The 137,758-nt window shown below is 49.1% G+C and overlaps 7 protein-coding genes across 13 annotated transcripts; 6 read left to right on the top strand and 1 right to left on the bottom strand.

Annotated features, from left to right (window-relative positions):
• Positions 1-34,049: 34,049 nt before the first annotated feature.
• On the bottom strand, positions 34,050-39,151 carry UTP11 (UTP11 small subunit processome component). The gene is made up of 8 exons (XM_064731584.1): positions 38,997-39,151; positions 38,791-38,852; positions 38,195-38,297; positions 37,837-37,950; positions 36,620-36,713; positions 36,275-36,405; positions 34,860-34,970; positions 34,050-34,325 (listed from the first exon to the last, which is right to left on the bottom strand). Exons 1-8 carry the CDS (start codon positions 39,057-39,059, stop codon positions 34,242-34,244), a joined length of 762 nt encoding a protein of 253 aa, XP_064587654.1. The 5' UTR covers positions 39,060-39,151; the 3' UTR covers positions 34,050-34,241.
• A 353-nt stretch (positions 39,152-39,504) lies between these two features.
• FHL3 (four and a half LIM domains 3) lies at positions 39,505-65,078 on the top strand. 3 transcript variants are annotated; one of them, XM_064731581.1, is made up of 6 exons: positions 39,505-39,628; positions 60,589-60,770; positions 60,867-61,041; positions 61,632-61,801; positions 61,930-62,116; positions 63,226-65,078. In XM_064731581.1, the coding sequence occupies exons 2-6, from the start codon at positions 60,615-60,617 to the stop codon at positions 63,375-63,377; spliced, it is 840 nt and encodes a 279-aa protein (XP_064587651.1). In that variant the 5' UTR covers positions 39,505-39,628; positions 60,589-60,614; the 3' UTR covers positions 63,378-65,078. The 3 variants fall into 3 exon arrangements, with proteins under 3 accessions (XP_064587651.1, XP_064587650.1, XP_064587652.1); XM_064731580.1 differs by having other exon boundaries at positions 60,586-60,770; XM_064731582.1 differs by lacking the exon at positions 39,505-39,628 and adding an exon at positions 41,036-41,221 and having other exon boundaries at positions 60,586-60,770.
• A 2,875-nt stretch (positions 65,079-67,953) lies between these two features.
• On the top strand, positions 67,954-74,379 carry SF3A3 (splicing factor 3a subunit 3). The gene is made up of 17 exons (XM_064731775.1): positions 67,954-68,109; positions 68,192-68,239; positions 68,371-68,423; positions 68,863-68,968; positions 69,362-69,434; positions 69,746-69,837; positions 69,963-70,045; positions 70,416-70,554; positions 70,872-70,940; positions 71,342-71,409; positions 71,742-71,849; positions 72,018-72,087; positions 72,550-72,714; positions 72,823-72,933; positions 73,298-73,388; positions 73,719-73,774; positions 74,101-74,379. The coding sequence occupies exons 1-17, from the start codon at positions 68,014-68,016 to the stop codon at positions 74,176-74,178; spliced, it is 1,506 nt and encodes a 501-aa protein (XP_064587845.1). The 5' UTR covers positions 67,954-68,013; the 3' UTR covers positions 74,179-74,379.
• Positions 74,380-77,123: 2,744 nt separating this feature from the next.
• Positions 77,124-80,308, top strand: LOC135457334 (mucin-5AC-like). The gene is made up of 5 exons (XM_064731865.1): positions 77,124-77,810; positions 78,276-78,423; positions 78,606-78,700; positions 79,724-79,931; positions 80,301-80,308. The coding sequence occupies exons 1-5, from the start codon at positions 77,124-77,126 to the stop codon at positions 80,306-80,308; spliced, it is 1,146 nt and encodes a 381-aa protein (XP_064587935.1).
• A 1,620-nt stretch (positions 80,309-81,928) lies between these two features.
• On the top strand, positions 81,929-99,055 carry INPP5B (inositol polyphosphate-5-phosphatase B). 4 transcript variants are annotated; one of them, XM_064731628.1, is made up of 22 exons: positions 81,929-82,224; positions 82,974-83,053; positions 83,391-83,488; positions 83,857-83,886; positions 84,566-84,676; positions 87,326-87,416; positions 88,290-88,460; positions 90,005-90,106; positions 90,490-90,604; positions 91,181-91,297; positions 91,587-91,774; positions 92,958-93,069; positions 93,223-93,332; positions 94,236-94,371; positions 94,856-94,966; positions 95,583-95,745; positions 95,899-96,134; positions 96,325-96,438; positions 96,734-96,818; positions 97,116-97,243; positions 98,027-98,138; positions 98,576-99,055. In XM_064731628.1, the coding sequence occupies exons 1-22, from the start codon at positions 82,168-82,170 to the stop codon at positions 98,698-98,700; spliced, it is 2,592 nt and encodes an 863-aa protein (XP_064587698.1). In that variant the 5' UTR covers positions 81,929-82,167; the 3' UTR covers positions 98,701-99,055. The 4 variants fall into 4 exon arrangements, with proteins under 4 accessions (XP_064587698.1, XP_064587699.1, XP_064587697.1 ...); XM_064731627.1 differs by having other exon boundaries at positions 81,930-82,224; positions 87,323-87,416; XM_064731629.1 differs by lacking the exon at positions 83,857-83,886 and having other exon boundaries at positions 87,323-87,416.
• A 29-nt stretch (positions 99,056-99,084) lies between these two features.
• Positions 99,085-114,412, top strand: MTF1 (metal regulatory transcription factor 1). 2 transcript variants are annotated; one of them, XM_064731587.1, is made up of 11 exons: positions 99,085-99,177; positions 99,432-99,888; positions 104,470-104,708; positions 106,128-106,259; positions 106,780-106,853; positions 107,361-107,494; positions 107,898-107,975; positions 108,623-108,725; positions 109,277-109,833; positions 110,638-110,704; positions 110,807-114,412. In XM_064731587.1, exons 2-11 carry the CDS (start codon positions 99,475-99,477, stop codon positions 111,199-111,201), a joined length of 2,193 nt encoding a protein of 730 aa, XP_064587657.1. In that variant the 5' UTR covers positions 99,085-99,177; positions 99,432-99,474; the 3' UTR covers positions 111,202-114,412. The 2 variants fall into 2 exon arrangements, with proteins under 2 accessions (XP_064587657.1, XP_064587656.1); XM_064731586.1 differs by having other exon boundaries at positions 109,274-109,833.
• Positions 114,413-117,971: 3,559 nt separating this feature from the next.
• Positions 117,972-121,916, top strand: YRDC (yrdC N6-threonylcarbamoyltransferase domain containing). Its single transcript, XM_064731760.1, has 5 exons — positions 117,972-118,412; positions 119,711-119,825; positions 120,978-121,097; positions 121,238-121,380; positions 121,712-121,916. The coding sequence occupies exons 1-5, from the start codon at positions 118,009-118,011 to the stop codon at positions 121,773-121,775; spliced, it is 846 nt and encodes a 281-aa protein (XP_064587830.1). The 5' UTR covers positions 117,972-118,008; the 3' UTR covers positions 121,776-121,916.
• Positions 121,917-137,758: the final 15,842 nt, after the last annotated feature.

Below are 137,758 nucleotides of genomic sequence, written 5' to 3'. Positions count from 1 at the left end.
ACCTTCTCTTGCAACACCGAGAAAAGTCGCATGTGAGGATTGTTTGCCTTTGCAGGTCCTTGGATTCCTGCGGTGTTTTGTGTGTTGGGAGAACTTTTGAAAAATGTTCCCGTACAGAGCTCTTGCACTGATTAAATACTTGATCGAAATCTGGTAGCAAAGGACCAAATTTTTTAGTTGGCAGAGAATTTAGTGATGTTCTCAGACATCTGGCACTGGATGGTTTCCCCACTTTATTCAGTACGAATTATGTGCTGTGAAAAGAGAAGCTTTAAAGGGGATTTTCTAGTGAAAGCAAGGCATTGTGCATTGCAGTTTATGTATAATTCTTTTTAATATATATAAAAAATTCTAACATCCTAAATGTAACTTACTCTTGAAAATTTATACTTGAAAATTCTTGTCTTCGTTGCAGTTTGATTTTGTTGCATTTTGTGCCTTTGGTGGGGGTGTATATTACTTCTCTAAGCAATGTCACATTTGCCATTGATAATGTTATAATTTAGTGCATTTTCAATGTTTCTGATAATGTAGCTATTCCACATCAGCTAATACAAGACTATCAAGTTCTCATTCAAAATTCAAAAAGTAAACTGATTTTTGAGATTTTAAAATAAAGTCACTTTCAGCAGTTATTTCATCAAATACCCTGTAAAGAAATGGTTCACTTTGTGATACAAACCAGCCAGTGAATGCTGTGGGTTAGGGTATTAATAACTTCCCTTGGCATGCAGAGCATAATACAAAATCTCACTTAAAGGGCTTAGTGTGCAGTGTGTGTTCTGTCAGCTTTTGCTACAGGCTTAGCTTCCTTTTTTGTAATGAGATTGGTTTTTACAGAAGAGCAGAGAATGGTAGGGCTGTGGTAGAGATCCTGAATTCAAAAAGTTTCGCTGTTTTTTCTGAATATTTACTAATTTCTAAATAGCTCTGCAGATGTAGTAGCTTAGATGATACACTCCTGTAAAAAAGTAAAGGAGGAAGATGATTTAAGGGTTTGAATCAATGTATCATGACAGCATTTAAATTAATTTCCAACTCTGACAATCTGTCCTTGGCTGTTACCTCGTGTGTTCCCCACACATGTACCATTGTTTTTAGTGTTTTGTCATGCTGTAATTGCAGCCTTTGCTTGAGAATTTCTGTGACAGCCAGGCTTTAAGGAAAGAAGAAACAAAACTGAACAAAAGAGGGGGTTTTTTTTGTTTGCTTGTTTCTTAAAGAAAACAAACTCGTTTGCATTGAATGTTTAATTGTGCTGATTTTCTATAGCAGGAGACATTTCAGTAACCTCTTCATTGTGAGCTAACCTGGATGGCAAACAGGATTTGTATTGATACTCAGAAGGGCAGGGTCAGTTTTCACATTGTGTTCTGCTAAGGGATGAGATGTGCTGTGAGTGCTGGGGAGGATGAGCACCCTTGGGTTGTTCAGTGTGTCACATTCTATAAGGCACTGGCAGCCCTGCTGCATTTGCTCTCTCTTGCTGTTGAGCAGCAAAAATAAAATACTCTTTGTAGATCTCCTTGCTGCAGTGCTCAGCTGCTCTAAAAATCAGATGCCCCAAAGGTTTGCCTCTCTTTGAATAACGTGTTAGTTTTCCTGGTCAGGGATTAAATGGCAATTACTGGATGAAGACTTTTTTTCTTTTTTTTTTTCTTTTTTTTGCTGGTTGTTTCTCACTAAGGTGAAAACATGACCTCATACTACTACATCAGTAGTAAAGCAAGAAAAGATAGGACTGTGGTGTTGGTCCACTAAAGAAAAGCAGATGTACAAATACTTATTTAACAAAGCAAATAGTAAACATACAAAGTAGGAAGTGTAGATAAGGAACAGAAGCACTGCCAGTGCAGTTTAGAGAAGGGTTTAAGTGTGTGCTAATGGGAAATCCTTGCTCTAACCCAGAGCTCTCTGCTGCTGAGCAGTGCCTGGACCTTCAGATCCCCTTTCAGAGCATTCAGGCTCTGCACAGTCCTATGGTGGCACCAGAGCCTGAATGTGAACCAGAGACTGCTGTGCTTGGGGCAGTGCCATCCATCACCAGGGCTGGGCTGATCTTGCCTTGCCCACACTCCAGAGGGGCTGCTGAGCCTGGGTTTGCATCTCAGACTGCTGAGGAGCTGAACCTGGGTTTGCATCTCAGAATGCTGAGGAGCTGACCAAGGGTTTGCATCTCAGAATGCTGAGGAATTTACCCAAGGTTTGCATCTCAGACTGTTGAGGAGCTGAGCCAGGGTTTGCATCTCAGAATGCTGAGGAGCTGAGCCAGGGTTTGCATCTCAGAATGTTGAGAAGCTGAGCCTGGATTTGCATCTCACACTGCTGAGGAGCTGAACCTGGATTTGCATCTCAGAATGCTGGGGAACTGACCCAGGGTTTGCATCTCAGACTGCTGAGGAGCTGACCCAGGGTTTGCATCTCAGACTGCTGAGGAATTGACCCAAGGTTGGCATCTCAGAATGCTGAGGAATTTACCCAAGGGTTTGCATCTCAGACTGTTGAGGAGCTGAGCCAGGGTTTACATCTCAGAATGTTGAGAAGCTGAGACAGGGTTTGCATCTCAGAATGCTGGGGAACTGACCCAGGGTTTGCATCTCAGACTGCTGAGGAGCTGACCCAGGGTTTGCATCTCACGCTGCTGAGGAGCTCACCGAGGGCTCTTTGGCCAGGTGGGGAGGTTGGTACCCAGTGAATGCAGCCCTGGTGTGGGCTCAGCCCTTCTCGTGCTCACAGAGGGTGTGAGCTGTGCTGTGCCAGCCTTGCCAGGGCACAGAGCCTGTCTGTGTGCCCCAGGGACAGGGCTGTGCTTCCCACACCTTTTAAACTGATTTTTGCTAATTTTGGGACATTGCTGTTTTCTGTTAGGCTGACAATATTCAATAGGATATCACTTTTTCCCTTTTCCAGTTGCCTATCAGCTTCCATGCATGCTTAGGAGAAGGTTTTAGCATTCCAGTGTCCAATTTCTTGCAGGTTTCTTGTCTTACAGCATTATAAGAGAGGGAATGCTTGCTGTACAACAACTGCAGGAGTGACTACAGCACAGCAGTTTGCCTGGCGAGGCACAGTCACTTGTAATTAGTAATGCCATGTTCATCTTATGCTTTCCACTGAATCTGGTCTCTTCTGAGGGCTGCCCAGCCAGAGCTGTGCCTGCTCCCAGCACAGTGCTGTGGTGCAACTGGCCCCTAATGAGCTAAGGCAGCAGCTGAAGCACTATAATCTCCTTACATGAAAATTCAGAGCATCAACATTAACACCAATGAGTCTTGTTCCCAGTTTTGCCCACTCCTGCTTGCTCTCTCCCTTAGAAGGAGAGATTTCAGTACCATCAGGTTAAACAAATCTTGTAATTCTGTGCTAATGTTGTTTGCATATATTTTCATTTTATGCTAACCGTGCCGTTGGTTGTTTGGAGCTGGATCAGCCCCAGGACAGCTCAGAGCTGTCACTTCACAGGTACTGGAAGCAGATTTGGGTCCTGCCCTGGAGCAGAACTCCACAACTCTGGAATTCCTTCTCCTTGTGTTTTTCTTACAGTTCGAAATGAGCCCATCCTGGCTGGTGACTGGAGCCGGTGCTTGCCCTTGTCGTGGGCACTCACGGGGGCTCTGCCTGCTGCCAGTGCCTGCTGCCCTCTTTTCCTGGAGCACATCAGCCCCAGCAGGACCAGGAGCAAGCTGAGGTGGCATGGGGGTGTTTTGGTTTTGTTTTAAAATGCTAAATGTCCATAGATGAGTGTCTGCTCTCGCTAAGTTTAATATTGCTGCTCATGGGGACCAAGGCCAATGTACCTTGCTGAAATGAGCAGCTCCAAAGCTTTCTGCAGGCTTCCACAATGTGTACAATGTGGGCTCTGAGCAGCAGCACCATGGATGTGCCTGTGCAGCAAACACACAGAGAAGGAGCTCATTGAAGTCTCTCGTGGGAGCCACCACTGCTTTGCCACGCTGATTTATGGGCATCCAGCTTTGCTCCCACTTGTGATTTGCTGCAAGTAGGGGTGCCCAGCAGCAGAAATGTGGCCAACTGCACTTCCTCAGGGGTTCTCCTGTGTCCTTGACAAAGCTCTGCCAGCAGAAGCTCCCCCAGTTCCATTTGAGCTGACACAACCCAGTGTCTGTGCCGTGCGTGGGGATTACGAGGTGCAAAGGCTGGGTTAAAGCATGTGGTGCTGCTCACACCATGTAATGTGCATGTTAGATCAGCCCTCATGAATATTTCATAGTCCTCGATATCACATTATTTTTGGTGTTGGGCAAATTGAGCGTTATTTCTTGTAAAGGTTTGACATTGCTTCCCTGGCTCAAACGCTGCTGCAGCGAGGAATGCTTTTCATTCATGCCAAACTTTAAAGATGTTTCTTTATTTTCCTTTTTCTCACTTTTCTTCTGGAGCATTCTGCCTATTCTGGCATTTGTGCAGCATCACCAGCATCCAGGACTGGGTTTCCTTATGGACTTTGGCTTCTCCCAGCTCCACAGGGAAATCTGCTTTCCATCACTGGACCAGATTCTCTAGGGCCAACTCTCAGCAGTTACCACAGCCACAGAACAGGATTTCCTACAGCATATTTAGGGAAGCTGGATGGCTCACAGGAGCTGCACCCCAATCAGCTCTGTCCTTCAAAGTAAATCAATGAAAAAGTGCACAAAAATCTTCTTGCAAATATCACACATATGCACGAGAGGTGCTGGAAATGCCAGCTCTGCAGTCAGGGATCAGTAGAAGGTATGAGGGAGCCAATGGGAAAATGGGAATCTTTACATTTTACTGTACTTTTTTGGGTTTGTTTGGTTTGGAGGGTTTTTATTTTATTTGTTTGTTTTTTTTTTTTTTTAAGGCAATCTGTCCTGTGCTTTTTATTCCCTGGAGCTCACTGTGTATTACTGCCTCTCAGTCACACTAAAGGCTATGTGACTGAGATTATGCTGGATCATAAATTTGTAGCCAGACAAAACTCTAGGAAATGAATTTACACATTTGCATCTTTTGCAGTGATTTGCAGGATAAAGAGTCAGGCTATTGCATTAGATGTCTTTATGCTGGGAGATGTTTTAAATAAATAACTAGTTTTAAATTGGAGATGTTTCTTCAGTCATGTTTAAGAATAACCTGGTTGCAGGCAAACCAACAGAAGGACAGGTAATAAGGGAGTTGTACATGAGGGTGATTATGAGATCTGCTACAACACAGACTTTCCTCTAAAATGCTGTCAGAATTTCATTTTACTCCCACATCCCCCCTTCATTTTCTTAAGAACCATGAGAAATATTTAGGATTTTTTTTCCCCCCAGTGTTCTTACTTCTCATGAAGTGCTGTCATAAACCATGACATTAAATCACAAGGGTTAATTTACACAGATTGCTGAGCCACCTCAGCAAAAAGAGCAGCAGCGTGAGATGCAGAGGGAATTCTCAGTCTCTCCATGGGAAGAGCATCCCTGTGAAATGCAGAGGGAATTCTCAATCCTTCTGTGAGAAGAGCAGCCCTGTGAGATGCAGAAAGAATTCTCAGTAATACAATGGGAAGAGCATCCCATGAGATGCAGAGGGAATTCTCAGTCTCTCTAAGCATCCCTGTGAAATACAGATGGAATTCTCAGTCCCTCTGTGGGAAGAACATTGCCCTGAGATGCAAAGGGAATTCTCAGTCCCTCCATGGGGAGAGCATCCCTGTGAGATGCAAAGGGAATTCTCAGTCCCTCCATGGGGAGAGCATCCCTGTGAGATGCAAAGGGAATTCTCAGTCTCTCTGTGGGAAGAGCATCCCTGTGAGATGCTGAAAGAATTCTCAGTCTCTCCATGGGAAGAGCATTGTCCTGAGATGCAGAGGGAATTCTCAGTCCCTCTGAGCATCCCCGTGAAATGCAGAGGGAATTCTCAGTCCCTCTGTGGGATAAGCATCCCATGAGATGCAGAGGGAATTCTCAGTCCCTCCGAGCATCCCCATGAGATCAGAAGGAACTCTCAATCTCTCCATGGGCAGAGCATCCCTGTGAGATGCAGAGGGAATTCTCGGTCCCTCCATGGGCAGAGCATCCCCGTGCACTCCAGGGACCGATCCTCGCTGCCCTGCTCCCCTCCCAGTGCTCTGGGTTTGTTCCTGCTGTGCTCACAGCTCTCCTGGCCCTGCTGCCCGGGGCTGTGGGGAGCAGCACGGGCTGTTTGTGTTGAGGAAAGCGCTGTGGAAAAGGGATCACTCACTGCTGGAGCTCTGCCCTCCACCGGGGGCTCCAGCCCGAGCTGGGCAGAGCAGCCCTGACTGCTCCAGCAGCACCTCGGGGTGATTTCATGCACATGTGGGGTATTTTATGCACGTGGGGCATTTGCTGGGTCCCCAGGACGAAGGAAGAAATGATGAATCTGACTCCAAATTCTTAAAAGGCTAATTTATTATTCTATTCTATTCTATTCTATTCTATTCTATTCTATTCTATTCTATTCTATTCTATTCTCCTATCCTATCCTATCCTATCCTATCCTATCCTATCCTATCCTATCCTATTCTGCTATACTAAAACTATACTAAAGAATAGGGAAAGGATACAGACAGACAGCTTAACAAGGATGAGAATGAAAACTAGTGACCCTTCCAGAGTCCTGACACAGCTGATGGTGATTGGTCATTAAGTAAAAACAATTCACACGTTAGATAAACAATCTCCAAACACATTCCAAAGCAGCAAAACACAGGAGAAGCAAATGAGATAATATTGTTTTCATTTTTCTCTGAGGCTTCTCAGCTTCCCAGGAGAAGAATCCTGAGCAAAGAGGATTTTTCAGAAAATATGACAGTTTGGGTTTTGGGTTTTTTTTTGTTTGTTTTTTTTTTTCATTTGTTTGGGCGGGGGGGGGGGGGGTTGTTAGTTCTTTTTGTGAAAATCTGTCCTGTGATTTTTATTCCCTGGAGCTCACTGTGTATTAGTGCCTCTCAGTCTCACAGCATGGGCCAAGCACTGATGCTCAGAGTGACTTGGACACTAAAAGCTGCCTGTCCAGAGCCCTGTGCTGCTCTCCTTCCACCTTTAGCCCAGGAGGGCTCTCAGCTCCCCATTCTGGCTGTGGGGAGCAGCCCTGCAGGCTGGCCCTGCCTCACTGCTGCTGGGGACAGGCACAGGTCAGCGTTGCTAAAAGGGAGAGAATTGAATCAATATCTGCAGCGTTTGATATTCTGCCCGGTGGAACACTTGTTATGGCTTTAATTACTATTTCTAAAAGCAGCGTGGAACGGAAAGCAAAAGGCAGAAATAAATAGCAAGGGGTGATCAATTGGGCGTGAAACCCTTGTTATTGATCACCTTTAACCTCTGCTTAAACTAATGACAGAGCTACCATTTAACTGTCCCCAGGCACAAAGCACATCAATTGCACAAGTGCCACATAAATCACGGTGGGCTGCAGCAGGCTGGGGGTGCCCCTGGGGCCAGCCTGGCCCTGGGGGGCTGCAGGGGGGCTCTGCTGCACTGGGGCACCTGCCCCAGGTGAGCTCTGCTCTGCTGTTCTGCACAAAAAGCCACATCACAGCTCTTAGGGCAGCACAGAACTGAAGAAATTACAGCATTTCCCCTCCATGCCTCTTTCCCCACGGAGATAAAAGAAGATTTATGCTGCTGAGGATGCTCCACGTGCCATGGCTGGGGCAGCACTACTGAGGCTGGGTGAGTTTGCAGCAAAAAGGACAGAGAGGGCTCAAAACAGCAATCCTGTGTCAGCAAGTGGCATGGGCACAGAAGGAATCACCTTTTCCCACATGTCTTCAACTGGCTGTGCTGGAATTGCCTCTGCTGCTTTTTATAGGGGTAATTTATTTCTTTTTCCCTAAAAATTGAAATATGCAATGGGCAACAGAGTGAAGTCAGCACGGCCTTGCGAGATAACAACAACAATATAATAATGAATATTATTATATTCATTAACATTCAATCTACAAATTATCCCTTGAAACCCCAGCTTGGAGATTTGCCAGTTTTCAATACATGACAACTTTTTCTAATATGTTCCCAGCACAAGAGCATTGCCAAGGCTGTGCTGGATGTGTGGCATCACGAAACCATCAGCTGAATGTCCTGCCATGCACAGGGCAAGGCTGGGTCTGCCTTTTGAGGGGGATATTTATCTTTAAGACAGGATGCCTGTTCTGCAAATTCAGTTCCCCAAGGAATTAGGAGGTGATTTTTTTTCCCTGATGTTCCTTACTCTTGATATTAGTGAAAGCAGAGGGCTTTTAGGGCAGCTTTCAGTTTCCAGAGCTGTTTAGGGAGCATTTGAACTGAGAAAATGGAAGAAGGAAAGGAAGGAAAAGGGCAGTGGGGTCCCATAGAGCAGTGTGTCTGTCTGTTCATCCCTTTTGGAACACTCAGGATCCCTCCTGTCCTGCAGGAATGAGAAGATCCTCATTCCCCTGTGCTGTGAGATGGGCTGCATGATGCTGAGCACACATTTGGCCTGGAGGATCCATGAACATCCTGGGTGAATTCATCCTGTGCAATTCCCTGGGGGATTTTCTCAGGACACTCTGGGTTAATAAACATTTTGCCTTTGTACTGCCATTTGGAGGGTTTCTACTGAAATCTTAAAAATCCTTGGGGCATCCTCATCCATCAGCCCCTGGAAACATTATTGATAATGCAATCATTCCTTTTTTGGTCACTCTGTTTCACTTTTTTTTTTTTTTTTTCCTGCTGAAATCCTGTCATTTGTCACTGCTGGAACATTGAGAGATGATTGGAATCTGCCCAGGTGCAGCACAGGAGCCTTGCAAAGGCAAAGCCCAGGGAGGAGAGACCTCTGGCATCCCTCTGCACCCACCCTCACAGGGACAGCTGAGGCAGGTCTGGAGACACAGCAGATGTGACATCTCAAGCCCTGCTCTGGCCAGACTGGGGTTCTGGGCTGTGCCAGAGCATCCCTGTGCTGGTTTATGTTCCCTCAGCCTCATGGTGAACTCCACAGTGTTGGGAACACCAGCCTTGATCCAGCCCCCAGAACCCCAACTGAAAATCTGAGTGAAAATTCCAGATAATGGCTCCAAATAATGGTGGTGGCTCTGTGATCTGCATTGCCCAGGTTTGCCTGCTGGCCCCAGTGACAGGGTTGCTGTGGGAAAAGTGTGGACCAGAAGAGCTCCTGCTGCTTTGCCCTCCATCCCTGCAGGGATGGAAAATGCTCTGCTGTCCTGGGCAGCTGTGCCAGAGCATCCCTGTGCTGGTTTATGTTCCCTCAGCCTCATGGTGAACTCCACAGTGTTGGCAACACCAGCCTTGATCCAGCTCCCGTGGATCCCCAATTGAAAATCTGAGTGAAAATTCCAGATAATGGCTCCAATTAATGGTGGTGGCTCTGTGATCTGCATTGCCCAGGTTTGCCTGCTGGCCCCAGTGACAGGGCTGCTGTGGGAGAAGTGTGGGCCAGCAGAGCAAGGCCAGACAAGCTCAGGCGCATCCCATCCACAATATTGGTAAATATTCCAAAGGGCAGGGCTGGCTCTGCCCCAGGAGGGCTCTCAGCTCCCCAGCCTGGCTGTGAGGAGCAGCCCTGCAGGCTGGCCCAGCCTTGCTGCTGCTGGGGACAGGCACAGGTCAGTTAAAAGGGAGATAATTGAATCAGTATCTGGAGTGTTTGGTGTTCTGCCCAGTGGAACACATGTTATGGCTTTAATTACTGTTTCTAAAAGCACTGTGGAATCTCAGAGCAGGGGGACATCCCACAGAACCTGCTCTGGGCCCTGTTTCTGCCATGGAGGATTCACCTGGTGCTTGTGGAGGACCCCAGAGGCTGCAGTCCCTGCTGCTGGTGTGGCAGAGGGACATCTCAGTGCTCAATAAAATCCTCTCCCGTGTCAGTGCAGAGCTCCCCAGTGCCAGCAGCTGCACTGAGAGCTTGGCATGGATTTGCATAGATGAAATGATTGCTCCTGCCATTCATTCAGCCTCTCTGCCTGCCAGCTTCCCTGCTCCTCTCAGGAATCTGAGGTCCACACAGGGAGCATTCAGCTGGCCACCAGCTCTTTACTGAGCCCTGCTTTGCACAGATGTCCCCAAGCAATGCCATGAATTGTTGCTCTATAGTCACTGAGCTGTTTGGGAAAACATTTCAGATAACTGTCCTACGCACTGGGGTGACTGAATTGATGGCATTTGAATGCTCAAAAAGATAGTGTGAATTGGAAACAATGCTGTCCCTGTCACAGGCAGCAGGAGAATTCCAGCTGGTATTTTCATTGTTAATCATCAAACCCAGGGCACTGTGTGGCCTTAATACCTTGGAAGGGGCTGGAGAAATGCACAAGCCAGCCTGTCACTTCCCCTTCTGGATTTTCCAAATGCCAGGAAAGGAATGCTTTTAAAATTGTCTTTCAGAGCTCCACAAGGAACACTGTAGCTTGGCTGTGGGGAGAGGAGGGGAGGAAAAGGACAACAGTTGTGGTAATTGCCCAAGAACTGTGATGGGCACCAAATTTGGGGGCTCCCCCAGCCTTGGGTGGCAAGGTAGCACCTGTGCCCACAAAGGTGGGAGGAAACAGGCAGTGGAGTGTCGGAATTCAGGACATCTCTCTGTCTGTCCTGGACTGCCAGGACCCTGCCAGGGGGCTCAGAGACCCTGGCACAGAGCCCAAGCCATCTGTGACTTTGATTATGACCCGTGGAGCAAATTACCAACCTTATATAAGGATCTGCAAGCCACAGAAATTTAAGTAGGATGGTAGTGAATTTATCACAGGGTGAAAAATAGATTTTTGGAGTTTTTAGAATGGGGGTTCAGGGGGCAAGATGGAGGAATCTGGGTGTGTCCAGCCTTTCTCCTTCTTCTTCTTGGCCTCCATCTTCTGCTGTGATGGTGGCACTTTTGGATTGGTTTACAGTAGAAGCTCACTGTCTAACATAGGTGATGGGTATTAGAAAGTAATTGTAAATATCGTACATGTAGTTTTTAAAATAAATAGATAACACCTAAGTCCCTCTGTCTGTCCTGCTGAGCACATCTTGGCAGGACAGGAGAAAGAATTTTATATATAAGAAACAATAAACAACCTTGAGACCAAGAACTGAAGAGCTCTGACTCCTTCTTCAAACTCCAGGCTGGGAAAAGAGACTTTTTAAAATATTCTGGGGTCACTGTGACCAGAGACCCCCAGAGTGGTGCATCCCATGCAGTGGCAGCAATGCTGCTGGAGGTGTTGGCAGCCAGGAGAGCTGTGCTGCATCTGGGCTTGGCAGAGCACAGCCACCCCAGCCATACATCATGCAGAGGAATGGGCACTTGGGCAGCACATTACAATAATACATCATTAGAGTGCTGTTGCTATGGTGATGTATTAGGGCAATACATCATTAGGTACCTTCCCCTGGTGATGTATTGCTCCAAACATGGCTCCTGCCAGCACCAGCACAGGGACCACAGGGGAAAGCTTGTCTTTCTGCAGAAACTTCACATTTCTCCTAAGGAAAAACATCTGAGAGTGGAGGCTTCACTGAGGGGACACAGGGCAGGGGCTGGGCCCTCTCTCCTGAGCCTCTTTCCTGGGACTTGCTCCTTGCTGAGCCTGGTGCTGTTTTCTGGGGACCCAGTTCCTGCATTTTAGTGCATGTGGGCAGAAGGATCTGGGATAAATTGTGGGCAGAAGGATCTGGAATAAAATGTGTGCAGAAGGACCTGGGATAAAACATGGGCAAAAGGATCTGTGATAAAATGTGGGCAAAAGGATCTGGGATAAAATGTGGGCAGAAGGACCTGGGATAAAATGTGGGCAGAAGGACCTGGGATAAAATGTGGGCAGAAGGACCTGGGATAAAATGTGGGCAGAAGGACCTGGGACAAAATGTGGACAAAGGGACCTGCCAGTGCTGCTGGACAGAGGGACAGGTTCTGTCTAAACCCAGAGGGTCTGAGGCATTTTTGGGAGCATCCTTTAGAGATGCTGGGGGTTTGGCACTGCTGGCACCCCTGTGAGGGGCTGCTCTGGCCCCTGCTCCCCGTGTCCTTCACGCTGTGCCCTCAATCAGAGGCTGCATCACTCTGAGGAAATTCATCCTCTCCTGTCCCCAGGCAGCCAAACCTGCTGGGAAACCATGGGTGGCACACAGGGGTGGCATGTGTGGGGCAGAGGACACAGAAGGACCCAAAAAGGAGCCCATGGTTGCTGCTGCTCATCTTCCCATCAGCTGCTCCCTTGGGATCACTTCTCCCTTGCTCTTCTATGAATCTATTATATATATATTTATATTTTATATTTATTAATATATATATTTTATATTTTATTAATATAGCTTATATTAATAGAGCATCAATAGAATATTATAATATAATATTACAATTACTAAATAATATAACTAATATTATAAATAACATAATATTTATATAAATAAAACTAATCACATATATAATATAATAATATAATATTACAATTACTGATAATATTAATAATATAATAACAAGGATTATAAATAATATAATGTTTATATAAATAAAACTAATATAAATAAGATAATAAATAATATAAAAAATACTAAGTAATATAAACAATATAACTAATATTATAATAATATAATATTTATGTGAATAAAAATAATCATATATAATATAAATAATATAATATTACAATTACTGATAATATAAATAATTAAATAACATTATTATAAATAATATAATGTTTATATAAATAAAACTAATAATATAAGTAATTTAAAAATAGAAGAATAAAATTACTAAATAATATAAACAATATAATATAATAACTAACAATATAAATAATATAATATTTATAAAAATAAATTCTTATAAAATTCCCTTCTCTCCAGGCTCTAGCCTGGAATGAAAGCAAAAAGGGGAGCCCAGGAGAAGTTCCAGTGTGCTGGGTGCTCAGCATCCCGGGCTCCTTGCAGGGCTGCACTCTTTTCTGCTCAGTGGGCTAAATAAATTGCTTCCTAGAGCAGATTGGGAAAGGAGGTTTCCTTCCCTGCAAAGTATGTTGTGTGCATCAGATATAATTTGATTTTAATTAGTGGACAAGAAAGCAGCACAGTTAATAAACTAGGCACTGCCTTTTGCAGGGATGCCAGTCTTGAATTCCTAGAAAATGCAATCAGATCAGAAAGACCAGGGCAAGGTGAGGCAGGGCTGAGCATGTCTGGGCTGGGGCATTGCAAACTGAGTCCCAGGGGAGATCCCTGACCCCTGTGGTATCCCATGGTCAGGAGCACAGCAGAAAAGCTGTGATTTGGTGTGGAGATGTGCCAGCTGCACCCAGAGACTGTTCACTGGCTCCCCTGGTGCTCTCAGCTCAGGCAAAGGTGCAGCTCTTCATTGCTTCCCTCCCTTTCTCCTGCACCTGGAGGGGCCCCAGAGCCTGTCCCAGCTTCCTGGTGGGGCACAGCTGTCCCAGGGCTGCTCCTGCATCTCCAGCACTCTTGGGTTTTGGTTGTTAATTGCTGCCCCCAGATGTGCAGGACGTCTCTGCTTTGGTCCACATGGCTGAAGAATGAGTCTGGACTCTTCACTTTTCTGTCTTGAGGTTGTTTATTAATTCTTATCTATAAAATTTTCTTTCTGCCCAGCCGAGGTCAGCTCAGCAGGGCAGCCACAGGCACTCTCTGTGTTGTCCTTTTATACTACAAACTACGTATAACATATTTACACTTAATTCCCAATACCCATCACCGGTGTTAGACAGTGCACTTCTACTCTAAACCAATCCCAATGTGCCAACATCACTGCAGAAAATAGAGAACAAGAAGAAGAAGAAGAAAGGCTGGACACACCCAAGTTCCTCCATCTTGTCCCCATAACCCCCAAAAATCCTAAAATCTACATTTTCACCCTGTGATCATTTTATTATTACACTATTCAAACCTCTGTCACTTTCAGGTCCTCATACAAAGTTGGCAACTTGCTCCAGGGGTCAAAATCAAGTCCCCAGGTGTTCTGGGCTGTGTGTCAGGGTCTCTGAGCCCCCCAACTCTGGACACCCAGAGGGATGCACTGAGTTCTGACACAGCACTGCCTGGGGGATGTGGGTTCCCCAGCAGCCCTGGCTGCAGCTGCTCACACACAGCAGCCTGTGTTTGGGCAGCAGCTCTCCTGGGCTCTGTTCCCAGCACTGTGGGCTCGTGGTTAGACCACTTAAGAGCCAGGCTGCCCCCACATCACCCTGCAGATGCACACTTCCTTCCCCTGAAATCTCTGTGGGAGCACAGCCTGCCCACTGAGGGCACGAGGGCAAGAATAAGAGCTTGGTTGTGCAGGCTTGAAGTATGAAATAACATCCCCTGGAACTGCCCTGCTGCTGGTTCCCCATCATTTAAAGATGTGAGACACTCCAGGAGAGCAAGGCTGTGTCTGCCCCTGCTGCTTTTGAGGGCTCAGCACACTGCCCTGATCCAACACCATGTGCAGCTCCGAACACAGGCTGCTTTCAGCTTCTTAATCAATTGGGCTCAATTAAGAGATAAACTGAGCCTGTGGGCACAGCTCTGATTGCTTTGATCATCCCCAGGCAGGGCAGAGGGGTTTGTGTGCCCTGGGCAGGAGCTGGGGGTGAAGCTCTCCTGGCAGAGAGGACCCGCAGCAGGAGCAGGCCGCACAGGCCAGGGCAGGGTTATTTAAAGCTCTGTTTTCACTCTGTTCCCACCAGGACACTCAGCTCCCACCCTGCCACGTCTGGAAGGGAGTGCTTGAGGGAGGCTGTGGGCATCTGAGAGCAGCAGAGCTGCCTGTGCTGCTCCAGGGGGTGTGCAGGGCAGCACGGCTCTGTGAGGCCAGACCTGGCTGTGAGGGATGTCACACATCAACAAACATCACTGTCAAAAAGGACAGCAAAAGGTTATTTACCAGAAAACAGGCCCAAAAGTGGCGTTGAAGCAGTGACATGTGCTGTGGCCACGCTGCCAGGGCTGCACCCCACGGTGGCTCAGGGGGTCAGGGCAGTGCTGCAGTGCCAGGCTCAGCCCAGCAGCCCCACTCTGTGCCCGTGGCCAGCCTGGTGCCACCAGGGTGACAGCAGCCCAGCGTTCTCTCACTTTCCCTGCTGCAGGAGTGATGGAGTGCTCAGAGCAAGGCAGGCTGAGATTTCAGACCAAGCACTGATGCCCTGTGGTGCTCCCCTGACTGCTGGGCTGGGGGGAACCTGCTGTCTCTGTCCCTTCATCTGCTGGGACCTGTGTGTGTGTGTGTGTGCTTCTCTGGGCATTTGAGAACAATGTTTTCCCCAAAAAAAACCAGACAATAATATAAATAATATAAAAATATAATAGTAAAATTACTAAAAAATATAAATATTATATAATATTTATATAAATAAATGTTTTATATAATAAATATAAATATAATACAATAACCAACATTCTAAATTATATAATATTTATATCATATTTATACAATGTTTATATATTTATAGACAAGGTTATTAATTTTCAAGGTAACACCAATGAGAGCACTGAGTTGCTGTTGGATTGTTGATCATTTTCTGGTGGCTGCAGCACAGACATTTGTGTGCCGTGTTCACCTGTGGAGCTGGAGCTGTGTGGGGCTGATGAAGGCCGAGAGCCTCAAACTGGGCTGGGGAGCAGTGCCAGGACATCTGGTGGCACTGCTGGTGCCAGGGCTGTTCCCAGAGCAGCACAAGGGCCTCAGGGGTGCCCTCAGCCCATCCCTGGCACAGCTGGGGAGTTTTGCATCCTCCAAACCTGTCCTGACGCCGCAGTTCAAGGAGCCCCAGCACTGTCCCTGCCTCTCCCCATCCCTGCTCTGATTAGAGCCCTCAGAACAAACCTGCTAATGCCTTTCCCAAGCTCTCGCCCCCACACTTTTTGCCATATAAATCACTGTAATTAAAGCGTTTGGAAAATGCTTTGGGAGCCCAGACAAGCATCCCCACATGCTGCACACCCAGCTTGGCAAGCCTGACTTCCTGCTGCACCCACCCTGCTGCCCCAGGCGCTGCATCCCTGCCCTCCCCAGCACCCAGCAGGACAGCAGCGAGGAGAGAGGGCCTTTCCCAGGCTGTGAACCTGCCCCGGGCTCAGCACCTGGCCCAGGCACTGCACCCAGACAGGGAGAGGCCACAGGGAGGGGGCAGGACCCCTGGCAGCCCCTGGCACTGAAATGAGGGATGTGGGACTCCAGGCTGCTCTCCAAAATGCAGTTTATTCCATCCAAGAGGTTACAGCAGTCCAGGGTCGTGGGTGACAGAGCCTGTGCCCACAGCTGTCAGCTCCAGCTGCAGGCAGGCCTGGAGACCCTTAGTTTAGGTTACAGTGCATTATATACTTTTCTTTTGGTTACAATGCATTACACACTTTTCCTCCCTTAGCATCTTAATACAGTAGAACCAATCTATACCTTAACTTTTATCTACAGCCTATCATAACTACTATAATTACCATATTACTGTTCTCCAATCACTAAAAGTCAGTACATTACAGTTTATGCTAGAAGTTGGTTTTCAGTTTTCATGCAGAAAATTCTGAGAGCTTTTTTCTACTTGCAGCTTTGCTGACTTGTTTGCCTGTGCTATCTTTCCACTTGGTAAAAACATCATCTTGTTTGAGGTGAGTTTATCGTTTGCTCTAAGCCATAAAAACCCCTTCTAACTAGCACACCCTTTGCCTCCTTGGTTAAGACTGGCTCAACAATTCTTTTCTTCAATATCAAAACTTGCTTTTATTTCTATTCCTTCATCAGACTCCACATTTAAAAATCTTTTGGCTAAGCACACATATCTGTGAGATTTTCTTGTCAAACTTTCATCCTTTCCACCGTGGCACCACCTGGACATGCTCTCTGTGAGGGGACACAGGGTGCTGGGGATGCTGCTGCTCACAGCTCTGTCACCTGCTGGGACAACCAGTGCTCTCCATTGGCTGCTGGAACCTGGGAGTGGGGAAATCTGGGGAGAAATCCCCTTTGAGAGGGTGTGGAGGGCACCCTGCGCCTGGACCTTCTGATTATCTCAGGGGAATGAGCCCCCAGAATGAGTCTGTCCATGGCCCCTGTCTCACTGACACAGGGGAGGCAGCACAGGTGAGCACAGGTGAGCCCTGCGGAGCCCTGGAGGAGCAGGTGGGGCCCAGGCAGGAGGGCAGGGCTGCTCTGGGACTGGCAGAGCCTGCTGGGATGGCCTGGGCACCACGATGAGGTCCCAGCTCCCCCTCCAGCACAGCTCTGCAGGGCAGGAGCAGGAGCAGGTCCCGTCCTGCCCTAAACCAAGGCATGAGGAACACCAGAGGCTTTGGCCTGTGTTTGTAACTTGGAGCAGAACAGTCCTTCAGCAGCTGCTGTGAGCCACCACCTGGGAGGGGGGGAAAAAAGCCATTTTTCAATCCATGAGCAGCAACATCCATGAAACATTAATTTTGAACACTGAACTCCTGGAGTGCAGATCAAAGCAACAGAGGGAAGAAGCAGAGCAGCAGGCAGGGACACAAAGCTGCATGAACAGGAGAGGCACAGGCATGCAGTGACTCTCAGGAGCCCTGGGATGTGGCCAAGCAGGCACAGTGGCCTGAGCAGGCCAGCTCCTGGCAGGGGGAGCCTCTTGGGACACCACAGTGTGTGTGTGGCTCCTCTCTTCACCATCCCTGGAGCCACCTTCCTCCAGTGACCACTTCTGATGTGTCCCCAGGCCCCTCATCCCCACTCCTGAGCTCCAAGGTCCTGTGCCTCCCTGTGTCTCTCCTCTCCTCTCCTCTCCTCTCCTCTCCTCTCCTCTCCTCTCCTCTCCTCTCCTCTCCTCTCCTCTCCTCTCCTCTCCTCTCCTCTCCTCTCCTCTCCTCTCCTCTCCTCTCCTCTCCTCTCCTCTCCTCTCCTCTCCTCTCCTCTCCTCTCCTCTCCTCTCCTCTCCTCGTGCTCTGTGCCAGGAATATTTGACTCACCTGGACTTTCCCTTCCATTCCCAAGTTCCCTGCTGCTCCCTGCTGCCAGCCCTGCCACAGCAGCCCAGGTGCCACCCTGGGCAGGGCCACCTGTCCCCGCAGCACCCTGGGCACTGTCTGAGGGTAGGGAATGACATCTGTCATGCTTCCATGCAGCAGACAGATACGTCCACTGAAATATTTTGGTCAAAAGCCATAAAAAGGCAAATTCAATTGCAACACAGACAATTTCTGCTGAACCAGGAGTTCCATTCAGGTCACAGCAGCTTTGGTGGGACCTCCCAGTCTGGTCAGGTTGGGTACAGACCTATGCTAACCGCTATTCCCAGTTTTTCTCCTTAGACCCAAATTTTTCCAACTCATTCCCATTTTGCAGTGATGACCATGCCTGTCCCCTTACCGGGGGCTTTGAGGGCAGAGAAAAAGCTGTGTAACTTTTTCTCAAACCAAAAGCACCAACGGGAGCTACTGAGGATCAAATCATACACGTGGGGGGAAAATTATGAAACTGCTGTTTCAATTACAAGTGAAGAAACAAGAAAAAAAATTGAAAAGAACAACTTTTGTTTAAGGTGCTCATTCCCCACTGTCTGAGGTGGGGAATGGAACCTGGGCCCTGTCTGAGGTGGGGAATGAACCCCCAGGCACTGTTTGAGGTGGGGAATGAGCCCCCAGCACCCCAACCACTGTCTGAAGTGGGACCTGAGCTCCTCAGCCATTATCTGAGGTGGGGAATGAGCCCCCAGCTCCTCCCCAGGGATCACCACCCCCAGATCTCTGTCCCAGGTGTGCCCCAGCCCATTGCTGCCTGCAGGAGTTGCCCCAGCTCTGGATCAACAGAATGGAGGAGTTTTTGTTCAACCATCACATCACAGATGAGGCTGAACAAAGCTTGGTATGGTTTTTAATTTTTTAACAGCTCTGTTGCAGAGCTCGACCCACCAATTTTTAGGCATTTTTCAAATAGCACACAGATGAAACTGAAAGAAAATGCCCCTGTTTTAATCAGAAACCCTGAGACTGGACAAATTGAAGGTTCTTTCTGATTAATCACTTGGGGCAGAAGATCTACTCCTGTCTCTACAGGTGCAGGAATTAAGTGGGTGCCAGCCAAAACCATCAAACCACATCACACCCCAGAGCAGCCATGCAGGGGCACCCCTGCATTCCCTGCACCTCGGTGCTCTCCCTCTGCTTTCCCAGCCACCAAAAAGACCAAAATCCACAAGCAGGGATCTGCTGCTGGCCACAGTGGGGATGGCACAGCCTGGCAGAGCCTGTGACCATGGGGAGCTCTGCTGTTGCTGCCTCTGCTGTTCCTCAGCAGGGAGGGTTCTGTGCACACAGAGCTCAGCCCTGCTCCCAGCTCCTGCTCAGTGTGTGTTTTTACCTTTTAATGAAAGCAGCTGAACTGCCTGAAGTTGCCTCTCAACTCTTCTCTGGGGCTTGGGTTGCCAAGAAGTGATTGATGCATTTAATGGAGGCAGTGGGTGCAGAGGAATTTGGCAGGAGCCCAGGATCATGAGACACAAAGGATCTGCAATTCCTGCTTGGGCTCTCTGAGCTCTGCTCTCCTAGAACACTCTGTCCTGTGGGGGGGTCTGTGGGGTATTTTCGGGGTCCCCAGGATGAAGGCAGAATTGATAAATCTCATTCCATGTTCTTAGAAGGCTAATTTATTATTATATTATATTATTATATTATTATATTATTATATTATAATATTAAAATAATAAAATAATATATTATATTATTAAAATATAATATAATATAATATAATATAATATAATATAATATAATATAATATAATATAATATAATATAATATAATATAAATAATATAAATAAATAATGTCTATAATTATATAGACATTATATATTCATATTATATATAAATAATATAAATTCATCACTTATAAAATTATAAATTTATTATTATATATTATAATTTATTCTCTATTATTATTTTATAATATATTGTAATTTATAAAATTATAAATATAAATTTATAATTTATAAAATTATATTATTTATAAAATAATAATGCTATATTATATTATATTATATTATATTATATTATATTATATTATATGATATTATATTATATATATTATATATTATATTATATTATATTATATTATATTAATTATGGAAAGCTATACTAAAACTATACTAAAGAATAGAGAAAGAATACCTACAGAAGGTTTAACAAGATACTCATGAAAAACTTGTGACTTGGGGCTTCAGGCACTCAGAGATTCCCATTTTTGATGCCCAATTTGGGAAATTCCCATTTTTGGTACCCGACTCCCATTTTTTATGCCAAATTTGGGCTCCAGGTACTCAGAAATTCCCATTTTTGCTGCTGGCTCAGTCCAACACAGCTGATGGTGATTGGTCATTAAGTGAAAACAATTCACCTGCTGGATAAACAATCTCCAACCACATTCCAAAGCAGCCAAACACAGGAGAAGCAAATGAGATAATATTGTTTTCCTTTTTCTCTGAGGCTTCTCAGCTTCTCAGTAGAAAATCCTGTGCAAGGGGATTGTTCAGAAGATGTTGCAGTGACAGGTTCTGCACTCTGGCTGGGCAGCTTGGGGCTCAGGAGCGCTGGGAATAGGGCAGGGGCTGAGCCATGGGGATGGGGAGAAGGATTTGGGGCTGTGTAGGGCTCAGGCTGGAAAATTCCAGCCTCTCTTGGTGCCTTTTTGATTTTTCTCCTTCTCTGAGCAGGGTTTGCCCCCACACTGGGGCAATATGCACAGCAGATACCTGCCTGGTTTTGCATGCACTCGCTGCTGTGTGAGCCTGCATGTGAAAGGGATTTTTCCTTCCATTTCCTGGAGAGAAACCCCCTTGCCATGCAGGGACCAGTCTGGGAGCAGCCCACACAGCTTGCATGCAGCACACCTCAATTCCTGTGCATGCTGCTCCTCACACTCACATGCACACATGGGAGCTCACCTGCACCTGTGGGGGTGTGCCCTGTGCCACACCTGAGCGCTGGCATGTGCCCTGTGCCACCCCCAGCCAGGCAGGTGTCACTGCAAACCAACCCAACCCAACACCTGGCAGTGAGCACTGGCATGTGCCCTGTGACACCCCCAGCCCTGTGACACCCCAGCCAGGCAGTGTCACTGCAAACCAACCCAACACCTGGCACTGAGTGCTGGCAGGTGCCCTGTGACACCCCAGCCAGGCAGTGTCACTGGAAACCAACCCAACACCTGGCAGTGAGCACTGGCATGTGCCCTGTGACACCCCAGCCAGGCAGTGTCACTGCAAACCAACCCAACACCTGGCACTGAGTGCTGGCAGGTGCCCTGTGACACCCCCAGCCCTGTGCCACCCCCAGCCAGACAGGTGTCACTCCAAACCTGCCCATCCCCTGGCACTGAGCAACTTGCTGCAGCCTCCCTTTCTCACAGGAGCCCTGTGCCAGCCAACCCAAGGTTTAGAATTGTGCCATACCTGAACAATGGCATGTGCCCTGTGACACCCCCAGCCAGACAAGTGTCACTGCAAACCAACCAAACACCTGGCACTGAGTGCTGGCATGTGCCCTGTGCCACCCCAGCCCTGTGCCACCCCAGCCCTGTGCCACCCCAGCCAGACAGGTGTCACTCCAAACCTGCCCATCCCCTGGCACTGAGCAACTTGCTGCAGCTTCCCCTCTCACAGGAACCCTGTGCCAGCCAGCTCCAAGGTTTAGAGTCGTGCCACACCTGAGCACTGGCATGTGCCCTGTGACACCCCAGCTAGGCAGTGTCACTGCAAACCAACTCAACACTTGGCACTGAGCAACTTGCTGCAGCCTCCCTTTCTCACAGGAGCCCTGTGCCAGCCGACCCCAAGGTTTAGAATTGTGCCACACCTGAGCACTGGCATGTGCCTTGTGCCACCCCCAGCCAGGCAGTGTCACTGCAAACCAACCCAACACCTGGCACTGAGTGCTGGCAGGTGCCCTGTGACACCCCCAGCCCTGTGCCACCCCCAGCCAGACAGGTGTCACTCCAAACCTGCCCATCCCCTGGCACTGAGCAACTTGCTGCATCTTCCCCTCTCACAGGAACTGTGTGCCAGGCAGGTCCAAGGTTTAGAGTCGTGCCACACCTGAGCACTGGCATGTGCCCTGTGACACCCCCAACCAGACAGGTGTCACTCCAAACCTGCCCATCCCCTGGCACTGAGCAACTTGCTGCAGCCTCCCTTTCTCACAGGAGCCCTGTGCCAGCCAACCCAAGGTTTAGAATTGTGCCATACCTGAACAATGGCATGTGCCCTGTGACACCCCCAGCCAGACAAGTGTCACTGCAAACCAACCCACACCTGGCACTGAGTGCTGGCATGTGCCCTGTGCCACCCCAGCCCTGTGCCACCCCAGCCAGACAGGTGTCACTCCAAACCAACCCATCCCCTAGCACTGAGCAACTTGCTGCATCTTCCCCTCTCACAGGAACCGTGTGCCAGGCAGCTCCAAGGTTTAGAGTCATGCCACACCTGAGCACTGGCATGTGCCCTGTGACACCCCCAACCAGGCAGTGTCACTGCAAACCAACCCAACACCTGGCACTGAGTGCTGGCACGTGCCCTGTGCCACCCCAGCCAGACAGGTGTCACTGCAAACCTGCCCATCCCCTGGCACTGAGCAAGGCTTTCTGCAGCCTCCCCTTCTCCCAGGAGCCCTGTGCCAGCCAGCTCCCAGGTTCAGAGCAGTGCAGTTGCAGCTTTTGTCCCTGCAGCCTTCTGGGAGGTATCAGAGGGTGACCCTTGGCTGTTTCCTAAGCTCAGGAGCGGGGTTTGGAACAAAGGAACAAAGCTGCCTGTCAGCCCCTGAGCATGGGGGCTGACCTCAGCTTGGCTTGGTCCTGTTTGAAAGGCACCATGAAGCCAGCACTTTAAAATTGAATATATAATATAATATAATATAATATAATATAATATAATATAATATAATATAATATAATATAATATAACATAACATAATATAATATAATATAATATAATATAATATAATATAATAATATCTATTTTTCTATTTTATTTTATTCTATATTAATATAATATAAATATATGATATAAATATGCCATGCATATAAAATAATAATATTGATATTACTAAATAATACAAATAATATCATAACTAATAATAGAAATAATACGACATTTCTTTAAATAAAGTTAATAATATTAATAATGTAATATTACAATTGCTGATAATATAAATAATACAATATAACTAATAATAAAAACAATATAATATATAAATGAAACTAATAATATAGTATAATGTTATAACATTAAAATTAATAAATATTATAAAAATATTATAAAATAACTAATAATAGAAATAATATTCTATTTCTATAAATAAAGCTAATATAAATAATGTAATGATATAATATTTAATTTACTAGATAATATAAATAATATAATAGTGAATAATATAAATAATATGATATAATATTAAATTTATTGAATAACAAAAATAATATAATAATGAATAATATAAATAATATCTTTATGTAAATAAAACTAATACTATAAATAATATAATATTAAAATTACTCATACCTCTCCCCTGTGTGTTTTCAGAGGGGCACCCATTCCAGATGTCTCTGGAGAGTGATTTCCAGGAGCTAGATAAAGCTTTTCTCGTGTTTTTAATGTACACATTGCTCATCCCCTGGAGCTTCCCTCCTCCTGCAGATATAAAGGGCAATTTGTAGAGCTTACAAAGGCTTATTAAAATATCATTGTGAAGGGGTGACATAAGCACCTGAACTGAAAAGAATGGGAAATATTTGTCTCATTAACCAGAGACTCGGATGTCTTGCTTCCTTTTCCTTCCTATAGGAGGGCAACAGTAATTTATTATCATGTGTGGAGAGAAAAGCTTCACTCCTTGGAAAATTTCTGTGAAACCTCTGCACCTGGCGGGCTGGGAGGGATCATCCTGGTGCACATTTTTTCAGATAATGCCAAAAGAGCAGCATTTTCTGCAAATATTTTCTGACAACATTTTCTGCAAGTAGCAGGGTCTGAGCCCCGTTTGTGTGGCCACACCAGTGTGGGCTGGGGCACAGCTCGGGCTGTTTGCATGTCATGGACACAACAATCACTCTGTAAGGGGGAGAAAGGGTTAGGGGCAGGCAGAGTTTTAAGAATAAAGGCTTGTTTGGGAGAGTTATTCACTCAGCCCCTGCTGTAGGTGGACGGCAGCAGATTAGAAGGAAACATTATCTCTCAGGGCAAGTTCAGAAGGACAAATGAAGCCAAACTGGCACGGGTTGAGAGTCTCAATGCATTATTCTCTTTGCTCTACGAATCTGTGAGAACAAAGTGCTCAGTGTAAATGTTCACCAGGGCCTTTTTTACCCCTGCAAGACCACAAAAGTTCAGCATGAGATGAAGGGACACGTGTTGGCTATTAGTCCGCTACAAAGAGCATTTCAGTTTAGAATTTAGAGTCTCATAAAAACATTATTGTCTGTGTCCCAGGACATTTATTTGTTTGTTAGGGCAACATGGACTGGAAAATATGTGCCCCTCTGCACAGTTGTGTGCCTCACCAGCCTTACCATGGCTAGAAAACTTAGGGGGTACCTCAGCCTGGAGGAGACCCCCTGAGCATCAGCCTTGTCAGAACTCAGTGCATCCCTCTGAGTGTCCAGAATTGCTGGGGAACCCACCTGGGGGCTCAGAGACCCTGGCACACAGCCCAGAACACCTGGGGATTTGATTGTGACCCCTGGAGCAAGTTGCCAGCTTTGTATGAGGACATAAAAGCCACACAGGTTTGAATAGAATAATAATAAAATGATCACAGGGTGAAAATGTAGATTTTGGGATTTTTGGTATGGGGGTTATAGGGACAAGATGGAGGAACTTGGATGTGCCCAGCCTTCCTTCTTCTTCTCCTTGTTCTCCATTTTCTGCAGTGATGTTGGCACTTTGGGATTGGTTTGGAGTAGAAGTGCACTGTCTAACATAGGTGATAGGTATTGGGAATTAAGTGTAAATATGTTATACATAGTTTGTAGTATAAAAGGACAACACAGAGTGCCTGTGGCTGCCCTGCTGAGCAGACCTCGGCTGGGCAGAAAGAAAATTTTATAGATAAGAATAAACAACCTCAAGACCGAAAAGTGAAGAGTCCAGACTCGTTCTTCAGCTGCACAGGCAGAAGCAGAGACATCCTGCACATCTCAGGGCAGCAATGAACAACCAAAACCCGAGAAGCCTCAGCACCAGCCCTGTCATCTCTGCAGGCCAGGAAGGATTTCTGCCCTAAAGAACACCTGGCCTGCTGTGTTTGCCTGCTGCACGAGGCTGCACCTTGCTCAGGGTCCTCTCACCCAACACGAAGCCTCCACTGGCTCTGCTGTGCTCACACCTCTCTGTATTTATACATTCACCAGGTCTGAGGCAAGGGAGAAGTTTATGTCCAAGTGAAAAAGCCAAGGATCATGGAGTTCTTGCCTCCCCCTGCCCCAGAGATCACAGTCCAGCTCTTGGGAGCACCAGGGCACCTTTCCCCTTCTGTGCCCTCCTTCCTTCCTGAGGCTCCTCAGCACTGACAAACCCAAACCCAGCTGGAGCTGCTGGACTCAGTCCTGGCTCCCTGAGTGAAGTGCAGTGATGGCAGCACAGAGAAGAATCAGAACACAGGATCTGACAGTCCCTCCTGGACTTGCAGGCTGGAATAAACAAAATTATGGACAAGCATTCCCGAGTACATCTGTGACACTTCTAGGTTGTAAGCTGCTCGCTGCCTTCCTGCCTTAGAACCATTTTGACAAAAAGCATCCACATGATTTTGATGTACTTAAGCCCATGGCCAGGCTTTATGAGATGCTTGGCAATCTGTGGGACAGTTTTTAGAAGCATTTTGTTTTGCATTTGGATTGTCTTGCAGCTACCAAGACGATCAGCTTTGGGCTTAGTCAGTGCAAGGAGGAAAGTTCTGAGGATTTTTGCAGAAGGAGAATTGGCAGGGCCACCCCAGGTCTGTGGCTGCCCCAGGACAGTGCCAGGAGCTGCAGTGAGCAAGGCTCAGAGCAACCTTCATCTCCCCCAGGTCTGTTTGTCCTGCCAGCCTCAAAGGCAGCCAGCACTCAGCTTCCTCCTCCAGCTGCACAAGGAGCATGTGCTTTTAAAAGGCTAAAAAAAAAAGCAAAAAAAAAAAAAAAAAGGTGGAATATATTATCTATTCACAAAGTCACTGTAAATATTAAAGAGCCCATGAGGGGAAATGTTTCTGATGATATCTTTTCAGGAGTGTGGGAGAAAAATCCATGCAAAGGCACTGTTGAGGGGTATGGCCAAAAGGCAGGAGATGCTTTGAACTTGTTCAAAGCCACAGGGTCAGCAGTGTTGCTGGGACTGCAGCTCCCCGTCTCTCCTCAGAGCCAGCCAAAAGGTCACTTCAGCAAGCCCACCATTTAAATAAAAGATACTAAGTCCCCCAGAGAGAGCTATTTGAAAATAAAAGGCATCAAAAGTGAGCTCGATGCATCTGTGCGAGTGGCAGAGGTCGTGGGGAGCCTGGGCTCAGCACAGAGCGTGTGTGCAGGGCAGGGGAGCACAGGAACCCCAGTGCTGCTCACCTGCAAGGACCATCACAGCAGGGATGGAGAGGGAGCCTCAGGCCCCTGTTCCACCCCCCTCCAACCCTCTTGGCTGCACAGAGCAGCCCTGCCCCACCAGTACACCCAGTATACCCAGTATACCCAGTACACCCAGGCTGCAGAGCTATGTCCCTGCTGCCACAGCAGGGGTGGAGAGGGAGCCTCCATCCCCCTGTTCCATCCCTCCCAGCCCCCTTGGCTGCACAGAGCAGCCCTGGGAGTTTTCTGCTGCCCTCCCCACCAGTATACCCAGTATCCCCAGTACGCCCAGTATCCCCAGACTGGAGAGTCACAGCCCTGCTGCCACAGCAGGGATGGAGAGGGAGCCTCAGCCCCCCGTTCCATCCCCTTCCAACCCTCTTGGCTGTACAGAGCAGCCCTGCCCCACCAGTATACCCAGTATACCCAGTACACCCAGACTGGAGAGCCACATCCCTTCTGCCACAGCAGGGATGGAGAAGGAGCCTCATCCCCCTGTCTCCATCCCCCTGTTCCATCCCCCTCCAGCCCGTTTGGCTGCACAGAGCAGCCCTGCCCCACCAGTATACCCAGTACACCCAGTATACTCAGACTGGAGGGCCACGTCCCTGCTGCCACAGCAGCTGTCAAGGCCAGGAGGAAAGAAACATCTCTGAGAGGCCAAGACTGGGAGAGAGTCATGGCTTTGGAGGACTCATGTCCTGTGCTCCTTCTAACCCAGGAAAGAACAGAAGGCCATCAAAAGATCAGAAGATCACTAAAGAAGATCACTAAAAGCTCTGAGGAGATGCCTGGATCGGAAAGGCAAGCAGAGCAAGGCAGCCCGTGGTGTTATGTAATGCAGCTCTGTTGAAACAGCACAGGAAAGTTGCCTTGTGCCAATAAATCAGGCATCCATGGAGGAGCAGATGTGAATCACACCTTGCTTCATATGCCCTGCAGTGTTTTCACTTATTGTTCCAGTTTTAAAGATTAATGGCACTCAGAGATGAGTATTAGCTACGCTTCCATTTCATACTCATTATCAGAAGAGCTTTTTTCAGCATAATTAGCATGGATCAAATTTTCCAAGTGGCTCAGCAGACTGGCTGCTGTTCCTTGGCTGCTGACAGTGCCTGGGACATCCCAGCGCTGCTGCTGAGTGCACTGCACCCCTGAGTCCTCTTAGCACCATGAAGCCTTGAAATGAGGAGAGAAAAGGGGATGAGAGCAATGGGATTAACTCCTTCAGCCCAGAAATGGGGGTTCCCTGCCCTGGGCTGTGGGGGTGAGGGGCTGGCAGCCTCTCTGGCACTGAACAGGAGGCTCTGGCTGCTGTGGCTCAGCCAGGGGCAGGTGCTGGTGCTCCACTGCAGCAGCCCTGGAGCCCCAGAGCTGGGGCTGATCCCTGCTCCAGGCTGCTCTGTGTTATCTGGGCACTCCTTGTGTTATCTGTGCCTGGTGCCCAGCAGATCAGGGCATGAAGGGTTTGATACCTGGAGGAGTGACTGAGGTTACCTGCACCAGGAGCCCAGCCTGGCTGTGGGGCAGTCTCAGGGCTTTAGCTGCTCAGAGTGACCCCAAAATATTTTAAAAAGTCTCTTTTCCCAGCCCAGCGGTCAAAGAAGGAGTCAGAACTCTTCAGTTCTCATTCTCAAAGTTGTTTATTGCTTCTTATCTATAAAATTCTTTCTCCTGACATGATGAGGTCCATTCAGCAGGACAGACAGAGGCACTCTGGTGTTATCTTTTTATACTAGAAACCACATGTACAATATTTACAATTACTTCCCAATACCTATCACCTATGTTAGACAGGGAGCTTCTACTCTAACCAATCTAAAAGTGCCACCATCACAGAAGAAGAAGAAGAAGAAGAAGAAGAAGAAGAAGAAGAAGAAGAAAGGCTGGATACGCCCAGATTCCTCCATCTTGCCCCCTGAATCCCCGTTCTAAAAACCCCAGAATTCCACATTTTCACCCTGTGATGGTGATTAATTCACTATCATTTTATTCAAACTCTTGTGGCTTGTAACTCCTCACACAAAGCTGGTAATTGTTTCCAGCCCTTGGGGTGATGTTAGTTTTTTATACTATGAACTACCTGTACTTTATTTACAATAATTTTCCAATACCTATCACCTATGTTAGTTTGTCTCTACTCTAAACCTATCTAAAAGTGTCACCATTACAGCAGAAGACAGAGGCGAAGAAGAAGAAGGAGAAAGGCTGGATACGCCCAGATTCCTCCATCTTCCCTCCTGAACCCCCATTCTAAAAACCCCAAAAATCTATTTTTCACCCTGTAATAAATTCACTATCATTCTGCTTAAACTTTCATGGCTTGTAATTCTTCATATAAAGTTGATAATTGTTTTTTCCAAGGGCTAAATCAAAGGCACACAGGGGTCTGGGGCTCTGTGCCAAGGTCTCTGAGCCCCCTGGGCAGGGGCTGGAGCGCTCCAGGGCATTCAGAGGAATTTCCTGGGTTCCGACAGAGCGGATCTGGGAGAGAGTGAAGGTGGAGCAAAGGGGAATTTGCTGGCATTTCCAGGGCTCACTGGGCTGTTCAGTGGGGCTGGGGCACGCTGTCCCTGCAGGGCTGGGTGTGGAACTGCTGTGCCTGCAGGGGAAGGGCTGCGGGAGAGCTCTGGGTGCCCCTGTGTGCCTGCCAGTGGTGTGGAGAAGGCCGGGGAGCAGCAGAGTGCTGAGCTGCCTGCTACACCCAATCAAGCCCTGATCGTTTCTATCGCGAAGATAAACTGGCCATTGTTGCCAAAAATAAATGTTAGTGTTCCAAATCCACACTTCAATAGCACCAGCTCATTAGAGATGCATATCATTTGGCTCCAGTCCCACACCTTCTAGCTCGTTATAAATATGCAGTTGCTGCTGGCTCTACCCCAATCATCTCTGCAATCAGAGCTTTTAATTAGGTTAATTAAATTGTATCAAACCTCGCAGGGACGCAGTTCACTGATGCTGATGAGGCAGCCAAAACAGACCTTAACTCCAGCTCTAATGAAGGCCCTGCTGCAGCTAATAACAATGCATAATAAATTAGTGCTTCCCTAGAAAGGTGCACCGGGGCTTGTGTTTCAGTAAATGATGATCTGCATGCACTAATTCACTATTGCAGGCTCCAGCTCTGCCAAGGCAGGGACATCCTGGGAATAGTTCTCACTAAATCATGGGCTCTTGCCTGCTTGGAGCAACTCTGCTCACCTGGGCTCTCTCCAGGCACTAACGGCTGCAGGTCCACGACTGTGAGACAGCAAAGCAAATATTTGCTGCTTTCACCTCACCCAGCCCTGGCTTCACTATGGATGCCTGGCAGCTCCCAACAGAAGCAGCAGCAGCAGATAGTTATTCATTTGAAAGCTTCTGTGGTGGAATTTGGAGAGGAATGGTTTGTTAGGAGGGAAATGGGTGGCTGTGTCCAGGTGTGGCACTGCCCAGGCTCTCCCCAGATATCACCTGTGTTGCTCCTAATCAGGAGGGGAAAGGTCCAAGTGGCCAAGGAGCTGTGGAGCAGAGAGGTTCAGGGCAGCCATGCTGAGCAGCAATTAGTCATTCCTGATTTACATTCTGCTCTTTCAACTCCCTGCTGTGAAGCTGCTCAGGCTTGAGCGGAGGAACTTCACCACCCTTTTCTCCTTGGTGCCCTTGGGCAAGGCACCTCAGCTGAACCTGGCTGCAGGATGCTGGGGAGCAGCAGGGCCAGGGCAGCCAGTCCTGCAGCTGGAGACACCTGCACCAGCCCCACACAGCGCCCTGGGCTGGCAGCACCTGGGGGTGAGCAGTGGCATCACCCAGAGGTGTGGGGAGAGCAGGTGGTGACACCCAGGGCAGCGCTGTGAGCAGGGGCACGGGGGGCACCAAGCTCTCCTGTGTTCAAAGAGCACAACCTGGGGGGCTCCAGAGGTGCTGGGGGTCCCTCTGGCTGCCACAGCACAGGGACACTGATGGAGACCCACCACACTGAGGGACACCCACCCCACTGATGGATACCCCAGTGGCTGTCCTGGGGGGAGCCAGAGGTGTTGGGGGTCCCACTGCCTGCCACAGCACAGGGCCACTGATGGACACTCTACTGATGGACACCCCACCTCACTGGTGGACACCCACCCCAATAATGGACTCCCATCCCACTGAGGGACACCCATCCCATTAATGGACACCCCACCCCACTGATGGATACCCCTCTGATGGACACCCATCTCACTGATGGACACTCACCCCACTGATGGATGGACACCCCACCTCACTGATGGACACCCACCCCACTGATGGACACCCCAGTGATGGACACCCACCCCAACGATGGACACCCTACTGAAGGGCACCCCACCCCACTGACAGACACCCACCCCAGTGCCTGTCCTGGAGGATCCAGAGCCTCCCCAGCCAAACCAGCTCCTGTTCCCCTGCCCCACTGTGCTCTCCACTCTGGTTCAGGCTCAGAAAATGGAGCCTTCAACAGAGAAGCCCAAGGGCTGCTGATGGTTCTCCTGCCAGTAAAATATATTGTTGCAGCTGCCTGGAGATTATCCTGCAAGTGTAGCCTGCTATTAACTTTTATAGACAGTCATTATCAATTGAGTTCTTCAGGAGTTGAAAAAGGAATTACACAAATTGTTATATGGCACAATATTATTGAGTCACCTAAAACCTGAGCTGTGAATCTGGGGAATTTTGATATCTGTATCTTTCAAGCTGCAGGGAATCTCCTTGCTAAAGAACCTGTTGGTTCAGCTTTTGATGCTATAATTATCACAAACAAAAAATAGCTGTGGGCATTTTCTCTCTGTCCTTCCCCATGAGGGCCCAGCTAGAGGATGGCAGATCCCACTCCTGTCTCAGTTTAAATCCTGTGCTGTGGGCTTTGGATTCAGTTATAAGGCACTGGCTCTTTCCAGATCCTTGCAGAAACATTTCAGTGCTTTAGTGTGAGGATACCAAGCTAAAAGCCTTGGGAGTCAAAGAGCAAAGTCTTTGGAAGGTGTGGAGTTTTTCCTGGATGCCACTGGGAATTCTGCAGGAGCAGGTGTGACTCAGCCCTGTCTGCTAACATAGAAGTTCAGAGATCAGCACCTGCCAAATCCTTCACCATTGCAGGCAGGAGGAGGTGAAAAATGTTTGTGCACAAGAGCTGGCACCTCCTTTAGTCTGTTCTTGCCACAAGATGATAAACCACCCCACAGCTTATGGGGTTTGTGGCCCAGCACGAAGCCTGCTCAATGTGAGCACCACAGATCTAACACTGCTCTGGTTTCCCTTTGTTAACATTCACGGCTTCCCAGGGAAAGGTAAATCACAACAGGCACAACTCTTGCTACCCAGAGCCAGACTGTGATCACAGACTGTGTGTCCTGGCTGGCAGCTCAGCTCCCAGGTGCCAGGGGACACCACCACGCCCAGGACAAGCAGCGTGGCCAGTGCCTGCTCAGAGAAAGCCTCACAGCTGCCTGGTGCATCCCATAAAAACTGGGAATTTTCTTCCAGGGAATAGGACTTGTGCCCATTCCAGCACTGGCTCTGCAGTGGGGCAGGGGTGGACAGGCAGTTTCTGGACCTGGCCAGGTCGCTGCTTTTCAATCCTGCTCCAGGATTCCTTGAAGCTCTCCCGGCAGAACTGAGGCTTTTCTCTCCCATCCTTCGCAGCAACGCTCTACACGCAGGTAAAATTAATCAAGTGCAAGGATTAAATATTTATTTATTTAACCCTTAGTCTAAAAGAGCTTTCCCTGCCATCCAGCGGGCCCCGGTGCGCGGCGACACCGCGGGAACGGAACCGAGCCCGGGACGGGCCCCGGGCCCCGGCCCCGCCGCGCGGCGCTGCTGCCCCCTGCGGGCCGCGCCCGGCACTGCGGCTGCTGCGCGCTCGGCCCAGCGGCGGCGGGGCTGGGGCTCGAGAGAACCGAACCGAGCCGGACCGGACCGAACCGAGCCGTGCTAACAAGCCGGCTTTGTTTTACTTTTGCTCAAGAGAACCGAACCGAACCGTCCTCACACGCGGGACTTTGCTTTCCTTTCGCTTGAGCACACCAGACCTTTCTCACACACAGGACTTTATTTTCCTTTGGCTCTAGTAAACCAAACCAAACCAAACCAAGCCAAACCAAACCATTTTCACACACAGGACTTTGTTTTCCTGTTCAGTTTCTAGCAAACTGAACCATTCTCACATGCAGGATTTAGTTTTCCTTTCACTCAAGCGAACCAAACAAACCAAACCATTCTCACACACAGGACTTTGGTTCGGTTCAGTTTGCTAGGAACTGAACAGGAAAACATTCTCACACACAGGACTTTGTTTTCCTTTTGCTCAAGCAAACCAAACTGAACCAAACGAAACCATTCTCACATGCTGGCTTTGCTTACCTGTTTGGTTCCTAGCAAACCAAACCATTCTCACACACAGGACTTCATTTTCTTTTCACTCAAGCGAACCAAAGTGAACCAAACTGAACCATTCTCACACACAAGGTTTTGTTCACACAAGGTTTTGTTTTCCTTTTGCTCAAGAGAACCAAACTGAACCAAACCAAACCATTCTCACATGCTGGCTTTGCTTTCCTATTTGGGTCCTAGCAAACCAAACCAAACCAAACCAAACCCATTCTCACACACAGGACTTCGTTTTCTTTTTGCTCAAGAGAACCAAATTGAACCAAACCAAACCATTCTCACATGCTGGCTTTGTTTTCCTTTCACTCAAGCAAACCAAACTGAACCAAATCAAACCATTCTTACACACTGACTTTGTTTCCTTTTTGCTTGAGCACTTCAGACCAAACCAAACCGAACCGAACCATTCTCACACACAGGACTTTGTTTTCCCCTCCTGCTCACCCAGCCCTCACAGAATCACAGACTCCAAGCTCTGCAGAACTCCGTGGATGCTCCCCTGAAAAATTCTCCTGTTCTGGCAGGAACAGCGTCTGAAGCTGCATTTCAGCAGGTAAAAACATCATGTTTCATCACCAAGCTGCTGGAAAAGCTCCAAAGTAGGTAGGGCCTGAGAAGAGCATCTTTTTTTTCTCCCCCCCTTGCAGACCATGTGCTTATTGCTGGCAGGGACAGGAGATGGAGAGATAAGCAAAGGAATGTTCACACGGAGGCTCCTCTGAACGTGCCTGGGCTGCTCAGGACACTCAGGATGTGCCTGCACATCCCCCAGCCCTGGCAGTGCAAGGGCCCAAGGAAAAGCCAGAGGACAAACTCCTGTCCCACACTTGGTGCTGTGTTTCTCCCCTTACACAGAATTTTGGCACTGCTTCAGTTTGAACTGAAGCAGCTCTGGAGGAAAAGCACACAGGGGAATGGTGCAAATAGGAAATGAGAGGCATTGGGGGAAATAACTAGAGTAATTCACCTTTAAGCTGCTTGAAAAGGCAGCTGAAAAAGCTGAGCTCCACTCTCATGGGCTTGGCCAGGTCCTGCTCAGCCCCAGAGACAACAATCCCCAAGTCCTTGTCCCTTAACCCACCCCAAAGTTCCACTGTGACCTCAACTGCTCACTGATTGATTATGCTGCATCTCACCAGGACACTGAGGCAAATCCCAAGGCTTCACACCATAAATATCAAAAGAACAAACTCTGATTTATTAATCAATTAATCAGAACAAACACACAGATGGCTACCACTGTCCCACAGTGATTTGTTTCAACAAAGTGCTGAGCTGCAGTCAAAAGGAGGCTGCACCAGCCCTTCTCCAAGGGAGATGGCTCCTCCTTCCTGAGCAGAGACTGTAACAATTATCCCATGAAATGGCTAACGTTTCCTCTGAAACTTGAATTTGTAAATAGCTGGTCCAGTCGTTGTTTCTTTCTTCACCTTTACTTTATGAGTTTTGTCCTGGAAAAAAAAGGAACAAGTAGAAATATTTGCTGCCATGCATGGAGAAAAACCCCCACCCACACAAATCAGAGTCCTTGTCTGGGACTAACCATAAAAGAAAAATGGTCACTAAATTATAATTTTATCTGCTCTTTTCCCCTTCAGGCTGTCAGGGACAATCTGCTTTGCTCACAAGCACCAGAGAACAGGAGTCCCATTGAGACAAGTAATTTCTGTGGTCATCTGGATTTTTAAGACCTTCTCATAACTTACAGAAATGGTTCCCTGCTTCTGACTCCTAGTGGCACTACTCTGGCCTCCTTGTGAGCACCATTTTACAGCTGAGTCTTTGTCCTTGCTGACAAGCAGATATAATTTACTGAAATGCTTCATCTCCTTGCTTTTTTCATATTAAAGAGGATTACTTATCTTTAGGAGTTATCTGCAGGTGTCACTACAAAACCAGAATGAAGAAACAAACACAACACACACAATACCAGACCTAATGAGCTGAACAGAACAGATCTGGAGAAGCAGAAGCAAATCCCTCACCAGAAGATCCTTGCGTGTCTGGATTTTCTGGGAGATGACAAACATGGCCTTCTCCCTCTCGATGCGCTGCCTCAGGAGGTCATACTGGTTCTTCCTCTGCTGGGCTAATTTCTGGAAACAAAGAAAAAAAGCTTCTTTTAATACAGAGATGAACAAGACACTGTGGTCTAAATCCTGTGAATTTCAATGTCAAATGCAAGAAAACATTTGACTCCCTAATGGAAATCTAGAAGAGGGAAAACAAAAAAACAAAATGAGAGACCAGAGACCAATTCCTGAAGTGCTCAGAGCCTGCAGAGGCCTCTCAAAATGCAACTTGTTGGGTCAAGTTTGCCTAATGAGAGTGGATAGCTTTCCCAGCACAGGAACAGTATTACTGCAGGTGTGATTTAAGTAATTAAATTAAGGAGAACAGATCCCAACATGCTTAAAATATGACTCAGACATTTAGGAGAAAACTAGTCAGCCCACGACTCGTCCAACTGCTTTACTGACAAGTCAAACTGAGACAGCTGGCAGGAGGAAAGGGACCACAGGGTGTTTATTATCTGACATCTGAGTCAGAAAAAACAGGTTAAAAATTTACCAGTCGGCAGTTTTAAAACAACTATTTTTATCTTAGACACAACTGACTGGTACTCAGAGGACTTTCCAACAGATCTGAATTACCTGAGCAGAATCTGCAGCTGTAAAGCCAAGTGTAGCTACTTCTGTGACACTAAAACATCCGAATCAAAGCTGATTGCTAAAGCAATTCATGCTGAAGAATCATGAAACAGTTCAAATTAGGAAAGCCAGGAAGTGAGACTATTGCTTAAATGGCTTTAGGAAGGAAAGCAAGGAGACAAATCTCAAGTGACTTTGGGCTCAGAACCAAATTGAAAAATGCTGTAAGATCAGGAACACTGTGACAGAGACATCTGTGTTGGAGTAAGCTTCTTCCCATTTACCTGTTTCTTCCTATTTACCTAATTCTTATTATTTACCTAATTCAGGGGTGCAAGGGGTTTTGTGGAAGTGTGAGGGGTGACAACAGTGGCTGCTGAAAACTGCAGCAGTCTGATGAAAAGACAGTCCAAGATAGTCACAGAGGTATATGTTCCTTTATAGAGGAGAAATATCTCAGTTTTGCAGGGACATCACTCTTTTCTGGCCTGTATATCACAACTTATGGTGGTCTCCCATGATGAACTAAGATGCAGTGAAAGAGTAATCTGTGTTAGTCCAGGAGATGTGACTGCAGGCTCCTGGCACTCATTTGTGATTCAGTCACATCCACTACTGCCTTGTGTCACCAATAAAAGTTTGAAGAACACACTTTTGTTCACCTCCACAGTGGTGCAATCAATCCTTTTTAGTGCTTGTCATATAAAAGATGTAGAACATGAAGAAGTGTGTAGCACAACCAGCAGTACCTTTAGGTGGGCAGGATCAGTAGGTCCCTTCACTGCCTCTCTCTGCAGAGTTGCAATGGTTGGTCTGTTGTACACTCTATCCACCAGCTCAGGAACAGTGTCCAGGTGAGCAGCAAGGTCAAACTCCCGAACTATTCATGAAAAAAAAACAGGAATAAACTCCCATGGACTCCTTCAATAAGCAAATCTTCCAAACACATTGCTACAGCCAGCCACACAGCTCCTGCAGAAGTGATGCCTCAGCTAGTAACCAAGAGGGGTTTCTAGAGCAGCTGCATTTTTATTGCTAACAGATAAAAGTGTATTTCTTTTATGAACAGGTGACAGAACAAGTTCAGGGCTCACCTTCCCGCTCCGTGTCCACGAAGAAGAGGTGCTGGCCCGCGGCGCTCCCCGCGGCGTCCAGCAGGTGGAGCTCTGCCTTCAGGCGCTCGATTTTCTGCGGAAAGTGCAAGTTTGGCCAAATTCGGAATGAGTGAAATCAAGTCTCTCCCTTCAAGAGGACATTTCTGTCTGTTCCTCGGGGTTACAAATAGCTGAACTGCCCCTTCCTTTCTTCATCTCTGAAAACACATCTAGTGTATATTTATGTCTTCACAACCTTTCCAGACAGAGGGTCATGGTGATTCCTGCAGTTTCCCAGGCACACATCCACATGCAAAACTGAGCCCTCTGTTTGGCAAAGGGGAATGATTGCCATGGAACCACCAGCAAAAGCATGAAGGAAAATTTAAAGCTGGCTTTGATTTTTTTATCCCTACTGAGAATTTGATGCTGTTGTGTGAATCAACGTCAAAGCATGCAACATCTTCAGAAGAGAATTGTATTTTTGTGGATTGTCAGGCTACCATATTCCAAAAACCCACTCCAGATTATTCTGCTCAGCTCAGAAACCTTCTCATAGTCTGAGTTAGTTCTCTCACAGTTCTCTCAAGTAAAAGAAGTGTTTTCCCCTGTATCAGCACTGGTGAGGCTGCACCTTGAGTGTTCTGTCTAGTTCTGGGCCCCTCAGTTTAGGAAGGACATTGAGAGGCTCAAATGTGTGCAGAGAAGAGCAGCAAGGCTGGTGAAGGGTCTGGAACATAAATCCTACAGAGAATGGCTGTGGGAGCTGCCATTCTTCATAGGATGAAGAATTCATTCTTCATTCCATGAGGAATTTTTAGCCTGAAGAAAAGGAGGCTCAGGGGAGATCTGATCACTCTACAACTCCCTGAAAGGTGGCTGTAGCCAGGTGAGGGTTGGTCTGCTCTCCCAGGCAACCACTGACAGATCCAGAGGAGCTTAAGCTGTGCCAGAGGAGGTTTAGGCTGGACACTAGGGAAAAAATCTCTAGGCACTGGAATGAGCTACCCAGGGAGGTGGGGGAGTCACCACCCTGGAGGTGCTTAAAAAATACTGGATGTGATGCTCCGTGCCATGGTTTGGTTTTCAAGGTGGTGTTAGGTCATAGGTTGAACTTGATGATCTCAAAGGTCTTTTTCAACACAGCACCAATAAGAACAACACAGTAAAAAACAATTCTGAGCAAACTAGAAAACACTAAAAATGCGAGTTATTACCTTGGCTTCTGCAACTCTTTTCATTTCTACGTATTTAATATCCTGTGTCCTCATCAGTTTCATCTGCTCCGGGGTAATTTCATCCTTTGGCTGCTTTATTACATGGACTCCATCCTACAAGCAGACAAACACAGCACTTACAGACAGCCCATCCCACCTGGAGAGCACTGTGGGGCCTGCTAACAGCACAACTTTTGTCCTCTGTCCTTCATTTTCTTCAAAGCCTTCTACAGGAACAAAACTAATTTTTCTCATTTACCTATTAAGTCATAAATTTAAATCAAAACAAGGTAGGGGGAAAAAATGTTACTTGGAGCAACAAAGTGTAATCCTGCTTGAAGGCAGGGGAGGTTCTCACCTTGACCTCTGAACGTATCATTTTGAAGTAGAACTCATCGGGGTTCTTGTCCAGAGCTTTCTTCTGCAGCGCCCTGAGAGCATTTTGCTTTTTGTGGTAGTCACTGGGGAGGAAAAAAACAACAATCACGAGTTGTTCAGCAGCTTCTCTGTGTTCATCTCTGCTGGAGCATCGAGTCTTTCCCAGGGAGGCTCAGAGCTCGGAGACAGCCTGTCCCTGTTGCTGTCCCTGTTCCAGGAATTCGGGCAGGACAAGGTCCTGCAAAAGCACAGCCATGGCAGGGGCGGTAGTGTGGTATCACACCTGTTTAAAATCACTTAATAGTAAAATAATGTGCTTACTAGCAGCATATAACCCCAAAGAAGGTGCAGTTTTAGGCTACTCAAATCCTTGTTCTTACAATACTCTGGTACTATTCTAGAGAAAGGCAGACTTGGTATCATCCCAACTCAAAGGCATCAGCGACCTCACAAGGAGCCAGTTGGAGCCAGTGTAACAACCTGGCCAAGCAGGATGGGTTCTGTATTCCCCAGGGGGAACCCTCTGGACGGGGGGACACCCACCCAGCGCCGCCCGCCCCCGGGGGCCGCACTCACCGGGCACGGAGCCGGTAATCCTTCTTCTTCTCCAGCAAGCCCAGCTTCGTCCGGGCGGCGGGCTACGGGAGAGACGGGAAGAGAGCGTGATGGGGAGAGGGAGAGACGGGGAGCGACCGCGGAGGGCCCGGAGCGGAGGGCCCGGCGGGAAGGGAGCACGGAGGGCTCGGCTAGGGGCCCGGCCCGGCTCGGCTCGGCTCACATACCTGAGCCCGCTCGCGGTGCGGGCGCTGCCGCGCCTTGGCGGCTTTCCTGAAGGCGGCCGACATGGCTGCGATGGCTGCTCCGAACGCCGGGCCTGGGAACGCGCGTCCACACGCGGGGCGCGCGCCGGAACAGGCGGGGCCCGGGGTCAGCGGTCAGAGGCCGCGCGCGCCCCCGCCAGGAGGCGCCGTGTCCATGGCGACGGCGGGAACGCGCGCGCGGCCCCGAGCGCGGCCCCGCAGGGACCCCCGGGCATGGGCGAGCATGGGCGGGCCCGGCCGCCACCACCGCCGCCGGGACAGCGCCGCGGGGCGAGAACCGCCGGTCCCCTTTCCGCCGCCGCCCGCAGCGCTCCCGCGGAGCTGCCGTTCCCGCCGGAGCCGCCGCCTCGGGACGGGGCTCATCCCGCTGCCGGCCGCACGGGGAGCATCGCGGCGGGACCGGCCCGCTGCCCCCGCTGCAGCGCCTCCCGCCGGCCGAGCGCGGTGCTGGGCGGGCACCGGCCCCGGGCCGCCCCCGGCCCCGCCCCGGGCCGGGCTCCGCGCTCGCGGCTGAGGAGCAGCGCGGAGCTGAGCCGGGTCTGCCCAGTGCCGAGGCACCGAGAGCGGCAGCGCGGCCCCGCCACGCCGAGCAGGTGGGTCGGGCCGGGCCGGGTCGGGTCAGATCAGATCAGATCAGATCAGATCGGGAAGCGCTGCCCGCTGTGGCCCCGCTGCCCCGGGCGGGACGGGACGGGCGGTGGCAGGGGTGCCCCGGGGGGCTCAAGGGAAGGCACCGTGTCCCCGGTGCCCTCTGGGCTTCGGGCATCCCCTGCCGGGATCACGGTGGCGGGACAGGGACGTGGCTTGCCGGAGAGCTCGGTCCGGCAGCACGATGCACACCGCTTTCCACCGCTTTCCACAAGGAGAAAACCGCAGCCTTGGGCCGTGCCCCTTTGCCAGAAGTTGAGAGTTTGAGCAGTGTTTTATGAAGAGAGTGCTGAGACTTTATCCGACCAATAGACCCGCGAGTAAACCATAACCAAATGCTCAAACGTAGCACAGGAAAATTTTCAGCACATCTGGAGTGATTTCTGTTTTTGCAGAGAATCCCAGGGTAGCTATGGGAGAGGATTCTAAGCCTTGCTTTGTGTGTGTGTGCTAGACAAAGACTCGGAAGTCACAGTTTGGATCTCACATTAAAAAACAGCTCAGGATCTTTGCAATTTTCTTTTTCCTCAACACAGTTATGTTTCAGATTTGTTCCCTTACAGGTAACTTTTTACTGTTTTCTTTATCCGTTTCCAGCTCTGTACTTGTGGTTACCTTAACCACTGACACTTTAATGAGAACTCATGGGGATGTTGGATAAACTTTTCCAGTTCGCCTGGGTGAAGCATGGTGGGAGGAATTTCTCTCCACAGGCTTGCAGCACAAACGGATGGGATGTGTAATAGTTATGTATCTTCCTGGGGCAGGATTTGATACTGTGGTCTCTTTACTTAAATCTGAACTTGCTGTTTTCATTGTTTCCCAGTTTTGAAAATTATAAAGGAATCTTTCCAAAGTAGAAAACCTATTCCTAGGAGCAGAGGAAAGGGCGAAGCTCTGGTGTCTGTACAGACTTCTAGGGAGGAGTGTAGGGACATTCCTTTTACTTTTCTAACTCCTTTACCAAGCATTAGAAATCTGTGGCTCTCCTAGCTGCCCAGATGTTGGAACTGCCTTTTTTCCCTGATTTCCTTTGTCAATATGTGGTTTAACTTCATGATAGGCAAAGAGGAAAGAGGAAGTCTGATATTTCTTCTATCTTATTTTTGTGCCACCCTTTTTCCTAACATGGAGACTGTATTGTTCCCTTGCTCTTCTTGCTGACCACTTCCTTTGAGGCACAGAATTGTCAGCTGTAGTTTTATTCTTACCCAGCTCGGTCTGTAATTTTGCACACTTTTTTAAATGGTGGCATACCCCAGGAGACAAGAATATAGGTGATATGGTTAGTTGTGGGCACTAATTATAGCAGCTGCTCTACAGCACAAGGTGTGTTTTGGAGTGTGAACTCCATAAACCCGTGCACAGGGAGTGGTGGGACACGCTGAAGGCAGGGCAGTGCTTGGAAACAGCCAGAATTCCCTAGCAGGAAGCCCTGTGAACTGTTCCATGATCTCAGATTCTGTCTGGGATTTTTTGAGACGCCTCTTGGGGTAAAATCTGTGCTTTTCCCCTGCCTGCAGAACAGCATCTGAGAGGTGAGCAGGGTGCTGAGGGTCACCGTGGTTCCCCAGCCTTTGGGAGGACAGGAGGTGGCTGCTGTTCCTGCAGCACATTTCCCTCAGCTCAGCTCCTGCTTTGCACTGTGGTTTCTTCTGGAGCAGGTGCTGGAACAGCCCTGCTGTCCCAGAACACAGCTGGCAGTGGGATTGCTCACCTTTTCCAGGTCATCCTGTCCTGGGGAGGAAAGGCAGGAGTCTGTTTCCTGGCTGCTGTCATCATGGGTTTTTGTCTGTAGTGTACAGTCTTGTATGACTGTAGGCAATATTCACTGTTGTCAGTTGATTTCTGAGGGGTATGAGTTTAGCCATGTTCTTTTCTGGCTTTGGACATAGCAGCTTCAAGACTGAGGTGAACCCTTAACTGATGGAGCCAGGAAAAACTTCCCTGCAGGCAGGTTCCCAAAATTCCCAGTGCACCAACTTTGGAAGTGCTGTGTTCTGCTCCCAGCCAGGACTTGCTTGCTCTATTGCTTGCCTGATGAGGTAAGGTGCTTTCTGCTGTGTTCCTAATTGCAGCTGAGTTTCTGCTGTTACACGGTTGGCTGCTGTTTGAAATGCCAGCAGAAAGGTGGAAAAAATTGATTACTCTCAATACCCAAAGTGTTTCCAACACCCTCTCCCTTAAAAAGGACTTTTATGGTAATTGCAGCACTGATGCACAAGATTTTCATGGTGGTGCATCCTCATTGATATCTGCAGGATTTTTGCTGCCTGTAGCTTATGTGAGGCTGTGCTTGATGAGCCACAGTTGCTGCAGCAGCCTCAGGAGAGAAACAGGAGTTAAACTTTGTTGCTCTGCTTCACCTTTTGTGTGATAAAGAAGTTACCCAGAGAACTGGGGTCTGGCTGCTCTGAATAAAAACTAAACCTCTTAACAGGACAAACAGCTCCATAATTCCTTTTAATTGCTCAAGTAAGGAATCATTTTTCCTCTGCTGTTCAGTATCCCTGGTTGAGATGTGCTGTTCATGCCCAGGTGCTCTGGCAGGAAGGTGCTGCCAATGATGTTTGCAGCTCTGCTCAGAGTGCAAGTGGCTCATTCCTTAGGGGACTTTGCTTCTGCTGAAATAGGTGCAATTTCTATGGCAAAACTGGAAAAATTCAGGGAGAACTTCATCAAAAACAATTTAAGCATTTTACTCAGGTGGGGTTTTTTTTCAAAAGGAGGGAATAGCTGTAACCATAAATACCAGCTGTATCCAGGAAAGGGAGAAGACCAGTTGTTAAAAGCTTTATCAGTAGTATTTAATCTTCAAATTACTACTAGCAGGAGCTTCAGGGTCACTTTTAAAGTGAGTTTGTGGCAGAAGGGCCAAGCTGCACAGGCTGTTTGGTTTTTTGGCTGCTCTCTGTGAAGCTGCTGCCGTGGGCACTGTCCTGCAGCCACTCACCAGCGAGGAGGGGACATTTCCCACCAAGGCTGGGCTGTGTTTACTGGGCTCTGTCTGCTCTGAGGTGGGAAAAGGAAAATACTTCATTCTGTGGAGATGTAGTCGCTGAGAAAAGTCCTTGGTCTTTGTTTTTTCTCTTCCTTCCGTTTTGCTCTGGTTTTGCCAGGTGTAAAACACAATTGTCAGCGGTTTACACTGAAGGGGAATGTCAGTTTTCCTGTTGAAGAAAATATCAAGGGTCTGATTGTGAAAGGAAAGGGGAAATTGAAGAATGCCACATGGCTTCCACTTTCCTGTATTTCACCCCGGCACAACTGGCCACTTTGTCTGCAGATACTTGCTAAATGGAGAAAGATTTTAACAAATGATTCTGCCCTTACTCACAGGGACCCACCAAGAGAATCAGAAGGATATGTTCAGTAGGGCTAAATTAACAATTAAGAATTATTCAGTAATGTCTTAACATAGGATCCAAAGAGCAATGGAATAAAAGTCCTGAAATTTACGTTCTTGTTCTTAGTGTAGTCTCACTTTGATTTGATTTGGCCTGTGGTGATCTGATTGTTAATATTAATATATTTCATTTTTATTTCCCTCTGTATATGTTACTGTAGATCATCCCCCACTTGCAAACTGCAGAGTTCTTTTATGTGAAGTATAAAATATATATATATTATGTGAAGTATAAAATATACATATATATTTTGAACTTCCCAAATACAAAAAAAAAATATATATATTAATTCTGAACCCTTCTGTTTGGTGTCATGGCTGGAGCAACAGTTTGTTGATGTTTATGGCCAATCTGCCCAGTGCCAGTTCTGCTCAGGAATATAAATTATCTTCCAGCACCAACTTGGTGCTGATGCCAAGGACATGATCTTGACTGCTTCCTAACTTAGCTTTGAACATCTGAGCTGTGAGGAATGAGGAATGTGCTGCATCCAACCTGGAGCTCTTGGCGGCCCCCAGTGTCATGAATCCAGTGATAGAGAAGCCAGCGCAGGTGACTGGACAGCTGGAGCTGTTTTCTCTGCACAGGAGGGGCAGAGAGAACTCTGAATAGCTCAAGGAAATGCTTGGTGTTGTTTGAACAGTCAGAGATCTGCTTCCCTAGTGCTTCCTCCAGCACATGTTACACTTGACCCTGCCAGCACTCCACGCCAATAGGAGTCAAGTCTTTGTCCCCAGTGGTAGATTAAACTGCTTGGCCATTGTTGCAGGTCCAAGATTTTCCTCTCTCACCCTGTTTAAATGACTGCTTGGATGTGAAGCCAAAGTAAATATGAGCTAATAAAAACGAGAGATAACACATTCAGAATAGTTGTTACGGACTAACTGTAGCACAAAGAGGCACAAGTTTTGCTGGCAGCTTTTCTGCTTAAGTCTTGAAGCTCAATTACCTGAAAAAGAGTTGGTATGGATCAAGTACAACTTCATTCTATTGCAAAAGGGGAACTGTATCTGTGTTCATGTATATCTTCAGAATGAGAAATGTATCTGTTAGGCTGCTGAGGCTCTGTTAGGCTGTTGAGTGCTGCCTTGCAAGGTATCACCAGCCCCAGGTGAGCCCTGCCTCACCTGAAAGCTGGAAGTGCTGTGGCAGGCCATGCAGCTTCAGAATACCCTTCTGTATTTCCCCACAGTCACTTTCCTTGTTGGCAATAAATGCATTTTTAATTGACTTTTTCAGTTCCTCAGCACAGAGCCTGTGAGGGCCACTGCTGTACGGTAACACTGAGATCTGTAGTGTGCTAGGGGTTGGAAGGAATGGAGATATTTACATGGATATTTACTTTTGGAAGTGCCCCAGCTTGCAGTAAAGGGAAGAATGAGATTGGGGGAGTATCACAGTGAGTGACAGGGATGGGATTGCCTCTGTATTCCTGTGTGCTGTTGGACACCCGAGTTACAGCTGGTGCTGCAGTGAGGAGCTGCAGAGGCCTGTAATTGTTTGGGATTGAGGCTGCTTTAAGTGCCTGTGTGTTACCTGCACACACACTCACTGTGTGTCTGGAGAGGGCTGACCTACTGGAGTCCTTCTGCTGTGGCTTTCTTTGCTTTTCCCTTCCTGAGACCTTTGGCTCTGGATCCAGTGTGGTCCTGCACCCTTCTGCAGTGGAATGGTCTGTGATGCCCAAAAAGTCTCAGAGAACTGAGGGCTGAGTGTGTGATATGGCATTAAAGGATTAATGGCTACTGAGCAATAATTACCATAAATTATGCAGGCTAAGCCCAGATCTAGGAACAGTTTTACCTCTTTAATTCCAAGCCAGTCGTGGCTCATGCTGACAGCACACCTGGAAATGAGGTAACTGAGTAATCTGCCCACATTGTTCAGATCTGCTGGGGCTTGGGCACAGACTTAGCGTGTGTTTTCCCTGCTCCTGGGCAACCTTTGTTCTCCTGCAGCCAGGAAGTCTCCCTGATGGGATAAGACAGGGAGCTTCTGTTCCTTTCTTGAGCAGGACGCTGTTAATTCACCTGCGGTGCCACTTGCCTGTGAAATTCCCTTCCCAGATGCAAAGATCTCACTGTTATTGCAGTATGAGATGGAAACACTTCCAGTGCTGCCTGAACATGTTATTTAGGTCAGTTGCAGGGAAGATGGCAACGTGAATCAGAGCAGTTGGAAGAGAAAGAAAGTCATTAGAGAGCACCTTGATATCCCCTGCCAATGTGGGGATTTTCTGTGCTGACGCAGAAGCCAGGCTGGAACAGGAGCACACATTTCATTGTCTTGTGCTCTTGGTGTGGTGCTGTGGCTGGGGAGCTGGACTGGCAATGAACAGACCTTGCCTTTGCCACTCTCTATCAGCACCTAGATCTTGGTGGGTGCATGAACTAATCTCTGAGAGAGAGAGAACAAAGTCTCCTCCTTATCGCTGTGGAAAACGAGATATATCAGGATCATTGTCCTGAGTGCATCCATCGTGGGTGAATGAGCCTCCAGAAGGTGGTTTTACAGAGGTATGATCATCATCTTGTAATCATTGACAGCTCAGGGGATGTTCCCATCCCAGTAATGGGCATGTGGTGCCCAGTGCACTACAGCAGCTCCCAGGGAATTCAGCAGGATTCATTCACCAAGGCCTGAGTGTGCTGGGCCAGCCTAGGGATGGTGGGAAACCCCTGAAAATATCCCACTGGGCAGGGCTCTGCCAGGCACTGCGTTTCCCTTCCCAGAGGAAATAGCCTGAATTTACCCAGTGCTCCGTAGAGACCTGTAGGCTAAAACAAATTATTTTTACACAGTAGGAAACATTGAGACCAACCTTAACTGATGAAGTAATTTGCCAGCTTTTAGCCTCAAGGTCCCTAGTCCCTCAGGGCTTTCCAGCGTAGGTTTCCCAGAAAGATTCTCTTGGATATGTGCTTTTGGCTCATTACTAGCTGTTTTATTTTTCCAAGAGCCAGCTCTCGTTAGCTTCGTTCTCACAGCATTGTTTTCTTTCTAGAAGAAGCTTTTGCTGGCTCTCCTAAACTATTGCATGGGAATTGCTTACTAGCTTACATTTTTTTTTGTTTGTTTTGACCCAAAGCTGTGCTTTGCTCCCCTCTGTAACACTGCCAGCATAATTTCCAGTCTCTTTTAAGCATATGTTTTGCAATAATATCTAAAGTCTTGGCTCCAAGTAAGTGCTTTACAGAGAGATTAGTATCTTCTAACGAAGGAATTGAGAAGCAAATAGTGAGAACAAAAGCAATATCTTGAGAGCCTGTAAGACTACCCTGACCTTTCCCAAAGGCCTCAGCCTGGCCCTCAGTGTTGAGCAGATGGCAGAAATCAGGGTGGACTTTGATTTGTGGAGGCCTCTGCCTCGCTGCTGTGTTTGCGGGAAATGTGCTCAGCACATTGTGGCCATCTGGGCTTGACTGTACTATTCTGATAATCCCCAGGGAGCCTTCTCCAGCAAAGCTCATCCTTGATGGAAGTCCTCTCTGGCTGACCTTGTGGAAGACTAGTATTAGCAGTGTGGGGTTTTGACATTTGACAGCAGCATTCCTCATAGGAAGAAAATGGGAGATGCTTTGCCCTGACCAGGAAGGTGGCACTCACCAGGTATCCGTGTGGGCACGCAGCTGGAATTACACTAGAAAGTGAGGAGATTAGTGTTAGCATTTTCTAAACTTCAGGAGGAAGTGTTACAGGAATGCAAAGGCCATCAGAAAACCAACTGGAAAATTGCCTTGCTTTAGATGGGAGAACCAGATGGGGGGGTTGAACCAGGAGGTGAGAGTCTCAAAATTGCTCAAAAGGGAGCTCAGTGACTGGCCATTCACAGGGAGACAGGAGTCAGATGAGGGGGTCCTGACAGGAGCTGGAATCTTCATCTGGATCTAAGTGAAGGTCTGCTTTTCAGAAGAACTGAGCTGGCTTTGTCTGAAATCAAAAGAATGATTGGGTGCTCAGCATCCCTGGAACTGAGAGGTCAAAATATAGACTGCCAAATTCAAGAAATGAGGAAAGAACAAAACCAAACCCTCTCCCAGGCTGTGTCCTGAGGCTGTAACTGCTGTGCCTCAGACATTTGGCATTTCAGGTGTGGGGGGGGTGTGGCAGCTTGAGTGGCCAGTCCCAAGGGCTGTGCTGTGGGATGTCTGCCCTGCCCTTTGCACTGTACATCTGGCACTGTGTGCCTGATTTTGCTCCTAAATCACACATTTCTGCTCATCACCCACCCACACCATGGGCTGTTGGACCTGTGGCACCCATTCTGCTCCCTCCTGCCTGTCCCTGGCCACCCATAGTGACAATCCTCAACCCTTTCCTGACCTTCTGACTCTTCAGCTGTGGAGCATGTAGAGCTTGCTCCAGGCTGCTCGTGGCTCAAACTCCCAGGAGAGTTTGTGATGGTGCCACAGAGGCTCCTCTGCACGTCTGTCCCGTGGCAGTTTGTCCCTGTGTTGTAAAGGGACTCTCCTGCCTCTGGCTCTGCTGGCCAGCCCTCGTCAGCCACACTCTTGAGAAATCTTAGTGGAGATGTCGACCTGGCAGATGGAAGCTGTTACCTCATTCCACAAAAATGCTTTGTTATTGAGAAAATGGAAACTGTCTGAGGTTTGGGAGCTGAATAGAGTCATTGGTGTCTGTTTTAACCGCAGTTTAGTGGTGACTGCTCAAAAGTTCCCCTCTCTGAGCATTCCCTTTTCCTACACCCATAATCTTCAAGCCATTGGAGGGCTGTGATGACTTAACTCATTAGCTGAGCAAAAAAATGTTGAATGCTGCTGCATGCTCTGCAGAAACTTCACTAAAACCTCAACATCTTCCAGCAAAACAAAAATGATGAGCCAAGAAATAACCCTTTGCAAGCTGTTGGCCAGAGAAGTGATCCCTATGGATTCTAAGCCAAATTTAACCCTTTTTATATAGTTTCAGCTGGGTGTCTTGTTTACTTGACTTTGAAAAGCTGTATGAAGATTATTCAGGAATTTCTTGGAGAGAAAAAACATCCTTGGAGACTTAGGTTTGTAATTGTTAAACACAGTATCTGAACCCCAGTCCTGAAGAGAAATTTCTTTTCATCAATTTTTAAAAGCAGATTTCAGCATTGTAGATTTGAGAGAGGAAAAACTAAAAATAAGGATTGAAGTGTTTGCAAGCTAGTTTTTGTATTGCTGTGAATAATGACTTGGCTTAGTCCAAAGAGCATTAACCTAAACACAGGCCTTGTTTTACTTAACAGATATTTGTGAAACTGGCATCTGATATGGAAGGTTCTCTTTTTGAGAACCTTCCATAAGCATTAATCACCAGCACCCTGAAAGAACCTAGAGCAACAGCTTTTTGGAAATAAAATGAACTCTTTATTTATGTATTTTTTAAACTAATTAATCTTGGCAGGCCAAATGAATGTCTTCCAGCTGCTACAGATGGTTTTCACATGACTAAATATTTTGGTGTGTAGAAAAACCTAAAATAGTGGAACCACAAGATATTAAGTATTTAATTATTACCCTGGAATGTAAATATGACCTTGATATTTTACATTTGTTTGCCCAAATTTCAAGTGTTCTCTTAGAAATCCATCAAACAATGCAGTTCTGACCTTGTTATCTGTGAATCAGAGTGACTACTCAGCATCTTCTCCAAATTTATTTAAATATCAGAATGGGTTTTAGAAACAGGAATTTGCTTAACTTGTAAAATAATCCCAGCTGCTTGAGGCAGAACCCAGAATCAAGGTTTGAAATGTAATGGACTAGTTCTGTTCTAGATCCCTACTTTCAGGTTTAGCCACAAAAATCCTTTCTAGGCTCAGCTCTGCCTCTTAAAGTCTTAAGGAAGTTTTTTAATATAAAATACAAATTGTAAAAACAATTAGCAGTTGGTTTTTTAGCCTGTATCTTACCCATTTAGAATGTATGTGTTGTTCCTGTAGCTGTAAAGCAACCTTATTTCTGGAATGATCCAAGCCCACAAGATTTCCTTCATTTCTGTTGTGGTTCAGGGCATTTCTGCGTGGCTGCAATTCATACACAACCTGCATGTGCACTCAGGCTTCTTGTGAAAAATGTCTTCTTGTAGTTCTCCTAATGAAACAAAAGAAAGGGAATAATGTAAAATGTGTATCTGAAAGGCCTAACCTTCAGTCAGCATGGTTGAAGACAAAAATTCCTCTCTGAGGTCCACACCTGATGTCACTGTTTCTGGATATTGCTCAGGATGGGAAGACAACAAAAAAATAATAACATGGGTCCTAATGTGTCCCTGAGTGCAAGGACTGCATTTGGCAGCATCATGAGCCCCAGTACCACCCTAAACTCCTGATTTCTGACCTCACCTTGGAATTCCACTACCCTCATTTAAGGAAAACGTGGATTTTTCCTTTCCTAAGAACAAACCCATTTGGAACTGGTGCATAACTTCCTGGTGCTGCCCTGTCCCAGCTCTGCCTGCCAGCTCCTGCTCACTGTTAAATCCCAAGTTTAAATAGCAGGAGCAGCCAGCAGAGGCACGGTGTTGGTTGGGGAATGACTCTGGATTAGCTGTGCTCTGTAATGGCACAGCACTGTGTTACAGGGTTGGAAAGCACCTTAAAGACCACGTCCCTCTCTTCCTTCTCCTCCTCCCTTTTCTCCTGCTCCTCACAGGGTTGTGCAATCTGTAGGTGCAGGTCTGTACCCCACGTTGGTGGCTGTCACAGTTTCCACTGACAGGGGTATGTGCTGCATCTCCAGAGGAGAAGAAAGATGGAACTTGGATCTTGGTTCCATTTTTAGGTCTACAGGCCATGCCTAGTGCCAGAACTCTCTGAGGTGCAAATCCCAGGAGGGAGATAGCATTACTCCCTGACCTGTGGGTATTACAAGGGTAAATAATGTTTTTGCTGCTGACAGCTGTTAGGGAATTGAGGAAGCCACAGTCCAGTGAGAGGTGTGGGATGGCAGCTCTGGAAATTGAGGACTTTTTGCATTAATGAACTTACACTGGATCACCACATAGCTGGTGTCACTGAATTAGAGAATCAGGGAGCTAAACTGCTAACCAGGTAAATCTTTAGTTTGTGTCCTTAAATTTGGATTATTTATTCTCATCTTCCTCTTTCCTTGGCACATTTTCAAAAAGAAAAGGCAGCATCTAAATCCAAAGGCATTTCAGTGGCTCTCTTTAACTCAGAAATTGCTGAGTGCCTAACTCAGAACCTTCTGGAATACACAGACTAGTAGCAGAACTCACCAAGAGTCATTAAAAGCAAAAAGTGCACAGCGTGTTTTGCATCTATCTCGGCCAAGAAAAGTTTTATTTCTGCTATTTCACAACGCTATGCAAACACCATATAACTCACAGAAAGATTAAATCTGGCCCAATGTGCATGTGCAGAAGTGTTGGATGTGTTGCTTTTGGAGAGCCCAGAGCTGAGTGTGGGAAATCAAAACTGCATGTCAGGTTGGTGAAGGTGCACAGATTGTGTTGTGCTTCATGCCATGTGAAACAGCAATAACTCCAGGATGATGAAATAATGCTGTCAGGTCCTTGATAGCTTGCAGTTTTAATTTTAGAAGATGTAGAGCAGAACTTTGAATAAAAATGGAAGAGGGCAATGCAGAGACCTTGAATAATGAGTAGATCAGGATGTTTGAGCCACAGTGACCCTTTCAAGTGACAATCCAGTTCTGCTGCTCACCTTGTTAGCACCTGACTTGGTAAATCAGGCTGATAATGATGTTAATGAGTTTTTCACTTTATGTTAGGAGTTTTGCTTCTTCTCTTTTGTGTTTTTTTCTGTCATCATGACGATGAGCAATAGAAAGTCTTTGGAAGTGAAACACATCTACACAAAACTGGAATCATGTCTCTTGTGAAAATTTAGAGTAACTTATTGCAAGTGTCCAATTTCTAGTCACAAGTAATGACATTTAAACCCCTGTAGGAAACACAATCCGTGTGCTGATGTCACCCTTGGTTTATGATATGAGTGCTTTTGTTGCTGGACAGGCACTTGAGTGTCTGCTAGTGAAGTGATGATTTACTCCTGAGAGTGTGTGCCTGGTGGCACCTGCTGTACCTGGCTGAGGTGAGGTAGAGGAGCACCCTGGCACAGCTGGGTTCCTGCAGCTCCATCGCTGTCAGCAATGCAAGGTAACACAATTGGGCTGAGCTTTTATTTCCAGGGGTTGCCAGTTTGGGACAAACGGCTTGTAAATGGAGCACTTTTGTTCTGAGCAGCTCCAGAACAGAGGGAGGGTGCTGGCTTTGCAGTGAAGCCCCTGATCCTCAGGTTGCTTGAGCATGTGAACAGTTTTGGGAACTTTTTCCCAATAGTCAGAGTGCGCATCAGCATCAAGGAGTGTGGAGCACCTTCCCTGCAGCAAAGAAATGGGCATTGCTTCCCATCTGCTGCTTTGAGGGCTGAGACAGCAGCTCTTCTTGGTCTTCAGCTGAAAGTTGTCAAAAGAGAAGCCTCTGTTAGAGAAAATTCTGCTCTTTCTGATCCTTTTTAACCTGTGGGAGATGTGCTTCATGTAGGATTCCTTGTAAATCTCAGATGGGAATCAGAGAATGAGGTTCTGTAAAGGAGCCACGGACCTGGATCAGGGACTCTTGATGTTACTTTTCTGTTCATGTGGGATTTTTTCTCTGTAAAGGAGCAGCTTTTCCTCTCTTTCTGAGTTTTTAGGCACAGTCAGTGCACATGGTTACTGAGCTGCCTGCCAGCAGCTCCAGTTCTGACATGGACATGTCCAGTGGGCAGGGGCATGGGCTTGGAAACTCCGTGTGTAGCTGCGTGTTATAAAGGCATTCCTACATTTTGTGGGCATTTGTGTCCCTTAAAATAGTCTTTTCCACATAGACTTTTGGATGTGGCACAGTTTTCCCTTTCATGGGTGCCACCAAAGACTATTTCTGCCCAGAAACAGTAGCGCGCATGTTGCATCTTGCAAATTTCCTTTTAGTGCTTGCAAGGAGTTACTTTGTAGAGATGTTATGCAAAATACGTGACACTTGCAACTGTTAGCTTCTATTATTTAAATTTTTGCAGTACTTAAGAGTAATTTTGAAGGTGTCAGTGAGAATGGTTTGAAGATAACAAGCTCTATATAATGGAAGTAAATGACACGTGCTGGCCAGATCACCTGGCAGAGAAGTCTTCAGTCACAGAAGGGAACTTGTTTCACTTTTACCCTGGCGGGGCAGTGGCTGGAAGGTGTTCTCATCCTCTCTCAGCCATCCCATCTGTCCCCTTTGTGTCCCCTTTGTGTCCCCTTTGTGTCCCCTTCGCTCGGCTGTGCTGCCCTTGAGCGCTGCCCTGTTTCTGAGGGCAGCAGCTGGCACACGCAGCATCTCCCTGGCAACAAATGATCCTCGGTTTTGTTTCGGACAACCATCAAGCCAAGCCGTTCCCGGGGTGGTAACATGAGACAATTTGTCTTTTGCCAGCACTCAGATTTAGAAGCTGCTCGCATGCTTGGTGCTGCAGGGCTGGCATTGCCTTGGCTCGCAAGGGACACCAGCAGCTGTAAAAAGCGCTTTATAGGGAGAGTGTCCCCGTTCCTTGGGCCAGGAGCCAGCACAGGTGGGGAGGCCCTCGGGGATCTGGGGCAGAGAGAGTGCACAAATGTCACTGCTGTGTTTCCTGTCACCTTTCTCTTCCCTCTGCTGATTTTAGAGACCCCCAAAAAGCACAAAACTGCCATGGCTCAGCTGCACGTCCCCTCTCTCCATCAGTCTGCTTATATGCAAGAAACCAACTGCAAATGATTCTTTGGGAAGCAAATAATCAAATCGGAACAGGGAGAATTTTGACCAAATTTGGTGAAAAAATTCACTTTGCCCTTTAAGTAATAGGCGTGCATTAAATAAAGCATGTCTGGGATATGTGTCTTTTCCTGCTACTGGAAGTCAAAGTTGCTTTGTTTATTGAAAAAGAAACATGAAGCTGAGCAGAGCCTTGATCAGCAAAAGAGCTTTCAGGCTTGCTGGGAGACAGGGAATAGGGACTGGGTTCAAATTGTACAGGTTGGTTTTCAGGACATGAGCTAAAACACCATCATAGGGCTGTGTCCTATGCTTGGGGCAGTCCCTTGATTGCCTTTTTGGGTAAAACAGAGGTGTAACCTCATAAGGATCTTTTATTAAGGACTGCAAAAAGCTTTGTAAATACTGACTTGAATTATGTATCAACTCAGAAATGAGAATGGCTTCATTCTCAATTTAAAAAGCAGCTGTCTCTAAGGGAAGGCAAAGTGCAAACTACAGTGTAAGGATTCAGTTGTGAGAGAACTTCAGGGAAATAGAGCGGAATTACATTATTCTGCAGTAATATCTACATTGAGATGCACAGGCCCCAAGAACTAGCAACTAGAGCAGTCAGATTATTTTTTGTGCATATAGGCTGTGATGTCTGTTTGAGTTGCAAGATTCTTGTGTGCTGAGCTGATCCAAGATGAAGGTACATTGGCCTCAGTGTGCAGTTAGTCATTTCCTGTCACGCTTGCATGTTTGAATTCTGTTGTACTGCATATGACCTTTATTTTGTGGGGCAAAGAGATCTTGAAAACAGGATTGCCAGGAATCCTCAGATTGTTAAGTTGGATAAGCAATGAGGAATTGATATGGCTGTGGGTTACAGGGGTATAAAGTAATTCAAAATTAAACTTTCAGTGCTAGATTGTAGCATGCTCACAACGTGCTTATTGAGAGGACTTGCACACCTGTCCCTTGCTCCTTTTTGAGAACTGACAGGAGCAGCCCTTTCCCTGGCCTGCAGCTCCTGCTCCTCCGATCACACCAAAGCTCCTGTGATCAGTCACATTCCCTGAAGCTTGGCTTCAGCATCTTTCTTCCTCTTATGGCCACTGTGACCATGTGTGCAGCTGCTGCCCTCAGCCAACCCCTGCCTCAGTGGTGGCTGTGCCTGTGCCAGTGTCCCCTGCTTGTCACTGGCACGTGGCACCACAGGTACCTGTCACGAGGAGCCTCTCTTTTCTCTGCAGCCTCCTCAGAGACAAGCCAGACCCTCTCCTGGCATGGTTTTAAGCCATGGGTTTCTTAACTGCCTGACAGAGCTGGCCAGAAGTTTCTGGAGTGTTCCTATCTTGCTCCTCTGCTCTCAGACTCCTTCCATCTGTTAATGGTCTGTTGGAGTGTTATGGGTCCAAAGTGCCCAAATGACTTCAATTCCTGACTTCCTGTTGAGTGCACAGAATTTGCTTACTTTGTGCTCATTTTGAATAAGATTAACAGTTGATCTCTTGAGCAAACATTCCAATTTAATGTCAGCAGAATGACATAGGCTGCCTGCTCTGCGTGTTCCCAAATAGTTTTACTGCTGTTAGCTACACCTCTGAACGACCAAGATTTTGTTCAGAACCTAAAATACTTAGTTAACCCCTACAGATGTTTAGTAATAAATTTTTAACTCTGAAATAATTTCCTTTTTTTTTTGTAGGCAGAGTTCTTATTTTTGTGGTTGCATAGTAGGGACTCTTCAGCCTTTTTTCTCAGATCCTGGTAGAATTAATTTTTCTTAAAGAAAGTGCAGAGCAAGGGCTGAATTAGGGCTGAATTGTTTCCTGTGCCTCTGCCTGTGCTGCTGGAACCTCAGGACCCAGCACAGCAGTGGTGGCAGCTTTCCCTGCTCACCTTGGACCAGGTGTGATGTCCCTGTCACAGTTTCCTGCAGACACCCCCGGGCCTGCTGGGGGCTGGAGGCAGGTGTGATTTTCTTACTGATTGTATTCTGTTTAAGAGTACAATCAGACATTTATGGGATAGGTGTGGTTTTGGCACTGTCCTTTATCTACATGCAGAGCTGCCAGGAGCAGTCTGTGATATGGCTTTGTTCTTTGGATGGGGCAACTCAAAGATCCCTCCTGAACAATGGGAAACCCTTATTTTGTCATTCCAACACTGAATTAAAGTCATGCAACCGTTTAGGTCTTGTGGTTTGTCAGATTCTGCTCTTTCAGTTTTAACGGATTCTGCTGCCTTTTCCTCACAGAGTTGTGGGCATTTTCAGGAAGCTCCTTACCTTGCTGACAGCAAGTTATTTTATTTGAAATGCAAGGTGTTTCTTTAGAGTGCTGCCAGCCGTTTTACTCAATCTGTTGCACAGCCTGGAGCAGCCCATGGCAGCTCTGGGCAGGAGGGTGTCCTGCCCATGCCTGGGCAAAGGCTGAGGCACAGCTTGCTCAGCACAGCTCCGTGTGTGCACATGGTGGTGGAGTGTCACAGACATCTTCTATGAAAAATCCTTTCTTTAAGATTTTTTCTTCTGAGAAGCCTCAAAAACAACATGTAAACATTGATTATCTGCTGCTGTGGAATGCAACAGGGGGATCTGTGATTGGTCTCATAGAGTTGTTTCTAATTAATGGCCAATCACATTGGCCTGTCCAAGCCACAAGCCTTTGTTATTCATTCCTTCTTTTTCTATTCTTAGCCAGCCTTCTGATGAAATCCTTTCTTCTATTCTTTTAGTATAGTTTTAATATAATATATATAATAAAATAATAAATCAGCCTTCTGAAACATGGAGTCAGATCCTCGTCTCTCCCCTTATCCTAAAACCCTCATGAACACGGTCACAGTGGGGGAAGGATGTGGCCATACACCCAGCTGATCTGCTTATCTGCTGCCTCTGAGGCTGCCTGTAAGAACCAAACTTTCCCTGTGTGTTGGAGAAATGAGCTGCAGCATCCTCTGGCTGTGCTGGTGATGGGGAAGCTGCTGTGTGATGCCTGTGCCTGTCCTGATGGTCCCTGCAAAAAATCTCCTCCTTGCCATGCTGGAGCCTTTCCTACTGAGATTTCAGAGCTGTTCTGGGGAAGGCTGAGGCTGGAAGGCAGCTTGGAGGGCAGAGCTGAGGGCAGGAAGTGACTCACTGGTGCTGCAAGCAGGAGGGTGAAGCTGTGATGCAACTCTGCTCCCAAGGGTGCCCATGCAGGCTGGGGCACCCTGGCACCTCTCCCCTGACAGCCCTGGGGATGCTGCAGCTCTGCAGCAGCGCTGGTGGCTTTGGGAGCAGTGGCAGGGCACAGCTAGGCATGAGAAGTGTGGAGAAACCCCCACAGCACCCCTATCCCCAGGAACCTGGGCTGGGCTGGGGCCAGGGTGCACAGTGACCCTGTGCAGATGGCCAGAAGTGGTGTCAGGAAACGTGGAATGAAAGCACTCCCAGCATAACAGAGGGGCTGGAGCTGCTCCTCAGAGCCAGCAGCTGGTTTGCCTTTTAGGGTCGGCAGCAAGCAGAAACAATTTCATGCAGATTCCAGGACCCATAATGGTTCTGGAAAGCTAGCAGGAACAAAAAGTGTTCTTCTCCTCTGCTGACCTTGGAGTGCTTTGGGGACTGTCTTTCAAAGCCATGTCCCTGCAGGGTTTCATCCTTACATGGGGAACTCTTGCCTGTCCCAGTGAGGTGGTGCTTTCTCTCTGTGTGTCTGTTTAGGTGTGAGCTGCAATTGCTTATATTTGTGCTCAGACAGCGAGGAGGTGAGAATAGGCAGGGACCTGACAGACAGTCAAAAGCAGGTCTTTTCCTGTGTCCTGGAAAGATGAGGTGTTTCCCTAGGAATAGCCCCGTGGATTACTCTGGAGTGACTCTGTGGAGCAGCTGGTTGTGAGCTGACAACAAACAACAAACTGGTGTGAAGTTACATGGGGTACAGGTTCACCACACACACAAGACTCCACACTAAGGAGTTCATTGTAGGAGGAACTGTCTCAAAAAGAGTTAAACTCTTCAGTGATTGTGTGGATCAGGCCTACTCTGTCTGTATTGCCTCCTTTGCATAACAAATCCCTGGTTTATTGGTGCTAAAATTAATGCAGTGATCTCCTGGGGCTGTTGCTAAGCCGTGGCCTGGGACAATGACACCAGGGTGGTGTTGGGTGCATGTTACTCTCTAATTAGAAAGTGGACTTTGCTGTGCTTCCTTGACAAATTGCTGACCTTTTCCATACATGAGGCTATTCTGAGCTCTGCACCAGACTGATCAGATTTGCATCGTGGAGCACTTTGAATGTTGTTTGTGAGTGAAGCTCTTGTTCCTAAAGCTGTTTGTTCACGGGCACAGGAGAAAATCTGAACTTCCTTTGCTCCATGAGCACAAGTACATCTTTCAGGGAACTGCAGGGAAAGAGGAGGCAGCTGGCAGGCATATATCTGTGTTTATTTTTGCCCTCCAACAGCCATTGAGACAGCTGAGCAATACCCCACATCCAGCTCCACCACCCTGCACAAGGTTCCTGCTTCAGCAAGCCTTGTCCCCCCAGACTGGAGCCATCTGGCACTGCACAAACACCCCATTTACAGCTGCAATCCCATCATTATAGGGCAACACCTTGGTTAGCATTGGAGGGCGTTCCTGCCATCAGCCCAGCACACTCCACACACAGCTGATGTTTCCAGGGTGGTGCAGAGGACGAGCACAGGCTCACTGGCACCAGAGCATTGCCTGTGTTGGACCTTCTGTGTCTGAGCCTTGATTAAATAGGGTTTTAATGCATTTTAAAACTCTCTGTCCTTCATAAGGAAGGCAATTCCCAGGTTCATCATTACAATCACAGTAAGAATTGTGGGCTTTTCTACTATTTCTTTTACTCCATTTCTTTTGTCCCACTTTCCTCTTCCTATCTCACAGCACCACATCTCAGGGACGGAGATGCTGCGTTTGCTTTGGTGCTGCCCAGCTTCAACATCCCTGCCCAGCTCTGCATCTGAGAGCAGAACAAAGGGAGCAAACAGCTTATCTAACACAAATAACCCTGAGCAAACTTCCTGGGCCTGTTCTTGTTCTGTGGACAAGGCAGCACAAAGTCTGTTCCTGTGTGCAGCCTTGGCCACGTGAGGCTCCTGGGCCTGGCTCTGCTGCACCCCCAGCCTGGGGAGCACTGGTATGAAGTTCCATGGGGTTACACTCAGCTCTCAGCCCCCAGTGTGCAGCAGGAACACAGATTTGGGGAAAAACTGCTCAAAGTGTCCCACTGCTTTAGGGTTTGCCTTGGTATGTCGTTCCTGGAGGGGTTTGGTTTTCACTTCCTCTTCTGACTGCATCAGGGTCAGGGTGGTGGTGCTCAGGAGGATTATTCCTCATCACAGATAAATCCCAGCGTTCTTCATTCAGGTTGTTTTTTTCTTCCTTTGTGTTTTCTGATGTCCTCTGAGCTTGTATTACTGGACCACAGAGCTGAAGTGCAGCCCATTGAGAAACATGGAAGTTCCCTGCTCTGGCTGTGCCTTAGCCCCTAATGAGCAGGAGTGCTCATCACAGCTCCAATTAGTACAGACACACCTTGGAAAGTTCCCTCCACCGGGGCTGGGACAGGGGAGGAGGAGAATTGGAAATTTCATTTCATTCTTTGCCAGAGAGAAAGGTCCCAGGTAGCAAAGGCAAGTGGGTGGCACAGAGGGCAGCAGGGGGTGAGGAGCAGCCAGGAGCTGTGTGGGGGTCAGGGCAGCTGCTGCCCAGTCAGGGGGGCACCTTGGGGGGGCACCTTGCACCAAACCCCCACGTGCCTGCCTTGTGCCCAGTAACAGACTGGGCACTGCCCTGTGCCAGTAACAGACTGGGCACTGCCCTGTGCCCAGTAACAGACTGGGCATTGCCTTGTGCCAGTAACAGAGTGGGCACTGCCCTGTGCCCAGTAACAGACTGGGCATTGCCTTGTGCCAGCAACAGAGTGGGCATTGCCTTGTGCCCAGTAACAGAGTGGGCATTGCCCTGTGCCCAGTAACACACTGGGCATTGCCTTGTGCCCAGTAACAGAGTGGGCATTGCCCTGTGCCCAGTAACAGACTGGGCATTGCCTTGTGCCCAGTAACAGACTGGGCACTGCCCTGTGCCCAGTAACAGAGTGGGCACTGCCCAGTTCTGCGGGCACAGGGCTGCTGGCTGGAGCTTTGGGGGATGGATATCTGCTGGAGCTCTGGCCCCATCCCGTGCTGCTGGCAGGGACAGGCTGTGGAGCTGCTGCCACAGGCACAGCCACACACACTGGGCTGCCAGGCTGGAGGGCACAGAGCGGGCATGGCCTGGGTGGCAGCTGGTGAGAGTGTCTGAAAAGGAACTTTGTTCCTCCTCAGTTGGTCACGTAGCCATGTGGGAGCAGTGGATTTATTCTCCATCAGTCCTATCGGCACATACCAGGCTTGACAACAGCTGGGAGCTGTGCGGCTTGGCCAAGAATAGCCCTGGGGAGCTCTGGGCTGTGAGTCAGAGCTGTCTGGATCAGCTCCTGCCCCGAGGCTGCCTCCCAACCTACAGCTGGCTGTGGGGAGGGGGTGCAGGCCTGGGAGGGAGCTCCCTGACCATTAAATGCTTAACTGCAGATTGAGCTGTAATTGCTCCTTGTGAAGTGAGTGGGTTTGTGAAGAACTCTGCAGTGGAGGTGCTCTGCAGCTGACAGCTCCCTTGTAATTCAATGGGCTTGTCCACACTTGACAGCAACCCGGGTTAAAGAAGGGTGTGATTTTGCAAGTGGAAAACTCCATGTTTAGGAATAACCAGGCTGAATCAAGCAGGAGGAAGATACTCTTGTTCTGGGGTTAATGCTCCAAAGAAAGCAAAGTAGTTCCACAAACCTGTTGTCTGTGGGGGAGATAAGCAGCAAGGAGAGATGTCAGATCTCCTTCATGCCAAGCCCCAACAGGTGCTTGTGGAACACCCATCTGCCCCTGTAGCTTCTCCCTGGAGAGTGTTTATAGTTGGAGCAACACATGCAGAACAGTTTGCTGGGACAAGGCTCCACAGCCAAGGCACAGAGCAGAATGCCCAATTCCTGCTTCCCTATGGAGCTGCTGCTTTTAACCTCTGGAGAAGTTCCAGGGTTGGAGCTGCCAGCAGCCCCTCAGGCAGAGCTTCCAGCCATGGTGAGGAATCTGCTACAGACCATGCAGGGCTGAGCGTGGGTCTCTCTGAAGGGCAGCTGGGCACACAGATCTCCCTTAGGGTGCCTGGCTCTCACACATCACAGCGGACACACACCCACGTGGCATGTGCATGGTTTTGGTGCCAAACCAAAACTTTTCATGCAGGAAATTTCTCCCTTTTTGTTTTACACTTCACTTCCCAGGATGGTAGCAAAGCTTAGCTGCATGCTGACATGTCCAGGTTTTCTGAGTGGTGCCAAAGTTCTCCAGCTGTGAAGTGGAGAATCAGCCTGAAGGCCCTGATGTGTGCAGGCTCTCAGGGAAGTGCCTGCAGCCCCAGAGCAGGAGCACAGCGTGGAAAGTTCCTTTCACCAGAGCTGGGAGGGGGAGGAGGAGAATTGGAAATTTCATTTAATTCTTTGCCACAGAGAAAGGTCCCAGGTAGCTTCAGGGAACAAAGGCAAGTGGGGTGGCAGAGAGGGCAGCAGTGGGTGAGAGGCAGCATGGGTCTGTCCCCTGTGCTGCCAGCAGCTCTTGGCTCAGTGCAGGGACTCTGGAGCTGGCAGGGTTGCACAGGGACATCTCAGACAGCCTAAGCTGATGCTGACCCACACCTCCCTGATCTCAGCAGGTGAAGGAGGGCCTCAGACCGGCACCATGACTGAGTGCTTCGACTGTGACAACTGCAAGGAGTCCCTGTATGGGCGCAAGTACATCCAGATGGACAATGGCCCCTACTGCATCCCCTGCTACGACGCGCACTTCGCCAACACCTGCGACGAGTGCAAGGAGCTGATCGGCCACGACTGCAGGGTGAGTAGAGGCCCTGCAGACCAGCAGGGTGAGCAGAGGCCCAGCAGGCCAGCTCCCCAGCCCTTTGCTCCCTGCTCATGCTGGCTGTGCTCCCAGGAGCTGTACTACGAGGATCGCCATTACCACGAGCACTGCTTCCGTTGCTTCCGCTGCGACCGCTCCCTGGCCGATGAGCCCTTCACCTGCCAGGGCAAGGAGCTGCTGTGCAATGACTGCTACTGCAGCGAGTTCTCCTCCAAATGTATCGCCTGTGAGAAGACTGTCATGCCAGGTAGGAGCATTGCAGTCTGTTCCTGGTCCCACGGTGTCAGTTGGGGCTGCAGGTCCAGCATGAGAGCAGCATGGAAGAGAGTTGGGTCTCTGTTTTCCTGCCCTTCTGTCCTTTGTTTGTCCAGCAAGACTGCTGGGCAAGCTGTGATCACCACAGCAGCCCCATCTATCTGTTCCCCTTTTTCATGGGGAAGTGAATGAGGGAGGAGATAACAAAGGGTTTCCTGGGCATTTTCTGCTGTGTGCTAACAAGAAGAGACAGAATGACTGAAGATGTGTGAGTGTCTCTGGAGAAGGCCTGAGGCAAAGGTGTGTGTCCTTACTTGGCTATTTTGGCACCATCTTCAGATGTAGGTTACGTCAGGCCTCTCTGCCATGGCCTTTGTGCCAGTGCTGGGGACATGTTCCTGCAGCCCTCCCCTTGTGGCTGTGCTGTGGGCCTGAAGCCCCTCTCCAGCTCCATGTTCTGAACTGCCATGGGGAGGGGAACATAGAGCTGGGCGTGCAGGAGCACAGCTCATCCTGCCCAGCTCCCTGTCCCTGTGTGTGTGTGTGCTGCTCCCTTGTGTCACTGCAGGGCTCTCTTTGCAGGCTCCCGGAAGCTGGAGTACAATGGACAGACCTGGCACGAGCATTGCTTCATATGCAGCAGCTGCCAGCAGCCCATCGGGTCCCGCTCCTTCATCCCAGACAAGAACGATTATTACTGTGTCCCCTGCTACGAGAGCAAGTTCGCTCCTCGCTGCACTCGCTGCAAAAAGGTACCTGAGGGGACAGGGAGCTCCCTGCTCCTGCCTGAGCCCTGTCACAGGAGGGTTCAGGTGCCAGCACCCCAGCTGGGCTGTTTCCCTTTGCCTGTGTGCCAGCAGCACGTGCTCTCTTCCTGCAGACCCTCACCAAGGGAGGAGTGACCTACCGGGATGAGCCCTGGCACAAGGAGTGCTTTGTGTGCACGGGCTGCAAGACCCCCTTGGCTGGGCAGCAGTTCACCTCCCAGGATGACAACCCCTACTGCATCAAGTGCTTTGGGAACCTCTATGCCAAGAAGTGCAGTGCCTGCACAAAGCCCATCACAGGTGAGCAGAACAGCTCTCTGAGGAGCCCCGTGATGCCTGGGGTTACTTCTGTCCCTAGTGGGGAGCTGTGTCCTGTGGAAGGAATTCCTGCTACCCACAGCTAAAGGCTCCAAAGTGATTTCTCAAAGCATGATCTCAGGTCTTTAGCTTGTCTTTCTTTATAGTGATGACCATATCCTTTGAAAAGGACAGGGAAAACCTACAGCAGCACCTGGTGCAGGGGAGTCTGGACCTGCTGTACCTGCCTAAGGCAGGGGAAGTAAGGGATCCTCTTCTGCAGAACCCCCTAAGAGAGTCTGGCTTCCTTCCTGCCCTCCCCCATTTGACCTTCCCCCTTGCACCTCCCAGGTTCTTGCTGCTGGGAGGGCAGGAGAAGCTGTGAATCAGCTGGTGACTCAGAGGATGATTCTGGCTGAGGAAAGCTGTCAGGCACCCACTTCCCCCTGGTCCTTATCAGTTTGTGGCAGCCCTGGGGAGAAGAGGGTCGCAGCTCACCAGTCCAACAACTGCCAGCAGAGAAAGGAAACTCCTGTGGAGCCTCTGCAGGAGCCTGGCCTGGGCTGGTGGCAGGATGGCTCTTCCCAGGATTTGATTAAACCTCTGGAGAAGTTCCAGGGTTGGAGCTGCCAGCAGCCCCTCAGGCAGAGCTTCCAGCCACTGTGAGGAATCTGCTACAGACCATGCAGGGCTGAGTGTGGGTCTCTGAAGGGCAGCTGGGCACACAGATCTCCCTTAGGGTGCCTGGCTCTCACACATCACAGTGGACACACACCCACGTGGCATGTGCATGGTTTTGGTGCCAAACCAAAACTTTTCATGTTTGAAATGTTCTGTCTGACTTCATCCTGTCCCAGCTCCTCCTAGGGGAGAAAATCATGATTCTGGTCCAAATGTGTCAACCCTGCAAAGTCTGCTCTGAAGCAATTTTAGGGACAAGCACTAAAAAAAACCACCAGAGTGGAGATTCGCATTATTTGATCCTGGGCTGTGTTTTGTGTGCCACCACCAGTGCCACGTGTGAAGACCTGACCTGGAGATGATCAGTCTGCTCAGGAAGCTCATCCCAGTTTCCCCAGAGCCTCTGACCCTGCCCTCTGTCCCTCCCACAGGTTTTGGTGGTGGCAAATACGTCTCCTTCGAGGACCGTCACTGGCACCACAACTGCTTCAACTGTGCGCGCTGCAGCACCTCGCTGGTGGGGAAGGGCTTCATCCCCGACAACGACCAGATCCTGTGCCGTGACTGCAGTAACGACCTGTGAGCCCCTGAGGGCAGGCAGGGCGGGGCAGGGCCTTCCTCTGCTCTCCAGGGCCTTTGTGCCACGTCCCCAGCAGCACTGCGGGGGCAGAGCACGAGGCACAGGAGATGGGGGCTGACCCTGAGCTGTGGTGTGTTCAGGGGGCTCCTGTGCCCCCTCCCTGAAGGCTAGAGTATGCTGTGCTATGGCTCTGTGCAGTCAAAGGTAAATAAAGCTGATAAAGGAGCTTTGAGACCCCCCCCATTATTTACTCTTTTCTTTTTGCTTCCAGTCTAACCAGGCACGAGCCCAGGCCCCCAGCTGAGCAAAGGGCAGGAGTGGCTTTGGCACTGGGCTGCTGGATCTGCGTGCTGGCAGATGTATTCACCCCTTGGCACTGCCCTCTCTCCTTTCTCCGCGTGCTTCCCTCTCTCTAGGTGACACAAGGCAGTGGCCATTCAGCTTGGCCATGCAGGCTTTGCACAGCCTTCCCATATGCACAGCTGGCCCGGGCATGAGGGGCACTGTCTTCTGTTCTAGAGGTTTGGGCACACCAGGCTGGAGTGTGGCCAGGAGAAGAGCATACATCCTGTCAGATGGGATCCACCTGGAATTCTGTAGCACCTGACTCTTTGCAGGCCAGACCCTTTGCTCAGCACCTCCATGGCAGTGCTCTCTTAGCTGTGAATGAGGAGTTCCAGCCACCTGTAGGTACGGGGCATTCAGCCCACCCATACCTGCCCCACTGCCATCCACCTGTGCTGACCTCCATGGCTGGGGTGGCTGATCCTGGGAGTGCTGATGCTCAGGTGCATCTGGCAAGAGCCCTAGAGAAGGGCATGCTGAAGGCTGAGAGCACTCAGGGCTTTATTCCTTCTCCATCCCTCTCATGAGGATCCATCTATCAGAGCACCAGAGGTAGTTAATTCAGAGAAGGGAGAATTGCCCACAGACTGTGCCTGTGATTAGCAGCTGCTGGGAGGGTCTGCAGGAGCTCAGGGCTGCAGCACAGAGAGCAGCTGAGGGGCAGCAGGATGTCCACAACCTGCTCCTCCAGGGCTGCCTGTGTCCCCAGGGGTAGGCAGGGAGTGCTGGCTCCTTCCAGCCACGCTCATCCTTCCCTGGGTCCCAAACAAGAAGCAAAGCAAAGATGGCACCCGGGGTGAGGGGGGGATGATTTTGCATTGCCCAGTTGGCCCTAAATGCAAAACAGGGTGTCCTGAGCCATCCCAGACTCACATGAGGCCTTGAGCAATCCCTGCTCGATGGCTGAGCTGGCCCTGGGCTGAGGCCCCTCCCAGTGGATGCTCATGCCTGCCTTGTCTCTACATCTTTCTGCTTCTGTCTCGCTGGGACACTTTTGCCAACCCTGCTTTCCTGCTTAGTCAGCCACATGCTTTTCTGAAAACCTGTTCTTGTGGGTGTTTTCCCTTTTGTACTCATTTGTCATGAATATCCATCATTTTGTACACAACTACAGGATAAAGGGGCTAGCCCCCCACCCGGGCTTCACTTAGGAACAGAAAATGTTATGCATGTTGAAGTGTTATTACTCTGTGTTCAGATCCTTGTTGAATCCTTGTTCAGAAGCTTTGAAGACAGCAAATCAGTTTGTGTATTTGCTGTTATGAGAGGAGCTTGGAGCCATCTCTAGAAGGAATTGTCCTAAACCACAACATCCTCTGTATTTCCTACAGCTTTATACAATAAACAGTTTTCGTGACACTTTCTCTTCTGTGTCTTTTGATCAGCAGGCACAGGGCAGAGTGCTGAGTGTGTGCTGGGCTCTGCTCAGCCTTGCCTCACCCCTGATCCCATTCTGGGATGGGCACCTCCACAGTGCTCATGCCTGCCTTCCCAAAGCACCGCCAGCCCTGTGGTTGTGGCTGTGGCACTGCAACAGCATCTCCCTCCTCCTGCTGGGTGGCTCCTGGGGCTGGGGATGTCCATCTGTCCGTGCTTGTTGTCTGTCCAGGACAGGCCCCAGCAGGACATGAGGTGCTGCTCTGTGCTTGCAGGCTGGCTGTGAGATCATGGGGGTGGCTGTGGTACCAACCCAGCCCCGCTGTGCAGAGCTCTGTGCCCTGCAGTGTGCCCTGCCTGCTGACCCTGTAGTGAGCACAGCCTGCTGACCCAGTCCCACTGCAGAACTCCCTGCCCTGCTCTGTGCCCTGCCTGCCCTGCTCTGTGCCCTGCAGTGTGCCCTGCTCTGTGCAGAGCTCCCTGCCCTGCCCTGTGCCCTGCCTGCCCTGCTCTGTGCAGAGCTCCCTGCCCTGCTCTCTGCACTGCCCACACCGCATTCCAAGGGCACTCCCCGGGTAGATGTTGCTGCAGCCTCCAGCCAGGATATCCGTGGTCTCTCTTGGCAGCCTTCCCCGAGTGCTGCATGCTCTTTACTCATGTTTAACACTCAGGGAGCCATGTATTCCCTAACATATGAAACTATTTTCCACAGATCCTTTACATTTGCCAACAGCTGCCGTGACTCGCTCTGGGCTTCCCTGCTCCAGCCCTCCCAGCACAGAGCTGGGCTCCTTTGGGTGCTGCTGAGGTGGCAGGATGGGCACAGCCCATGGGGTGCCTCTGTAAGACCATGGCACTGCTGTGTGCACATTCCTGGCTCCTTCAGAGGCTCTGCTCTGCTGGTTGATGGAGCTCTAGCAGGATTTTTGTTGCTGCTGCTGCCCTGTGACCTGGGCTGGGCTCTGGTGCTGTGCTTTGGAGGGTGAGTGAGCAGCTCCAGCCCCGAGGTTCCCAGCTGAGCCTGTCCTCCAGCAGCAGCAGCAGCAGCACAAGTTGGGCTTTCTGCAGGGCTGTTTCCAGGGATTAACCACAGAAGGTTTTGTACAAGGGGCCCCCAGGCTCCTCTTTCAGCCAGCCTCCAGAGCCTCACGTTTTTAGCCAAAAAAGGAAATGACCCAGCTGCACGTAGCACTGGAACATCTGGATTTTATCCCTGTCATGAATGGGTCATGGCTGAACATGGCCCAGTGCCTGATTTACAGGAGGGGGAGGGTGATGTCATGCACAAACATCCCCCGAGACTGGAGTGTGGCTCTGAAACAGTCATGGAAATTTCATTAAGCACTAGGAGCAGTGTGAGGGGGGTCAGGCCAGGGCTGCTGTGCTGGTGAGGTGGGAGTGGGGCAGAAAGAGTCCCTGGCACTGACTAAATCTGCCCAAGCCATGCCCTCCTGCACCACTGTGGATCAGGGACAGCATTAACAGCAGAGCCAGGTTCAAGCCACTGCCTGGGGAGTCCTGTGAGGGCCAGGAGTTGGACTTTGATGATCCTCATGGGTCCCTTCCAGTTGAGGATATTCTGTGGCTCTCTGCATTTCTGCTCCCAGCCCCTGACACGCTGCACTGCTGCCCTGAAACAAAACAGCATCTCTTGGGACAACTTTCCCCCACCTCCTCCCACCAGGAGGGTGGGCATGCAAGGGCTGGTCTTGTCCCACCTCGATCCTCCTGATGCCAGCAGCCCAAAATAAGGAGGCCATGTGGCTGGATGGTCATTGCTGGATTTCAACTCCTTCTCTTTCCAGAGATGAAGTTTCATGCAAAGATAAATGGAAGAACACAAAGTTCAGAATCATATCTCTGTTTTTATTTTTAGGCAGGCATTCATGAAGAAAAGTTACATACTTTGAGGCAGCCTATAATGCAAGGGATAATTAAAGACAATATTCATACCTGCAGCACCATCCTCTCCTCAGTGAAGGATCATCTTTGTCTGCCATTAATCAAGACAAATTTTTTTCTTGCTTTTGGCTTAGAGTAATTTAAAAAAATATGAATAATTCATTCACATACAGTGAGTCAAAACGTAATTACAGCTTTGAATTCGGCAGTGTTGGGGCAAGGCACCCTTGGATTTAGGGTGGATCTGAAGACGGCACTTGAAAACAAGTGGGGTGTCTGTGGGAGGATTCACACTGTGATTGTGGGGCTGAAAGCAAAGTCTGCGCTGCCGGGCACCGAGGCACGGAACCCGGGGAGCTGCGGGCGCGTCCCGCACGGCTCGGCATCAAACATCGCTGCTGCGGCCGGGCAACCCCGAGAGGGTCCGGGCTAGGGCAGCCCCAAATCCAAACCGGCACCGGGGGCCACTCCGTGCCACCAAGCACCGTGTTGGGACACGGCCCCGGGCTCGGACACCGCTCTCGTACACGGTCCTGGGCTCGGACAGTGCTCCGCGCTCGGACACGGCCCCATGCTCGGACACCGTGCCTCGGACACGGACTCAGATACCGTGCTCGGACACTGTTCTCGGACACGGCTCCGTGCTCGGACACCGCTCTTGGACACCTTGTTCGGATGCCGTGCTCGGACACGGCCCCAGGCTCGGACACTGCTCCGCGCTCGCACACCGCGCTCTGACACCGGGCTCGGACACGGCGCTCTGACACCGTGGTCAGACACGGCCCCGTGCTCAGACACTGCGTTCGGACAGTGTCTGAACACCGCGCTCGGGCACCGCTCCGCTCTCTCACACCGCTCTCGGACGCGGCCCCGCGCTCTGACGGCCCGGCCGAGCCGCAGCCGCCTCCTGCCGGCCGGCCCCGGGCACCGCGCCGCGCCCCGGAACCGGAACCTGTCCGCACACACACCGGGGCCTCACCGGGGCCTTCCGGCGGTAGCGGGAACCGTGCGCGGGATGGAGACGATCCTGGAGCAGCAGCGGCGCTACCATGAGGAGCGGGAGCGACTCATGGACGTGATGGTGAAGGAGATGCTCACCAAGAAATCCACGGTGCGCCCGGGGCCGTGAGGGGGGCGGGAGGCGCCGCCGGGGCCCGCGCTCACCGCTCTGTTCTGCTCTGCTCTGCCCGCAGCTCCGCGACCAGATCAACTCGGACCATCGCACCCGGGCCATGCAGGACGTGAGTGCTCCGGGACTGGGGACGGGAGCGGGGCTGGGACCGGGGGTGAGGCGGGCCGGGCTGCCCGGAGCGAGCGGGGCCTGTCCCGGTAACGGGCTCGGCGGCGCTCGGGCCTCTGCTTTGTTCCGCAGAGGTACATGGAGGTGAGCGGCAACCTGCGGGACCTGTACGACGACAAGGACGGGTGAGTGTGCCCTGGGTGTGCCCGAGCATGTCCCGCTGTTTGAAGTCAGTGTGAATGTCTCGAGGGTGACACGCGAATGGAGATGTGGTGACTGAATGCAGGGCAGGACCCGAGGGCACATCCGTGTTGGATGGACACGTTTTGTTGTGTTGTGTTATGTCGTGGGGAGGCCCTGGTTGCTCTGGGGGTTTGTCAGAGGCTGCAGCCTGTGCAGGGGGATGTGGCCACAAGCCGCTGAGCTGCTGGGTTGGGAGATCCCCCATGGCTCAAAGGTTTGCAGTCAGACACGGAGCACAGACCTGGACTAAAGCTGTGTCAGTGTCACCCTTCCCTTCCCTTCCCTTCCCTTCCCTTCCCTTCCCTTCCCTTCCCTTCCCTTCCCTTCCCTTCCCTTCCCTTCCCTTCCCTCTCTAATCTGTTGCTGTCCATGAACTCACAGCCTGCGTAAGGAGGAGCTCAGTGCCATCTCCGGGCCCAATGAATTTGCAGAGTTTTACAACAGACTGAAGCAAATTAAGGAATTTCACCGGAAGCACCCAAATGAGGTGAGTTGATACCTCGTCCATAGGAACAGGTGAGATGTGCTCTCTTGGGTCTCATCACTACAAGAAGCAGAGCTTTTGTTTGCCCAGTTTTATTGTATTAACACACAAGTACTGAGAACACTGGGCACAGCTGCTCAGGGTCAGGAGCATGTGAGGGAACAGTGCAGGACACTCACCCTGTTCCCTGCTAGAACTGGGATGTTCAGCTGAGCTGGGATCAGATCTCACCTTTCACATGTTGGCTAAAGCCACACTTTTGCCTTTGTGCAGAAAGAAAGGGGACAAAGCTTTGAGTCTCTTTCCTGTTTGCAGTTTAATTATTTGCCACCTTGTGTGATTTTATATTAGTTATTCTGGGACAGGAGCCGAAGTAAATCACTGTGTGTCTTGCAGATCTGTGTTCCTATGTCAGTGGAGTTTGAGGAGCTGCTGAAGGCCAGAGACAACCCCAGTGAAGAAGCTCAGAGTAAGTTTGTGGTTTGCTCCAGCTCTGGCATTATTTAATAGGTTGTTTGATCTGGTTTGCATGTTTTAGGGCCTCACCTCCCTTTTACTAAATGAATTCTGAAAATTCTCCTGTTTAAATGCTTCTGAACTGCAGTCAGGCTGCTGTTCCTGTGGAATGTTCTGGGGCTGCTAATGAGTGTCAGAGGCATGATGACCCCTTCCTTAAGCATAAATGACTTCACAGCTGATCCTTTTCCAGTTCAAAAACAGTTGTAGAATAAGTAGGGAATATTAAGCTCATAATAAAGCTTTTCATGATCTTTCCTTCAGATCTGGTGGAGTTCACAGATGAGGAAGGGTATGGACGATACTTGGATTTGCATGATTGTTACCTCAAGTACATTAACCTGAAATCATCAGAGGTGAGTGCCTGCTGTGTGTGGGCCCAGGGATCTCCAGGCCCTGCACAGGCTGAGGCTCCTCTTTTCTGGGAGCTGGATGTTAATTTGGCCATGTATGAAATCTGACTCACACTTTCTGTTCTTAGAAATTGGATTATATCACTTACTTATCCTCATTTGATCAACTCTTCGATATTCCCAAGGAGAGGAAAAATGCTGAATATAAGAGGTGAGCCTGTTTGCCTTGTGAGAAGAAATTTACTGGTGAGAAGGAGTTCCTGGTGAGAAGGAATTTACTTCTTAAGTGTCCAGAGATTATAATTAACAGTCAAATTTAACTCACATAAATTGGGGCCCTGAGCTCAATCATGTGTGTGAGCCCCAAGCAAACTTGCAGTGCAGCAGGGATGTGGAGAGGCACATTTAGCTCAGAGGAAGAGCTTTAATGTACCCTTGGAACTGTTATGTCAGGAAAATCCTGTCTGGAAATCTGGCCTGACCTTGGTCACATCCCTGTGCAGCACTGGAGGGTGGTGCCTGTCCAGAGCTGTGCTGAGAGGGTGACAGTGAATTTCCTGTGCTCATGATTCCCCTGCCAGGTATCTGGAAATGCTCCTTGAGTACCTGCAGGATTACACAGATCGTGTGAAGCCATTGCTGGACCAGAATGAACTTTTTGGGAAAATCCAGACGGAGTTTGAGAAGAAGTGGGAGAACGGCACATTCCCGGGCTGGCCGGTGAGCAGCTGGGCCTGGGGGATGTTCTGTGCTTGGGAGGGGTCTGGGAGTCATTTGTGCTGGGGGCACCATGACAGTGAGGGCTGCAGCTCTGTGTTTAAATTCATACTGGCCTGAATTTAAAATCCAGCATAACTGGTTTAAAACAAGCATTGTTTCAGATTGGCTTATTTTGTATCTTCACTGCTGCTCCATTTCCAGTTTATTAAGAGGATTTTTCTCTGTGAAATGAACTGCTTTACTAGAGATTAAAATGTTCTATGGCCAGAAGTGTTGCAGTTTGTTGTGCAGCTCTTGCATGTGTTTTTTTTTGGCAGAAAGAGACCAGCAGTGCCCTCACCCATGCTGGTGCCCACCTGGACCTCTCGGCCTTCTCCTCCTGGGAGGTAATTAATTTTCCAGTGCTCTGCACTGCTACCACATTTTGAGCAGGTGGAAGTTCAGTAATTTGGGTTTTTTGTGTACTTTTAGTGCTGTGTTTTCATCCCTGGCTCTGTGCTTCCTGGGTAAAACTTTGATGGTGCTCATGATGTGATTTCTCCAATTGAGGGGTGTAACTTGAAAGACCTGGTTAGATTTGTCACATTCCTTATTTTCCTGGGAGTAGGGGTACACTGTTGACAGTCCTTTCTTAAACACTGTTCATCAGGGTTTTTTCTTCATTAATAAGCTAATAGCTATATTTAGCTATATTTAATAAGCTATATTTAATAAGTTAAAATGGGTTATATCCATATTGTATGTGTTGAACAGCTTGTCCCTTACAGTGGTTTATTTAATTGAACAGGAATTGGCCTCCCTGGGACTGGACAGATTAAAATCAGCTTTGCTGGCTCTGGGGCTGAAGTGTGGAGGGTAAGGTGCAATTTTGTAGAGTTCCCTTCAGTTTCTGGGGTGTTCCTGTATCACATTTCTATCTGGGATACTTGTGTGGTTATCTCTGTTGTACTAGAATTACCTTAGAGATGTTTAAAGGATAAAACATTAAAGAATCAAGCAGTGGGATCTGCTGCTCTAAACTGGTCCTGTCTCTGGTACAGTAGACTTTGACTTTAATGAAGACAAAGATAAAAGGAATCTCATGGTTTCCTAAAAGCTACATTTAGATTTTTATTGCATGAATTCAGGTAGTTCTCAGGAAATGTAAAACTGCAATCTAGACTCATCCCTTCCCTGCCCCTCTGCAGGACTCTGGAGGAACGTGCTCAGAGGCTCTTTAGCACCAAAGGCAAATCCCTGGAAGCACTTGATCCTTCCTTGTTTGCTAAGAATCCAAAGACAAAAGGAAGCAAAAGGTGAGTTCTCAGAGGTCATTCTGAAGCTGGCAATGTTCTCTTCTCTTGGATGAGGAGTGTTCTATGGTCACCACTCTTGTTGGATATTAAAAGCTTTTCATGCTGAACCAAACAGAAGGTACCAGAGCTGAACTTGTGTGTTTAATGAAGATACCTCATCTCTTTCAGGGACACAGAAAGAAATAAAGATCTTGCATTCCTGGAAGCTCAGATTTATGAGTATGTGGAAGTTCTTGGGGTAAGGATTTTATTTTGTTTTTAAGCTTTTTATTTCAGAGCTGTCAAATAGTGACTGGAACATTGTCCTTATCTTTACATAGTGCTTTCATAGGCAGCATGACATCAGTGTGCTGCTCCACATCTGTTTTGTGCATAAGTCATACAGCACTGCAAACCTTTAATTTGATCTGCCTTTCTCCTTGTGTTTAGGTTTGGGGGATTGTTTTCAGGGGAGTGGCTGCTGCTGTGGTAACACTGGAAGTGCTAATAGGTGATACAAGGTTTCATTCTTTACAAATAGGAAATGTCAGGGTACTAAAAACTGAAACTGTTTGGCTCTGTAAGGTGGGAATTCTCTGCTTCACACTGGTCTTGTTTCCTCCCTCTGTGCACTGAGGGAGTTTTTGGCTACAAGAGTGCCTTTTTGCCTGACTTTTTGCTGCCATGGTGTGTGGACAGTCCCTTCCTCTCTCCCCTCCAGGAACAGAGACACCTCACCCACGAGAACGTGCAGCGCAAGCAGGCACGGACAGGGGAGGAGAGAGAGGAGGAGGAGGAGGAGCAGATCAGCGAGAGCGAGAGTGAAGATGAAGAAAATGAAATCATTTATAATCCTAAAAATCTGCCTCTTGGCTGGGATGGGAAGGTAACTGAGACTTAGCAGGCCTGGAGAAGTGAGACAGGTCACTGACTCCACGCTGCTTCTCTGAGTTTTTTTGCCATGTGACCTAATCCTGCTGTCTCCTTGCTCCAGCCCATCCCTTACTGGTTGTATAAACTCCATGGACTGAACATCAACTACAACTGTGAGATTTGTGGTAACTACACCTACCGAGGGCCCAAGGCTTTCCAGAGGCACTTTGCAGTAAGTGACAGCCCTGCTGCATTCATTCTTGCATTGTAATGAGTCCCTGGGGTCCCTGAGCAGCATTTTTGCCATGTGGGTCTGAGCTTGTGCTGCAGGGCAATGCAACAGAACCCAGAAATGGTGTTAGGCATACAGAGATCACTTTTGCTGCCATCCCTGCCCATTTGAACACCCAGTGCTCAGTCTGATGGGTGCAGTGTGGCTGTTGATGGCTGGTGTGGTGTTACTGACTGCAGGACAAGAAAATAATGTTTTTAAAGAGGACTGGTGGATTTGTACTGTGATAACATGTTTTACACCCTGTTTAGATGTTAATGTCTTGTGGTGTTCCCTCTCACACTGATCTCATCTCTTCCCCCAGGAGTGGAGACATGCCCACGGCATGCGGTGCCTGGGCATCCCCAACACAGCTCACTTTGCCAATGTCACACAGATTGAGGATGCAGTCTCATGTAAGTAGTGATGGCAGGGCAAGGAACATGTTAAAGAGCAAGGAACATGTTAAAGAGCATCACCTTTTCTGAAAGGGTGGCTTTGGACCTTGGTCTCGTGTCCCATCCCAGAAATCCATTTGAGGTCTTGTTTGCTTCAGCTCAGTGCCTTTCAGTGAGCACAGTGGAATGATAGTACAGTGGAATGATGGATTATAATATTTATCCTTTGTAATGGATGTTAGATGCATTCCTGGATTTAAAAGGGAGGGAAAAAAGCTCATGTGTGTATTTTTAAGAAGTCAGTATCTCGAGGGAAGTGACAGATCCTGTTTGACTTTGTGTTTGCAGTGTGGGCGAAGCTGAAACAGCAGAAGGCTTCAGAGAGGTGGCAGCCTGATACAGAGGTGAGCAGTGAGAGGCATTCAGTGTCTCTCCTCCTGTGTCCATGGGAACCCCTTGTTCTGGGTGTGAGCAGTGTCCTTGCTTACACTGGTACCTTTTCCTAAACTTCTGTTCCAAAGCCATTTTTCAGCAGGGTGCAGGGCAAAAGTGGGAGGTAAAATCTGTAGCACAACCTGTAACAACTCTGGCCCTGGCTGAGCTCTTCTCCCAGCACCTGCTGGCAGATCCACTGCCTGCCTTCCTGCACAGAAGTTCTGGCAGGGTGCTCATGTTCAGTGGCTGCTCTTGGAGCTAACATTTGAGTCTCTAAACTGTGGTTCTTTTCCAGGAGGAATATGAGGATTCCAGTGGGAATGTGGTGAATAAAAAGACCTACGAAGACCTGAAGCGCCAAGGGCTGCTGTAGCTGTCCCCAGGGGAAGGATCCCACATCTGCAGAGAGAGTGGATCTGGCAGCAGCTTTGACTTCTTCTTTGTCTGCATTTTGTATGTGCATGAACATAGAGTTCAAGAATACTTTATAGAGTCACTTTCTAGTAAGCCACTTAGACTTGTGACATTGTTTTATATTAAAAAGTACCTTGAAAAATAAAGTCATTGTAATTTAGGAAGTGCTGAGAGACTTGTCTTCTTTCAAATGCTGGAAGGAAGAGTTTTGATTGCAGTGTGTTTAAAATGCTTTTTACACAGCTGTCAGAAAATTCCTTCTCTCATTTCCACTCTGCTGGAAATGTTTATGGTGAGGGTGTACTGAAGCACATGGACACTGTGTGCTGACAGGTACTGGTCCTGTTTCTAGATCTTGGTGTGAACTTATGGTTTTCTTTAAAAACCAAGCTCACCTGGCTTACAGAACTGTTTTTACCTTGGGTTTATGCCCCTGGGGAGCTTTGGCCATTGTTTTTTTCAGAGAACTACCAACTGAACCTCAGGTTTGTCTCTGGGGTGATTTCTGTGTCACTGCTTGGCTTGAATGTCCTGGTAGGTCATTCATGTGCAGATCCATCTGTGGTGCAGGAGGATGGAGATGGAAACACAGATGTTTAGAGATGCCTGTTGTGGCTTCAGCAGCATCCTTGTCCCCTGGTGTCACATTGGAGGTGTCTGTACCTACCCATGGATTCATGATGCCTCAAGAACTGCAGCCCCTCTGTGCAGGGGCCACTCACACAGATCAGGTGTGGCAGTGGCACTTGTGTCCCCCAGTCCCCTCTGAGTGCAGAGGTGGCTTGTGTGACCTGTCCAGCCTCACAAGCCCTTGGTGTGACATGTCCTGTGACTGTTCACAGGGGTCTGAGGATGAGGGAAGAGATGAGGATTTGACTCCATGTTTCAGAAGGCTTGATTTATTATTTTATGATATATATTATATTAAAACTATACTCAAAGAATAGAAGAAAGGATTTTTTCAGAAGGCTGGCTAAGAATAGAATAGGAAAGAATGATAACAAAGGTTTGTGGCTCAGCTCTCTGTCTGAGCCAGGTCACTGTGATTGGCCATAAATTAGAAACAACTAACATGGGCTAATCAAAGATTTACCTGTTGCATTCCACAGCAGCAGATAATCAATGATTACATTTTGTTCCTGAGGCCTCTCAGCTTCTCAGGAGGAAAAATCTTAAAGAAAAGATTTTTCATAAAAGATGTCTGTGACATGTCCACCTCACAAGCCCTTTGTGTGACACGTCCACCTCACAAGCCCTTTCCCCACTGCTGTACGGGACATTTGAGCCTCTGTCCCTGTGGAGCTGCATGTGACCCTTCCCTGCGGGTGCCAGGGGTGGGGCTGTGCCACAGCAGCTGCTCAGAGGTGCTGGCAGTGCCCGAGGTGTGCTGGGGCTCCAGGAGCAGCAGACAGGTGAGTCAGTGCTGTGGGGTATTTCCCTGCCTGGGGGGAAGCTTGTTCTGGGATGAGGCTGTGTCAGGCTCATCCTTGTTGTTGTTCCTTGTGTTGCCTGCCCTGGGCTCAGTGTGGATGTCCAGAGCTGTTCTGGGCTGGTTTGCAGGGTGAGGTGCCAGCTGGCTCTTTCTGAAGCCTTGGAGGTCTCTGATTCAGCTTCAGCCCCTCCAGGTCCTGGGGGAATGGTGATTCAGCCTAAATCATAAAACAAGAGGGGAGTATTACCATTCCCCTTGGAGAACTTGGCTTTGGAGCCTGTTTGGGGTCACACCTCCACCATTTCCTTAGCAAAACAGCTCAACATTTGGAATGCAAATAGAGGATGGAGAGCCAGGTCCCATCTCCGCTTTTCCCTGTGTCACCCCGAGCCCTGCTGGTGGCAGCTGCCTGCAGGGCTGTGACCCCAGGGAGTTGTTGCCACACCAACAGCACACGCAGAGATCCCCGGGGCTCCTGATCCCCGTCAGCAGCCACGGGGGATTGGGGAGCCTCCAGGAGGGGCTGGGCACTGCGGGGACAGCACAGAGCTGTCCTGGGGCTGGGCACAGAGCTGTCCTGGGCTGTCCCCCCTGCACCTGGGTGAGCTCTGACCCCTCTGCCCCTGCCAGCTCCAGGTGCAGCTGCTGGAGGATGAGGATGGCTGGACACCGACGGCTCGGGCCCCACACTCGAGGTAAGGGGGCTGTGTCAGCACAGGGAGCAGTGTCTGCCTGTCTGTCTGTCTGCCTGTCTGCCTGTCTGTCCCCCATCTCTGCTCCAGCTGTTGGGGCTGTGCTAGAAGCCTCCCTGAGCTCACCTGGGGCTTTGGGGAGGTGGAGGAGCTTCCCTGCCTGTCTGTTCAAGGATTTTGCCTGTGCTGCTGGGTGGGTAAGGCAGACAGCAGGGCTCTCTGTGCTGCTCTCAGGCATTCCCACTCCATTCCAGGCCTCCTGCTCTGCATCTTGGCTCTGCAACTCTCTCTTCAGGACTCTCCTGCCACAGCAGGTGAGTTCTGTACCCAAAGGGAAATCTGAGGTGCTGCAGGGAGTGGGGCACAGGCAGAGTGATGACTTTGTGCCTGTCCTCTGCAGGCTGTGCTCTGTAGGACAGAGCTGCAGGATGGGTGAGGAACATTTTCCCATAAAACCTGTCCTTGCCAGGCAGTATGGCTGGAAGTGGGAGGGACAGGCTGTTGTGACACCCACACAGCGCTGCTGTGGTGGCTGCTGGCCCCCACCTGCTTCCTTGTGCTGCCTACTTGGTGGCTGCAAGTGAACACTCTTGGGGACATCCTGTGGCCATTTTCCATTTCATCTCCTGGCCACAGTGTGCCAGATGCTTCCCACAGGTCCCTCTGGACTGTGCCATGGCTCAGGAAGGGACACAGGGCTTGCTGAGCACGTTGTCCCTTCCTTGGTGTCTCCTTCACCAAGCAGGAGCTTTTTGTTTTCCAGCGCACAGCACAGCTGTGATGGCCACCAAGGACACCTCAGCAGCCACCAGGAAAGCCTTGGTAGGAGCAGTGACCACCAAGAAGGTGGCTGTGACCACCAAGAGCCCTTCAGTGGCCACCCACAATGCTGCAGTGGTGGCGGCCACCAAGAATGCCATGGTGGTGGCCACCACCCAGAATGCTGCAGTGGTGGCCACTGCCAACACCTCTGCGGCCACCAAGAACGCATTGGCAGCCACCAAGGACACCTCAGCAACCACCAGGAATGCCGTGGTGGTGGTGACTACCAAGGAGGCCTCGATGGCCACCAAGAACAACTTGGTGGTGGTCAGGGCCACCAAGAATGCATTGGCAACCACCAAGGACACCTCAATGGTGACCATGGCCACCAAGAGCAACTCAATGGTGACCATGGCCATCAAGAACACCTTGGCAGCCCCAAGGAATGCCATGATGGTGGTGGCAACTACCAAGGAGGCTTCAGCAGCCACCAAGAGCACCTCAATGGTGACCATGGCCACCAAGAACACCTCAGCAGCCACCAAGAATGCCGTGGTGGTGGTGGCAACTACCAAGGAGGCTTCAGCATCCACCAGGAACAGCTCAGTGGTGGTGGTCACCAACAATGCCACGGTGGTGGCCACCCCCACCAATGCCTCTCTGGTGGCCACCAACACCTCTATGGAGGGAGCAGAGGAGACCATGGTAAGGCAAGGAATGGAAAGAGGGGAATTGCTGGGCTGTTGCTGCCCCATGGACGGTGTCACCTGCCCAGCTGGTTGGTCACAGGAGGGCCATGTGGTGGAGGGGAGCCCAGAGGGTGGCCAGGTGGGGGTGGCCCCTGCAGGCAGCCAGGCTGTGCTTGGGGACAGCCCTGCAGTGACACCCTGGTGTCCCTCCAGCAAACCTGCCAGAGCTTTCAGTGCTCAGGAGAGCGGTGTTACCAGGATGGAGCCCATGCCAACACAACAGCCACCTGCCATAACCAGACTCACTGCCAGGTACGAGCTGCCAGGGGCTGCGCCAGGGAAAACCTCAGCAACCCACACTGCTCTATCAAATCTGTCTCCATCTCCCTTTCCTCTCTGGCAGCCTGTCAGTAATTTCTGGTTTTTCATGGCAGCCCCTCTCCACACTCACTTTACCCTTTGCTCTGCCCCTTCCTTGCAGCTCTATCGTTTCTCCAGCACCAACTACACGGCAGGCTGCAGCAGGGGGTGCAGCATGGAGCCCTGCAGCACCAACAGCAGCAGGCAGCCCTGTGCCCTGGAGTGCTGTGCTGGCCCTCTCTGCCTGCAGCTCAACGCCACCGCCTACGGTATGGCCCAGCTTTGTTCTGCTTTATTCTGGTGGGCACAACCCAGAGGGGCTGTGCTGCTTCTGCCTCCCTTTTGGGGTCACCCTGTGCTGGGGTGAGAGGCAGGGTGGCCCTGGCAGTGCTAGTGAATCTGGCTCTGTGTGGGCTGTCCCAGCCTCACGGGGCTCCTCGTGTGTCTGCAGGTGACCTGGCACCCACCACCACCGCCCCAGTGCCACTGACAACCACCAGCAGCACCAGCAGCACCAGCAGCACCCCCCGGGCTCCCCCCCAGAACGTAGGTACCCAGCAGGAGAGGCTGCTGCACCCATGGGGCTGGGCTGCACCCATGGGAGTGGGCTGCACCCATGGATCTGGGCTGCACCCATGGGTCTGGGGCTGCAGGGCTCCATGCTGCACCCCCTGCTGCACCCATGGGCCTGGGGCTGCACCCATGGATCTGGGCTGCACCCATGGGCCTGGGGCTGCACCCGTGGGTCTGGGGCTGCTGGGGCGGCTGAGCTCACCCCTGAGCAGGGGACACAAAAAGGTCCCTCCTCCGTTTGATTTATGGGGTAAACACTGACTCTGGAAGGGCAATAAACCCTGAATGAGTATTGGAATGAGTATTTACTGGAAGTAAGGAGCCCATGAGGAGCCCTGTGCATTGGGCTTTGTCCCTGTCCATCAATCCTGCTCCCCAGAGCAGCACTCACACCAGCTCAGGCACTTTGATCTGACCATGGGATGGATGAGCCTTCTCTCCATCAGGTTTGCTCCCCAGAGCAGCACTCTCATCACTTTGATCTCACCATGGGATGGATGAGCCTTCCTGCAGCTGCAGGAGGGTGAGACCCCACTGGGCTCTGCAGCCCCTTCCTGAGCCTAGAGGAGAGGAAGGAGCTTATCTCTGCAGAGCCCTCTTAAGAGGAAGGAAAAAGAGGCTTGAAACTTGCTTGCTCTGCTGGTCTCTCAGAAGTTTCTTGCAGTTTCAGAATACTCCTTTATCTCTGGATCTCAAATGCCTGATAGCACAAAAACCAGCAGAGCAGAGGGGGATGGAGAGGAGCCCAGGGCTGTCCTAAATGCAGTTTTTGTCCTGATGGACAGATGGCATCTCCCTGTCCTTTCTCTCACAGGGCAAAGTGTGTGCAGCATTTTCCTGTCGTGGTGACCAGTGTTTCAAAGGCAGGAAAACCACCACTAGATGCATTTTGGGACAGGACTTCTGTGAGGTATGGCCTGGGGCTGCACAGCATTGTGTTCCTGTAATGCTAATCCTAAAGGCATGACCCCCAGGCTAATGTCTCTCTCCTTCCAGATGAAGAAGATGGGCTTGAATTACATGGCAGGATGCAGCAGAGCCTGCAAGGCTGCCAAACCAGCCTGTGCTGCTGGGGTGAAGGCTGCCTGCTACCAGGAGTGCTGCCCAGCCACCCCAAAGGGCAGCTGTCTGAAACTGGATGGCAAAGTTCACCTCAACAGCGCCGGGCAGGCAGCACTGGCCCCACTCCTGCAGCTCATGGCATGTGGGGTGGTTCTCCTCCTGAATTTCAGGGTCTCCACCTCCCTCTGGGGGTAGGCAGCAGCCAGGCAGCTCCACAGCCTCTCCTGTAGGATCAGTAGGATCTGCTGCTCTCTGCCTTCAGCCAAGGCTGCTAGCAAACACCCTGTGTACTGTCCCTGTGCCACCAACAGGGTGTCTGAGCCCTCTGCATCTGCTCATGGGCAGCTGCTCACCCTTGGGGGGCACTTTGCTCACCCTGCATAGGACCCTGCTGCCAATCCTAAACGCTCCTTAAACCCTTGAGGGTCACTTTACATAGGACCCTGCTGTTGATCCTAAATCCCCCATCAGGCCCATAGCACCCTGTTGTTGATCTTAAACCCCCCTTTAGGCCCTTGAGGCCCATAGAATCCTGCTGTTGATCGTAAACCCCCCCTTAAGCTGCACTCTGCATCCTGCACCATCCCAGCATGGGTGAGTCCTGACATTTCAGTAAAGTTTAACTACTCACCCTGCACAGAACCCTGCTGTTGATCCTAAACCCCTCTTTAGGCCCTTGAGGCCCATAGGACCCTGCTGTGGATCCTAACCCCCCCTCAAGCTGCACTCTGCATCCTGCACCATCCCAGCATGGCTGAGTCCTGCCATTTCAGTAAAGTTTAAGCACTTGAAAACAAGATTTTCCCTTTTCCCAGAGGAAAAGCACTTCATCTGTCCACCTAGAAATCTACACCAAGGGGTTCTATCCTACCCTGCCCAAATCCTGTAGGTCTGAGAGACCTGCAAGCTAATTGTGGATGCTGGAATGGGGGACCTCAGGAGCTGGAACAAGGGGGTTTTAGGCCTCCTTAAAGGAGGTTTTAGGCCTCCTTAAAACCCCCCAAATCCTGCATTGGCACAGGGGCTGCTCTAATCAATGACCTGCTTGTGGCACAGTCTCCCTGCACCCCTCTGACAGCTCCAAAGTAAAATGCTTCTTGCCTGTGTATGTAAAACAGCAACTTTGTGTTTCATCCCCAGCCTCAGGCGGGGAAGTGGGATTAATCTAAAAGCATCTCAAGTTTTAGATGGTTCTGTTTCACATCTGTGGTTCTCTGCTGCTGAAGCAGAGCCCAGAGGTGAGCACACAGAGCATGGCCAGGCTGAATTACCTGTGGTGCTGTTCCCTGCCACTGGTTCCTTGGAGAAAATATTCCAAAATATTAAAAGCTCTTTGTGTCAGCCGCCTTTGGTGCTCTGTGTGGAGTGTGGCTGAGCACAGTGTGACCTGTGGGAGGGCGGCAGAGCTGAGCTGGGTGGGTCTGAGCCCTTGGAGCCTCGTGTGCTTTCCCAGCAAGGAGAATCAGCGGCGCTGGCCCTCGTGGAGCAGTGCCAGCCCTAACGGGGTGGATGAAATAAAAAACCACGTCATTCTACCACAGCCGGCCCTTCCCACGCTGCAGAGCCTGTTCTGGTACAGTAAAACCGCAGCTCAGCCTTTGGGTGTGTGTTTAGCTTGTTTCAGTGTCAGTGTATTCACGTCAAGGGTTGTTCTGTTTTAAAAACACAGCCCAGCATCACAATTCTTGAAAGGTTTGGGGCTCAGAGCAGCGTTTTCAGGCTGTTCTCTTGTACTTTGGTGAGCAGAGAAGTGGGACTCACCCGCTTCTGGATTAGGGGGAAGTGCTGCAGGGCTGTCACTGACCGAGACCACTCGGGCTTTCCCTGACTTTCGATCTGCATCCGTGGAAAGAGATACATCCGTCTCGACACTGCAAAAAGCTCGGGGTGGTATTTTACAGCACTTACTTACTCCCACACTCCGCATTAATTAATTTGAATAACGGCTTTGTGCTGGGTCATCTTGATATTCAACAACAACAAAAAAATAATTCAAGGGGCTACTAAAAAAATAATTCAAGGGGCTACTAAAAAAAAGAGCATCTCGCGCTTTTCCGTGGAAATGATCCTTTCCCATGCCTGCCGAGCCCAGCGTTCCCCCTCTCAGTCCCCCTTTCCTTCCGGGAGGGGCCGGCCGCGTTCGGGCCGTGCCGTGCCGTGCCGTGCCTCCCCCGTGCTCCGCATCCCTCCGCGCAGAACCCGCCCGGCCGCCGTCCGTGCCGGGCCAGGCCGCTCCCCCCGGTGCTCCCCGTTATTTCCGGCCGCTCCCGGGGCGATAACGGAGCGGCGGCGGGGGCGGCCCCGGGGGGGGAGCCGCGCTCATCGCGTTGCGCCAGCGCCGAGCGCGCAGCGGCCGGGACAGGCTCCGGGCCCCGGCCATGGACCAGTCGGTGGCCATCCAGGAGAGCCTGGCGGCGGGGGCGACCTGCCGGATCGTATCCTTCCATCGGCGCCGGGGTGGCGGGGCCGCCGCGCTTACTGCTCCGGGCTGCCCCCATCGCTCCCAGCTCCGGCCTGTCCCCATCGCTCCCTCCCGCTGTCCCCATCGCTCCCAGCTCCGGGCTGGCCCCATGGCTTCCTCCCGTTTGCTGCCGCTGCTTCCTCCCGCTGTTCCCGTTGCTCCCAGCTCCGGCCTGTCCCCATCGCTCCCTCCGGGCTGTCTCCGTGGCTCACTCCGGGCTGCTCCCATCGCTTCCTCCGGTTCGTCCCCGTCCCCTCCTTCCCGTTTGCTGCCGCTGCGCCCCCCCACCGTTCCCGTTGCCCCCAGTTCCAGGCTGTCCCCGCGGCTCCCTCCGGGCTGTCCCCATCGCTCCCAGCTCCGGGCTATCCCCGTCCCCTCCTTCCCGTTTGCTGCCGCTGCTCCATCCGGGCTGTCCACGTCGCTCCCTCCCGCCATCCCCGTCGCTCCCTCCGGTCCGTCCCCGCTCCCTCCGTTCCCTCCCCGCTCCCTCCGGTCCATCCCCGTCCCCTCCTTCCCGTTTGCTGCCGCTGCTCCCTCCCGCAGTCCCCGTAGTTCCCTCCGCTCCATCCCCGCTCCCCCCGTTCCATCCCCGCTCCCCCCGTTCCATCCCCGCTCCCTCCGCTCCATCCCCGCTCCTCCCGCCGGTCCCCGCCCCGATCCTGGCTCTCCCCGCCGCGTCCCCGCTCCCGTTGCTGCCCCACGGTTCCTTGACCCGCGGTCCAGGCTGTGCAGGCGCTACTGCCCTCGGGGGACAGCGTGGAGAGCCGGCTGCTGGGCCTGGTGGAGTGCCGCGGGCACCACGCGTGGGTACCAGAGCGCGGGGCGGGCAGGGAAAGCACCCAGAGAACTCAGGGGAGCCTCCTGAGATCCCCTTCCCATCCCAAGGGCTGCAGTCCAGTTTGAACATGGTGCCTTGATGCTATGGGTGCTCAGAGAGAAGCCCCATGAGCTGCTCTGCCCTGCAGACACATTATTTAAGCGATGGGGGAGCAGGTGGGTGGGCACTGGGTTGAGGAGTCGGTTTGGGGTTTGCATGGGGCTGTGCGAGCTGTGGTGCTGGGTGGGATGGGGTGTGGGTTTGTCTTTGTCAGACACGCAGAGCTGAGGAGGCTTTGCCCCCGTGCTGCCCTGTGCCTGCAGGATCTATGTGTACACCCACCGGCGGATGGCCATCACAGCTGAGGACGTCTGGCTGGAGAGGGTGATCCCCATCACTGATGAGTTTGCAGTGGAAGAAGGTACTGACACACTGTCAGTCCCAAAGACTGGGATGAAGGGGTTTGGTGTCCATATTCTGCTCTCCTGCTTCCTGAAATTTGCAATTTATTCTGCTCTCCTGCTGCCTGAAATTTGCAACCTATCCTGCCTTCATGTTTTTCAAGTTTGTTATCTTTGGTGAAAGTTGTGCACCACATGGCATTTTTGGCAGGGCCCTGTGAGGAGCAGAGTGCCTCTGTCCCACCAGGCCCCAGCCACAGCCCCTGCCCCCAGGTTTGTTCTGCCTGCCCCTGTTCCTGCAGGGAACATTTGGAGTTTGGAGAAGTATCAGCATGGTCTGAAAATCTGTTGCTTTAGCTTTCAACTGAACTTTGTCTTGCTTTTGCAGTTGTACTGGACAGTGACCTTCACGTCATTGGTGAGTTCTGTGCCTGTGTTACAGGTGCTCTGGGGCCTGGGCCAGCACTGGGGCAGGACTGACTGGGGGATTCTTGGCCCCAGAGGAGCTGACTGGGGAGGGGTTGTGCTCTGCTGGGGCAGTTTCCATGCTGTTGGCCATTCTTACCTGCTGCTAATGAGCATTGCCAGCCCCATGCAACCAAGGGTACTCATTTCCATATATTTTTAAACTGCTGCTGGAAGATTAATTATTACCCCTGAACAAGCAGAATAAAAATATTATAAATTATAATTTTTGTATTTTAAGGGTAATTCTCATGTAAAACTTTGGAAAGGAAGATGGTAAGAAGGCATGGGGAGATGTTGCCAAGGGCTGTGTGCATGTGCACACAGACTGTGGCAGAGCTCAGTTTGGGAAGGTCTGTCAGGAGATGCTCAGTTTGCGAAGGTTTGTTGGGAGACACGCTCAGTTTGGGAAGGTTTGTCGGGAGACACGCTCAGTTTGGGAAGGTTTGTCAAGACACGCTCAGTTTGCGAAGGTTTGTTGGGAGACACGCTCAGTTTGGGAAGGTTTGTCGGGAGACACGCTCAGTTTGGGAAGGTTTGTCAAGACACGCTCAGTTTGGGAAGGTCTGTCAGGAGACACTCTCAGGTTTGTCAGCACGACCCACCGGAGTTTTCTCTCCCGCTGTCCGCAGGCTCGGACGTGACGGTGCAGATCGGCTCAGCGGACGATCGGCTCACAGTACAGCTGCCCTTCGGCTCCCACACGCGCACCTTCCTGCAGGAGCTCAGCAGGTGCAGCGCAGGTACGAGCTTTCTCCGTGTCGGGTCCCTTCGGAGGCAGCTGCGGCGTCTGTCTGTCTGTCCGTCCCTCCCGCGTGTGGAGGAGCGGGGCCGGCCTCTCCCTGCTGGAACTCGTTCAGCACTGCCATGAGCCGCGATTCCCGGCCGTGAGCACCCCGGCAGCGACGCTCGGTGTTCCGGGACAGAGGCAGCGGCCGCTCCGCGGGCCCGAGGCCGGGCGGGCGCGGCTGCGGCTGCCGGGGGCGGATCGGGGCGGGCTGGGGCGGGCGCTGGGGCCGGGCCGGGCCGGGGCACCGAGCTGCGGCGATGTCCGCGGGCGGGCGGTCCTGCCGAGGTGAGCGCGGGGACCCGCCGGGGTGGGTCTGTGTGTCCGTCTGTCCGTCTGTCTGTCTGGGCGGGGAGGCGCGGCCGGGGCAGGGCTGAGAGCCCGCCCGGCGCTGCCGGAGCTCCGCGGCGCGGCCGGGGCCGGGAGGCGGCTCTGGGGCAGCTCCGGGGCAGCTCCGCCGCGGGCAGCGGGCTCGGAGCTGCTGCCGGGCACTGACCGCCGGGGCTCCGCTGGTTTCGCCGCCCGGTGCCCGCCCCGTGCGCCCGGGTCGGCTCCGCCGGCTCTTCCGGCGCCTCCTCCGCTGGCCCCGCCGCTCGCCGGGCTCGGTGGTTTCCCGCTTTGCGAAGGTTCAGAGCTAAGGCAGTTCCTGGAAGTCAGTGTGGGGTTCAAAACCCGAATGTTGGCGTTTTGCTGTGCCCTGCTGCTCTGCTTGCATGACAGGCTAATTTAATTCTCCTCTTTGGACGCTAAGCATGAATCCTGTTTATCCAGGAGATATGATACGTTTTCCTGCTGTTCTGTAATATCACTGCACATTTTTAGCATTAATGCCTTTATTCCTGCTTGGATCTCATTTAACTGCAAATCCTGTGCAATTGAGTCCTCCTGTAATCTCTGCATGTTGCTCTGTATTTCTGTGCTCAGTTCAATTATTGAACAAGGTCATTATTCCACTTCAGAGTGCTAACATATAGATCCCTCTGGCTACAGAAATCTGTGGCTAGGTATAAACATACTTAAGGAAACAGCCTTTTTCCAAAGCTAATCTCTTTCTTAGGAGAATCCTACCTAAAGCTGATTTCTGCCCATGAGGTTAGAATGCAAGGTGTGATGTAACTCTGATCTTTGGATCAGGTAGGAGTTGTGACAGCAGCAGGGTCACACACCTTTCCATTCTGCAGTAATGCCTTCTGCACACTGGTGAGTGGCATGGTAGTAAAGCCTGGGAATCTGCTCTTTTCTTGGCACAAAAGTGACCATTGTCCATTGAGGTGAAGTTCAGGTTGGTTCCTGTCACTCACTCTCAAGGGATGTTGCATGGCTGTTAGTGGGAGAGCCTGCAGAGGTCCAAGGAGCAGTAACTGAGCTCTCAACACCCATGGAGACACTGCTGTGTCCCTGGGCCCACATTTCCAGTGCATCTCTGTGTGTCCTGGTCAGTTCTGCTTGACTTGAGCTGTGTGATCTGCAGTGAGGTTTCAGTCATGTGCTCTGCTGCGTCCAGGCTCTGATAAATCCTCTTACACAGTCTATTCTCAGAAGGCTCCTGGGCAGAGGAGGTTATCCAGGCTGAGAATTTGGCCACTTCTTGTCATCTGGTTTGTATCCCGAGGGCCTGGGTGAAGTACTGCAAGTTCTATTTCTGTTGTGTGCTCGTGTTCTGCAGAATGTTCTGTGACAGCAATAACATCTTAATTTTTCTGAGTTGTGTTCACTGGAGGAGAAGCTCAGCTGAATGCCTAGAACCCAACAGTCTTAACAATTTCTACATCAGCATTAGATTTGTGTGCTAAGGAGCATGATTGTAAGATTGCTGGTTTTGCATCTCAAACACAGAGCCCTCCCCCAGAACCCTCTTTTTTAACTGTTATTTTGCAACTTGTAGGAGCAGAACATTGTAACTGAAACAAAGTGCTGAGAGACTGGTCAGATTTTGCTAAGGTAGTGTGATGTGTTCGGTGTCACTGCTGTGGTTAGTTCGATTTGTGTGGTAGCAGCCCTGTGACTGTTTTAGGAACGTGCAGCTTGCTTTGGGGCAGATGTTTCTGCTGAGGTTCAGTGGCTCCCTGGTGTGACTCTTTATGGCCCTTGACACCTGTCCCTTGCTGGGTATTTGCAGATATACCCAGCAAGATAGGCAGAAACCCTTTAAATGGAACTCTGGGCTTGTTTTTTTCCCTTTCCCCCCTTTCTTTGTACTTCCTGTCTTGCTTCAGAAAGGAAAAATCTGCTATTAACATAAATTTTTCAGATTCCTGGGGGTAAAGCTCTGGATTTTGTGCTGTTAAGTCCTGCTTCAGCTTAGCTGTAAAGGAGAGGCAGCAGCAAGTGCTCCCACAGAGGACAGTGCTGCTCTCTGTGGCTCCTGTAGTTCCTTCCTCTGCTGCATCATCACACAACACTTGGGTCAGAGTAAGCTAAATCTGTCAGATAGCTGAAAGAGAGACTGTGGGGTACTTTGTTTTTCCACAGACAAATCTAAATTATTTTCTGCCCACAGATTTTTTGCCAGTGTTTACATAAGCATGTTGATAAATGGAAGAACACTTTGTGTTTAAAGTGAAACTTTTTGTTGGTTGTTTTTTGTTCTTTTCTCCTCTAGAAGTGGTTGGCTCTGAAGGTGTCAAACAAAATGGGAAAAAAGCTGCAGGCAGTCAGAGCTGCAGCCATGACAGCACTGATAGAAGCTCTCCCAGGTCAGTGCACAGAGGTGGGGGACTCTATAGAAGCTGTCAGCTTTTTAAAATGAGAATTTGCAGGTTGTAGTTAAAAGAGAAAAAAATTCAGCATAAACATGCTGTCAAAACATTAGTGGAAATTTCATTCCACTCCCTCTCCCTACAATCCTCCCTGTTTGGGCCTATTTTGGTTGTTTAGTGGGACAGGACCTGCTAGCATTGTTTATTTTTAATTCAGAGAGCTTTGGCTTAGAGCCACTGTGTCTCATAGATACACTCTTAAAATGTTACAGTTTGATTTTCCAGTTCCCAGGACTTTGTGGACCCTGATGCAAATCATTCAGAGTCGGCCCATGTGCTGTCCTTGGCACTGGTATGCTGCCCTTACATTTATACCATCCCATTGCTGCTGGGAATTCCCAAGCTGGGGCATTATTCCTTTGCAAAAGGAGTTTGCAGATCCAGGAGACACAAAATAAAACCACCTCTGCCTCCACCCACTCTGGGCAGAGTTGGAATATTTCCAGCAGAAGGTTTTATAAACAAACAGAGTTCTTCATTCCTGGCTGAGGCACAGGGAGATGAGATTTGCCTCTCCTTGCTGCAGTAAGCAGGGAAGATGTTCAGTTTTTGTATCATTTTCCAGGTGTAGGGCCTGCTCTGCATCAACAGGCTGCACCAGGATGGTGAAAACCATTTGTTATTTTAGTTAATTAAACTGGTTTTGCCTGCTAAGAAATGCTCTTTTCAGTCTTCTTGGCTTATCCCAAATGTTATCTGTATTTAGTGAACAGACAGAAAAATGTGAATTAAGGCCTCAGTGGCAGAAATATGCTGATTAGGGTGTGGGGATAGCCTGGGCTTCACCTGTGGTTTTGCTTTCATTTGCAGGCAAAACAAAGCCAAGCCTGAAGTGAGAACGGAGCAGGTCCGGGCCTCGCGTGTCATGGCTTCGAACAAGGCCTCAATCTTATCAGAGCCAAAGTTTGGGCTCAGAGATACTATTGTTAAATCCCAGCTTTTACAAATGCAGGACTCCTACACACACATCCAGAACTACAGGTAATGAGCATTCCTGAGAAGAACTTACTTTGTGGGCTGTAACTGAGCACAGACTGTTGGAACAACTCATCTGTTGTTTCATCCTGTGTCCCCACAAACAGAAAATTCTGTAGAAAAGTATAATTCATGCTTTCCAGAACAGTTTTCTTTCCACCTTTAGATATGAGCAGAGCAGAATTTCATTCATGTCTCTTTCTTCATGGTTCTTGGTGGAGGAAATGCCCTTTTTGAAATCACTTTATTTTGGTGCTTTTTTTAGACAGTGTCTGGAAATGCATCCAGCCTTCTCCCTCTCCATTTCTGTCCAATGCTTATCCATGTAGTTCTTCCAACAAGCTCATAAGAAAGAGCTCGAGTGAAATACATAATTAGGACCAAAACTTTACTGTATTTGAAATCGTTTTATGCATCTCAGTCTGCGAATTTATCATTTCAAGCTGCTACTGCACAGAAATTTATCATTTCAAGCTATCTTGGTTTAGCTCCTACAGCCTTATTTCTGTTTTTTTCTTTAACACTTTGTGTATAACAACGTGTTCTTCTGTAAAAATCCATCTGTAAAGGTGCAGCTGTAGTTAAATAATTTTAGGGGTTTAAAATTTGTCACTTTTTTTAATTTTCCCTGGCAACACATTAATTATATAGAACTATATTAGTGTTTTATATATATATATATAACTAATATATATATGGTTATATGTATATATATATAACCATAAATATGGTTATTTATGGTTAAATATAATATGGTTATATTTATTAAGCATAATATGGTGAATAAACAAACTGGTTAATAGCAGTGCTGTTTCCTGGGATAATAATTTTAGAGATTTAAACTTTGTCACCTTTCTTAATTTTCCCTGGCAACACATTAGTTATAGAGAACTATACTAGTTATATATATATATATATATATATATTTAACTATATATATAGTTAACTATATATAACTAACTATATATATAGTTATATAGAACTATAATAGTTATATATATAGTTATATAAAACTATATTAGATATATATATATAACCATAGATATGGTTAAATATAATATGGTTCTATTTATTAATATGGTTAATAAACGAACTGGTTAATAGCAGTGCTGTTTCCTGGGATAATAATTTTAGAAATTTAAACTTTGTCACCTTTCTTAATTTTCCCTGGCAGCGCGTTAGTTGTGTAGAACATTATTTATGGTTAATAAACATAATATGGTGAATAAGTTATATATTAGTTATACAGAACTATATGTGTGTATATATATATATATACACATATAGAACTATATGTATATATATATGTATATATATATATGTATATATATATGTATATATATATGTGTGTATATATATATAAAAGTTCTATATATATGTTATATAGAACTATAAATATGGTTATTTATGGTTAAATATAATATGGTTATATTTATTAAACATAATATGGTGAATAAACAAACTGGTTAACAGCAGTGCTGTTTCCTGGGCTCTGCAGGGAGTTTTCTCTCCCAGTTTGCAGCTCTGGGGTCCTGTCACTGTCTTTGCAGGGTTTTTGTGGGCACATACAACGTGAATGGGCAGTCACCCACAGAGAGCCTGCAGCCCTGGCTGAGGTGTGATGCTGAGCCTCCAGACATTTACTGTGTGGGGTGAGTGTCTGTCCCTGGCCACCCTCGCTGACCTGGGCTGTGCAGGAGGCTCTGTCACCCAGAGGAGCTCAGCCAGGACACCACAGGAATGTTGGCACTGGTGCAGTGCATGCACAGCTCCAGGGTGGGTGTGTCACAGCCTGTAAGGGTTGTTGGTCTGGTAGGGTTTGGCCTCTCAGTGTTGCAAAATCCTTAATGCCATCTGATGTAATAATGACAGTAATTGAGCTTTACATTTGACATACATCTACAATCAGCAAAACTAAATTTGAGTTTTCAGTTATGAATTTAGTGAGTGTAAGCTGATTTAGTTCTTTCCCAGAGAAGGGGTTGGAGAGCCATAAACAAGTGCATGCATCCATGGGTTCCTTCCTCTAACACAGTTTCCAGGAGCTTGATCTGACTAAAGAAGCCTTCTTTTTCAATGACACACCGAAGGAAGAAGAATGGTTTAAAGCTGTAACTGATAGTCTTCACCCAGATGCCAAATACGCAAAGGTAAATGTGGCTTTTGGGGAGGTTTGAGTGTGGAATCATTTCCCACTTTTCCCACTCTTTTCCCTTTGCTTTCTCTTGTTCCCAATGCTGTGTCTTCAGAGGCTGTGCAGGTTCTTTAGATGGTGAGGCAGGGGTAGGATGGGAAACAGAGCCAGGTTTCCCCACTCAAAGGGAGCTCCTGCTGTCTTGGGGAAGGAGAATAGGAAGTTCTGTACCTTCTTCCATGCCTGAATACAGTGTATGGTGGAATGAATTGTGAAGTTATTTTGGTAGGAATATTGCTTTTGGTTTAGCTCCAGCTCCATAGGTCTGCTTCATCTCTTGTCTCTGTTGTTGAAGGGAATTTCCTTCCATGTGTCTGTGCTGTAGCTCTTGCTTTGGGCTTCAACTTCCTTCACTGATGCTGCTCCCAGCTCCTTCCTGTTGCTCCCAGCTCCTTCCAAATGTGCTGTTGGGGGCCTGTGCACTGGATGATCCTGAAACTTCCTCTTTGGTGACCCATGTTGTGGATGGATGTGCCTTCTCCCAGCAAACCTCTTCCACTGCAGCGTGGAATGGACTGGGTGTGTTTTTCAGGTGAAGCTTGTGAGGCTGGTGGGGATCATGCTCCTGCTGTATGTGAAGGCAGAACTGGCTCTGAACATCTCCGAGGTGGAAGTTGAGACTGTGGGGACTGGAATCATGGGGAGGATGGTAAGAATGGCAAATGAGAAGGGGTGAGATTTGGAAGAGCCCCTCTCCTTGGATGCATGGTTATTCCTCCAGATAAGGGCTGATTCTAGAAGCAGACAGTCCTATCCCCATGCCAGCTCAGGGCACTGCCAGCTGTGCACCAATGTTCAAAGCAGAAATCACTAATTAGCATTTTCAGCCTATTCCTTCCTCTAGAATTAAACACTCTGTCTCAAAATCTTCTGGCTTGTCCACTGCTAGTAACTCATCTGCTGTGTAGAAGCTTCTGATTAATATCTTTGTCTTTCAGGGTAACAAAGGTGGTGTTGCCATCAGGTTTAAATTCCACAACACCAGCGTGTGCATTGTGAACTCTCACCTGGCAGCTCACACGGAGGAATACGAGCGGAGGAACCAGGACTTCAAGGACATCTGCTCCAGGATGCAGTTCTGCCAGTCTGACCCAAACCTGCCCCCTCTCACTATTGGCAAGCACGAGTATGCTTCCCCTCTGGCTGTGGGAGTGATGGCATGTGCAAGGGAGCACTCTGAGAATGTGCTGGGGGGTGAGGAGGGGGCCCAGTGCCATAAATGTCAGCTGGAGGGGCCAGAAAAGCTTTACCTGGTTTGGACAGGTCGCTTATCACCTTATGCTCTCCCAAACCTTGTTTTATTCTCAAGCCTGGAGTGAGGATGGGGCAGGAATAAGCACCGACTTCCCCAGCTGTGGAATGCAGTCATTGTGGAGTAATAACTACACCAGTTATGAAGGGATAGTGACAAACATGCAGAACAGTGATTAATAATGGCAAAAATAGAAAAGGTAGCTCTCTGTTAAGTTTCCACTTTGTTATTCCTGATGAGAGCAGCTCAGCAGAGGGGTGTCACTTATCACCTTGTGCTCTCCCAAACCTTGTTTCAATTCTCAAGCCTGGAGTGAGGATGGGGCAGGAATAAGCACTGACTTCCCCAGCTGTGGAATTCAGTCACTGTGGAGCAATAACAGCACCACAGTGATTAATAATGGCAAAAATAGAAAAGGTAGCTTCTCTTTTAAATTTCCACTGTTGTTATTCCTGATGAGAGCAGCTCAGCAGAGGGGTGTCACTTATCACCTTGTGCTCTCCCAAACCTTGTTTTAATTCTCAAGCCTGGAGTGAGGATGGGGCAGGAATAAGCACTGACTTCCCCAGATGTGGGATTCAGTCACTGTGGAATAATAACTACAATAATAACTACACCAGCCATGAAGGGATAGTGACAAACATGCAGAGCCATGATTAATAATGGCCAAAAGAGAAAAATTAGGTTCTCTTTTAAATTTCCACTGTTATTATTCCTGATGAGAGCAGATCAGCAAAGGGGAGTCACTTGTCACCTTGTGCTCTCCAAAACCTTGTTTCATTCTCAAGCCTGAAGTGAGGATGGGGCAGGAATAAGCACTGACTTCCCCAGCTGTGGAATTCAGTCACTGTGGAGCAATAACAGCACCACAGTGATTAATAATGGCAAAAATAGAAAAGGTAGCTTCTCTTTTAAATTTCCACTGTTGTTATTCCTGATGAGAGCAGCTCAGCAGAGGGGTTGTGATGGGGAGAGATGCAGAGTGGAGCTGCTGTCCATGGCTGAGCTCTGGGGCAGCTTCAGGCCTCTGCACATTGTGGTTTATGTTCCCTTTCAGTGTCATCCTGTGGCTGGGGGACCTCAACTACCGTCTGGAGGAGCTGGATGTGGCAAAAGTGAAGCAGCTTGTAGAGGAGAAAGCATTTCCAGAGCTTTGCCAGTATGACCAGGTACTGCTGTCTCACCTGCACATGGTGCTGAGGGTGCTCAGTACAAACCACACAACTCCTTGGCCTTTTCTGGGCTCATTGTCTCCCTTTACTCCATATGGAAATTGTGCTTGAGATTACCTAAAATTAAAGTTTTCATATTTTCTTTTGTAGCTGAAGAGGCAAATGAAGGCAAATGCAGCCTTTGAAGGCTTCACAGAAGGAGAGATCTCTTTCCAGCCAACGTACAAGTATGATGCGGGCTGTGATGACTGGGACACAAGGTACAGTGATTGCCTCAGATGTGATGTACAAATGGCTGATGTTATCACTGAGGGAAGTAAAAACAAGGCTCAAAAACATTGCAGGTCTAATGGCTGGAAATAGGAACAGTTCTGAAATTATTTCTGGTTCTCTCCCTTCACTCCAAAATTCATCTCCTGTTTACATCTATTTACCTTGTTTTTCTCCTACAGCTATTTGTCAGATATTCCTAATATTTTTTCCCAATAATAATCCTATTAGGTTTCCTCTTAGAGGTGCTTCATTAACAAAGTTAATGAATCCTTTTAGCTAGTTTAATTCTTTTTTAGTTTGTTGGGTTTTTCCCCAAGCAAAATATTTAGGATCTCATTTTTTGCTGCTCTCTGCTGTACCTGCTCAGGTGAGACCAGCCAGGGTTGATATGAAATCAGCTGTGCTGTTCTTCAAAAGCCTTCAAGAACCATCCTTTTTGTAATGCTGTATACACAGAGCAGCTCCTCTAGTCTCCCCAAACCAGGAACTTCAGCTGCAAGTGCAGAAATTAAATCTCTGCAGCTGTCAGTGAAAATAAATGCAAACTTTAAATGTAGAGCCTGAGTTCTTATTTTTCATGGTTCTCATAGTCAAAAACACCTGAGTATTCCTTTGTGTGTTAATTGTATCTTGCACCTTTGAAGAAGTGGGAAGTAAAGCATGAGCTAGAGATACCTTAGTAGACACTCAGAGGTAGAGTGTCTGCTCTATAAGTAGAGCGTCTACCTATAGTATACACTCAAAACTTTTTATATCTATCTGAAGAAACTGTTAAAAATGCCACTTTGATAGAGAATGAGCTCCAACCACGGGAGGAAAGGTCTGGGTGAGCAGTGCTCTGCCCAGTGTTGTTACTGTGCCTGAAAATGGTGATTTTCCCCCTGTTTTAGTGAGAAGTGTCGTGTTCCAGCCTGGTGTGACCGGATCCTCTGGAAAGGGCAGAACATTGCCCAGCTGAGCTATCGCAGCCACATGGCTCTGAAGCTCAGTGACCACAAGCCAGTGAGCTCAGTGTTTGACATTGGGGTAAGTTTGTCAGTGCTGGATGAGGTAACCCTGCTGGCCTCATTCCCTGGGTGCTCATTTTTCTCTCCTGCTTTTGTGGCATCTGCAGGGGACAATGGCTTGAAAGGTGGGCTGGATCAGATATGGAGATGGGATTGTTGACCACACTGAGCAAGGGTTGTGTAAATGATACTGCAGTTAAGCCTGAATATTTGCCAGTGTTCTTTGGGAACACAGTAGTGTCTTGTCAAACTTCTTATTTTTTCTGAGGGGAAAAAAAAGGTTGATCTAGTAGTGACTGAGTGACTCCTGTTGGTTATGGCAAGGTTCTTTTACTGTTGGATCATGAGAAGATCTTGGAGATTAGTGCTCCAAACAGCTCTCTCTGTGTTGTACACCCCAGTGTGCTGCTAAAATCAAATGATTTCCCATGTTTGCAGCTGTGCTCCAGCTGTCCTGCAGAGGCACAGTCAGTGCTGGCTGGTGCAGTGTGTGTCCTTTGCAGGTGAAGGTTGTGAACGAGGAGCTGTACAGAAAAGCCTTTGAGGAAATCGTGCGCTCCCTGGACAAGCTGGAGAATGCCAACATTCCCTCGGTGACACTGTCCCGCAGAGAGGTAGGGCAAGGCCATGTGCCAGCACTCCCTCAGGGAACTGAGCAACCCCAGACCCCAGCAGATCCTGGACCCTTGGGGCTGGTTCCAAAAAGAATATTTTGACTTCCAGCTGCTCTCTATTTGCAAGCCCTAGGAATCTTTGCTCCTGTTTAGATGCTGAATTCCATTCACAGTCCAGGGCTGAAACACAAGGTGTGTCATTCCCTGAGGTGGGAAGAGAGAAAGTAAAAAGGTGGTTTGTGACCCTTGCTCTGACTTGTGCTTTCAAACATGAAATGTAAAATTGTAAGGCTCTGAAGAAGGTCACAAACCAGCATTTGCTTTGTGTGTTGGGACTATAAAGATAAGCCCAGGAGACTTTTGAGGCCACTGCTATCTCATTCTCAATTTTATTGTGGTTATTTGAGGGCAGCATTTGTTTCAAAGGGCCCCCTGATGGAGAGGACTTTGGCATTCAGAGTATGCACGTGTGATCCTCTGCAGTCCTGGAGGAGATGGGGTGGGAGCAAGGGGTTAATCTGCTTGTCTTGCTGCTTAATAATTAAACCACAGAACAGGAATTGCTGCTCCAGCAAGGTGGAATTGGCTGATGATGCTGACTGACATTTGTTTCTAGATCCATTTTAAGGATGTTAAATACATGAAGCTGCAGGTAGAGAGGTTCACAATCCGCAATGGCCAAGTGCCCTGCCAGTTTGAATTTATCAGCAAACCAGATGAGTACAACTACTGCAAGGAGTGGCTGACTGCTAATCCCTGCAAGGGCTTCTTGCTCTCAGGTGAGCTGCTCCTTTTGTCTCATGTTCATGAGCTGATGTTGTTCCCTTCTGGCTTAATTCCCTCCACACTTCTGAGAGTGCTGTGCCTCTTTGCAGGCTGTTGGTTTCATGCTGCTTGTAACTGAGTCTGGGCTTTTTATCATCTTCTGGCAGATGCTGAGATCACAGTTGAGCTGGAGGTGTTTGTTAATAAATCAACAGCTACTCGCTTGAACTCTGGAGAGGAAAAACTTGAAGATATCTTGGTCTTGCATCTTGTCAGAGGGAAGGATTATTTTCTATCCGTAACAGGCAACTATTTGCCAAGTTGCTTTGGCTCTCCCATCCATACACTGTGTTACATGAGGGAACCAATCCAGGACATGTCAGCAGAATCCATTCGGAGACTTGTGAGTTAAAGACAAGATTCCCTTCCAAACACACAAGAGCATTAAAACTAGATGCTAAGGCCTGTCTGTTTTTATTAAGAAGTCTCAATTCTCAGGTATAAGCTTTGTGAAGTATTTTTGCCGAGTTGAATCAGAGCTTGGCTAGCTACCTTTTGTTTGTCTCCCTCCTGCCCACACTGCCCTCCCTCAGACCCTGATGCCAGTAGACATGAGTGATGATCCTGTTGAGGATGAAAGGCCCATGGACATCCCAAAAGAGCTGTGGATGATGGTGGATCACTTGAACCGCAACGCTTCCCAGCAGGTTGGCACTGGAAACTCAAAATGAGATGTTTGCATTGGGTTAAGCTTTGAAGAAGACACTGGTCATAGCAATCACCACGAGCTGGGTGTGTTTGGCCAAAGGCCATGGAAGATAAGGGGTCCTGATGCCCCAGGTTGTAATGTTTGGTGCTAGTGACCATGTCTGTGTGTCCAGGTATCAGCAGATTGGTGGTACCAGCAATTTGGAGAGACTTTCCAGGCAGATTATAAGATATTGTTCTATTTACTCACAATTCTTCTGTTTTCCTTGGACTGACACAGCGTTGTCTTTGCAGGAGGACCTGTTTCAGCAGCCAGGCCTCAGATCTGAATTTGAGCAAATCCGAGACTGTTTGGACACGGGAATGTACGATACTTTCTGTATCCTTTTACACTGATGTCCAGGAGGGCTCACCATGCCAGAGTGCCAAAACTGAGAGAGGTTTTTAAGCTGCTGTCTCTGCATTTCCTCGTGGCTCTGTGTCATCCTCTGCTGAGTGCTGACAATGTCAGTGAATGACACAAGTGCCCAACAGCTCGTGTGGAGGCCAGGGGATCAACCCAAAGCTGTGAGCTGTGGGCAGAGTTCTGGGACACCTAACCCAAAGTTCATTCATGTTTCAGCAGAAATAGGATCAGCCTAGGTCGTGCTGTGCTCTTCCTTAACCACTGGGTCAGTGGGCAGCAACCACTCAGTGGCAGAGGCCCTGCTGCTGTTCCTGGAGAGCCTCCCTGAACCTGTCATCTGCTGCAGGTTCTACAGCTCCTGCCTGGAGAGCGCCAGCAACTACAGCCAGAGCTGCCAGGTACTGCTGGCTGCCCCAGGGACCTGCTCCAGTCCTGAGGGAGGGCAGCAAAGTGGCCTCTGGTGACACCAGTTCCATGGGGAGGGCAGCAAAGTGGCCTCAGTGACACCAGTTCCATGGGGAGGGCAGCAAAGTGGCCTCAGTGACACCAGTCCCAAAGGGAGGGCAGCAAAGTGGCCTCTGGTGACACCAGTCCCTGAGGGAGGGCAGCAAACTGGCCTTTGGTGACACCAATTCCATGGGGAGGGCAGCAAAGTGGCCTCTGAAACCAGTCAAGAGGCAAAGTGCTCTCACATCAAGGGAGGGCAGCAAAGTGGCCTCAGTGACACCAATTCCAAAGGGAGGGCAGCAAACTGGCCTTTGGTGACACCAATTCCATGGGGAGGGCAGCAAAGTGGCCTCTGGTGACGCCAGTCCCAAAGGGAGGGCAGCAAAGTGGCCTCAGTGACACCAGTCCCTGAGGGAGGGCAGCAATGTGGCCTCTGGTGACACCAGTCACCCAGTTTTACTTTCAGTAACTTAATCCTCTCTTAATAAAAATTATCTGGAATTGGTGATTTTAGTTTATAAAGAGCTGTTGGCACCTGCAGCCAGGGGGGTTTTGGGGGCTGGTGCAGCTGGAAGGCATTGCTGTGCCTGCAATGTAAATGTTGGTGTTTTTACCTCCTCAGATTATCTCTGATCTACCAATGCTCCAAAAATTGTGGGGTTTTTTCCCTCCTCAGATTTTCATTGACCTACCAGTGTCCCATAAAAATGTGGGGTTTTTTTTCCCCTCCTCAGATTATTGCTGACCTGCCAGTGTTCCACAGAAATGTGTTTGAGTATCTGATGGCATTTCTACGAGAGCTACTGAAGAACTCAGGGAAAAACCATTTGGATGTGAATATTCTTGGTAAGGCCTGCAAAATAACCCTCTGTTCAGAGGGGATGCACAAAACACTTCATACCTGAGTGCAGTGGTGGCTTGTAGAGCTTTGAACCTTTTATTATAACAAATAGTCCACAGAAAAGCAGGAATCTGGGGAAGCAACCCAAAGATGTGAGATGTGAAAAAAGCCAATTACCTGTTTTTAAAATTTTAAAAGTTTAATAGTAATAAAATGGTTACAAAAATAGTAATACAATTAGAGTAATAATAATTTGGACAATTTGGATTTAGGACAATATGAGACAATAGAAACAAAGAGTTACAGATGTAACACACTGCTTAAGGGAATTAACACAGCATAACTTTCTAACACAACACATATATAATATTCATTTGAATATTTGCGAAAATCCAATGATAAAATAGGCGGGTTTTTTCACATTTCTGTGCTTTCCCCACAGCCAGCGTGTTCGGGGGGTTGTTACTGCGGCCTCCTCCCGGCCACCCCACGCCCGACATCGCCGAGAAGAGGAAAGCGCAGCAATTTATCCAACAATTCCTCGTCAGGGAAGAGGATTTGCCATGACACACTTATATCTGACTTGTAGACACTGAATTACTGTAAAAAAAATATTTTTTTGTACATTATACCGGCACTCTTTTTTTTTTTATATCACGGTGTTTTATACAATCTGTTGCTTTCAAAGATCAGGCAGTTTGACACCTGATTACGCTGTAAAGTACATGAAGCTTCCCAATAAGCTGTATGTAGTCGAGATAAAAAAAAAACAAAACACGAGAGGCGATATTTACACTGTATTTTATTTAACTTGTTAAAACGACGAGAGTTTTTAAATCATTGTATTTAAATAAAAAGATCTTTGCGCGGTGCTCGGTGTCGTTGAGGGCCGTGAGGGGGCGCTGCGCTGCCCGGCCCTCCCCGTTCCCGTCAGCCCCCGCGGCGGGCGCGGCGCTCCCGGCGTGCGGCGGGGCCGGAAGCGGAAGCGGGGTCGCGGCGATCATGGTGCCACTGGGGCGGGGAAGGAGCCGCCGCCGGCACCCGGTGAGCGGCCGGGAGGGAGCGGGACGGGGGAGCGGAGCGGGGACGGGCTGAGCCCAGCGCAGCACTGCGGTTTGCACAGGCACCGGCAGTGCGCCGCGTGAGGGAGCGCCGCGCTCAGGGCGGGACCGCCGCGCTCGGCCCGGCCCGGCCCCGCCGCCACCGGCCGCGCTGGGGCCGTGCGTGAGGGCGGAACGGGGCTCGGGCCGGGCCGGCAGAGCCGCCTGACCCCCCGTCCGCCCATGGTTGTGTTGTAGATGAGCCGTTGCGGCCGGAGCTCGCGGTGAGAGGCGCGGAGCCATGGGCGAGAACAGCCCCGAGGGCAACGCCGTCTACTATGAAGGGGAGGAAGACGATTTAGCCCAGGATGAAAATATGATGAGGTTCGCTGACAAAAACGGGTTGGTGTCCTCCTCGTCCGGGACGGTGTATGACAGGACAACCGTGCTCATCGAGCAGGACCACAGCGTGCTGGAGGATGAGGAGGATGAAGGACAGTGCGGTGACCACTTGCCTTTTTTACCCGAGGGTCACGAAGAAGGATTTCATTTAATAGCAGATCATGAAGGGATGTCACAGGGTTACGTGCAACACATTATTTCTCCAGATCAGATCCACCTGACAATAAATCCTGGTTCAACTCCCATGCCGAGGAACATCGAAGGAGCAACTCTCACTTTGCAGTCTGAGTGCCCAGAAACCAAGAGGAAGGAAGTGAGTACCTAAACGTGATTCTGAGCTTTGTGCACCTTAAAGGCTTTGAAATGGGCTGGTTTTCATTAGAGGTGCAGCAGTTTTGCTGTTTTTTCAGGAGAGGAGCAGTGGTTTTGCTCGTTTTTCAGAGGTTTTGTGTAAATCTGCTCTGGTTGTCATCCCCAGCTTTGCAGTGTGTGTGTCCCAGCAGAGCTGCCAGGGCCATCCCTGTTCCTCCTGACACCAGCTGCTGCCCCAGGAACCTGCCAGAAGGCACTTGGTGGCACTGGATGGCAGGAGGGTGTGGCTCTGGCACACCTTTGTGTCAGTGGTGTGTGACATTTTACTGATTTCCAGGTTTTCTTCTGCTCTGGTCGTTGTTTTGTGAGTTCAGAGGCAGCTGAAACAGCCTGAGCTGTAACTCTGGGGTTGGCCACATTCTCACATTCAGGTCACAGTTGAGGGCCAGGCCGTTGCTGGGAGCTGGAGTACCACGTGTGAGAGGCCAAATTTTAAATTATTTGTAGTTTTATTGTGTCACAGGGATGCTGTGAGAAGAAGAAGGAGAAGAAGGAAGCTTTAAGATGATGTGTATTGAAAGCTCAGGCCAGGCTGCTTGGTTAAAATGGAGTTTGCTCTTAATTTTGTTTTTCTATTTCCCTAATGAATTCTCTATGGATGCACAGTGGAGATTGTCCTGGGACTTTTCTTTTTGAGTTTCCTCTTAGAATTCACTGGGGAAACAGAATTATCTGGATGCACAGTGGAGATTGTCCTGGGACTCTTCTTTTTGAGTTTGCTCTTAGAATTCAGTAGGGAAACTGAATTTTCTGGATGCACAGTGAGGAGGGCTTGTCCTGGGACTGTTTTTTTTTGAGTTTGCTCTTAATTCTGTTTTCCTAATGATTTCTACCTGGATTCACAGTGGAGATTGTCCTGGGACTCTTCCTTTGGAGTTTACTCTTAGAATTCAGTAGGGAAACAGAATTATTTGGATGCACAGTGAGAAGGGCTTGTCTTGGGGCCCTTTTTTTGAGTTTGCTCTTAGAATTCACTAGGGAACAGAATTATCTGGATGCACAGTGGGGAGGGCTTGTCCTGGGACTGGTTTTTTTGAGTTTGCTCTTAATTCTCTTTCCCTAATGAATTCTCTATGGATGCACAGTGGGGAGGACTGGTCCTGGGACTCTTTGGGTGCAAGAGCAAATGGAATTTGGCTGTGACACCAGCTCAGGGATGGTTTAGTGCTCCTTTTTTGGCCTGCCTGAGTTGTGTGAGGGGTGATGAGTGCAGGTGGCACAGTGACACTCAGAGCTGTCACCATGGGGCTGAGAGCTGGGAAATGGGGCTGGGGGGTTCAGATCTGCAGCTGGGGAGTCTCAGTCCCCTTCTGGGCTGAGATGTGTTCAGTGAGCCTGTTTGAGTCTCCTGCTGCCAGTTATTCACCTGAGCAGCTGCTGAAATATTTCACTTTTTTCTCCTCTTTATGGGACCCTGAGCAGGGGCTGGGAGCTAAACAGGGTCAGTGGCTGCATGTGCAGTTTAACTGACTGCATTTTTCACCTTTACTTTTTAGAAAATGCATGTAGGATGTGAAATTTCCTAGTGAAATGCTTTATATGAATTTATTTTCCATTTCTGGAATTAATTTCCCAGAGCAGATACCATAATGATTTCCCAGTGATACCACCATGTGAAAGCAGTGGCCCTGAGCACGTGTGAAGGGCTTTTTTGGCTGCTGTTTCAAGGGTCTGATAAGTTGTCTGGAGGTGAGGAAAGAAAAGCTCTAAAGGTCCCCAGCATCTGAGTCATCTCTGAAAATGAACAGCTCTGTTCTTTGCTACTTGCAAAATGTCTGCAACAGTTTTAACACTTGAAATAATTGTTTTAAAGTCTTAGATTTTCAGGTCAGCCTTAGACATTTATGAAGCTAAAAAGGGATTTTGTACTTTAGTACCTTTGCCTTTTTAAATTCTGTTGTACATCTCCCTGTAATTGTGTTGGTAAGAACAAACACGATTACAGTTTCTTATTTCAAGCCCAGTTACTTGTTCACTGAAAATGTAGCCATTTGTGGGGAACGTGCTAAGCTCAGGAAGAGTTAAAGGCAAACAGAGCAGTTACTGTAGACTTTGAACCAGGGTGTGAGGCTCTGCTTTCTCCAGCCCTGTTGCCTATTGCACAACTGAGTTTTCTGAGGTGAGTGCTGGATCATGTCTCTGCCAGCAGCACCTCACTGTCCCTGGCCAAAAGCCACAGCCTCAGAGTCCCTGGGCCCTGTGCTGCCTGCCCAGGGCTTGGCCTCTGCTGCTTTGTTTGTTTTGTGTTGTGCCCCGGTGCTGGGGCAGCCTGGAGCTCCTGCTGCTCTTCCTGTGAGGCTTTCAGATCCATCTCTGGTGGTTCTGTGTGTATGAACAGTGAGCAGTGTTGATGTGCTGATGTGGAAAGAGAATTAAATGCTCTGGAGCTCCACAGAAAGGTTTGTTTTGCTCAGAAGGTGAGGGTGATGTTGCTGCTTGGAAGGATTTGTGAAATAAAGATTTGGCCTTTATACTGATACTGCCACCTTCCCTTACACATGGGCAGGGACAGCTGGGAACCAACCAGCTTAATCTGTAATTAATACTGTCCTTTTTCTTCTAAACCTCAATATAAACACCTGGAAAGCTTAACAGAAACCTCCCTTGATTTTCAGGTAGTTCTGCCTGTGTCAGATCCCTTGTGTACCATGGGAAATGTTGCTTAAAGTGTTAATTTCCAGCTGAAATGTTGTGTAAAGTGTTAATTTCCAGCTGCCTTAACAAGGAACATTTATTTCAGCACTGATACACAAATTGTGCTGGATCTGGTGATCCTGGGGGAGGATGTTGCACCCTCCTCATGCAATAAAATGTGTTTTCTGTGCTGGTGTGTTACTGCTCTGTGCTCTCATGTTGTGGCTGCCTCAGCACAGCCAGGCTTCCTAACTGCTCTGTGACCATGCTGCAGTTCTGGGGTGTTTAGTGGTAATAAATGGCCAAGGATTTCTGCCTCATTTGAGCTGTAAATTAAGGGCAGATTGCTCAGGGTGAAATTACTGTTCCCTTCTCTGAGAATGCTGAGTGAGCAGTTGAAAATGTGAAGGATGAATTCCTTGTTTCCCCTGGCAGGCAGGAGCTCAGTGTGACACACACACCTAACAGAGACTGGGGACCACAGAATGTTTCCCCTTCCTCCTCCTTGCCCAATTTTCTCTACTGAGCATGACATCACCTGGTCTGGGGTATCCCTGGTCACTCAGGGTCAGCTGTCCTGGCTGTGTCCTTTCCCCACTCCCATTCTGGTGGGGCAGAATGAGAAACACTAAAAAAATCCATCTCTGTATGTGCTGAGCACAAATCCAGAACATGCTCTATACAGGTGAAGAAAATGAGCTCGATCCCAGCCAAACCCAGCACATTATGGTATTTCTGTGCCCTGTGTGTCTCACAGGAGGGTTTAGCATTTTCCAAACAGGAAGGTTTTACTGAGGCAAGGTGAAGGTAAGTATCAACCGGTTGTGGGAGCAACAAGAGACATGGATTGAGATACACAAAAAAATCACTCAGCTTTATAGAATTTTCCTAAAGGAGTCCTGCTGGCAGTTTTGTCCCCTACAAAACAGCTTGGAAGTAACCAAGAAGCTATTTCTGTTTTGTTATGGAGAGCTGTCCAGAACTTGATTTATAGCTGGTGTGACTTGCCAAGTCCTCTCTTGTGCTCCTCAATCACTATGAGGTGTTGAGGTTTCTGAACTTTAACAGTCAAATGAAAGCCATCAGTCTGGTAATTAATGGTGGAGGATAACCTTATCCAGGGCTGTATTCCTTGTGCTTCACAAGAGAGGATGAGATTTCCTGAGGTGTCACCACTTGCACAAATGATCCCTTGTGCCTGTACCAAATGGAGTTCCTTGAGAAGCTGTCCTGGGGATCTCAGTGGCTTACTGAGAAATCTGTGACAGCTGTATGTGGGTGTCCCTGTGACCTGGTGTGATCCATAACACTTCAGGCACTGCCTGCTTCAGTAGCCACAGAAGGCAAGAACAAGGCTCACTGAATTTGGGATAGTGAAGTAATGAATGGACTGGTGGTTAGACCATGGGAGATGGTAAAACTGTTTTGCTCAAGGTGTTGATGTGAATTCAGCACACAGGGCAGTGGGTTTGAGCATTGTCACAGTGCATTGTCCTTTGTCTCCCTGCTCCACCAATGACTGGCTCTGCAGGAAGCACCGGACTAAAATGCAGGTGCTACACATGTGGGCAGTGGGCAGGTGTGATGGCTCCTCAATGCTCTTTCCAATTGTTTTATCAGATTTTTGGCTAGAAAACTTTTGGATTATGTCTTTCCTTTTTTCCCTTCTGTTGAATTCCTGTTCTGCAAGCCCAGCTGCTTCCCCTGTGCCACTCCTTCCTCTCAGAGCACAGCAGAAATGTTCTTGTCAGAGAATTAAACGGCAATAAGTTTTTTGAGGGGGCCTTGGGGTCAAAATCTGTTATCTGACTGCATCAAAGGACTCCATCCATGTGTGGATTCCTGAAATTATTAGGAAAGATTAATCCTGGATCATTTTGTCCTTCAGGTGAAGCGCTACCAGTGCACCTTTGAGGGCTGTCCCCGCACCTACAGCACCGCTGGCAACCTGCGCACGCACCAGAAGACGCACCGGGGGGAGTACACCTTCGTGTGCAACCAGGAGGGCTGTGGCAAGGCCTTCCTCACCTCCTACAGCCTCAAAATCCACGTCAGGGTGCACACCAAGGAGAAGCCCTTCGAGTGTGACGTGCAGGGCTGTGAGAAGGCGTTCAACACACTGTACAGGTGAGAGGGTGTTCAACACTGTACAGGTGAGGGGGTGTTTATCACACTGTATAGGTGAGAGGGTGTTTATCACACTGTGCAGGTGAGGGGGTGTTTATCACACTGTACAGGTGAGAGGGTGTTTATCACACTGTACAGGTGAGAGGGTGTTCAACACACTGTACAGGTGAGGGGGTGTTTATCACACTGTGCAGGTGAGGGGGTGTTCAACATTGTACAGGTGAGGGGGTGTTCAGCACACTGTACAGGTGAGAGGGTGTTCAACACTGTACAGGTGAGAGGGTGTTCAACATTGTACAGGTGAGAGGGTGTTCAACATTGTACAGGTGAGAGGGTGTTCAACATTGTACAGGTGAGGGAGTGTTCAACATTGTACAGGTGAGAGGGTGTTTATCACACTGTACAGGTGAGGGGGTGTTCAACACTGTACAGGTGAGAGGGTGTTCAACACTGTGCAGGTGAGGGGGTGTTCAACACACTGTGCAGGTGAGGGGGTGTTCAACACACTGTACAGGTGAGGGGGTGTTCAACACTGTGCAGGTGAGGGGGTGTTCAACACTGTGCAGGTGAGGGGGTGTTCAGCACTGTGCAGGTGAGAGGGTGTTCAGCACTGTACAGGTGAGAAGGTGTTTATCACACTGTACAGGTGAGGGGGTGTTTATCACACTGTACAGGTGAGGGGGTGTTCAACATTGTACAGGTGAGGGGGTGTTTATCACACTGTACAGGTGAGCGGGTGTTCAGCACTGTGCAGGTGAGGGGGTGTTTATCACACTGTGCAGGTGAGGGGGTGTTCAACACACTGTACAGGTGAGGGAGTGTTCAACACCCTGTACAGGTGAGAGGGTGTTTATCACACTGTGCAGGTGAGGGGGTGTTTATCACACTGTACAGGTGATAAGGCATTCCAACATTTTACAGGTGAGCTGCTGTTCAGCACTGTACAGGTGAGTGTGGTGTTTATCACACTGTGCAGGTGAGCTGGTGTTCAGCACTCCAGGTGAGAAGGCTCTGGTGAATTTTCTTGTAGGTGTGGCTGTTGCTGTTCTGCAGGTTTCATCTGCTTTGTGTTTATGTTTGAATACAATTGTTTTGCCTCTTCCACGTACAGGTACAAATAAACACCTCATATAAACCCCTCAAGTGTGGCAATGCTGTCCAAAAGGTAGAATGACAGAACTGTGGTGTCTTCTTTATATTCCAGTAGCATTAAAGGTGGTGGATGAACACAAGGGTGTCTCAGCTTTGTTGGAGGACCTTGGAACTGATAGCAGTCACTGCCATGGGCTCATTACCTCCTGTCAGAATATTCTGTCTTTGATCCTGTCCTACACATCTGAAAGAATGCCCTGCTTGCCTCAGGCCAAGTCTGTCTTATCCTACCAGTCCTAAGATGGATTTTTCTGACATGTTTTTTAGGTTGAAAGCACATCAAAGGCTTCACACAGGGAAAACATTTAACTGTGAATCAGAAGGCTGCAGCAAATACTTCACAACGCACAGTGACCTGAGGAAGCACATCAGAACACACACAGGAGAAAAGCCATTTCGGTGAGTTCCTGGCTGCTGTGTGGCTCCTGTGGCTCAGGTAATGAGGCACCTGTGCCAAAAAGCAGCTGGTACTGCTCTGAATGGAGTGCTGATCTCCTGAGAAATGTGAAGATGGCTGGCTGGCATTGGAGCCTTGAGCTCCCCCAGTTTCCTTTAACAGTGTGTGCAGTGATTGTATTAAAAGGCAAGAATGGTTGAAGTAGTTTTTTAAACATAAACCTGTGCCATGGTGAGCATCTTTTAAAACACATTGCTGCTCTCTGCTGGGATGTATTCCATGTATATTCCATGGAGAAGACACCCCAAATGCTGCCTTTGTGCTTGGATTTGAAAGTCCTGCTCAGAGCCCTGCTATGGTGTGTGCAGCATGCACAGCAGCTGCTGGGAGATAGCTGGTTCTAACAGAGCTTAGCTTTGGGGCTGCTTTTTAGAGTCCTGGGACTGTTGCAAAGCATGATTTAAGGTTGTAGCTAATCCATTGAAGGGGCTGATGCTGACTCTCCTGTGATGCCTCATTCAGGTGTGAGCATGATGGCTGTGGGAAGGCTTTTGCTGCAAGCCACCACCTCAAAACACATGTTAGAACACATACTGGTAAGTTCTATGGGTTTTTTTTTTCATTTTCTTTAATTAAGCTTATTAAGTTTATATTAACTCTCAGAATCCTAATATGAATTTATAGTTGAGAGTGGCAGAGTTGAGTAGCCCAGGTGACATGTGAGGGAGGGGATGGCATCCAGAGAGACCTTTGCAGGCTGGAGGAGTCTGCCCATGTGAACCTCATGAGTTAAAAAAGGCCAAGTGCAAACTCCTGCACCAGGCCAATCCAAATTTTCCAGTTATGTTTATGCTTGACAGGTCTTGAATTCAATGAACATGTTTTCACAAAGGTACCAGTAATGATGCATAACAATTAAATATTGTGTTGTGTGTCAGTTCCCATGGTGAGATGGAAAGCACTCACCTGCAGGACTCTCAGGAATGCTGAATGTGTGAAGGGACATTCAACATCTTGTTTGTATGAAATACTGCTCTGCAAGGTGCTTTAAAAGTGTGTAGGATGTTTTAAAGTCTGTTAAATGTGTTCTGTGCTGCCTCTAGGGGAGAAACCCTTCTTCTGTCCCAGCGATGGTTGTGAGAAGACTTTCAGCACCCAGTACAGTCTCAAGAGTCACATGAAAGGTCATGAGAAGGGACAAACCTATAATGCACTTCCCAATAACAATGTGTCTGAGGTTGGTAGCACTTCTGCTTCATGTTTCTGTGTTTGGATATAAACTATATCTTGGGGAGCAAATCATTTGGTCTGCAGCTTGTTCTTAAGGTGTAACATTTAAGACTGGGGTTTTCAAATACTAACTGGGAAGGTTTAATTTTTTTTATTTTTATTTTCTAAAAGTTGATTTGTTCCTATGCTGATTTAAAATTCTGGGTTATATGGCTTTTTGGAAGTACTTTGAGATGTTAAGAATCCTTGATAGCTGCTAAATATCCTTTGCTTAAAAATCTTTTTCCTTTGATTTTAGAACTGAGACTTAGGTCTCATATAAGCAAAGCATGGACTCTCAAAAGTAATTTAAATAATTTCTGACATTTTTCTTTTAATATATAATTCAAATTATTTTCCTTTTTTCACAGGATACAAGTCACTCACTGTGTCTGAGTGATTTAAGCCTCATATCAACAGATTCAGAATTGCGGGAGAACTCTAATCCAGTGAGTTATTGTCCTGGAATTGCCTCATCCTCACTGAGTTTTGATTTTTGTCCTCCAAAGTGTGCAGTGCTTACTTCAACCTGCTATAGGAAGCTCTGCATCTGATTCTACCATAACAGTGTTCTTGCTTCTTGATAAGTCTTGACTGAGTTGGATTTTACATAGAGGAGAATGAGATGCTGAGGAGGCTGTGTTGTTCTTTGTGCTGTGGGAGCAGGGTGCAGCTCCTGTGTGCATTCTGCTCCTGTGGATGGCTAGAATTGCACAGTCCAGGATATAAAATGGAGCTTTTTGCTTTTGCTCCAGAAAAGGTTCTGCAAGCAGCCAATTAATGTCTGTTTGTGATGGAGTACTGCAAGAAATAAGGGTTAAACAAATATGCAGAGGAATATATTTTACTTTTGAAGAAGTTACTTATTTATGTAGGGGTTGCTAATTTTGTTGGTAAATTTGATTACAGGTAATAAAAACTAGGTGTAAATTTACAGCATGTATGTAATAGGTGTTGCCATTGCTGAGGGTGGCTGGTTGTTTGGAGGAGTTTCCATTTCTGTTTCTGACATGCTCACACTGCTTGACTGGGGTTTGTGGAGACCTGAGGTACAACATTGTGTGATGTCGTCTTCTTCTTTGTTTTCTTTTGTCAGACACATGGACAGGACCTCAGCACAATCTCACCAGCAAGCATCTTTGAGTCTATGTTTCAGAGCCCAGACCACACTGCAAACCAGGATGACTCTCAGCAGACAGGTACCAGTTGTATCTGCACTACTGTCAAAGAGAACTTTTTGCCAGCTCTGCATGCATGGACTGAATTTAGCATTTCAGACTGAAGCTTAATGCCTAACATAACTCTAAGAAGGAAAAATAACTTTAACTGCAGGGTTGAAATTCAGGGTGTTGGGATGAATGGTGTGCACAGGCTGTGGGACACTCAGTGATGGGGAGGTGATGCAGAACCCTGTCCTGCAGTACTGGCCCTGGAGCTCACAGGCTGTCCATGTTATTCTGTTTTCAGGGCTCCCTCTTGAAGTTGCTGCATAGCCTGGCTGATAAAAGGCTTATTAGGGAGAGCTGATCAGGCTCAGTGTGGATCCCAGTGTTGCCAACTTCCTGAATTTGCAGCTACTTTTAGATTTCACTGCTAGGGTTATTTTTGAGCACTAATCTGAAGTTAGCAACGTCTAATGCTTTACTTGGCAAAAATCCATCAGCTAGCTGCTGAGTTCATTAAAAAATCATTTCATTCAGACCTAATGAGAACGGATGTATTTATATTTTTTCTGTTTCTCTTCCAGCAGCTCCGTTGATTGAAGGGTTTAACGGCGACGCCGACTCGGTGGCTGCGGTCCCGCCCCCAGCAGCGGACGCGGCCTCCTTGTCCCTCCCCCTGGTGCTGCAGCTCGGCCTCCCCGAGCCGGCTCAGGCGGCGCTGCAAGGCTCGGCAAACCCTGCTGCTCCCTCCTCCATCGCCCCCAGCTCACAGCCAGCTGCGTTTGGGAATCCTGCTACTGTTTTACAATCCCCAGAAGTGCCTGTTCCTCACAGCACACCGTTTGCAGCCAGTCACCAAGACTTCCTGCAGCACAGCCAGCCTCCACCACAGCCCATGGTTCAGGGACTCTCAGTGGTTGCTGGGGCTCCTGCCCCCACAGCCCCCAGTGGCACTGAGCCCCTGCCAGCTGTAGTTCAGACTGTGCCTGTTGGTGCAAACCCTGTTCTGACCAGTAACCCCACTATAACCATTACTCCTTCTCCAAGCACCGCCATTCTGCAGCCCAGCATTGTCATGGGAGAGCAGAACTTACAATGGATCTTAAATGGTGCCACTGGTTCCCCACAAAGCCAAGAACAAATGGTCAGTACATCCAGCAGGGCTTTGGAGCCTTTGCTTTTGAAAGGGGAGGGGGTCAAACCTGTAAGATAAACCCCAGGATGCAGTGTAGTATAGTGTTTGTAATGTTAATGTGTATACACATCACCAATGCAGCCCTTGGAATAGGCAGGGAAATAATTGGAGCACAGAGAAACCCAGGGTGCAGAAAGATCTTTTTTATCTTCTTTCCTTCTTTTCCTTTTTTTTCTTCTTTCCTTCTGCCAGCAGGTGTCAGTGTGTTTATCCAGGACAGGGATACACATGGGCCTTAATGTATTGCTTTTAATGCAAAGAAGCACAAAAGACTCTGTAAAGGTTGTGTTTAGGCATTTTGTAATCTCTGTCCCTGCCTAATTTTGACTGATAATGAAATGAGTTTTTCTGAAAAGAGAATGTTTGTGGTTTTCCAGTAAATCTGGATAGCTGAAACTTCAGGAGTTTTCTCTTTGACAATATTGGTGCCACTTTAGGCTCTCAGCTGTAGGTGGACACGAGTGAGTGGCTGCAGGTACAGCAGTGGGAGCACATGGGAAGCAGTGGGAGCACTGTGAAAGCTTCTGAGCCTTCACAGCAGCGTTTAAGAATTCAGTCATTGAATTGTCAAAATCCACAACTTGAATTTGCCAGCACATAATGCAGGGGATGTTATGCCAAATCTTTAGGACCACCAAAAAAATACTTTGAGCTCAGTTTTCCTGTGTGTCTCTGGAATATGTATATAGCTGTTTAGAGAAATTTAATTTGAGTCAATTCACACTTTTTTCTTGTTTGTTTTTTTCTTTAAAGCCACAAGTTCCAAAAGTAGTAGAAAAGGTGTTTTTTACCACTGCATTACCAGTAGCTGGTAACACAGGTAAGCGTGACACTGAACTAATTGATTGAACAAAGCTGATTTCTCTCTCCCTGCTGTGAAATGATGTGGTTCCATTGTGTTTTTTCTGTGTTTCACCTTCAGGAAACCCTGTTCAGCAGATTGGTCTCAGCGTTCCTGTTATCATTATCAAGCAGGAGGAGGCCTGCCAGTGCCAGTGTGCCTGCCGAGACTCTGCCAAGGACAAAGCCACCTCCACCGTGAAGAAGGAATGTTCCTCACCTGATTCAAAAGCTTTGGAGCAGCCAGCTTCCCAGCTGCAGCCTCAGACCTTTCCTTCCTCCTCTGCTCCTGCTTCTTGTGGGCAGAGCAGTCAGATAGTTCACCCTTCAGACTCCCAGACTGAAACATTAAGTGCCATGGATGTATCGGACTTCCTGTCCCTCCAAAGCCCTGAAACCCCGTCTAATATAATTCCAATTGAAGCACTACTGCAGGGTGAGGAAGAAATTGGTTTGAATAGCAACTTCTCTAAGTGAAGATGTTCCAGATTTTCCTTTGCACCTGGAGGGTAAAACCCTTCTCCTTTAGAAGCAGAAACTGAAGGATCCATTCTTATTCCTTCCTCTTTGGAAGTTTTGTGGCTTATTTCTGCTTCACGGATGTCATCTTAGTCACATCCCAGGTACATCCACCTTTGAGATTCTATCTAAAAAAAGAAAAGGTAAAAAACGAAAAAAAAAAAAAAGAAATAGCTAAGTTATATATGAACTGTTTTGGCTGCACTGTCTGTCACTTTTGCTTGTCATATGTGAACACAGAAGTTAAGGTTACTCGTGTGCAAAAAGATTTTTAAAAGGAAATGGGGGGTTACTTTGTCTCCAATTGCACATCACTTATGTTTGGGATTAAGGTACTGGCAGCAAGTGGGTCTTTGTTACAACTTCTTGGGTCTCTAATCTTCTCCTGTCTCTCATGTCTCTACTAACCATGCACTAAGGGGAGCCCAGGAAAGGAGGCTGTGGGGGAGGAAATGCCACAGCTGGGGAGAGGATTTATCTGCAGTGTGATTGGAATGTGGTGCTCACATACCTGGTGGGGAGCTGGTGCCTGGTTTTGCTGTGTACTGCTGCTCTTACTGAAGCCTCCAGGAGCTTTGGAGGAGTTTATTCAGAATAGATCTGTTCATTTAATTCCACTAGGACTCGAGTGTGTTGCAGACACTGTGTCACAACAATGGAAGCACAGCTGGAGCTGCTGCTGGCTCTGGCTCCAGAGTCTTTCTTGGCCTCTCCAAAGGGTGCAGTGAGTGCCAGGTGTGGTCAGGTTGGTGCCTGCTGCTCTTTTGATTTCTTAGGCTCTGTTCAGCACCAAGTCATCATCCTAACCCTGGGACTGTTGAATCAGGAGCACGGTGCCTTTGCTGGTTACTCTCATCTTTTGTGAAGAACAACCCTTAAGAAAATTTTGAGAAAGATTCAACATAAATTCAGTTGGAATTCAGTGAGTTTGTCCTTCAGTTGTCTATACATGCTTCTTTTTTTTTCCAGTGAGCTATATAATTTCTGCCTGACTCTGCCTCCAGCCTGCTGCAATGCCAGCTTTTTGTGCACGGGGCTATTTCTTGACTAAAAGATGTTACTCAACAGAATAGTTTTTCATATCAAACTGAGAGTCTATATTCTAACCTACTCAGGGTAAATCAAATCCAAACCCCCCCTTCCACCAAAAAGCCTGTAATGTTGCAATAAATGCAGTCTCATTCTAAATGGTTTATTTATGCTGCATTATTTTAAAATATGTAATTTTATAGTTTTTATCCATCTTTCTGGCTTTGGCTGTCAGTTTTCTTGTGTTAAAGGAAAAGAATATTAAATAGTCTTTATTCAGTTTACAGTGTTGTCATTAGTGAGATACAAAGATAATGACTGTAAGCCAATTAGCAGGGAGTGTCCCTGCTTTCAATTTAGGAATACAAATAGTGGATAGAGATCTTTCACTCTGTGTTTGATCAGAGCTGCTCTCTGTACCTCTGGGGAGGGAGAACCCTGGTGTTTGATCCTCCTGTGACATGCTCAGTGTAGCCTGGCCAGCACGAGACTGGCATCAGCCACCCTTGTGCTGTTCCCTGAGAATGCACTGCCCAGGCAGGCTGAAAGGGCTGAAGGGAGCTGGCATTTCCCTCCTGCACTGCTTCTGTGAGGTGCAGAGGGGAAAGAGCCGTGTCCTGTGTGTGCCAGGAACATTCCATGCCTGGGGCACGCCAGGGCACAGAGCTCAGGGCTGGCAGGGATGAACTCAAGGGCATCACACATGCTGGTGGTGATTCCTCTGTGTGTGTGTGCAGCAACATCCACACAACGGGTTAACAAAGCGTTTCTTGTTTTGTTCCTGTCATGGCAATCCTTGTGGTGGCTCCTTTGCTCTTCTCCTCCAGCTTTGGTTTGTGCTGCAGTTGAGCTGCATGGCAGCAAGAACTGATTTGAGCACAAAGAACAGTCCCAAGCCTGCATGGTTGGGACTGTCCTCGCAGAGGAGTCTCTGCCAGCTGCTCTGCCCAGAGCTCAGCTGAGAGGGCACTGAGCACTGCCTGGGGCTCCCTCTGGTGCCTCTCACCGTGGCCTCAGGCATTTCCTTTGGCCCAGTGCAGCTGTGGTGTTTGAGGGTGGGTGTGGGTGTGTGCCTGATGCAGGAGTGTGAAGATTCCCCAGGAGTTGTGGGGTTACCTCTGAAGGGTCCCAGATGTGGCCTGCACTGTGACAGCTGGGCAATTTAGCAACCCCTTGTGAGCCTTCACAGCCTTCAGGGAGGCTTTTTTACTTTTGCTACTTAGGAATTAGTCAACCTAAAACCCTCTTCTGGTTGGACCAGAGAGCATCTTCAGAAACTCTTTTGTGGCTGAAATGAGTAGAAGAAACTACCAAAGTCTCTGAACTGGGAAGCTCAATGTGAAGCTGCAGTGATGGGCACCAGTGCCCAGGGTCAATCAATCTCTGCTGTTTCTCTTCACAGCTGCTGGGTATTTTTTTGTTGTGTTCCAGGAAAAGCACTATGTCCTGCTGATTCTCTGGTGCATTGGGTTTGCCATTTCCCTCTTATCCATGCATCAGGCAGGCTGCAATTCAGGTGGAACTGGTTAGAGCTTGTACTGAGGCAGGAGCAAGTGCTGCTGTGAGCACACAGGCTGTGCATCCACTGTGTTTTACAGGTGTGTGTGCTTTTGTTGTTTGTTGTCCCTCTGCTTTCCAGAGTGTTTGTGCTGTGTGTGTCTGAGGTGTTTTCACATTTGCATCATCCCCAGTTCTGTGTGAGATCAGACTGTGCTCCAGGGCAGTCTGGGCCATGCTGGGATGGAAGGAGATGCAAGGGCAGCTGCAGCAAAGCCCTGAGATTCTGCAAGGCCAGAGATTTTCCTGTCCTCTCCTTGCTGCCCCAGCATTTAGCATATTCACTATTCATGGTTAATCAAAGGGGGAATTTCTGCCCTGGGTTCCCAGAAAAGGGTAGATGTGCTGGAGTCTCTGGGAACAGCATGCCTGCCTCTGTAAAGTCTGCATGAACCCCTTTGATTATCAGTCAGAGAGCAAAAGTCACCTGTTTGTGCTAGTGGGGTTTACTTGGTCACTCATAATTTCTAGATGGGTGTAGAAGCTTAAATATGTAGAGAGGGTCGAGTTTCTGACTTTGGTCACCAAGCAAGGACCCAAATGAGCAGACTGAAGGTTGGAGAAATTGCTTTTTATGTTTCTAGGTGGGGGGTGGGAGGGTGGGGTAGAAAATCAGCACTGATTGAATGCTGGTACTGAATTCCATGGAACAAAGTACGAGTTGGACACTTGTGTAAAGCTGAGTGTCCCCAGGAAGACAAGTTTGCAGAACCTCATACTGGTATCTAAAAATGCACTTTAGGTTATTTTATCTTTAACCCAATTGCTGCAATTTCTTTTGTATATACTTTCACAAAGTTTATTTTTGCTCTGAGTAAAAGTTGACAGGGGTGTGCAAAGATGAGCACTTAACTTGGTGCAATACCTGTAGCTAAAGATCCTTGTGCTGTGTGGTCTGTGTGTCTGTCTGACAGAACAGCTGTGCTGGGTGCTGTGCTGCCCTTCCCGTGCCCCACACAAATTATGCATCGTTAGCAAACGTCCAATCTATGCAAATAACCCTCTGAGAGCACTGTGCTTCTGCAGCCTTTTCTCTCAATGCTTTCTGGGGGCTGCTTGTCACTCCTGTTGGACATGCTGTGTCCCCTGGTGTGTGTCCTCCTTCCCCTGTCCTTCTGTCACCCACGTGGGAACACAAGTGACAAGCTGCTTTCAAACAGGCAATGTTGCACCTTTGAAATTTGTCCTCAAGATGGTTTCTGCTGTCCTGTTACTGCCTTATTTCTCGGGGGGGTGGCATGGCTGGGGCCATGCACGATGTTGGCCTTGATCTGCAGCTGTTTCCAGCTCTGAGATAAGCTGGGCTCCTGGCATGGAGCTGGCCTTGGGGTGCTTGGAGATGAGCAGCAGCTGCTGGGCTGTGCTGAGGTGAGGAGCTGGGTCAGTGGGGCAGAGCAGGGGAGCTCTGGTGTCACAAAATCATTTCCACACCAGGCAGGGCTCAGAGCCTCGGATCCTCCCCACAGAACCAGGCCAGGCTGTTGTCTCTGAAATCATTTGAGATCTGTGGGTGAAAAGTTCTGGGCAGGAGTTACCTGAGCTAGCTGGGCAGAACTGTTGGAGTCAGTTTGGACTGTAAGGCAAAAAAGAAGAGCATGTCTTTAATGAACCCTATGAATTTCTGACTGCAGAGTTTTTAATTGTATACTATTTTTTCCGTAACATATTTTGGAAGCAATGTCAAGTTTTTATAAATGTTACCTGTAGTCAATTCTCATGGACAGGGCTGAACTTTTAACTTTTTTGTGTCTTGTCTTGATATCTATCACATGTTCTAGAAGTTGGATTCTGTGTCTGCACTGAGAAATGCAAATTAAACTGGATATTTATGTAGTAGTGTACGTAGTCTAAGTGTGTGTTTTTGGAACTAGGTGAAACCCCACACCATGCTGCAGTGGTGTGCAAGCTGGCCAAAATTTGGTTCATTATGCAGTGTACACTTTCTCAAATAAATGCAGTTTCTACTTTTTTCTTAAAGAAAGATTTTTTTCACGTGACCTTTTCCAGCAGACTCGAGGGTGTGTTTGCAGTGCTGTAGTTGCAGTGGCTGGTGTTCCTGGGTTGTGACTCTCCTGTCCTCCTGCTGCTCGGGCTGACCCTGCTCTGTTCTGCCTCACCCAGCCTGGCTCCACACCGGGGGCAGCTCCAGCTCTTGGGGCTGGGGGGCTGCACTGCCTGGGGCTTTGGAGACAGCTGAACTAAACCCCAGCTTCTCAAGATTGTGTGTGTGGTGATAAAGGAATTTATTTAACTCTGAAACATGGGAACAAATGTGCTTACATTGAGCAATGTGAAGATGTTAGTTACAGGTACAGTACTTCCAAAGGAAGAGCATCTCCAAAACCCAAAAGAGTAAATATGAATTTGTATTTTTTGAAGAATGTGAAATAATGGTGTTTGCTTAATTGCTCATTTTGTATGAAGTTAATATTGTACTTTGAAATATCTGCAAAGAAGTGGAAATTAACCTTTTTGGAATTGAAAGCAATATTAATACTAATGGAATCCTAATTAAATGCTTATTTAAACATTGTGTTATAATAGTTTTTCCTGAGAGTATTCTGTGGGAGAGGAGTGTGAGCATCCCGCCCTGTCCCATTAGGAAGAGGAATTCCAACCCTGAAAGAGGCAGCGTTTGCCTTTTCCCAGCACTGGCCCAGCGTGGCCGTTCAGGTGCGGTGAGGTGCGGGTGGGAGTTGAAACCCAGAGCTGGGGATTCTCCCATCGCAGCCCTTCTTCCATCCCCGCTTTCTGCTCGGCTCTCTCGGCTTCTCTGCCTGCGGGCCGGGCTCAGCAGGGGCAGAGCGGGGGCTCTGAACAGCGCGGGGTTCGTGCCGAGCTCCGCGGGTTTTGTGCCGAGCTCCGCGGGTTTTGTACCGAGCTCCGTGCCGGGCTCCGCGGGGTCTGTACCGAGCTCCGCGGGGTTCGCGCCGAGCTCCGTGCCGGGCTCCGCACCGAGCTCTGCAGGGTTTGTACCGAGCTCCACAGGGTTCGTACAGAGCTCCGCAGCTCTCCGAACGACCAGTGAAGAACCATCCCTGGGGACAAACGGGCGCTTGGGGCTGTGCCTCCTCCTCAGGAGCACACGGGGTGTGGGAAGATACAGACCGAGCACGTCCCGCTTTATTATGAAATGTAAATAAATTTATTGCGATAAGGCACGAGCGCGGCGGCACCGAGAGAGCTCCAAGGCCACGGCGGGGCAGCCCGGCCGCCCCCGCTCCCTGCGCTCCCCCGCACCGCCCGGGCGTTCCCGGAGCCCCAAAGCCCTCGGTCCCACCGGGGCTCCTCAGGGCCCCGCGCCGCTCGCCGGGCCGGCTCTCAGGGCCGCCCGCAGCGCGGCCAGCTCCGCCTGCAGCTCCTCGCAGGCGGCGATGCGGGAGCGTATCTGCCGCTGGAGGAGGTGCACGAGGTCCAGCAGCGCCTGCAGGGAGTCCAGGACCTGCGGGGAGACGGCGGGGACAGCGCTCACTCCCGGAGCCCCGGGACCATCCCGTTCCCTCCCCGGACCCTCCGAGGCCCCTGGCCGCTCCCGTTCCTTCCTTTCCCCCTCTGTCCCGCCGTCTCCTCTCCGGACCCCCGGAGCCCCTGGCCGCTCCCGCTCCTTCCTTTCCCCCGGTCTCCCTGGCCGCTCCCGTTCCCTCCGTTCGCCCCGCGTCCTCTCGCCGATGCCCCTGGCCGGACCCCCCACTCTCCCTGGCCGGTCCCGTTCCCTCCTTTTCCCCCGTGTCCTCTCGTCCCCTCCCCTGACCCCTCGATCTCCCCGTCCGCTCCCGTTCCCTCTGTGTCCCCCCGATCCCCCTGGCTGCTCCCGTTCCCTCCTTTTCCCCCGTGTCCTCTCGTCCCCTCCCCTGACCCCTCGATCTCCCTGGCCGCTCCCGTTCCTTCTATTTCCCCCGTCCCCTCTCTGGATCCCACGATCTCCCCGTCCGCTCCCGTTCCCTCCGTTCCCCCCCTGTCTCGCCGTTCCCTCTGTGTCCCCCCGATCCCCCTGGCCGCTCCCGTTCCCTCCCCGTACCCCCGATCCCCCTGCCCACCCCCGTGTCCCCGTTCCCTCTCCTCACTCTCTGCTGTCCCTCCGCCTCGCTCGGCTCCCGCGCGCTCTCGGTCCCCATGGCGACAGCGGCCTCGCCCCGCCCCGCCGGTGCCGTCAGTGCCGCGCGCCGGAAGTGCCGCCGCATGGCGCGGGCGGCGCGGCTGCTGGCGCTGGCGGCGGAGCGAGCGGCGGGACCGGGCTTGGCCCCGGTACCGGGCCTGGGCCTGGGCCCGGGCTGTGCCCGCCTGGTGCTGCTGCCGCCCGCCCGCGGGGCCCGGCCTGCCCCTCATGGTGCGCAGGGGGAGCCAGCGGAGGGTGCAGCCCGCGGGCGGCCGGAGCCGGGCCCCGCGGAGTGGAGCGAGGCGGTGGCGGCCGCGGCCGGTGCCCTGCAGGCGGGCGGGCTGGTGGCCGTGCCCACGGACACGGTGTACGGCGTGGCCTGCCTGGCCCAGGACTCGGCCGCCGTGCGCAGCATCTACAGCCTGAAGGGGCGGAACGGAGCCAAGCCGCTCGCCATCTGCCTCGGGGACGTGGAGCGGCTCTACCGGTGCGTGGAGACCCCGCGGGACGGGTGGTGAAATAAATACGGCAGGAGATCTCTCTCCTTTTTAATGCTTTTATTAATAATCAGCTCGGGTGGGGAGAACCGATGGGTCGCGCTCACGCTGCTGCTGCTTCCAGGAGTGGCTCGGAGGAGGAGGAGGAAGAAAAGTGCAGCTTTGTCTGCTGGTCTGCAGGCACAGCTGGGAGTTCCGTCCTCACAAGAGCATCAGGAGATTCCCCCATTTTTGGTTTGACATTCGAGGTCTTTTGTCTAGCCTACATCCTTTTAGGTTAGGGTGAGAGGTAAAAAGGGTCTTAGCGAATACTAGGTTCTGTTCCTCACATCTAAACATCACTTCGACCCCTCAATTCCGCGTTGGCTCGTTGTTTTTAGGGGTTTTTGCTAGTTTTGGTGAGGGGTTTCTCCCTGTGCATGCCAGCCCTGGTGTCCCCTCCACTTCACCGTTCTCCAGGAAGCAGCAGGGTGTTACTCAACAAAAAGGGGAATTCCCAACCATCAACAACAGATAGTTTCTCGGGTTTTTGGTTGTTAATTGCTGCCCTGAGATGTGCAGGATATCTCTGTTTTGGCCTGAGCTCTTCACTTTTCAGTCTTGAGGTTGTTTATTAATTCTTATCTATAAAATTTTCTTTCTGCCCAGCCGAGGTCTGCTCAGCAGGGCAGCCACAGGCACTCTCTGTGCTGTCCTTTTATACTACAAACTACGTATAACATATTTACACTCAATTCCCAATACCTATCACCTATGTTAGACAGTGCACTTCTGCTCTAAACCAATCCCAAAGTGCCAACATCACTGCAGAAAATGGAGACCAAGAAGAAGAAGAAGAAAGGCTGGACACGTCCAAGTTCCTCCATCTTGTCCCCATAACAAAAATCCTAAAATCTACGTTTTCACTCTGTGATAATTTATTTATTAATCTATTCAAACCTCTGTGACTTTCAGGTCCTCATACAAAGCTGGTAACTTGCTCCAGTGGTCAAAATCAAATTCCAGGTGTTCTGGGCTGTGTGCCAGGGTCTCTGAGCCCCCTGGTGGGGTCCTTGGCAACTCTGGACATGCAGAGGGATGCACTGAGTTCTGACAATAGTTAATGAAAATGACAAGTGATTACAACAACAAAGAGTCAGAACTCCACCCTGGCAGCAACTAGCTCAACCTGTGAACTCTGCAACCTTTATAAAAAAAATGGGCAACTTTTTTACTTATAACTGGGAGCTGCCCCAGTGACCTGGCTGCTCCCTGTGCCCCCCTGATCCTGTTGTCTCTGTCCCTGCAGGTATTGCCACGTGAATGTCCCCGAGGAGCTGCTGCGGGACCTGCTGCCAGGACCGGTGACCCTGGTGTTGGAGCGTTCAGAGGAGCTCAATAAGGACCTGAACCCCTTCACATCGGTGGGTCCTGGCTGCAGGATTGGGGCAGGGGGCTGGTTCTGTGCTGCTGCTGCTGTAAATTGTATCCTTAGCTGTAGGGGGATAGAATATAAGAAAATAAAGATGGTGTAGAAAGTAATGTTACCCCTAAGGAGCTGCAGCTGGGGCAATTAGCAAAGATTAGGAACAGGCCTGACTTTAACAGGACACAGCTGTAAGAAATAGGATGGATGGATGGATGGATGGATGGATGGATGGATGGATGGATGGATGGATGGATGGATGGATGGATGGATGGATGGATGGATGGATGGATGGATGGATGGATGGATGGATGGAGTGAGTGAAATGAAATGAAATAGAGATTTTATAGTGATTTTTGGAGTTCACTTGAATTAGCAATATGAATTAAGCATTTAAAGTTTAGTCTGTAGAACTACGTGTTGAATTTTAACCTTTTTATTTAAGAAATCTCTGCCGTAGTACAAAGGGCATAGGAAAATGCAAATTTCTGTAGTTTCTTACATAAAGAACAATACCAGAGAAGACCAAGAGATACAAAAAGGATGGATGGATGGATGGATGGATGGATGGATGGTGGGATAGGGATTGATGATGGAACAGGGATGGATGGAGATGGGACAAGGATCTACAGTGGGGCAGGGATGGATGGAGGTGGGACAGGGAAGGATGGTGGGGCAGGGATGGACCTGGGATGGAGATGGATGGTGGGGCAGGGATTGATGGATTGATGATGGAGGTAGGACATTGACCAATGGTGGGACAGGGATGGATGGATGTGGAGCAGGGATTGCTGGCTGGCTGAGAAGGGAACTGGAGTCACTTGGCTACTTTGTGAAGAAGAAAGAGTCAGTGCTCTGAGGAGATGCCCACGAGAAAACACCAAGAAGGTGTGAAACTTTTGTAATAAGGAGACAACAGCATGGACCCCCTGCAAGAAGATGACAACACTCAGCTGTCCCCAGAGGTCCCTGTGTTGTCCTGCCCCTGGGGCTGACCTGGACGTGGGGCCTGACTTGAGTCTTGTGTTACCCCAGGTCCAGCAGATGCAGATCTGCCAATTCTCCAGTGTTTCAGCTTTAAGCCAAGAGAGCTTCAGGCAATATTAAAGCTGGTTTCTGTGTGTGTGACTCTCTCCTGTCCCTCCCTCAGCTGGTTGGTGTCCGCATTCCAGACCACCCCTTCATGAGGGACCTGGCACGAGCCTGCCCGGGCCCGCTGGCCCTGACGAGCGCCAACATCAGCTCCCAGGGCAGCACCCTGACTGTGCTGGTGAGGCTCCTTCCCCCCTGGCATCTCCCTGGGTCTGGCAGAGCTTTAGCAATAATCCAAGGGCTGCTCTGCTGCTGTATTTTTATTTTATTTAAATATACAAGCTGCTGTCAGGACTGTTACCCACGGCTCTCCTGCAGGAATTCCAGGATTTGTGGCCTCAGCTGTCCCTGGTCGTTGATGGAGGCCCCATAGGAGACATCCAGAGCCCAGAGTGTCGCTTGGGCTCAACTGTGGTTGATTTGTCTGTGTCAGGGAAATTCTCCATCATCAGGCCTGGCTGGTGAGTGTAGCTGGGGCTGTTCCTTTGCTTTAAACAAAGCAAAACTTTTGGATAAGGGTGGGGCATGCATTGGCTTGCTTTGTTTGCTTTGCTCTGCTTCACTTCCCACAGCAGCTCCACCTTCCCATTAGTGTTAACCTCATTATGAGCAAAGAGGAATCCTCAGGAGCTCTCAAATTCCCCTTTCTCACAGGCTCTGTGTGAAGCTGTGGTTCCTGGAATTCCTGCTCTCCTTGTCTCTAAGTACAATCCTTGCTGATTGCTCTTCCCCAGAAAATGCACTTTTAATGCTCCAAACCCTTTGTTCTCATGGCTCTGTTTCTCCCTGCAGTGCACTGGCACCCACAGTTGAGATCCTGAAGAAGAAGTATGGCTTGGAACCAGAATCCTCCTAACCCTTGGGCCTGGGAGCTGGTGGAGCTGGGCACTGTGTGCCTGTGCACTCAGGACTGGGTGATCATGGCCTTGTTTAATAAGGTCAATGGGTTATGTCAAGGTAAATTAAAAAAATATTAAAGAAGAAAGACTGGAAAACACTTTTGGACCTTTTTGTGCTGCTGTACTGTTCCCAAATGTCTGTTCTGTGAATACAGTGATTATGAAAGCTGAACTGTTGTCAGGGTGGTGTGGGGACAGCCCTGTGTGCCCCAGAGCTCATCCTGTGCCATCTGTACTGGAAGGAAAGCAGGCATGGAGGGGTTTGGAGCTCTGAGTGTGCTGTTCTTGTTCTAAATGTGATCAAAACCAATTGAGATTAAACTGTCATTGCTTCTGAAAATTCCGTGTTCAAATACCCCAGGCTAGAGCTGCTCAGAACAACCTGCATCCTCCTCATGCAGAGAATGATTATCTCCTGCTGTGGAATACAACAGGTGTATCTGTGATTGGTCTCATGTGGTTGTTTCTAATTAATGGCCAATCACAGTCAGCTGGCTTGGACTCTGTCTGAGACACAAGCCTTTGTTATCATTATTTTTCTAAGTCTTCTGATTAAATCCTTTCTTCTATTCTTTTAGTATAGTTTTAATATAATATATATTGTAAAATAATAAATCAGCCTTCTGAAACATGGAGTCAGATCCTCATCTCTTCTCTCATCCTAAGACCCCTGTGAACAGCATCACAATGGATCCTTGCTGGCTCATCCATCACTCTCACCTGCCATCCACTCTCCAAAGGTTTCCTGTTTTCCCAGGGATGCATTTCCCTGCTCAGACAAGCTGCTCTTGCACCACTGGGTGCAGCTGTGGCCCTGCCCTGCACCAGATGAGCCATGGTCACCCACAGAACAGCTCAGGGACCTCCAGGAGCTGCTTCCCTGGCTCTGGGGGCTCAAACATGCAGGAGGAGCTGAGCCAGGAGGGGCTCCTGTCCCACACTGGGTGGGGAGTGATGCTCCCCAGGTGAGGCACAGCCTAAGGCAGAGCTGCCCTGCCTGGATGGGACTGGCTTGGTGGCTGCTCTGGGGTGCCCACAGCCTCACCTGGCACAGCCTGCAGTGGCATTTGTGGGCAGAGAACTGAGGAAACGTGTCACCATCTCAGCTGGTGCCTCTGCTCGTGTCCCTGCTGCCAGTGCTCAGTGTCCCTGCAAGTGACAGCTTTATTTGTACCAGCAGCAAGAGGACAAGCCATGCATCAGGCAGGGTGAAAGGGCCAGTGCTGTCACTCCCTTGCAGAAACTTGATTTTTTAATATATTTTATATTCCCTTGCAGAAGCTTTATTTGTACCAGCAGCACAAGAGGATGAGCTGTGCATCAGGCAGGGTGAAAGGGCCAGTGCTGTCGTTGCCTTGCAGAAACTGCAGGCACTATAAATTCCCTCTTTCCTCTGGCTGGCTGTGGGCACTGTGCTGTCAGCTTGGCACCAGCTGAGGTGACAAACCTGTGTGTCAGCACCTCTGGACTGTGCCAGCACAGAGCAAACCCAGGATTTGCTGCTTGTTCAGGTGTCCTTGGTACTTCCCAAACTGAGACTTAGCTGCTGCATCAAGTGGCTGTGGTGTGCTGGGACCTGTGGTGACACCAGCACACAGTGACCTGTGTGGGGACACAGTGAAAATACACCCCAGCCCAGCTGGGACAGGGAGATCAGACACAGCTGCTGCTGGAATGGGGAGGTACCTCTGGAAATATGCCAGGCAGGACTAAAACACCTTCAGAAACACTCACGGACCAGGGTGACCCTTGTGCTCACAGCCCTTGAGGAAATCACATTGTTGTGAGCACTCAGAGCAGGAGATACCTGGTTTGCATTTTAATTAGCAAACAGAAATGCATCTGAAGGAGCTCATAGCACAGCCAGTTCAAACTTGTGGAGCAAAGGAGCAGCACCAGGCCAGGCTGCCTGGGCCAGGGCTGGTGTTGGAGGTGGAGCTGCTTGGTGTCTGCCCATTTCCAGACCTGCTGGAGCTGCTGGGAATGTTGCTGACAGTTTTCATTTTGGAGAATGCTCCAGATTGCAAGGCAAGATGTGTTCTATTACCATCTGTATAACAATTATCTTTTGTCAAGTGGGCATTATCTCTCTTGAGTGACCACATTCACACCTCCCTTGGGAGGGGACACCTGCTGATAACAGCTATTGAATGTCCCTGCATGGCTGATAAGAACTGCAGCATCCCATTGGAAGATGGGAGCCCAGAGGGAGGAGCCAAGCATTCCTACCCGGATAGAATCTGGAGATTCTGGAACACCAGCACGGCTTCTGCACTGGATTCCCCAGAGGAACAGCAGCTGCCTCTGGCCCTGGATCTTCAGAGGCAGAGACTGCACCTTTCTCCAGGATCCCTGCTCCAGCAGAACCAGCCCTGACACTGCAGGAGGGCTGAGCCACAATTCCAATGGGACTGCTGCCAACAGCCTGACCCACAGGGTGTCAGGTTGGGTTCTGACTCTGCCAGTGTTGGTTTGGTTCACTGCATTGTTTATTTTATCCTTTTATTTTCTTCCTTATTAAATAGCTGTTATTCCTGCTCCCATATTTGTTGCCTGAGAGCCCCTTAATTTAAAATTTATAGCAATTTGGAGGAGTGGGGAGGGTTTACATTTTCCATTTCAGGGGAGGCTCCTGCCTTCCTTAGCAGACTCCTGTCTTTCCAAACCAAGCTAGGGAAATCCAGCTAAGTTTGCTAATTTCAAGCTTTGCACCACACGATCTGCCAGGGCAAGTGGCTGCAAATGGAGGCCATTTTCCATGGGGAAAAGAAGTAATTTCCCCAGGGTCTGGGTATCAGATGAAAGGTGGTGGTTGGGGCTCTAAGAACTTCCCGTCTCCTGGTTTGGGGCTCTAAGAACTTCCTGTCTCCTAGTTGCTGGCAGCTTTAATTTGGAGAAACCCATCAAAGTTTGCCAGTTCTGGCTTTGCACCACCCTGTCGGCCGTGGCTAGTGGCCACAAATGGAGGCCATTTTCCATGGGAAAAAGAAGTCATTTCCCAGAGTCTGGATATCAGATTAAAGGTGGCCTTTGGTGCTCTGAGGTCTTGCAACCCCTAGTTGCTGGCAGCTTTAGCTTTGGAGAAATCCAGCAAATGTCTGAGGCATCCAAGCAGGGAAGGGTTTTCCTCCATCCCTGCAAACACAGATCTGTGCTGCTGCTGCTGCCCTCCTCCTGCTTCCCACTACAATGAAAACCAGACTCGTGCTAATTAAGCTGGAAACACAAAATTGCAATTTGCTGCTGATTAAGTCTTTCAAACGATATTTATGTTAATCTTCTTCTGGTTTATTCTCTTGTAATGCCTTGACTAGGAAATAGCCCACTGCCTGGGGAGATGCTTCCAGATGAAGCCCAGCCTGCTGGTTTAAGGAGTTAATTAATTAATTATTAATACTGATTTAAGGAATTAGTCTGCAGAAATGTAGATAATACAGGCAGAAGGGACCTTGGGGTCATCTGGAGAGTGTTTCCTCAGACAGCACTCCCTCTTCCAGGTCACCCCAGGTACATTTGTCAGATTTGCTCTCAGCTCCCTTTTCTGGAGGATGTTCTGCCTGGCTGCTCTTCTTCCTATTTTCCAGTTCCTTAAAAAAATATTTATTTGTTCTGGAATTTTTCAGGGGATTAAAGCTAATATGGTCTGTGTTCATCCACCTGTTCTCCATTTTTCCCTGTTTCAGGGCAGCTGTGGTTCACCCACCTGGGGAGGGAACAGAAGGGAAATGCTGGGGTGCCAGGGGATGCCACCACTGCAGGAGCCATAGGAGGGAGGAGAAGTCCAGAGGTCAAGGGCTTTTCACTGTGGAATTGTTAAATTAACTATTAATTTCATTTTGATTAAATTAGAACTTCTTTTTTTTTTTTTTTTTCCTTACCAGCAAATTATTCTCTGCATAATTAATGCTGGCTGAGGCTGCTGATTCCCTTGCTGCTGTGGGACAGAGCATTCCAGAGCATTCCATTGCAGCCCAAGGTGTGCTGGGCTCCAGGGGCACAGCAGGAAAGCCATGGGGAGCACTTTGGTCTCCAGGAGAGGGAAAGCACAGGATCAGATCCCCCCTGGTAATTAAACCATTCATTTTTACTGATGAGCCCACTCTCCCTGGTTCCTGGGGTGATGCTTTCTATTAATTCTGCTCACAGGGGCTGGGCTGGCCTGGCTGCAGCTCTGTCAGGTGCAAGTTGTCATCAGCCACAGCTTGGTTGGATGAGATTTAGGGATTTCTGGGGAATGAGGAGCTCCCAAGCTTGTGGCAATTACCTGCTCAGTGTGGGCAGAGTTTTCAGATTTTCCTCCTTGCTGTGTAGTTGTGTCCTCTGAACACCCTTCAAATGCTTCCCCAGGTGTGGAGAGAGCCCTTCCCTGCCTCCAGAGGTCAGAAAGCAAAATAAATGGTGAGTTCACAGAGATTTGGGGTTTTAGTTATGAAACATCATCTTTTAAAACCTGCAGTGAGCAAGACAGTTGGTTTCATTATTCTGAGCATGTTTGGGCAAAATCCTCTGCTGGTTCCCAGACATCCATTGCCCTCTGCAGCTGTGGGGAGATGGGAGGTGGGGCAGGGATGGATGGATGGATGGATGGATGGATGGATGGATGGATGGATGGATGGATGGATGGATGGATGGATGGATGTGGGACAGGGATCAATGGTGAGCCAGGGATAGTGGTGGGACAGGGATGGATGGTGGTGGGACATGGATGAATGATGGATGGAAGAAGGTGGTGCAGGGATGGATGGAGGTGGGGCAGTGATCAATGCTGGGACAGGGATAGAGGTGGAGCAGGGATCGATGGTGGTGGGACATGGATGGATGGATGGATGGATGGATGGATGGATGGATGTGGGGCAGGGATTCCTGGCAGGCCAGGAACCACCACATCTGGCTGATGTGGGAGCCCCAGGGCTGGCAGAGGGAGTGACCAGTGGGGCTCCGTGGTGCCTGGCTGAGGATTGCAGTAAAACTAAATTCAGCATCCAGGATGTTCCTGAGAGACAGCACCAGGCTGGTCCTGCAGCCAGCTGGGAATGCTGCTGAGATGAGCATTTGGTGCAGACCATGTTTGCTCTCTTTGTGCCCTCTGTGGTTAACACTCTGCAAATATCTTCTTGGCAATGACTCCAATTAGGCCAGGACATCTCCCTGTAATCTGGATCCCTGTTGTGCTGTCAGACTCAATTCAAATTTAATTTGCTAAAGGTGTGTATCAGGCAGCTTTTTTCCTTAAAACAAAACAGAGGGGAAGATATTGTTGATGGGAAAAATAATACAAGTTCATATTCCTCTTAACTTAAGGAAGGAAAAGAGATGCCAGAAAATAGGGCTAAATTTACATTTTAATGGGAAAGGTTTTGACTGCTCTGAGAAACACAAATTGCTTTCTGGATGGGACCCTCGCTTTGTGCTGAAGTGCAGGGAATTAAATCCAGCAGCCCCTGATGAGATGAAAGGGAAATCTGGAGCCACAAATCCCCACTGCCAGCCAAGGCAAGGACAAGCCAGGCCAAGGGACACAGGGCCAGGGCTCCTGGCCCAGCAGCTGGAGGTGCCATCCAGGGGGCAGAGGCTTTGCTGTGTGTTTCAAAGCCTGGGTGACCACGGCCCTGCCCCTGCTGGTGTCCCCCAGTGTAGGAGTGTCAGGGGTGGGATGGTGGGGATGGACAGAGAGCAGAGATCTCTGCAGCCAGGGCTGGGAACTTGTGGGTTATTGCAAAGGGCCTGGGTGCAGGGCCCTGCTGGGAGCTGCCAGCCACAGCTCAGAGCAGGCCCTAGAGAGGAGAGAGAGTAGTAAAGAGGATGAGAGGGTAAAAAAGAGCGTAAGAAGTAAAAAAGGTAAGAGCGTAAAAGAGTAAGAGACCAAGGTTCCCATTACAATAACATAAATCTTCTTCTGTGCTGAATATTCTCATTCTCACTAACCAATCTAGTACAAAATACAAATCCTACAGCATTTCCATACAGCCTACAAGAATCATTACATTCCCACACTGGGTTACATTTTAAACCCTAAAAACTCCTCTTTGGGCCCCTTCTGCCAAGCTGGCAGGGTCTGCTCTGAGCCTTGGGCCTGTCTGCAAGCAGAGGGGATTGTTTGATCCAAAGGGGATCACCTTCAGCTGGCCATGCCATTGTTTTCCAGTTGTTCAGTAACTGAGGGATCTCAAAGCTTGCTTTCATTTCAATCTTCCTTAGAGTTTCCATATTCTCACAATCTTTTGCCAGGCAATCATATATTTATAAGGCTTTCCTGTTCCATCTTCCCCAACACCCCAGCCTATTTTGGAGGTGCTGGCAGGGGCAGGGCTGGCTCAGAGGGGTCTCAGTGGCAGAACTGCTCTGGCACAAATCCCTCTTCATCCATTCCCACTGGCAGCTGCAGTGGGAGCCTCCCAAGAGCCCAAGGCAGCTGTGCCCTCTGGGCTGTCTCTCTCTGCCCTTTGGGGTCTCTCTGCTCCTCCTCAGAGCAGCCCAAGCCTGCACACAGCTCCAGCAGCCTCTCTGTGCTGTCTCAGACCCCCATGCAGCCAAAAGCTGTGCCCAGGAGAAGCTGCTGGTAATTTCTTTGCATCTTAAAGCATTTTTGGAGATGAAAGCACAGCACAGTCTTATCTCTGGCAGGGCCTGTCACCTGCAGACGTTTCTGGCACATTCACCAGCCTGGCAGAGAGTGGTCCCTGCTGGGACTGAGCTCCTGGAGTGTGTCCCCACCCCATATGGTGCTTTTCCAGTTGTCAGAGCAGTTGCATGCAGTGGATGGGATGCAAATTCGGTGTCATATGGCAAAGGCATCACTCAGACAAGGAGACAAGATGCTTATTGGGGATGCTTCCAATCCAATAAAATAAGCAAAATCATGCCTGTGAGAGGTTCAGTCAGAGCAGATGTGCTGGCACCCACAAGGCTGATTCCCTGGGGGAAACAGTGTCACTGTCTGGAAACCAAGGCTGTGATAAATCACAGGTGACATTCAGTAATTTGTTACTGCCTTGTGCAAAACACTGCTGCTCCTCTGGGCATCTGCCTGGGACCACAGAGATTCTGATCTTTGCTATCACAATGGGTTTGTCAGGGGTGAGATAATGACAAAAGGCCCTGGGTGCAGGAGAACATGGACAGGGAGCTGCTGGAAATAGAGCAGAGCATGGGCCAGTGGCAGGGACAGCTGCAGGGTCTGCAGGGCTGAGCAGTATTGCAGGCAGGGAGCCCCCAGTGTGGGGAATAATTGGCAAATGTAGTGGCATTCCCTACATTCCCCAATGTAGGGAATAATATAGGGAATTATTGGAATTATATTCCAGTAATTGGAATTATATTCCAATAATTGGAATAATTCACACTTGGAGTGAATAATCATTCCATTGATTCAGAATGCTGAACAATTGCTTTATTAAACTATATTATATTTATATATTTATGTTTTATATATATTTATATATAAACATATATACCTTATTAAACTATATTATATTTAATAATTGCTTTATTAAAACTATAGTATATTAAAGATCCTATACTATAACTGTACTGTAACTATACTATACTATACTATACTATACTGTACTATACAAAAAATACTAAAAGGATACTAAAAAGATACTAAAGAAAAACCCTGTCTGAGACAGCCAGGACACATCTTTGACCCAATTTCCCAAAGGAAACAAAACAATCCTCAGCAGAATCCAACTGACAAATCCCTTCAGGTAAACAATCTCCATAACACATTCCACATGTGCAAAAACAACCGGAACAGTGAATAGATGAGAATTGTTTTCTTTTTCTTCTCTGAGGTTTTTTTTTTGCTGGGATTCCCAGAAAATATCCTTGGGAAGTTGTTGGGAAAATATCTTTGGGAAATTGGGAAAATATCCTTGGGATGTTGTGCCTGCCTGCTCTCTATGAGGAGAGCTGTGGCTGCATGTGCCCACTGATAGTCTGGAGGGACCAGAGCATTTCAGGATCATTGTTTGTCCATTTGTTGCTTCATTTTGGCTTCACAGAGGAAGTTTTCATCTCAGTGCCTGATTTTAGGACCTTTGCTCACTCCCTGGGACAAGCTTGTGTTTTGGTTAAAGCATTACAGAGGGTACAGTGTGATAGAATGTGCAATGTTATCTTCAAGAAGCAATTGTACTTCATAACATGAATTAATTAACACCTTACACTTAAACCAAGTAGCTAATTACAGATCTTTTAGCTTAATAGAGTGCAGGGAGGGGTAATAGAAATGGTAATTACTGAGTTAAGCAGGATGTAATGTGCATGCAGGGCTCACCTGGGACATCTCAGTCAATACTCAATTATTTCCTCACCCTGTCCCACTCGTTGCCCACTGTGGCTGTGCTGGGATCACCTTTGCTGGTGATTCTTTAGGTGACCCCAAGCCAGTCCTTCATCACACCTGGGATGCTCTGAGAGCCCTTGGGTGGCAATTTTGGGGATGGAGGAGCAGTTCAGAGCCCGTGGGGACACAAAGGGGGTCCAAGGAGGGGTGGGTGTCCCTCAGAAGGGGCTGTGATGCTGCCATGGAGCCATCCCAGACCTGCTGGGCTCCTTGCCAGCACCAGGCCTGTGCTATTATGGGCAGATTACCTGCAGAATGCTTTTTTAATCTTGAGAGAAATAACTTGATTAGTAATTATTGGTGCAGAACACTTGGGGAGTCTCTGCAGAGGGTGAGGACAGGCTGTTTCACTGGAGCTGCCTGTCACTTTTGTCACCTAATTATAAAACTGTTCCGTGCCAAGACTCTGGACAGACAGAGGGAAAAAAAAAATCCTCAGCGTAATTGTACTGGTCATATTTTATAGCCACTAATTACTTGCTCTGCAATTAGCATTTCTCTGGCTGGCTGGGGAGCTGTCACAGCCCTGGCTCAGGACACACAGCTCAGAGCATCCCTGGCACAGCTTCCTGGGGCAGGGGAGGACATCAGGCCATGGGTGGTGATTCTGCAGCCCCCATGGGCACAGCAGGGCAAGGGGGGCTTCACTGAAGGATGTGGTGGTGTCCCAATCTGGGACAAGATGGGTTTGATGGCTCCACCAGAGCTCAGCGTGATAATGAATCAAAATTCTCATGTGAACTTTAGCTGCATCCATAAATTCTTCATTTATCATTATTTAAGATATGTCAGCATTCAAACTGTGGTTTACAGCTGGAAATTTACATTGTGTTGTCTCTGATGCAGTAAATATTCTTGTGCAAAGCCCATCAGGCAGTTTTCTACTTATTAGGAATTAATGGCTCATAAAGCAGAGCCAGAAGAGGCTGGTGTGAATGAAGGGAAGGCTGTGCCTAGTGGGGTTCCCCTCCTGAGGAATTCTGAAGGAAATTGGGTCAGTCCACTGAGCTGCACCTCCAGGTGCTCTCCTCTTACATCTCACAATACTTTTGTTAAGCCTCTGGTTCTCTCTGCACTGGCAAATCTTCAAAACCCTTCACCTCCAGGAAAGACCATCTGCTGCTGCAGCAGCATGGAAACCCTTTCAGCATGCAAAAACTTCACTTTATCCTTTTAATTCTGCCCTATGCCAAAAGTTCAGTGATTTATTGTGCTTTATGCAAGGTTTTTCTCTAGGTCTCTCTATGGCTGGTGTTTGTTTGGGAAGTTTTAAGGATTTTGCATTTGTTTGAGTGTCTCAGAGTTGTCGTGATATGGTGAGAGAGTTTGTCTGGGCTGATGTGCTGTGCTGACACTTTTCCATAAACACATCAAGTCCTCAACTAAAACTCTTCTAACAACTAAGTTAGATGGAATCAAAGGTAAACCAGCAGTTAAATGCATTTGTGGTGCTCCAGGTGACCTGGGGATGATGCAGGAGCTGCAGCCTGGCCTGTGCTCCTGGGGCTCAGAGCAGGAATGGCTCTGAGAGGGGTTGTACTGAATTATTTGTCCATTTGTTGCTTCATTTTGGCTTTGTAGAGGAAGTTTTGCATTCAGTGCCTGATTTTAGGACCTTTGCTCACTCCCTGGGACAAGCTGGTATTTTGGTTAAAGCATTACAGAGGGTACAGTGTGATAGAATGTGCAATGTTATCTTCAAGAAGCAATTGTACTTCATAACATGAATTAATTAACACCTTACACTTAAACCAAGTAGCTAATTACAGACCTTTTAGCTGAACAGAGTGCAGGAAGGGATAATAGAAATGGTAATTACTGAGTTAAGCAGGATGTAATGTGCATGCAGGGCTCACCTGGGACATCTCAGTCAATACTCCATCACTTCCCTGCTCTCTGAAGGCTCAAACTTCCCTGCAGTGACATCTCCAGTGCTCTGATGTGTCCCTGCTCCAGCCCAGGGCCAGGAACACAGAACAGTCTCCTGTTGTGGCAGCACCAGCTGTGGGTTTCTCTGGGTCTGGATTGAAGGCACCTGAGACAGTAGTTCATGTTCAGACTCAGGAGTTTATTATTTCTTATTAAAAACAGTCTCACTGCTGTGAGTTCAGCAGCTTTTCATTAGAAGGCACAAAATGGCCAACAATCTCTTGGTACAAGGTCCTTTAAGACTAAACTATCCAATTAAGAACTGACACCTGGATTATTTTCCCTTTTAACCCAATAACTGATCCCAAAGAGCCCCCAATGGGGACTTTTCCGCCCAATTACAAAATGCCACCCAAACCCATGGAGAAGGAGGTAGAAGAAGCATGAAGAAGAAACCCAGGACAGCACCCTGTGCCCTCCATCTTGCTGCCATCCACAACACACTAAAAATCCCAAAACCTCAATTTCTCACCACGTGACACACCTACACTGCTCTCTAGAATTTATTTCACACTTTTGTGGATTTCAGTCTATTCTGGAGTTTAGGAAATTTTCTCCATGAGTGAGGGTCAAAGTCAGAGTTCCCCTGGTGGTCAGGGCACTCCAGAGCAAACAGAGAAATATTCCCAGTGCCCTGGGTTTCCACATCCTGAGGCTGCTGTGCCCTGACAACCAGCTCTTAGCCCGTGCCTGTCCTGCCCAGCTGTGCCCTGTGCCATGCCCTGGTAGCTCAGCTCTGCCTGTGCCATGTCCTGGCGGCCCTTCGAAGGAAAAATGCTAATTTCTGTCTGAACAAGACGAGTTACAAATTGTACATCAGCCCCTTTGTGTGTGTGTGCTCCATGCAGCACCTCTGCAAAGGGTTTGAACAGGGATGAAAACCCCCTGGTGAGAAGAGAGGATGAGTATGGTGCTGGTTGGCACTGCTTCAGGCCTGTGGTATCTCAAAGCTGGGGCTGCCATCGAGGCTCCCCAGCCACCTGCAAGGGAAGAGCTTCTTTAGGATTATAACAGTGGCATCCTGTGTCCTCTTTGGTCCAAGCTGATGTTTGCTGAAGGATATTGGGAGAATTAGTAGAGCTATTTCTCTTTAATCCTGTCCCAAGTGACAGCAAAATCAAACTAAAAGGCAGGAGATCATGTGCTGGTTTTTTAGGCAACAGCCCAGTGGTGATAACAAAGGGTTTATCTTTATGGGGGTTGTTTGATTCAGAGAATAAAATAACCCTAAGTAACAAAGCTGGATGAGTTAAAAGCTTAACAGCAAGAAAACATTTTCCAGCCCCACAAACTCTTCAGGAACTTGTCTGGGCTGTCCCACTCCTCCTTGAGACCAGTGTCACTGCCAGCCAGCACTGTCCTTCCTTCTGGGGCTGTCCATACTTGCTTCCTGGATTTACCCTTTGTAGGAAAGAGGTTTTAGGGCAGGCAGGTGGTGGCTTTTGGCAGGGATGCAGCACTGTGGGGCTGCTGGGGGGTTCAAAGAGCCAGGACACCAATTCTCACTGCTTGTGGTTTGACTTTTATTTGATGAGTCAGGGGATTTCAATAAATGGGCTGTGTTTGCAAGGGTGATGCTTCTGCATCCCTGACTGCCATGAACAAGGGCTGGGAGGGGGGGAATAATGGGAAGGGATGTTTCTGAGAATCTTCTTCAGTCTTTGCTCTCCTTTCCTGGCAATATCAGCGAGCACTCCAGCACTGCTGCCCTCTAATCTAATCAGAGCCAGGGAAACAGGATTTGTCTGACCACTTAGATACCCACCAGCAGAGTAAATACCAGACATGTTCTATGAGAATGGCCAAGAGCTATTCCAGCCCCTTTCAGTGCAGAGATGATCTCAGGAACCTGCACCTCTCCCTGCTTTGGGCTGCTGCTCCAAATTCCACCACTGCTGGCCTTGAGCAAGACTCTGCAGGTGGGTTCATCAATACAGGGCAGGATCTGCACATGGGGAACTGCAGCCCCTTCCTTTCATGAGCATTTATGGGTGTCTTCCAAAGTGTTTTCCTTTATGATTATTGATTAGTAGATAAAAGGCCATTTCTTCTTTTAATAGAGGCTCTGATGTTAATGGATTCCCTCCAATCAGATTAAGGTGTTTTGGCCCATTTTGCTCTAATGGAGGATGATTGAGAAATAAATATCTGGTTCACAGCTGGCTCCTTGCACTCTCACTGTGCTGAGCTGCTGAGACACAGCTGGGAAATAAAAAACCAAAAAAGCTGGAGGAGTTTGAAAACCTTCACAGAGGCTCCAGCACTCCCTCCTACCAACCCCTTCTGGGCTGTGGGCACATCCTGGGACCATCCCAAGAACACAGAGAGTAGGGGAAGGTTGTGCTGGGGTTGTGCTCACCCCTTTGAGCTCCTGGGGCAGCTGGTGCTGCAGTGACTGCCCTGCCCTCATGCAGTGGGAGCTGTGCTGCCCTCCCTGGTCGTGCCCTCCCTGGCAGCCTCTGCCATGTGCCAGGGACAAGGGCAAAGCAAAGCTCTGCTGTCTGCTGGATAATCAGAGCTATTAGATGCACTCGTGTGTGCAAGAGGGTGTGAAATGCAGATGGCTGGAGGGCCCTGGGGAGCAGCAGAGAACAAGTGGGGACGTGCCCATGGCTCTGCTGAGGCCAGGATGGAGCACTGGCTGTGGTTGCTGGTCTGGGGGGTCCTGGGGCCCCTGAGCCCATCTGAGTTGCACAGAGCAGCTCCCCAAGCTGTGCTTGGTCCCATTGTGTTAACAAGGCACCACTTCTGCATTTTAAGTGTGTGCTCCTGCCTCTAAATGATCCTGGAAATGCATTGTCTCCTTAACTACTTTTTAATTAAAAGTCAGGGATATTAGAAAAGAGAAATCAATTCTTGTCACAATTAAGACTTGGTTTGAACAATTGCAGCATGTTTCAGTGAAGGATCCTCTCTGGGCTTATTGATCTGTATTGTCATAATGTCTAGGTTATTGCCATGGCTCAGACAGACTTAAATGAATATTTCAGCTGAATTATGTATGTTATCTGGCAGGCAGAGGAGGCTGCCTGCTGCCACTCAGAGCCTGCAGGGCTCCCCTGGCTCCCACTCCTGCTGAGGCCTGGCTGGGATGAGCACTTTGTCAGGCTCCTCTGTGAGCCTGCTGATTGTGCCCAGGGCCTGGTGAGTGGTTGGGCAAGCCAGGTAATCTCGGGGTTTGCAGCCCCAGGAAATCCTCAAAGCTTGGAGGCAGCCACAGGGCAGCCAGTGGCACCTGCAATGCTGCATCTCCTGCTAACAGGAGCTGAGCACAGGGGCTGAGCCTTCCCCACAGCTGGATGTGCCTCCCCCAGCCATGGAATTCTCTGTCTTCCTTTGTCTTCCCCTCCTTCTCCCTTTCCCTCTCTTTCTCTCCCTCCCTCTGCAGAGAGGGGCTGGTGGGAGGTCTCCAGCACTCTCCACTGTGAAAGTGACAGGAGAGTAGGAGGCTGATTAATCAAAATCTAATATGATGAAGGACCTTTTTAAAGGTAAAAGATGTCCCAGTTATGGTTTGCCTGCCCTTTAAAAGTTCTTGAAAACTAGGGGGTCTTGGAGGGAAAGAAAATTGATTTCTCATGGTTCCTCTCGTACCTTGGGGCAGAAAGCAAATTCAAAGGGGCCCTGCCATGAAAGGTTAGAGTCTGCTGCTGTGGCTGATAATGAGATCTCTCAGAGATAAATCAAAACACCTGGACTCCACCACGGAGCAGCCACTGGTTTAACCCAAGAGCTGGAATCAGGAAGAGGAGAGGGCACATGCTGAACCTGGCCTGCTGTGGGGGCAGAGGTGGCAGCAGCAATGCTGCAGCTCCTGTTATGTTGGTGCCAGAGCTGTTCCCTCCTGCCTGGTGGTGCCTCCCCACAGTTTGTGCAGAGCCCCTGGCCCCCACCAATGTATTTTCACATCATCACTGCTCCCTTCCATGCAGTGGCACATCAGCAGCTGTGCTCCCCCAGTCCTGTGAGCTGCATCCCCCAGACTTGGAGGCTGGGGAAGGAAAACCCTGATGGCCTTGAGTTAACCCTGGTTAACTCCTTGTTAACCAATGGCCATGCCTTCCAGGGCTGCAGCCCTTTAGATCCCATTCACTTTGTGATAAGTAGGATTCACATAATAACTTCTGGCTCGTATTAATGCTTTTAATCTGCAGACCTCAGAAAGAGATGAGCCAGAGAAAACCAGGAGGAAAAAAAAGAAAGGAAGCAGAAAAAAGTGAGTAGGATGAACTCTTTACCTTTCTATCCCATTAGCATGTTCACCATGGATTGCAAATCCTGTTAGGCACAGGCAGCCTGCAGATCTCCAGGCAGAGCAGAGCAGTGTTAGAGGTGGCTCTGGCTCTGCAGCAGTGCCAGGGCTCTCCTCACTGCTGGCTGCCCTCAGGGTGCTGGGGAGGGCTCCAGCACAGCCTACCCTGCACTGGGACTCCCCAGCTCTGAGATTTGTTCCTCTTTGTTTTGGGTTTAGTGACCCTCAGGCTCTGTGTTCGTGCCTTTGCTGTTTGACTAATTGGAGAAGTGTCTAATCCTCTTCTCCACCGATGTCACTGTCATGCAGCCTGTGATTAAACACGCTGTCAGCTGCTGCTGTTTACAGATAACAATGCTGCTTTCTCTCATTCCTACACTATCAGGCTCATTAGGAAGGTTTATGGATAAATTAGTCAGTCTGGGATTGAATAATGTCTGAAACGTCCTCAGTTCCACTGAGGAGCTGCATCTTCCTTCTCTGGATTGCCAAAGGGGACAGGGTGACAGCGACCTGAACCACTGCACGGGGCACAGGGTGACCCCCAGATCTGGAGCCTGATTGCTGTCCCCACGTGGGCTCTTCTTAAGGAAACTGTTCCAGGGCTGAGCCCCCACTTCTGGTACCAGGCTGGAGACAGCAGTCAGTGTCTGCTTGATAAAATCCTCTCTGATGCTTCATTACAGCAGATTCTGCAATACACATAAAAAGAGGTTCTTTTCCCACTCTCTTTGCATGAAACTCTCCTACATTTCCAGAGAAGGTTCCTGCTAGGCTTGGTGCCTGGCTGTTCAATACAGGAGCAACAAACTGCAGCTGCAGATGGGAACAGGTTGTTTCTGCCATTTGTTATTTTTTCCCCTAATTATGATGCAGATTGGATGCTCTCTCCAGCATTCCCTCCCTTTCTGTTTATTCAAGCAGGATTTTTGTGAACCTATACACCCATTTCTGTCTGGGCCTGGAGTGCTCCATTAGAATGGAGCAGAATTAATTGCTCCCCTGAGCTGCAGCTCTTTCCCCAGTCCCTTCCACCACTGGCCAGAGCTGAGCTGGGATGGGAGCAGACTGGGATGTGAGGATCCCCTCTCCATCCTCAGTCTCTTCTCTCTCCCCAGGGCTGTATCTCACCCCTGGCAGGGTGGCAGCAGGAGCAGAGGCACCTGCAGGCATGGAAAGCTGTCCTGCTCTCTGCTGAGCACTGAGCAATCTGTAATTACTGGAGAGTTTTCAGGGAGCTGGACACACCATGCTGGTGCCTTATTTAGAGTCTGCCCAAGTGCTGAGTCTCCTGGAGTGCAAAATGCATCTATGAATTAGCCACAGCTGGATTAAATTGCTAATTATAATTTGCAAAGTGTGTTCCCTTCTTCTGTCAGGGACAAATGAGAAAGACTCACTCTGCATGACCT

Source organism: Zonotrichia leucophrys, chromosome 23 (assembly GCF_028769735.1).
Source record: "Zonotrichia leucophrys gambelii isolate GWCS_2022_RI chromosome 23, RI_Zleu_2.0, whole genome shotgun sequence".
Classification (NCBI taxonomy): domain Eukaryota; kingdom Metazoa; phylum Chordata; class Aves; order Passeriformes; family Passerellidae; genus Zonotrichia; species Zonotrichia leucophrys.
The sequence above is the reverse complement of the archived record's forward strand: the minus strand, read 5'-3'. Positions and strand labels throughout refer to the sequence as shown.

Excerpts from the sequence above, each read along its gene's own strand:
- MTF1 (XM_064731586.1), top strand. The coding sequence starts at position 99,475 with ATGGGCGAGAACAGCCCCGAGGGCAACGCCGTCTACTATGAAGGGGAG. Across the intron at positions 106,854-107,360 it reads ACATGTTAGAACACATACTG|GGGAGAAACCCTTCTTCTGT; the intron begins GTAAGTTCTATG and ends TGCTGCCTCTAG. Across the intron at positions 108,726-109,273 it reads GGATGACTCTCAGCAGACAG|CAGCTCCGTTGATTGAAGGG; the intron begins GTACCAGTTGTA and ends TTTCTCTTCCAG.
- LOC135457334 (XM_064731865.1), top strand. The coding sequence starts at position 77,124 with ATGGCCACCAAGGACACCTCAGCAGCCACCAGGAAAGCCTTGGTAGGA. Across the intron at positions 77,811-78,275 it reads AGGGAGCAGAGGAGACCATG|CTCTATCGTTTCTCCAGCAC; the intron begins GTAAGGCAAGGA and ends CCTTCCTTGCAG. Across the intron at positions 78,424-78,605 it reads GCTCAACGCCACCGCCTACG|GTGACCTGGCACCCACCACC; the intron begins GTATGGCCCAGC and ends GTGTGTCTGCAG.
- UTP11 (XM_064731584.1), bottom strand. The coding sequence starts at position 39,059 with ATGTCGGCCGCCTTCAGGAAAGCCGCCAAGGCGCGGCAGCGCCCGCAC. Across the intron at positions 38,853-38,996 it reads CGCACCGCGAGCGGGCTCAG|CCCGCCGCCCGGACGAAGCT; the intron begins GTATGTGAGCCG and ends TCTCTCCCGTAG. Across the intron at positions 38,298-38,790 it reads GATTACCGGCTCCGTGCCCG|TGACTACCACAAAAAGCAAA; the intron begins GTGAGTGCGGCC and ends TTTCCTCCCCAG.
- INPP5B (XM_064731627.1), top strand. The coding sequence starts at position 82,168 with ATGGACCAGTCGGTGGCCATCCAGGAGAGCCTGGCGGCGGGGGCGACC. Across the intron at positions 82,225-82,973 it reads CGGGGGCGACCTGCCGGATC|GCTGTGCAGGCGCTACTGCC; the intron begins GTATCCTTCCAT and ends CCCGCGGTCCAG. Across the intron at positions 88,461-90,004 it reads ACACACATCCAGAACTACAG|GGTTTTTGTGGGCACATACA; the intron begins GTAATGAGCATT and ends CTGTCTTTGCAG.
- YRDC (XM_064731760.1), top strand. The coding sequence starts at position 118,009 with ATGGCGCGGGCGGCGCGGCTGCTGGCGCTGGCGGCGGAGCGAGCGGCG. Across the intron at positions 118,413-119,710 it reads GACGTGGAGCGGCTCTACCG|GTATTGCCACGTGAATGTCC; the intron begins GTGCGTGGAGAC and ends CTGTCCCTGCAG. Across the intron at positions 121,381-121,711 it reads TCCATCATCAGGCCTGGCTG|TGCACTGGCACCCACAGTTG; the intron begins GTGAGTGTAGCT and ends TTCTCCCTGCAG.
- FHL3 (XM_064731581.1), top strand. The coding sequence starts at position 60,615 with ATGACTGAGTGCTTCGACTGTGACAACTGCAAGGAGTCCCTGTATGGG. Across the intron at positions 60,771-60,866 it reads TGATCGGCCACGACTGCAGG|GAGCTGTACTACGAGGATCG; the intron begins GTGAGTAGAGGC and ends CTGTGCTCCCAG. Across the intron at positions 62,117-63,225 it reads CTGCACAAAGCCCATCACAG|GTTTTGGTGGTGGCAAATAC; the intron begins GTGAGCAGAACA and ends TCCCTCCCACAG.
- SF3A3 (XM_064731775.1), top strand. The coding sequence starts at position 68,014 with ATGGAGACGATCCTGGAGCAGCAGCGGCGCTACCATGAGGAGCGGGAG. Across the intron at positions 68,240-68,370 it reads GCACCCGGGCCATGCAGGAC|AGGTACATGGAGGTGAGCGG; the intron begins GTGAGTGCTCCG and ends TTTGTTCCGCAG. Across the intron at positions 68,969-69,361 it reads ACCGGAAGCACCCAAATGAG|ATCTGTGTTCCTATGTCAGT; the intron begins GTGAGTTGATAC and ends TGTGTCTTGCAG.